At 37.1% G+C, this 117,709-nt stretch overlaps 6 protein-coding genes across 8 annotated transcripts; 4 read left to right on the top strand and 2 right to left on the bottom strand.

Moving 5' to 3' along the window:
* Window positions 1–3,515: 3,515 nt before the first annotated feature.
* LOC132129603 (insulin-like growth factor-binding protein 5) lies at window positions 3,516–5,980 on the bottom strand. Its single transcript, XM_059541240.1, has 4 exons — window positions 5,397–5,980; window positions 4,530–4,564; window positions 4,072–4,191; window positions 3,516–3,682 (listed from the first exon to the last, which is right to left on the bottom strand). The coding sequence occupies exons 1-4, from the start codon at window positions 5,764–5,766 to the stop codon at window positions 3,569–3,571; spliced, it is 639 nt and encodes a 212-aa protein (XP_059397223.1). The 5' UTR covers window positions 5,767–5,980; the 3' UTR covers window positions 3,516–3,568.
* A 3,460-nt stretch (window positions 5,981–9,440) lies between these two features.
* LOC132129223 (SPRY domain-containing protein 3-like) lies at window positions 9,441–57,006 on the top strand. Its single transcript, XM_059540736.1, has 11 exons — window positions 9,441–9,571; window positions 10,996–11,132; window positions 18,013–18,088; window positions 30,192–30,316; window positions 30,520–30,655; window positions 31,669–31,857; window positions 40,973–41,122; window positions 46,599–46,656; window positions 54,378–54,497; window positions 54,664–54,797; window positions 55,615–57,006. Exons 2-11 carry the CDS (start codon window positions 11,005–11,007, stop codon window positions 55,747–55,749), a joined length of 1,251 nt encoding a protein of 416 aa, XP_059396719.1. The 5' UTR covers window positions 9,441–9,571; window positions 10,996–11,004; the 3' UTR covers window positions 55,750–57,006.
* Window positions 57,007–58,774: 1,768 nt separating this feature from the next.
* Window positions 58,775–75,526, bottom strand: LOC132128868 (LIM domain and actin-binding protein 1-like). The gene is made up of 11 exons (XM_059540246.1): window positions 75,372–75,526; window positions 72,347–72,498; window positions 70,994–71,036; window positions 68,866–69,201; window positions 63,092–63,137; window positions 62,745–62,851; window positions 62,108–62,185; window positions 61,744–61,789; window positions 61,477–61,520; window positions 61,253–61,386; window positions 58,775–60,337 (listed from the first exon to the last, which is right to left on the bottom strand). The coding sequence occupies exons 2-11, from the start codon at window positions 72,466–72,468 to the stop codon at window positions 59,395–59,397; spliced, it is 1,899 nt and encodes a 632-aa protein (XP_059396229.1). The 5' UTR covers window positions 72,469–72,498; window positions 75,372–75,526; the 3' UTR covers window positions 58,775–59,394.
* Window positions 75,527–78,458: 2,932 nt separating this feature from the next.
* LOC132129208 (uncharacterized) lies at window positions 78,459–81,177 on the top strand. Its single transcript, XM_059540718.1, has 4 exons — window positions 78,459–78,556; window positions 78,898–79,291; window positions 80,629–80,697; window positions 80,773–81,177. The coding sequence occupies exons 2-4, from the start codon at window positions 78,922–78,924 to the stop codon at window positions 81,051–81,053; spliced, it is 720 nt and encodes a 239-aa protein (XP_059396701.1). The 5' UTR covers window positions 78,459–78,556; window positions 78,898–78,921; the 3' UTR covers window positions 81,054–81,177.
* Window positions 81,178–84,458: 3,281 nt separating this feature from the next.
* On the top strand, window positions 84,459–91,224 carry LOC132129710 (cysteine sulfinic acid decarboxylase-like). Its single transcript, XM_059541393.1, has 15 exons — window positions 84,459–84,687; window positions 84,878–85,041; window positions 85,998–86,128; window positions 86,227–86,353; window positions 86,513–86,603; window positions 87,924–88,146; window positions 88,253–88,332; window positions 88,416–88,470; window positions 89,149–89,265; window positions 89,407–89,471; window positions 89,575–89,656; window positions 89,814–90,013; window positions 90,158–90,209; window positions 90,311–90,400; window positions 90,494–91,224. The coding sequence occupies exons 2-15, from the start codon at window positions 85,026–85,028 to the stop codon at window positions 90,665–90,667; spliced, it is 1,503 nt and encodes a 500-aa protein (XP_059397376.1). The 5' UTR covers window positions 84,459–84,687; window positions 84,878–85,025; the 3' UTR covers window positions 90,668–91,224.
* A 437-nt stretch (window positions 91,225–91,661) lies between these two features.
* LOC132129709 (zinc finger protein 740-like) lies at window positions 91,662–97,822 on the top strand. 3 transcript variants are annotated; one of them, XM_059541390.1, is made up of 7 exons: window positions 91,662–91,811; window positions 93,471–93,643; window positions 94,378–94,575; window positions 95,379–95,513; window positions 95,625–95,754; window positions 95,862–95,980; window positions 97,298–97,822. In XM_059541390.1, the coding sequence occupies exons 2-7, from the start codon at window positions 93,599–93,601 to the stop codon at window positions 97,466–97,468; spliced, it is 798 nt and encodes a 265-aa protein (XP_059397373.1). In that variant the 5' UTR covers window positions 91,662–91,811; window positions 93,471–93,598; the 3' UTR covers window positions 97,469–97,822. The 3 variants fall into 3 exon arrangements, with proteins under 3 accessions (XP_059397373.1, XP_059397375.1, XP_059397374.1); XM_059541391.1 differs by having other exon boundaries at window positions 91,711–91,732; XM_059541392.1 differs by lacking the exon at window positions 93,471–93,643 and having other exon boundaries at window positions 91,692–91,811.
* Window positions 97,823–117,709: the final 19,887 nt, after the last annotated feature.

Below are 117,709 nucleotides of genomic sequence, written 5' to 3'. Positions count from 1 at the left end.
GAACAATATCAATACTAACCTAACTATTAAACTGATTCGTTCCAGTGGTTAACATGATTGACATGTCCGAACGAATCGTTGTTTTGTGGTGGATCTTTTCAATGATTCGGTTGAACCAGTAAAAAAAAAAAAAAAACTTAACGAATCGGATTGAATCGGTTTGAGCGGTTCTCGAATCAGTTTTTCGGACTGAAACATGCCCAATTTCGTAATGAGCAGAACCTATCGGTGAATTAAGAATTTGATGTAGTCAAACGACGCAGTTTTGTCAACATGAATACGAAACACGATGGATTTATCCTAACTAGACTAAATAAAATGTGCGAAAAATGTTCAGCCCGAAGAGAATTAGTATTATTTAATGTAAATTAGAATTATATTTATATTGTAATGGCTTGTTTGGAATGTTTAGGCTATTTGAGCCAAAACATGGCTGCAACAAACTGAGCTGGGATGCTATAATTACAATAAACAATACTAATTAATCTTAATCGAAAGGAAGAAAAAAAAACGCACAGTGCAAGTACGCGAAAGAATCATCTGGTTCTTTGAAAATTGTTTGAAAGAACCGATTCGCGAAATTGAGTCTCACTTCCCGCCACAAGAAGTACCTCAAATAGTGAGGTGTTTTACCTTAACTAGAGTTTACTTTAAAATAAAAACTTTTTCTTCTTTTCTTTCTTTTCTTTTTAATTACTGTGTATCAAATGTCAGCAAGGTATGTGGGTAAACATACTGCTTACATATATTTGGTCATATCTTTAAGGATTCTATATCTTTGCTTCCTTAGTTTTGGATAACCAGTGTCGACACAGCGAATAATGCATTCAGAAATGTTGCTTTCGTTACAGGGCGAATAAACTCTCCAAGTGACAGTGGTACAAAGTAGGGCATGATGTAAGCACAGACATATGCTATATTCAGCTATGTTGTTACCTTGGAAACAAGCATATGGATTGTTGTGTGAGTATATATGTGCATGGAACTGTCTTGGCACAAAAGCTCCAGCAATATTTAATCTTTCTTTATGTTGATGAAAACTGGACTCTATAAATAGCATTATATTGAACCGCTTGGCTCTATAACAAGATATTCTACCCTGATAAAGCATAAAGTTATTCTTAGTAAGCAAAATCTGTTCTGGGCTCGCAAAAATGCACAGTCATCATTCAGTGGGGAAAATATTTATTTGATCCCCTGCTGATTTTGTAAGTTCACCCACCTACAAAGAAATGAAGGGTCTGTAATTTATATGCCAGGTTTATTTTAACGGATAGAGAATACCAACCCAAAAAATCCAGGAAAAAAAACACATTATATAAAGTTTAGAAACTGATTTGCATTTCAGTGAGTGAAGTAAGTATTTGATCTCCTATCAGCCAGCATGAATTCTGGCTCCCACAGATGTTAGATGGTTATGTGCCCATGTGGAACACAGATTAGTCTTGTCACATTGAGGGGCAAATGGATTGGGCCATGTACTGTAAAATCTTGGATGAGAACTTCCTTCCCTGAGACAGAACACTGAATATGGGTCATGGATGGGTCTTCCAGCATGTCAATGACCCAAAACATACCACCAAGGCAACGAAGGAATAGCTCAAGAAGAAGCAAATTAAGGTCATGGAGTGACCTAGCCGGTCTCCAGACCTCAATCCTATAGAAAATCTGTGGAGGGAGCTGAAACTTCGAGTTGCCAAATGACAGCCAAGAAACCTTAAGAATTTAGAGAGGATCTGTAAAGAGGAGTGGATCAAAATCCCTCCTGAGATGTGTGCAAACCTGTTGACCAACTACAAGAAACGTCTTACCTCTGTGCTTGCCAACAAGGGTTTCTGCACCAAGTACTAAGTCATGTTTTGCTTGGGGATCAAATACTTATTTTACTCACTGAATGCAAATCAGTTTCTAATGTTTTATATAATATGTTTTATTCCTGGATTTGTTTGGGCTCTATATTATAAAATAAACATATCATAAAAATTACAGACCCTTCATTTCTTTGTAAGTGGGCAAACTTACAAATTAGCAGGTGATCAAATAAATATTTTCCCCACTGTAGCTCAGTATGCACAAGGCAATATTTGTATGTGACAGTTGTATGAGCATATGGCTGTATTCTTGCAGCCAACAGCAGCATCTGCTCTTTCTTGTTGCCTTTGCTAATTCATTGCCTCTGGGAATTTTTTTTTCCAGTTGTGCATGTTGAAAGTATTCATAATTTATCATATTCAATTTCATGCATGTGAGTTTCTAAATGAGATTCTGCAAAGAGTCAGTCTTTATATTAACATATGCATTTATTTTTCTCTGTATCTTTTTTTTTTTTTTTGTCTCATGGTTCTTGCACACATTATAGTTTTTGCATTGAGTCCATTTTCAAGGGCTCAGAACTACTGGCACATATATTGATACAACAAAATCAGTGTGAGGTACATTGATCAGACATTATTTTGTGCACTTTTTTCTCAATGCATTTTGGTAATGAGAAAACACAAGAGTTCTGAAAAAAATACCCAGAATTTTCCAATACTGAAGGATCAACATATCAGCATAAATAATGAAACAACTGTGACATAAAATAACAAATATTATATATATATATATAAAAAACATGTACAGCAGTAAAGGGTGTGTTTAAATTGTATTTTTTGTTTTTAATCCCTTTTTATGGTGACACCAACGCATGGCACTCACTCTCTTAGCAAATAAAATAAGCTCTGTTTTGACAATGAAAAACTGCTGACAATATAAAAATACATGGCATCGTAGTTCATTAAATAAATCAACAAATTATATGTGTTTATATATATATATATATATATATATATATATATATATATATATAAAATGTATAAAAATATGTCTAACAACTTCTCGAAAAGGGTAACAGCCATCAGCATTCAAGAATATTCCACCTCATGACACAACCAACCACGATAACCTCACTTATGTACAAATAATCCACGACGTGCATTTTCAGAGTGTCATATAGGCCTAAACGAGTACTTGCCAAATGTGCACATTATGATAGAGTTTAGATGTCGATTACATGACAATGTGTACAATTCAAAAGTACGCAAGTCTTTGAGGAGAAAATTCAAGGAAATTTAGTAACTCCAGAATAAATTAGACAAGAAGGTATATTCCATTTTCATAAGTATAGTTTAGTCAGTGTATCATTGGAGAAGGGGAGAGGGGACGGGTTCGAAAGCATCTGCTTAATAGTTAAACCGCCCATTGAAAAACAAACATAAGCATGGATAGAAGTTGTGGCCAGGAATTAAATATCTCTCTGTAACAGCTGATCTATCCCAGCTTAAGTTCATGTGGTGTAGTGGTCATTAGTGTTCTGATGCTGTTTATTCGAGTTTATGGCAGTGAATGTGGTTTGGACGTTCTAAGTGAGGGCCCATTCCCATGTCAAGTGGTTTATCCCTGGAGTGTTCTGGTCTGGCAGTGGCTTGCACCAAGTTGAAGTCATCCCCTCTCCCTGTACCCCTCCTCCTCCCCCTCCTCCTCCTCCTCCTCCTCCTCCAGGCTCAGAGCTGTGGGGCAGTCGCTCCCCTCACTCTCCATTACATGGTAAAATGCCATCCTCCCCGGCACGTGATGGCACTGTGTTGCCCATCTCGTCGACGCACCAGCAGTGGCCACGATGCATGCCCTTAGAGGACCGACACTACAAGACAACAGGAGATTGTTCTAGCTTTTTATACGTCATTCTACTATGCACACCAACATTCACAATATAAAATGGCTCATAGTGGTGACCTACAGATATCAAAACTTCCTCCTCAGTTCATTAATAGAAACTAAGCTGGAACCTCAGCTTATGAACCTCCGCAAGGAAGTATGATAGATACTGTTATTTAACAAAATACAGAAGACCTATCAATAAGAGTAAACAGTGATAAAATGATCCTTCTCATTATTCTAACTGTTTCTAAATGATAAAGTTACCAATCCTTTGGCAATGTAAAGCCTTTTTGACCATGCCAATAAAGACACTTTTCCTGTACTGTTTGAAATTTTCCTACAGTACATGATATAAAATTAGTCAACCAGTACCTGCTTTTTCCTGTAGAAACCACGAGTGTCACAGTTTGGGATGTAGATGTCCCGATCCGACTGGAAAATGGTGAGTTCGAGACCACGCAAGACAGAGTTGAGCAGCTTACGACATGGAGCCTGGTGAGCAAGTGTTGAAAACTAAATATTGGAATACCATACATAAGCAATTGTATTATGTATATTTCTAAAAGGCAACCATTCTGTTCTGAGACAGATTTTTTTTTTGTACATAGCACAACCTAGAGTTAAACAAATGAGTTTGGCGTAATAATATAAAAATAATGATTATATGAAATTCTTAAAACCAGAGTTCCACTTTAATTTAAGATCCAACAATTGATATAATTAATAATACAACATACTGTAAGTAACCCTTTTTCCAGTAGATTTTTTGTCTTTTTCATGCTCTGTTTTCATTGTGAACATAGAAAACAAAAAACAAAGAATAGACTCACCTTTTCTATTTCACCACTGTTTGAAGGATGTGGCCCTATGAAAAACATTAATATAATCATTAATACTAAATTATGACTCTGCATTTAAAAAAAGCCATTACAAACTGTGATTTGACTAAATATGTTTATCTGTGATTTAAGAGTATATGTTGTTTGATTTGGGTTACTTGGAAAAACAAACATTTTTAGGGATTACATTCCCATGAACTGACAATATATTATAGGCTCTCAGGTTGTAATGACCTAAAGTAAACAGTAGATGGAGACTGCATGACTGCATTTCACCTTCTACTTGAAATGAGACTGTAGGAATGTTGGTGACACTGACACACACACACACACACACACATTACTTTCGCTCTTTATCTCCTCTGTTGCTCCTCTTTATTCTGCTCTGAATAGTTCTGATGTCCATATGCATGGCACAATTCATATACTGTCACACAACTTCACACACACATCTGTACTCATATACAACTTTTGCACATTAATACAAATGTCCATCATTACAAGTGATGTTCATGCGTATTTACGATGTGTGAAAGCCTCAAACCACAGAAATGTTTTTACACCCAGAAAGAATTTACAGCCATCACATGCAAACCAGCAGCTATTCCCAGCACTTTATACACATGTCCTTGGTTCAGTTACAGCTTTGTCATTCTACTAAGCCTCTGATATGGCCACTGCAGCACAGCGGCTTGCCAGCACATCTGAACCTGAAATGCATCCTCAAGCTATTTCGCTGTGGTACTTAAACCAGATTGCCCATTGCATTTTCTCACCGCATGTGGCATGGTACAATGCTGGCGGAGCTACAAGACAGAGGAAGGGACCGCAAAAGCATCAGCTGGCTGAAGCTCTTACCTGTGGGGCGGGGCCTCTCGGTGGGACTCGTTTTGCTCTGTTTGGTGCAGGAGCCTCTGCCCTGCAGCAGAGCTTGAAGGGGGCTGTGTTCACGTGGAGGGGGTACACAGCGAAGCCCCTTGGCGCAGCTCAGGGTGTAAACCCCACAGGGCTCCCCCAATGCCAACCCATTTGTGCTGGGCACCCCAGCCGGGTCCCTGGAGGTCCGGCCCACAGACAAGGAGTGCCCATCTTTGCAGGTCTGACAGTTTTTGTTGGGGCCCAAGTGACCCGCCAAAGACCAGGATCCGCAGTGGACGATCAGCAACAGGACAACGGGGGTCAAGTTGGAAAGGAAGGACATCTTGCGTCCGGGTCTCAGGTTCTCCATGCTCAGTTGTGTCGTACGTGGCTGATGCTATTTCTGGAAGTCTATTTCTCTTTCCCCTCTCTGTTTCTTTGCTCGCTTTTCAGCTTAGTGAGGCTGAGAGCCGGGAGTCCCCTGCAGTGCCAGAGGATACAAACCGAGAACGAGTGAGGAACGGCAAGCAGCGGCTTTTAAAGATTTGAAAGGCGGTGATAGAGAGCAAAAGGGAGAGAGCACAGTTATGACACCTTCAGGGGCTGGGACTGAGAGACAGAGAGAGAGAGAGGGAGAGAATGTGTAAGGGGGGGGTGGAAAGAAAGAGAGAGAGATTATTTTTCCTTTTAGAAATCATCAAGCACTGCTCCAGCTTTCCCTCACCCATTATTGTATCTGGAAACATTCCTTTGCCCAGGATACTTACTCTGGCTATGATGGTTACTTTTTTTGCATCATCTGTGAAAATGTTCTAGTAATCTTTGCCATGATAACAATGAAGGTGAGGGATTCGATTTCTCTGCCGACTACGGTAATTTGCTTGTGGGAGAGTCGCACCATTAACCCTGTTGCTTCTAACAATGCTAAAAAGATTGGCCACTTGATAGAAATCAAGCTTTTTTATGTATCATAGTAGTATTAGTTACTTTTTAAACCTCTCCATGATCTTTCAGATGCAGAAAACTACTTGTGGAACTAGTGGTGAGGGTCTTTTCTTCCGTATTGTGGTATACTTCAGAACATAACAGATTATCGAAAAAGACCATATGTAGAGCACGGATTTGGCTGTTGATTGGATATTAACATGTTGGCATTGCACTCACAAAATGGATGCAGAAAAACTTGAGCATGGGGTTTAAGCACAAAAAATTATTGTACAAGTCTGGGATACGTCACGTCAGGTCCAGTAATGATATTTTGTTGCAAATTACAAAGCCAAAAAGTAACAAAAAAAAAAGAAGAAAGAAACTCATTTATGGACCAAGCATACACAAGAAGATCTACAACACGTTAAGTTGTGACATAAGAAATACAGTGTCTGAGTCCAAGCCTCTACTTGTTTCAATTGAAAGCACGCAATCTTAACAGCCATTTATTAAGCACTATTTATTCACACATTCAAACAAAGCTTTAAAAAAAACTAAAGGTATAAACAACAGTCAAGGTGCCCTGGACACCAATATTTTAACAGTTCATAAAAGATGAGTTGCTGTCTGGGCATCAGAGATTTACGTATGGTGATGAAGCTTAGGATCATAATTTTTTTCAGTAGTATTACAGCAATTTGTGAGGGTATATTAGCACCGTTTATTATTTGCTTTTGGGATTTGATAGAATGTTTGGACCAGGTGACATGTGACATCAGACTTAAAGGGTTAGTTCACCCAGATAGCAAAATTATGTAATTAATAACTTACCCTCATGTTGTTTCAAACCCGTAAGACCTCCGTTTATCTTTGGAACACAGTTTAAGATATTTTAGATTTAGTCCGAGAGCTCTCAGTCCCTCCATTGAAACTGTGTGTACGGTATACTGTCCATGTCCAGAAAGGTAAGAAAAACATCATCAAAGTAGTCCATGTGACATCAGAGGGTCAGTTAGAATATTTTGAAGCATCGAAAATACATTTTGGTCCAAAAATAGCAAACACGACGACTTTATTCAGCATTGTCTTCTCTTCCGTGTCTGTTGTGTGAGAGAGTTCAAAACAAAGCAGTCTGGATATCCGGTTCGCGAACGAATCATAAGTTATTAATTATATAATTTTGCTATCTGGGTGAACTAACCCTTTAACAAGCGTAGTGAATGACCACCTGCATGAGAACGTTGCTTTATAATGCAGTGATCATTCAGCCAAAGGAGATTCTGCCGCTTAATAGTTTATTTTGGAGAAGGGACCATGTGGATAATTGGGGCAGTGTTTTCACTGGAATGTACACAAGACGATATATGCCAGCAGCTAATAATGCAATCCATCAGCCTAGTCAACCAGATAAATCTGATCTCTTTGGAGGACTTCATAAAGTTCTAGTTGTCCTTTGGCCCAGATACTCAAGAGTTCATGAATCATCGTTCATCGTCTTTCAGTGCAGAGAAGTGTCAGAGTGCTTGTGTAGAAGACGATGAAAATTCCATACAGTGGCCAAGGGGTTTATGCCAAGATTTATACCAACAGGATGCACCAAGCAGATGTATTTGATGGGGTCTCTTACATGCAAAAGCCTGCTTTCTAGTCACACCCAGCTGAAAGGGTCCCATAAGGACAGAGTGGTGTTTTTTAAAGTTGTTATGAAGCGGGATGGAAGTTAAGATGTCAAAGATGGGCTGGTACGAGTGCAGAAGGCAAACAGGATTTAGATGATTATCTTACGATATTGACATGTGTGGTCATAGTTCTTTTTAACACAAACATGTTTGCCTTCTGAGTGTCTTTCTAGTTCTGTTTATCGGTAATGGATACCATTGAACTATCCCCATTTGATAGGTCTACTATAGTTATTTAACTTCTGGAAACCACAAAAGTTTGGAGCGTTACGGAGACGTCGGCTGGCTGATGTTCTCTTATTAGAGTTGATTAGTCTTGGCAAAGAATGCAGAAAATCACCTGCTGTCTGACATTCCCATCCGTGCCACAGCACGACCCCGTTCTCTGTTTCCACATGTCCTGGCTGGAGAATGTTCCAAGAAGTGTGCCAAACTGATGGGGTCTCTCTGCTTCCAGATTCACCAGATTACACGATTTTCCTCCTCATCTCTGTCTACAAGAGAGAGTTTGATGGTTCCAGCCCTTGTGTTTCTTTTGAAACCTTGCTGCTTCCATTTGTCAGCAGCTTCAGTGTAAATTATACCAAAATTAAGATGCATGCATCATCCTGTCTTTCAGATGTCACGCTCGCTTACAGTATATAGTAGGCTACATTTAACTCCTGCAGTTGTTACGAGTAACCATTATAAGGGGCTCTTAGATTGTGCCAAATGTTCTGTAAACCCACTTTTCAGTTGTGTGAGCCTGAGGTAATAAAATGCCAGAACGTTTTAATAGTCTGAAAATATATCCACACAGTGAATGAACAATGGAAGTAGTTGTGTCAACACTTGTGTTAATAATGTTATATTTGTGTCACGTCATGACATGACTTGATTCTTGGTATTTACTAGTCAGATGTTTCACAATAATAACCACTGGCCAGAGAAATTACGTGTAACTTTGGTTTTTACAAGTAAAATGATAAAATATTTTCAACTTAAATCAATGTTTCATGTCAATAATTAGCTGTGAGATAATGTACAGTGTTTTTAATTTATCAAATGTGACTGTGGCAATTCAAGCGATAATATTCAGTCAGCTGGTCATTATTGCAGAATAAACCCTGATTACCCTGTTAGGTTAATTTTTACGATACTGACTGAATATTGTCCCTTAAATATAGCCACAATCGTATTTTTTTATAATAATAATAATAAAAAAAAGATTCTATGATTGCGATTATAATAGATTTATTTATATATAAAATAGGATCCAACTATAGCCTATATTTAAAAAAATCTCAACATATTAATTTTCAAATTGATCAAAAGCTTATCTGTCCTGAGCAGTTCGTAAAATCCACTGCGACTCGCTGCGACGCTTCTCATTGGTCAATTACCTGTCAATCAACTCTGTGTCGACTTTCACTGGTGCGCTGCATTCATTTCTCCACTGACGCCACCCAGGAAGAACCGCCCTCACTTCTGCGAAGTTTGTCGGGTAGCTTAGCGAATGGAGTCGAGAGCTAGAAGTAAACACAAGTGGCCTTAGAATGTTTTAACGTTTTTCCCGCTGATGAACATAAGGTACGTACGTGACGACATGATATTTAGATACGTTACACTTTAATGACTTGTAGACATTTAGCGGTTCATTTCATTTCGAGTAACGTTAGGTCTCAAAGCTAATAATTTGTTAGCTATGTAAGGTGATTAGCAGTGATTGAAACTAACCTGCAAGTAAAAGCTATTGCTTCTATTACGTAATAACTATTTTGCTCATGTCTCAATATATGATACAGACTTTTCTTTAAACACACAAATAATATTTAAATAGTTCGCTGTTTTAACACAAGTTAAGTAAGAGTTTATTGTTGACACTATATATAGCATTGATGTAACGTTAACGTTACCCAGATGCTTTTGTCAATGAGAAACAAATAATATCTGTGTCTGTTGTTAAATGCTTTTTGACCATCTCGAATGATCCTCTGTCATATCCAGGATGTATGAATGACAGCTCACACGTTACATCTGTCGAGACCTTTTAGACTCCTAGATAACTCTTTATAGTAGTGTCATTTATTGCATGTGTGTATAGGCCAACTATGACAGTAAGGCCCTGTGATAAAATAAAATTTTTCGTGAACGACTGATATTGGGGAACTTTATACAGTTGACTCAAGGTTATTAAGTATTTAGTGCTGAGTGTTGTTCATCTTAGTTGTAGTTGGGGAGAAAAATATGTATCCCATTTCTAAATCATTGCACACTTCAGAGTAGGAGTTATCAATTTTATTTTTTAACCTTAGATGTTAAATATTTACTTTAAGCTATTTTTTTATATGATTATTTGTATATTGGGCTGCATGACTTGGTCAGAAATGACATACTTATTTTGTCATATTGTGATGATTTCAGTGATTAAATTCAGCAGAATATGCTGGACTTTAAATAGACTTCTTTTTTAGTTTATTACATTCACTCTGGTGTTTTAGGAACCTAATCAAACAGAATATAATAATGTTAAACTTGATATTATTAATCAATACTATTAATATTATTATTAGTTTTAACTCTAATTGTTACAAATAAAGACATAAATATATTGCAATTATACTGTAAAATAAAACTTGAGTTTACATTAATAATGTTATCCCATTTTACACTGAAAGTTATAATAGTAATATTTATGTTTTACATTCTTCACTTTAAAACATTCAAACCAGTAAGCTTTTAACATTTCAAATCCTCAAGCTTTTATTTCGGAGGAATACTGGTGAACTTTAGTTTTAAACTTAAACTGCAAGTTACACTAATATCTGAATAAAGTTAATCTAGCACACTTTGCGATTCAAAATGCATAAATGCAGCTCATTATGGCATTTTGTGAACAGCAAGTCCATCATTACTTCCACTTCTCATGTCTTGAATGAGTTGTGAATCCCAGATGATCAATCCAAAACTTTTAAAGCTTACAGCATCTGCTGTTACTGTTTTCCACTCCACAGATCTATGAGATGGATGATATCAATTTACACTACAGATTTATGAACTGGCGGCGCAGGATCAGAGAAATCAGGGAAGTCCGTGCTGTTCGTTATCAAGAGCGATACAAACGAATGTTGAAGAATGGAGACACGCTAAGGTAGGTTTGCCCATCGAGTGACCCTAGCTCTGTTCTTTTTCCACTGTGTTCAGTAATCAGTTCCTTGCCTGTGTTGACCCCCTAGTTTACATGGAAAAATTCTGCACTGCTTTTCATTTATCCTTATTTATTTGTATATTTTGAACTGCGCAACCATCCACCCCCATCAATTTCATTGAGCTGGCCTTGCGAGCGTAAAGAATTGTGAGTGCGTGTATTTGAGCCACTAAAGATGCAATCAGCCTTGACTCACTTGACCTCACTGATTGAAACAATTATAATTTCAGAGAAAAATTCTATTGTTTTTATTTGATCAAAATAGGGATGAAATTCAAATTCCATCCGTCGGAAAAATAAATAGGCCCACACATGTGATGATGTAATTCATCTTTTTTTGAATGCAAAGTCTCCAGCATATTTAGAATTAATTTATATCAGTTTGTTTGTCTAGTTTGAGAATTCAGAGAGTGTAAAAAATCTGTTCACTGACTTCAAAGTAATAGTAAAAATATTGTAAATATGTTTATGCTTTGGAAGATTCTTATGCTCAACAAGGCTGTTTTAATTTGATCACAATTTTATAAAACAACAATATTGTGAAATACTATTGCAATTTCAAAGAATAGTTTTTTTTGTTTTAATACATTTCAAAATGTAATTTATTCCAGTGATGGCAAAGCTAAATTATCAGCATCATTTAGTCTTCAGTCTTCAGTGTCACATGATCATTCAGGAATCATTTTAATATGCTGATTTGCTGCTCAAGAAACATTTCTTATTATCATCAATTACGGCTGGGCGATATATCCAATATTAGCGATAAATTTGCAATAATTTTGAGGACAATGTAAAATTTGAAAATATTGTGAACATCGAATATTTAAAAAATGTAAGCATACTTTCCCATAAAGAAAGTGCCGAACGTCCAAAAACGGAACATGTTACTGCGGACTGCTCTACACGACTTTACGATGTGGGCTTTTATGAGTGTGGTTGCCAGATATAAGAGTTTAAATCCCCGAATCAGAGATTTGTTGTTACATAGATACATTTTCTTCCTGGTGTTTTGCTTATTTTGAGCAATCTGGCAACCATGTGCATGCAAATGCTCGCTTCTCATTGCGGAAGCGCCGCCGCAGATGATCTGAAAAACAAACAAGCTGGAGTTTAGCGATCTAAATGAAAGCATCATTCAGCCAGTCTGTGTTCTGTCATGAGATCTAGACTGTATTGTTTGTGGTTTTGGTCGCTGTATAAATGCACTCAAAAAAAAACACAAAAAAAACAAGAAACATAGGCTATGGCAATGTGGAATTACTATTAGGAATTTCACTGTTATAATATTTTTCATTCGTTTTACAAGTTTTCATAATAGGACATAGGACAGAGAGAGTGTATAAGTCTTTGGTATTAAAATATATATATATATATATATATATATATATATATATATATATATATATATTAGGGCTGCTCCGATCACGATTGGCCGATCGTTATGCGCATCTCGTCGGTAAATTCCATCAGGTGCGTGATTTCACATAGAGCAGCTGTTACTACACAGAGCCGTTGTTAACTGAGAAGATGCGCAAATAAACGCTGAAAATGAAGTGGATTTGCGCATCTTCTCAGTTAACAATGGCTCCGTGTAGAAACAACTGCTCTATGTGAAATCACGCACCTGATGGAATTTACCGCTGATTAGAGAACCGGCTTTACTGACGAGATGCGCATTAACGATCGGCCGATATATATATATATATATATATATATATATATATATATATATATATATATATTAAAAATTAAATTAAATTCATGCATTTAGCTGACGCTTTTATCCAAAGCGACTTACAGTGAATTCAGGCTATCAATTTTTACCTATCATGTGTTCCCGAGGAATCGAACCCCCAACCTTGATATATATAATGCTCTCAACCATTTGAGCTACAGGAACACAATATATATATATATATATATATATATATATATATATATATATAAGAAATACCTATGTGCTTCAGCAAATAGCTCTCCATCTGAGAGGGATTTTAGTGCCAGTGGGAACATAATTTTATGCCACAGAGCTTCTTCTTAAACCAGAGACAGACTTGAGTTCATAGCTAAAAACTTAAAAAAAAATTACTTATCCCAGTTTAATCATTTCCCCCTGTTGCACAGTGTAAATTGTGAATTGCATGCTCTAAAAAAAGTTGACAGAATGCACTTTCTGTACTAGTTTTGCTCTACTTCAGTTACATATACATGTTCATTTAATAAAAAGCAGTAAGTGATCACTTGATCTAGAGTTTTTTATTATTTAAATGCAAATGCACATATCGAGATACATATTGGATATTGTAAAAAAGTTTTACAATATCGAGATATCTTTTTTTCTTTTCTTTTTTTTTCTTTTTTTCTCCATATATTGCCCAGCCCTATTATCAATGTTGAAAAATGTATAAACAATAGCCCCTTTCACAGAGTAGAAAAGTAGTAAATTAGCCGGAAGATTACTGGAACTACTTTACAGGTAAATACAGAAACGCGCTGTTCACACCAGCAATGACATTCCATCTTTTTACCGGTAAAACACCATTCACACATCAGTTTCAAAATACCGGTAAATTCTGTAACCTCGTTTGTAAACTGGTATACGCGGTCAGTGTTTTTGTTGATGTTTTAATACTTGTCAAACGTTCACATTCTGGCAGCTGCTTTTTTGGCCCAGAGACATCGTATTAGACGACTTCAAACCAAACTACACAAGTAAATGTCTCATCTGCGTCAGAATGTTACGATTAGCCTTGAGTAGACATTTCATGTCAGCACGTTCTGAGCTTGTACTTGCTTTTACCGGGAATCTCTGCGTTCACACAGAGCTTCATAATGGTAATTTACTGATAACTTTCCTTACTGGTAAATTGTCAAAATGAATTTACCAGTATTTTTTAAATATCCTGTTCACACATGATCTCTTAATGGTAATTTACTGTTAATTTAATAAAATAATCAAGCACATGCACACCATCCAAGGTGCATTTCAGAAGATACCAAATCTGTGTAGAGAGGATATATAACCACACACGCACTTACAAATAAACTGGTTTATTTCATTAACCTATGTTTTGTCAAAAAGCCCTTGTCAAGGTAATTTACCAGTAAAGACTTTGTGTGGAAGAGGCTGATAATATATCTTTCCCAGATGCTTTGATGGAAAAAAAAGATCAAAAGAACAGGAATTGAATCTCATCTGAAACTTTAAGTGTCTGTGCTGAAAAAAAAAAAACAACCCCAAATTTTTGTAAGATTGTGTGTGTAATTAAATAATGTGTGTAAAGTATGTATATATATATGCCTGTATGTATGTATCATGTATGTATGCATGCATGCTTAAACCTGAATACACACAGACACATGGGGACTCGTGTCATGGTGGGGACCTAAATTGAGGTCCCCACAGGTAAACAAGCTAAAAAATTACACCGAATGAAGTTTCTTGAAAATCTAAAAATGCACAAAGTTTCCTGTGAGGGTTAAGCCAGGCATACACTGTGCGATTTCGTCAAGGTACAAACTCACACTGTACGAGTAGATCGCATGCGATGTAAAGCCAAAGCTCACGATTTTTATGCACTCACTGTATGGTCCAATCGTCAAGTTGCGATTTGACTGCTCACACTATACGTGAGGAATCAACACGTAGGATCCCTCAGAACCCGGATAATTGTGGCATGTTTCAGAATAAACATGCTTTCCCGGGATAAACGCACTGCTTTGGTGATATGCGCAATTCTGTATGCTGAAATGTCCAAAAAAAAAAAAAAGCGTCAGCATATCTGACGCGCAGGTGGCTCGGAAGACGTGGCCAATATGGTTTGCAGGCGTTTTCTTCCCTCTTTTATTTTTATTTTTCTTTGCCATAACTTCACAAGTTGTCCCTCCATCACTTCAGTCCACGCTACACGCTGTGTCACCATGGTTTCGCGCATACGCAGTGAGGGAAACGCAGAAAATCAGTTCGTAGCCCTGCTTCAATAGTGCGATATCTCACGAGAGGCGACCAAAATTTCTGACATGTCAGAAATCCATCTGACCAACCGATTGCCGGTCGGGAGAGGTTAATGCATGACACTGCGTGACAAACGACGCACGAAAATGCTGAAAATCGGCTGACCCAAAAAAGGCCCCATTTTTCACTGCATGGTTCAAGTGACCCAAATCTGATTTTTTCCTCTCATGTGGCACAGATCGGATATGACCGGTGAACATGTAAGCAGGAAAAAAACCGATGTTCTCAGATCGGATTCAGGCCTCATTCATATGTGGTAATAAATCAGATATGAATCTGATACGTGCATTTGCATGTGCCATGTAAGCAGACAAATTGGATATTCCCCAGTAAATGCGAATCGTACGTGTAACGATATCAACCTTGATATTCATCCGGAAGAAGGAGGCGGGAACCGGCGGACAATCAAACAACATTTTAATAAAGGAAAATAAACCCAAAACAGCGCACCAGCCCCTCACGGACGACTGGTGCGCATAAAATAAAACCAAAACACAACTAAAAGCCCAGGCCTGGTCCTCTCTCGTCCTTCACTGTCGTCGCTCCAGTTTTATATCCTTCCATCTCCTCCATGGGCCTCGAGACCGGTGGGACGAACAGGTGTAGTTCATCTCCAATCACTCCCCCGGCCTCGCTCCCATGTCCCTCGGCCCCGCCCCACTCGTCACATACCCCCATCGCCCCTCGCAGGCCGGGGGGTACTCCCGAGACTGCGCTCTACTCCCCCCCCCCCCCCTCCCTCCGGGGGGGCCGCTCCCGGGGACCTGCGGGAACCTGGGGGTAGGACAGGCGAGGCGAGAGAAAAGGAGATGGAAGGAGGAGCGACAGAGACGAGAGAGGGGAGAGAGGAAAAAAAAAAAAAATTCCGGTTCCCAGACGCACTGCTGCTCGGCCCTCTACCGGCTGGGCGATCTCCTCCGCGGTGCCTGGCGGTGGCACTGGACGGCCCTCGGCGGACGGCACGACACCCCTCCGCCGCCCGGTGGACGGCGACGGCTCCTCCGGTTTTGGGCAGCCGGCAGGAGTCCCCCGTTCCCTGCTCCTCCGGATACCTTCACGGAGGCAGCAGGCTCCGGCCCCCTGGCGAACGGCGCCGACTCCTCCGCTCCCTCACGGACGGCAGCCGTCCCTCCCTATCGTGGGCGGTCGGCAGCGAGCTCGCCCGTCCCCGGCAACTCGCTCCAGTCCACCGCCTTGAGCGTCCATGGCGGCATCCTCCTCGCCAGCTCGATGGCACCGCGGATTCACCACAGCGGCGAGGGATCTTCAGCAGCGCGTCCCTCCTTCTCCCGGGTTTCGGCACCACTGTAACGATATCAACCTTGATATTCATCCGGAAGAAGGAGGCGGGAACCGGCGGACAATCAAACAACATTTTAATAAAGGAAAATAAACCCAAAACAGCGCACCAGCCCCTCACGGACGACTGGTGCGCATAAAATAAAACCAAAACACAACTAAAAGCCCAGGCCTGGTCCTCTCTCGTCCTTCACTGTCGTCGCTCCAGTTTTATATCCTTCCATCTCCTCCATGGGCCTCGAGACCGGTGGGACGAACAGGTGTAGTTCATCTCCAATCACTCCCCCGGCCTCGCTCCCATGTCCCTCGGCCCCGCCCCACTCGTCACAGTACGTCATTAAAAAAGTGACGTCAACTCAGGTGGACACCACCAACTGAGATTACATGACTTATTATATGCGTGAAATTCGCCCAGGCTGCAAAAAGGGCTCCTCTTTTTTTCTCCGCCGTATGAGACCAATGTTTTGCTGATTTTTTTGTTGACTTTTCAAAATATTGTGGAAAGCAAAACACTGTGTAATTTTATTTGCATCTGCATCCATTGAATTTCGTGCTGTTTTACTTCCTTTTCCGGGTCAGAATGTCTACGTTTGGTAGTTTCAGCAGTGTATAGTGTAAATGCAAACATCGGATACGGGACACTTTTAAAAGATGATGTAAGCAGGTCGTCAAAAAAATCGGATATAGTCAGAAAATCAGATTTGGGCATCAAGAGCTGCAGTGTAAATGCAGCCAAAGAGTTACACGAGTCAGAATTCGGCTCAGAATCGGATGAAAATCACACAGTGTATGCCCAGCCTTAGGGTTAGGTGTAGGGTTGGTGTAGGGTGATAGAAAATACGGTCTGTACAGTATAAAAACCATTACGCCTATGGAGAGTCCCCACAAGGATAGCTGACCAGACATATGTGTGTGTGTGTGTAATATCAATATTTTATTCATTTTGGAATGATATGTGTGGCTGAACTATTCCTTTACATAACATTTTGCTCTACATTTTATGATGCCTTTAGCGTCAAAAACATCAAAGTAGTATTGTTGAAGATCATTAGCATTGACAGCTCGGTGATAACTTGATCTTTCTGAGTTAATTCTGGCTTGAATTCTTGGAAAATTAACTGCTGTTTGGTCTTCAAACATAGGACTCCAAAAGTAGCTCTCAACCATATCAGTGTAAAACAGGGATCCTCAAATCTGGCCCATGAGATCCACTTTCCTGTAGACCTTAGCTGTAACCCTAATCAAACACATCTGAGTATGCTAATCAGTGTCTTCAGGATCATTAGAAAATCACAGGTAGGTGAGTTTGATCAGGGTTGGAGCTAAACTGTGCAGCGCATTGCCCCTCCAGGGCAAGATTTGAGGAACCCTGGTGTAAAACATGTAGAAACATAACTGAACCTGATTTCAACAACTAGTCCACACATCACTGGACATTTTAATAAAGTACCTAAAGCAACACTGCTCTGATTATTAGAGATTAAGCTTTTTATTGCTTCCCTTCTGTAGTTACCAAGGGAACTCTGATGAAGTTGGCTGTTATGTGGCTCCACGCCCCTTATCAAAGGGAAACTGTTACTTCGAGGTAAGCAGCACACATATTTTGTTTGCTAAAGGCTGCTAAAAACATTGGAATAATTTCAATACCCTTTCTGTTGCCTTTGTTAGGAAATCCATTCACCCAAGTACCAATAACTTTATGTAAGTGCTTAACTTGGTGTGATTTGGTAGATGTCCTATATTGTATGTCTCAGTCACACTATTTTTTGCTTTGTTTTTAGTTTTCCAAATGTTTGATTTATGTCTTGTCTTTGAGTATCATTCATTTCACAGCAGTTTGAGCTAATAAGTATGCCATGTCATTTTTTTGGAAACAAAATTAACTTTCAGAAGTGAATGCTGTTTGAAAATCGAAGTTTCACTCTCTCTCTAGGCATTTTGACTGCAGTGTGACGCTCCGTTCAATATTCCGCTCTATGAATGTGTGTTCCGTTGAGTTGCTCATGGTCCATGTGATCGCTTCACCGCTCATGCTCACTGGAAAAGCAAATAATGCACTGACTGACAGCCCAGGTTTCTTTGACAGTGGCCTTCAGCTCATCTGCATTGTTTGGTCTCTTGTTTCTCATGTTCCTTTTGACAACACCCCATAGATTCTCTATGGGGTTCAGGTCTGGTGAGTTTGCTGGCCAGTCAAGCACACCAACACCATGGTCATTTGACCAACTTTTGGTGCTTTTGGCAGTGTGGGCAGGTGCCAAATCCTGCTGGAAAATGAAATCAGCATCTTCAAAAAGCTGGTCAGCAGAAGGAAGCATGAAGTGCTCCAAAATTTCTTGGTAAACAGGTGCAGTGACTTTGGTTTTCAAAAAACACAATGGACCAACACCAACAGATGACATTGCACCCCAAGTCATCACAGACTGTGGAAACTAAACACTGGACTTCAAGCAACTTGGGCTATGAGCTTCTCCACCCTTCCCCCAGACTCTAGGACCTTGGTTTCCAAATGAAATACAAAACTTGCTCTCATCTGAAAAGAGGACTTTGGACCACTGGGCAACAGTCCAGTTCTTCTTCTTCTTAGCCCAGGTAAGATGCCTCTGACATTGTCTGTGGTTCAGGAGTGGCTTAACAAGATGAATACGACAACAGTAGCCAAATTCATTGACATGTCTGTATGCCTAGACCCCAGCCTCGGTTCACTCAAATTCTTGAATCGATTTTGCTTGACAATCCTCATAAGGCTGCGGTTCTCTCGATTGGTTGCATCTTTTTCTTCCACACGTTTTCCTTCCACTCAACTTTGTTAACATGCTTGGATACAGCACTCTGTGAACAGCCAGCTTCTTTTGTAATGAATGTTTGATGCTTACCCTCCTTGTGAAGGGTGTCAATGATTGTCTTCTGGACAACTGTCAGATCAGCAGTCTTCGCCATGATTGTGTAGCCTAGTGAACCAAACTGAGAGACCATTCTGAAGGCTCAGGAAACCTGTGCTGGTGTTTTGAGTTGATTAGCTGATTGGCATTTCACCATATTCTAATTTGTTAAGATTGTTCACATTGTTCACATTCACATTGTTTGTGAATTGGTGGGTTTTTGTTAAATGTGAGCCCAAATCATCACAATTAAAATAACCAAAGACTTAAACTACTTCAGTCTGTGTGCATTGAATTTATTTAATACACAAGTTTCAGAGTTTGAGTTGAATTACTGAAATAAATTAACTGATTTGATCTGTTTTTATTTATAGTTTATTATTTTTTTACCTTTTGTATGTCATCATTAATGTTAAATTCTTACATCAAATAAATAATAATAATATTACAATGGCTGTTACCAATTACATCAGTATTCAGTGACATAGAACCTGCGTCTGAAGATGCTTTTAGAAGCATTTACAATTTAATGCTTAGCAGACGTGCATTTACACAGCATTTACAAATGTATAATGAAATGAGATTGTTTAATACAACATTTTTAATACAGAAATATGAATAAAATGAAATGATACTTGAATTATGAAAGTAATATTGCCACTAGGTGGCCGTAAATCATTGTGTTAATAAAGGAGCCTTTTATTCAATCAGTTCATTCAAAATGCTTCATTCATTCATTTAGGAATAAAATCAAGTGGCTGTCTTTTAATAATTGGTAATTGCATTGTTGTCTATAATAATGGGTTTTACAAAGACTGATTAATTCAGGAATGATACACCATTCTATGCGCCTGCTGTGAGTCAGTCACACAACGGTTCTGTGACTTTAGTTTAGTTGGCAGAAAAAATTAAAGTTCTGTATGCCATCAGTTAGCTGGCCAATGCTGAATATAAAATAAATAAACGTACTTTATTGTCTAAAACTGGCTTTGTTCACATAAATTAAAGGGTTAGTTCTAATCTAAAATATCTTAAACTGTGTTCCAAAGATAAATGGAGGTCTTACTGGTTTGGAACGACATGAGGGTGAGTTATTAATGACATAATTTAGATTTTTGGGTGAACTATCCCTTTAATAGTGGTCTGCGCTTGTCTGCAATACATTGTTCTCATGCTGCAGTGCATCGCGCAGCTTTGCCACGCTGATTTTTATAGGTGGTTAGCTATAATAATTCAGGCGGTGTGCCAAAGATGTAGGTAGTTGTGAGTATAGGTGCAAAGTAGGTTGCAGAATTTATGCCTACCAAAAGAGAGCTCTGTCTAAGCTCTGCCTCTACAGTTTGTGTCAAGCCATTCTTTAATCTGGCTGTTTGATGAAGAGAAAGAGATCAAATTTAACATTAGTAGAAATAAATACGTTAAGAATCCATAGAAGCTGTGGACTCTTATTATGTTTTTTAAGGACTATTAAATGTTTGGTTGACCAGTCAGCGGAGAGGGGCGTTTCATTCCTGCCCACATGTAGAGATCAAATATTCAAGTTGCTTATTCATTTTCTATCCCTGAACATAAAATATTTGTTTGAACAAATGAAAAATGAAAAATATGCTGATTTTTATTTTTCAGATTTCAAGATAAAAAAAAGAAATCTGCTTTGTGTGCAGATGTAGGTTGTGATAATACATATACATGGATCTTTATTATTAATATTCTGTTATTCTTGTCAAATTTTCATAAACAGTACATACTGTTGACAATTTGGAGTTTGGAAAGAGTTTTTATGTTTTTGAAACAAGAAACAAGTTCCAATGTATTATTACATTTGGAAATAACTCTTTGGGAATATTTTAAAATGTAATTTATTCCTATGATGGCTAAGATAGATTTTCAGCATCATTACTCCAGTCTTCCCTGTCTGATTCTTCAGAAATCATTCTAATATACTGATTTGCTGCTCAAGAAACTTTTTTCTTTATTTATACTTTTTTATTGTTTATAAACCGCTTTCCTGCTTAACATTTTCTTTTTTCCTTTGAATGCAAAGTTCAAAACAACCGATTTAGTTTGCATGATAAGACTACGTGTTATGATCCCAATATTCAAAACCATTTAGCCACACCATAGAACATTTTCTCCTTTGTTGTGAGCAGAACACAGCGAGACGCAGCAATTGTTACGCTCTGATTTTGGTTCAGCAAGAATCCAGGATCAGGGTCTAATCCATTTCCATGGTTCTTGCCTCAGTAGCTAATCTTTTTTTAGTTTTTCACCTAATTTTAATTCTCATAGACAATCTAAAGATTAATTTCCGTCAGTAATTATAGGCAATCTAGTTGATTTTGAAAAACAAATATATATATATATATATATATATATATATATATATATATATATATATATATATATATATATATATATATATATATATATATATATAATAATAATAATAATAATAATAATAATAATAATAATAATAATAATAAATTATTATTATTATTTGTTTTTTTGCATACCAATCCTTGTTGTCTCTAAAATCGAGGGGTTTTCTGTAAAAATCTGAGTCAATGTTTTGGTACTGCCCATTTTTGAAGGAATTACTGAGATGTAACATTCTAATTTAAAAATCATCTGTGGCTTGTAAAAAATATTCTCAAAGCAGATGTCTCAGACCAGACTGTATCGCAATCTTATTGACCAACAACGTCACTCAGTACGTGATTATGCACCCTGGGAATATCTGCAGCATGTGGGAATGAATGTGACATCTTCATCAGTGAGCTATGAGTAATAAATGAAGAACTCGCTCTTGCTTTATATGCTCTACATCACCTGATTGTGACGCAGAATCCTTCAAATTGGTGAAGTCTGGGAACTTTTTTTCCCTCCTTTTCCATAAAGGTCATCTGCCAGTCGGGATATGCGTCAACATTGTCCTCATGTTTCCTCATTACATTTTCACAGGGGTTTAATTTCAGCCCCTGTGGGCAAGGAAGTCAACGCTTAATCAAGATTGGACCGTGTTGCTGCACCTTCACTGCCTGTTTCAACATTGAAGTGCCATACAGTGATTAACCTCTGCTCTGTTTTCTCAGGGTGCTCACGTGTGCATGTGCAAATCAATTTTGTCGATAGTCAAGTGGAAATATCTCTATTAGTGTAATTGATTATTTTCCCTGGAGCTCTGGCATGGAATTTTGTAGCCTCAAGGTTCATGGCATGGTTTTTTTGTCAAAGCTGTGGTAAATTAAATGAGAGCCTCTTAAATTAATCATAGTGCACTGATTTTGGAGCAGGAAAGCCTTTTAACCAGCAAGCAAGAGATTGTATGTAGGTTATCAGGATTTATAGTCGCTTCTCAAAGCTTGGAAAGCAAATCCTCGAAAGAGACAATTAGGAAGATGAGGAAACCTGGACTTAAACTTTTGGTAACCGGTGGGGTCCCTTTTTTACACCCATGTTTGGTTTTGGCTGAGGGCACAGGGTTAAGTTTAGTTTTGAAGCAATAACTGGGTAACTTTGTCTATGCTTGCCCTCTCCAACGGTACGGCTACAATTGTTGAGTCACATGCAGGAGGATTAATCCGTCTTTTTTGCAAGATAGTCCCTCAAGATTAACAAATGGTATTCCATGTTGAGTTTTCAATGAAACTAATCGCTCTGTCTGTCTGAGAATTTGATTTATGAGCATGAGAAAATTTAACAAATGAGCTTTGGCAGTCCTTTCCAAATTTCATAGCTGTATGTTGGAAATTTACTAGCTTCGAGGAGGTTGCCGTGGAGAGGGTGTGGAAGTTATTCCTGAAATGCTTTGCATACAAAGGGAGAGATAAGTAGTAGCCGAGACGTTAAAATTCTTAATAGCAGGTTACCTGACATTTCCATCCTGTGACTCAGCCAAATGGTTCTTGTTAACTGTTGATTCTTTAACCGTCTGTTATTTTGGAATCATTGCCGCTCATGACACACATTACCGGTGGCATTTGCATAGAAGTCCCTGAAAGATGTATTTTGCCCTTTAGTCATTTCAAAACAACCTGTCAAAAAAACAATTGCTTATAAAGTTTCTAAAGATGGCGGACAAGATGGCAGACTAGAACTTCAGCTCCTCTCCCTCCAAATTGTTTGATGCAAACTTGTTCACTGCCAGGCTTTTGAATTTCTTCCTAAACTTTCAACAATTGAAAAACTAAAACTTGTGCTTTATGCTATGTCGAGACAAGGTCGAAACAATAGCAAATCTAGAGATGCTTTAAAAAAAAACGGTGTATGAGGATGAAGAGGAGGAATCTGAAAGCCTCACAATGGCCTCTCTTGAAGCTGTTCTTATGAAACATTTCAATAAAGCTGAGAAGAATGCCAGCGAAAGATTTGATCGCATAGAGACTCAGCTTGATAATATGCAAGCGACTCTGAACAAACACACTGAGGAGATTGACAAACAACGCATCATCTCCGTTAAACTTCAGGAGCGCATAAAGAAAGCGGAGATTACAGCTTCAATACATGGCGATTCTCTGGACCAGATACAGTCCAAACTGGCAGATCTGGAGGACAGAAGCAGAAGGGACAACCTACGGCTGATGTTCTTAAAAGGAGCAGAAAAGGGTAATGCCTTGGCCTACCTGAGTGCTAACATCTCGAAATGGTTCCCGAGACTCGCCGCCAATCCTCCGGAGCTAATGCGGGCTCATCGCATGGGTCACCTGCGCCAATCCACTTCGGCTCCTAGAGTTTTGATCATGAAATTTCTCCGGTATATAGACAGAGATCGCATCCACAAAGAAGCCAGGGAAAATCCAATTGAAGTCGATGGGCACACCATTTGGTTCACAGCGGACTACAGTGACCACACATCGAAGCGGAGGCGCCCCTGTTTCCCTGTCATGCACCGGTCCCGACAGCAAGGATACCAGGCGTTCTTGCTCTACCCGGCTGTCATCAAACTTATCCGTGGATCAGAACAACATTTATTTCGTGATCCATCAGAGGCGGAGAAGTTTCTTTGTCCAGAGGAGGACAATCCCGCTAACTGACTGGGGTAGGGCTCATGTTTTGAGCGCTTATCTACTTTACTTTACCGTTCTGTTAAGTTCCTTATATGCTGGTTTGTTTACTTCCTGGATGACGCGTCAGAACTGATGGGTCGTCACTCTGGTCATTCTGACTTGTTTACAGTTGTTTGGTCGGCGGCTTTGGTTCGAGAAGCCTGGCAGTTTGTATATTTTCTGTGTTGTTATGCAGTTTGCACTCAGATGGAGTTTATCTTTTTTTTCTTTCATTTTTTTTTGGAGAGGAAGGGGCTATCTGACCATCCTTACTGTCACTTCAATTTTTTGGGGGGTGAGGGTGGGCTCTAGATGGACCTTTTTTCCATTTGTTTTTTCTTTTTCTTTTGGGGTTTCAGAAGGGAATGAGGGTAGGCTTGGTGGGTGGGTGGGAGGTTTTCGGAATGCAGGGATAATGGTTGGATGGGACAGGACCCAAAGGATAGAACTTTACACTTTTCATTTTGCATTCAAGGTGGTAGTTTATTGGTTCACTATTTTAATATTATTTTTCTACTCAGACACTTATGACTAGTGTCTCTTTTTTGTCGTGTAATGGCCGGGGTTTTAATATTCCTCATAAACGTACAAGCACTCTGGATTTTTTGCGGAGGATGAAAATAGATATAGCTCTTTTTCAGGAAACCCATCTTCTGGAAAGGGATGTTTCCAGATTTCATAATAAATTTTATCATGTCATTGCTTCTTCCTCAAATAAAAAAAAAACAGAGGAGTAGCAATTGTTGCTAAACGTAGTTTTCAGTTTACAATTTTAGACACCGGGAAAGATTCTGAGGGTAGAGTTGTCTTTATTAAAACTCTAATAAATGATAAAATTCCGTTTATGCCCCTAACGCTTTTGATAGGAGCTTTTTTGATTATCTGACTAAACTTATACTGGATTTATCTGATTTTGGTCTAATAATAGGAGGTGACTTCAATGCGGTTTGGTCACATTCATTAGATAGAACTGGTGTGGTGGAGGGGGCAAACCAACGTCTTTCTTCCACTGCATTAAGAAAATGGGCTTTAGACTGTGCCGTAATAGATGTTTGGTGGACTGCTAATCCCTCTCTAAAGGAGTTTTCTTGTTTTTCATCACGACATAGAACTTTTTCCCGTATAGATTACATTTTCATTTCTAAACATTTATTTGAAAAAGCCTCTGATTTCGCTCTTCTTCCTATGTCTCTTTCTGACTATAGGGCTGTATTTGGCAAACTGGCAATCTCTCCAGGCCCCAAACGAGCGGCCCATTGGCGGTTCAATTGTACTTTATTGCAGAATTAAACTTTTCTAAGGGAAATGAAAGAACAGCTGGACCCATTTTTAACGATAAATAGATCCTCTGTTGATGATCCCAGGGTACTCTTTTCAGCTGTAAAAGGGTTCATAAGGGACAAAACATTTGGGTTTGCCTCTAATCTAAACAAAACAAGATGGAAGCATATCGTAGATTTAGAAAATAGAATTTCAACTTTAGAGCGTTCTTCGTCTCTGAATGCTACCTCTGACCTTATTCTTGAGCGAGATTTGTAGATGAAAGACCTTAATCAACTACTTAGGAACAAATCTGACTTTTTCATTCATAGGACTAGGCAACTTAATTACTTGTACAGTGCTCAACCAAGTCATCTACTGGCTTTGAAACTTAAAACCAATGAACAATTGGCCAACATAACGTCTGTTAAATCTTCCACAGGTAAACTGTGTTCTGATCCAAATGAGGTTAATGATGTCTTCTGCTCATTTTATTCTAATTTATACTCCTCAGAGTTTATTTATAATGAGCAGGCATGCAAAAGCTTTCTGAACCCTCTTCAACTTCCAAAGCTTTCTTATGATTCTGTTCTTGAACTTGATGCTCCAATAACTCTGAGTGAGTTGTACAAAGCCTTATTGAGCATGAATAAGAGTAAATCTCCAGGGCTTGATGGTATACCCCCCGAGTTTTATCTGGCCTTTTGGCCCCAAATTGGTCCTCTTTTACTGGAGATGATTCATTCTACAATTACTAAGGGTTCTTTTTTTAACAATTCAAATATTGCTATTATTTCTTTACTTTTAAAAAAGGGTAAGGAACCTTCTGAGTGTTCGAGTTATCGTCCTATTTCTATTCTAAATGCTGATACTAAGTTGTTCGCCAAAGTCTTAGCTTCCCGATTGGAACCACATTTGTCTACTCTAATCCACGTGGATCAGACTGTTTTCATCAAGAATTGCCTTGCCTCAGATAATGTCCGTCGCCTTCTTCACATAATAGAAGCTTCCAAAACCGCAGATTTTTCAAATGGTATTTTGTCTCTTGATGCAGAGAAGGCGTTTGATCATCTTGAGTGGCATTTTCTGTGGCAGGTTTTGTATCATATGGGCTTTGGACAATTTTTTTTATCTATGATTCAAACTTTATATAATGATCCTACTGCAACGGTTTTGACAGGAATCACCTGTTCTAAGCAATTTCCCATATCTAGAGGATCTCGACAGGGTTGTCCTCTCTCACCTTTGTTGTTTGTCTTATTTCCATTGGCACCTCCCAAAGGTTATTGGAAAAAAATTAATTTACTACTTTCTAAATTTATTTGGGCGGATAAAAGACCCAGAATTAAAATCTCTGTCCTTCAAAGGCCAAAAAAGTCTGGGGATTTAGGACTCCCAATCTTCCAATTATACCATTGGGCCTTTGTGTTGTGCCCTCTTTCCACCTGGTTTGACACGGCATCTTGTGTATCTTGGCGTTCTATTGAGGAAAATATTGTAAAGCCCCACCGATTACAAGATCTTATTTACTCTAATATTTCTATTAAACAATATAGAATATTGTAAAATATCTCCAAATTGGTATTAGGGCTGCAACTAACGATTATTTTGATAATCGATTAATCTGTCGATTATTTTTACGATTAATCGGTTTATGTACTTATATTTTAGTTTTTTCCATTTTTCCCCCAAGTATATTATTAATAAATGGTCTTTATCATTCAGCATAGATTTAAGAGATTTTAACCATTTTGCACTGTCATATCCTCATCAAAAATATACCTGGAGTTGTTTTATTGTGTTAGTAATTCTTTTGTAGAACTCTTCTGCAATCAGAACACTGACCCATACTCTAGCAAATTTCACAAGGAGATTTCAAATAATGTTTTCACCATGGCAGTCCTTAGAGCTCCTAAAGTAGTTTAACATCCTGAACAAAGCTTAAGGAATCTTTCAGAACATATTTTCACGAAGAATAAGGATAAAACAGAATAAAATTGCAGTGCATTGTATTTTATTATTTACTGGGAAACAGCTTTATAGCTTTTGCTGTGAAATTGTAAACAATCCTTCAAAAAAAGTGCCAATGGCATGAAACCTGAATGGAACTCACAATTTAAAGTAAAATCCATCAGAAGGTTGTCCAGAAAAAAATAGGACACACACAAAAAACCTGCTGTGTGAAAAAGAGCAGTGAATACTTAGAAAAAAAAGTGCATTTCAAATATCTACATTTACCTCTCTCATTCAGTCATAATTAGGCTGCACGACTGAATTTTGAACTGGTAAACGACAAACTGATCACAGAACATGTTTGTAAAGCTTTAAATGTTAACTGTTAAAAAGCAATGTTATCAGCTTTTACGACTAAACATTTGCAAACAACATTGTACTGGAGAATCTGCACAAATGTAAGTCTTAGGGGCCGTTCACATATCGCGCCTAAAACGCGTGGAAAACGCTAGGCGCACCGCTTTCTCCTTCTTTCCAAAGCGCTCGCGCAGAAGCGCCCCTGAGGCGTCTGCCTTTGCTAAGCAACCTCCTTGCTCTCTCCTTGAAGACGCGGAAATTTCAGCAAAGGATAAATGGATTTGTAGCTCAAAAAAATCGCTTGCAGTAGCTCTGCTACTAAATTTATTTCAAAATGGAAATCCATATACAACTATGATCAGCTGTTCCTTTCATCTTGACTGAGCTTTTAACGTTGTTACGGGAAAGGATGAAGCTGATTGGTTAGTTCTTGTCACATGACCCGCGGTGCGGTTGCGGCATTCTGAAAAGTTTAAATGTTTTTAACTCGATGCGGTGCGGTGTTGGAAATAACGAACTTGAGCACGCAAAAGACGCGATATGTGAACGTCCCCTTAAACAGTGCAGTAGTGCAGAGTTTACAGGTTACTCTTCTTTTTTAAAGGCTCAATGTAAAGTACGCCCACATCACGCTGAATGCTGCAGACATAGACATCATATGATGTCATCATATGATATGATGGAAGCACGTGACATAAAACAAGGCCAGCTATTGGCTATTCGCTACTTCTCCTGTTGTACTGGCTGAGTAAAACCTCCGGTGGCTCATTACTGCCACACTTTGGTCACCGCAGATTTGAAATATGCACGAAATGAGCCGCTTACGGCAAATAAAAGTTATTTAGCAACGAATCGATGACTAAATTAGTTGACAACTATTTTAATAATCGATTTTAATCGATTAAATCGATTCGTTGTTTCAGCTCTAATTGGTATCTCCAGTCACCTATTTTCTTTAACTCTCGTCTACAGCTGGGAGGACGCCCTATATACTTTTCTAGTTGGGCAAATAATGGTGTATTTACACTATCTGACATTTTTGGGGCTGAAGGTCTCCGCTCATTCTTAGATGTTCAGAAAATCTTTAATTTACCCGGTTCCTCCTTTTTCTTTTATCTTCAGTTACGTACAGCAATGCGCACTTATGGGGTTCTTTGGAATGGCACACTAGGATTATATCCTTGTCATAAGGTTTTGACAGGGGGTAAGGGGTTGGTCTCTATTATTTATGCTGTCTTGTTTCAGGCATCGGACAAACCATTCTCTCTGGATAGAGTTTGGAAGCAGGATTTGCTATCTGATAATAATAATCTGGACTGGCACTTCAGTCTTTCTCTTCCAGAAACCCAAACCACCGAATGATTCATTACAACTTTATATACAGGTCATATTACACTCCCCGCAGTTTGTTCAGATTTAAAGCTTTGCCCTCTCCTAATTGTACTCTGTGCTTGCAAAAGAGTTTGGGCACTTTTTTTCATATGGTGTGGGAGTGCCCAGGTGTTGTGGCTTTCTGGAAAAATGTTTGTAGTGTATTGTCCACATTATTGTCTCAGGAGATTCCTTACTCGCCTACTCTCTTATTATTGAATGACTCTTCGGGTTTGAACCTACCTGCTAAATCCAAACGCCTTTTTTTTGGCTGGTCTTACTGCGGCTAAAAGGCTGATAGCAGGTAGATGGAAACCCCCTCATTTATTATCCTTAAACAAATGGCTGCTAGATTACATGGATATCGCCATTATGGAACGTTGGGCAGCAAACTTGCACTTGGCCAAACCTGAAAACATTTCATGTTGGGATGATACCATCTCTACACTAAAATCTTTATTGTAGTCATCTTTTTTTTCTCTCTTGGGGTCCTATTGGGTGGGGGGTTGGGGGGATGGGGGGATGGGTGGATATGTGGTATTCCCTGCATATACTCTGTCTATTTGATTTCATATGCTTGGTAGTTTTGCTATTGTTACGTATTTATTTATTTGTTATGCTACACTACCATGTCAATTTCTCTGTTAATCTTGCTATTTCTGTTAAATTGATACTAGCTACATCTGTTTGTTCATTTGCTTTGTTGTTGTTTGTTTTGTTTTTGTTTTCCTAAATGGAAAAACCAATAAAAAATTAAACACAAATATATGCACATATACTGGTGCCCATATGTTTTTAATGGTTTTTATGCTACTTCAAGGTGACCATTATGGATACTGGAGTTAGAGGGACCATTGCTGTTGGCCTGGTTCCCCAGTATTACAAACTTGACCAACAGCCTGGCTGGCTTCCACATTCAATAGCTTATCATGCTGATGATGGAAAGTAAGTTTTTTTGTTTTGTTTTGCTTTGCTTTTTACTTGTTTAAATATGTAAGGTATTTTAATACTTTAATCAATAAAATGTGTTTTTGTCAACTTTGCTTTGTTGGTTGCCTGGTGGAATTTTTTTAATTCAGGATCACTTCTTCTTTCCATGAACCTTTCCAGTTATAAGTCATTGATGTCTCTATCACTCCTCTTCACAGATTGTACAACGGCAACACTGTCGGTCAGCAGTTTGGTCCTAAATGTAACCGCGGTGACCGAATTGGTTGCGGTATCTATGCAGACACTTTCGATGCCGGACTCGTCACTGTGTTTTTCACAAAGAATGGAAAGGAGGTGAATCTCAGTGTGTACCAAAGAACTTGTGACCAATTCACGGAAATATTAACGCAATTCTTAGTGTATTGCGGATGAACACAGCTGTTGAAAGTATAGAGTCGGTAAGACTCTTATACTGACACAAAAATCTATGCTAATAAATGCAATTAATCAATCTTGAAAAAAGTATCGTAGTTCCCACAAATACAGTTAAGAAAGTACAATTGTTTTCAACATAATATTAAGAAAAAATGTTGCTTGAGCACCAAATAAACATATTAGAATGATTTCTGAAGGGTCATTTGACATTGAAGACCAGAGTAATGATGCTGAAAATTCAGCTTTGCATGACAGGAATTAACTACATTTTAAAATATATTCAACTGGAAAAGTTCGTTAAAATTATAATAATATTGCACAAAATTACAGTTTTTACTGCATTTTTGATAGAATAAATGCAGCCTTGGTGAAACTTCTTTTAAAAACATTAAATCTTACTGACCCCAAACTTTTGAATGGTAGTTATGGTGACTGTTTTAAATGTCAATGAAATGACATTTATAGATGATTTAGGTAAAATAAATTTAGGACTTATCTAAGTGTAAAGTGTCTAAATCCCTTTAATTCAATTTTTACATAAGGAAATTGCCATGTACCAAGTAAAACAGTGTTAAGCACATTTAATTAATTGCAAGTGTTAACTTGGACAGCCCTATGTAAAAATAATTAGACACTATAGATTTAAGCATTCTTTAGCTAATTACATAACACCTGCATCAAACTATGAGTTCTATAGTCCATTTTGTGTAACAGTTTTGTTTATTACTTCATTACACTTGTTAAAAGAATCTGTAGAGATAAAGTCTTTGAACACATAATAGTCTAGTCTTCAAATAAATTATAATATTATATTGTGCTGTAAAAAAATGTTTAACTTTATGGAATGCTTTAACAGAGCTCTCTCTCTCTCTCTCTCTGTGTGTGTGTGTGTGTGTTGTGTGTGTGTGTTTGTGTTTGTGTTTGAATGGAAGGTAGGGTCAGTGGTGGTGCCGGTGGTTCCAGATGGGCTTTTCCCTGCCATTGGCATGCACTCCCTTGGTGAAGAGGTACGGTTGGACCTGCAGGCAGAATGGGGTTCGGAGGAGGACGACAGCGTCATGATGGTGGACAGCCATGAGGATGAATGGGCACGCCTGTATGACGTCAGAGTAAGCGCCACGGTGAGTGAGGGATGGCCATCAAAAACCTGACCAAATGTGAAACCAATACGTTTCTTAATTTTTGCCTCCGCAGATCTATGGAAAATGATGATTTGAGTGTTGGCATGGTGAAAAACTGTAAAGTAAACCAAAATTTACACTAGGATAATTGGAAGTCATATATTGTTAGGAATTTGTGGTGCATGCTTATGCAAGAATCTATATTTCTGTTGCCATATTTAGGCTTAGGGATTCTAATGAACCCTGAACCTTGGCAGACACTAATGTTTTGTGGCTCATTTCAGAGCTGTTGAATGTACCATTTTTGCCTGGTGGATGATGAAACTGGCTCAGAGATTATCCCTAAAAGAGGAACAGGACTTTGATGTAATTCCCGCCTAAAATATTTTGAACCATCATATATCACATTACGACAGAAATGATACAAATACAAAAACCACACATCACTTTATATCCTGTCAGCCATTTACCAAGTTGAAATCATCTTCATTCCTGGAAAAAAAACAAAAACACCTGGAGGAACGCAGTGATAGAAGAGTCTGCCGAACCTTAATGCATGTGCAGTTGTGACTGAGTGGATGGAATTGCTCGCTAGAGGCAACGTTTTTTCACCCATAATTCCTCACAGTAGTGTTTAGATAAAGTTGAAAGGAACAAGCAGTCATGTGTTTGGATTGGTTGTGGTGCAGAGACCTCCCAATAGAGTGAGTCTCTGGTGCAATACATGCAGATGTTCTTTTGAGGAAAGAATGTGCGCCCATCGTGCGCACCTTCCTATCTGATGCCCTGGACTTTCGTCGGCCTATTAATGCTTCACTGTGGTCTTGAAAGCATTCAGCATAAAGTACCGCTCTGTTGTTATGCTTCACTGAGCTGATGGCATGAACGGGGCAGCGCAAGCCAGAACTGGCACTAGACCAGCTTGTAAAAACTCAATAAGAGGACTTACAGGGTGCCAAGGAATCTTTTTGCCTTTTCTAAAATGTGGTTTTCTCAGTTGTGTGCCTTCTCTGAGAGTCCCATTGGCATGGCGGGAGGGTGTCCCAAGACTTAAAGACTCTGCTGATAACTTCGTGTTTTGACAAGAACCTGAAAAGTTTGGTGTATGGAACCAAGTGTGAACGCCCCGTGGTTTAGTTTTCACTGAGTTAGTTTCTTTCAGAATGAGCAATCTTGCGACAAGATGGATTTTGTGTAAAGTACTCGCCATCAGTGGCATGCCAGTAATTAAATGATTCTTTAGTAGGTTTAATAGCTGTCGTTCGTCAGGCAACTTTTGAAGATACTTATCTCCTACTCTTCAGGCACGATCTAATGTAAACTAAGACTTAAGAGTTATTTTGCAGTCTGTCACAAGAGTTCATTGTGTGGCCTGTCTCCGACGGATCCAACTTACTGTCTGCGGCTTTAAGAATACCACCAGTCATTCCCTCCATTTATGGAGTAGCTCTCGTCTTTCAGCGAAAGTTGGTTGGGACACATTTCTATTCTGTGGTAAAAAAATTCTAAACATCTGTCTTTCAGTAAGACATTGGAAAAACAAGTTTATTACTGTATTAGTATAGATATCAACATCTAATCTTTTAATCTGTTAAGTAATCTTTGTTTATCAAACAGGGCCATTGGACTCTCAATGGATCCAAGTCAGGTGAAGGAATAATTCACCCAACAATTAAAGTTCTGTCATAATTGAATGTCTTTGGAATGCGAAAGGAAACATTAGCAGGTTTGCTTATTTATACTCTGTGTCATCGTTGGTGTGACGTCAGTGACACCAAACCCTATTGGTCCTCTAGCATCTTGTAATTAATTGTGACATGGAAAGCTTGAACATGCAAAACTGGAAATAAGCAGTATAAACATTTTTAAAACATCTCCTTTAGAAAAAGTTGTCATTACAGGTTTGGAATAACTCAAGGGTGAGTATGATAGAGTTTTCGTTTATAGGTGAAGCATCCCTTTAAGTGCTTTGCTCTTGAAGAGGTGCTGGCAGATCCAAAATACGATAGCACTAATTTGCCCTGTAAGGCGGTTTTTCTTCTGTTAAGGTTTACATTCTTTGTGATCAGAGAGCCACTCCTGTTTAGATAAGAAGGTATCACATTCTGGCATGCTGCTAACTGTCATCGTAGAAATCGCAAACACATCTTGGCTTTATTTCTTTTTTTATTGTCTACATGCTTTGTCATCCGTCTTCATGCATGCCATAACCAGGAAATATTTTGATGTGTCTAATAGTGCATTTCACTGTTTAATAGATAGCTTGAAATGGATGTTTTTTATGCAACACTTACAACAGCTCGTCATGGCCTTTCCTTGTCCATCATGTATTTTTGTATGTCGATGCTAAAGTGGTTTCGTGCATGCACTCACACTGACTCACACGCACACTTATGAGCTGGTTGGGAGTGATAACGTCTGAGAATGCTGGATTTATGGTCATAAACTCTTTGGCCTTTTGTCTATGAGAAACGTGGGTTATTTTACGCTTCAGCTCGGAGTGTTTGTGGTTTCGTGAAGCCTGGCAATGTTGCTGAGTGTCTGAAACTGACAGGGTGACTCAAATGGTTCCAACCCATTACTGTACATTCCCCTGTCCCAATTAGAGAAATTATTTAGTCTTAATGTTGTACACAAGAAAATGAAGGACAGTCCTCAAGTCTTCTGGCACTGTAGATGTGACTGTGGCCTGGTTAATTCTGGTTAGGCTTTTAGAGCCACACTTGTACAATTAAGCCTGGACCGGAATTCATTATTCATTATCATTATGGTCGGTTTACCACTAACCGCTGTCAGACCGTCTTCATAGTTTCATATTGAATAAGCTACCGGGGACATCTGTTCCTGCTCTTCTTTTCTTTTCTTTTCTTTTTTTTGTGTAACATCCTTACAGCACAGTTGGATAGTTTTCCCTACTTTCCATTTGGTTTGGAGCACTAGTTCATCTGATGAACCTTTAGCGTCCATATCAATGGTATTTTTGGTCAGCCTGAGTTCATCTGTTTCCCACAACAGAACAGTTTCATTTGAAACTCGGTGTGTGAGGGCATTGGAACATCGCTTCATCCATCAAAGGGAACTTGAGAGTGTGAGAAAAAGGAAATGATGACTTATCTGTGGGAGGGAGAGGCTGTTAACCTGCTTTAACTTGTAATTTCCATTGCGTTTGCATCCTTTTTGATAAAAATCAAGATATGGAAGTCAAATGACATGTAGGCCTGATGCTCAATACAGTATGTCATCAGAAGTTCAATTTTAGCATGTTTTGAGCTCAAGAAACACAATTTATTCTATCATTTGTTGTCACTTTATTGCTTACTTGATCTAATATTATTGAAGCATAAACATTTTGGAGATTTCAGAGAAAAGCTGTTTATGTATGTCTACATAGTAAAATGCTTGGTAATGCATATGTCACTTCTATGACCTCTTTAGGTTTAAGTTTAAACTAAGTCTCTACAGAGACCCTTGATTGATTTAGATCATTCCTGAAGTGTAGCTGGTGGATGTTAAGCTGTTAGCTTGTTGTTGTGGAAATTATGTTCATGTAACCAACTTCAGGAACGCTTAGCATTCAGGTCTAGTAACTGGAGGCCTGCTGGTGTGATACCCAAGAGATCCATTATCAATGTGTTTTTGATCAAGGCATTTAACCCCAGGTTAACCCAAGGTTCTCAGCTCCATTCTGTTGTGAAATCATGCAAAAGTTGCAAAAACAAATCCCGAGCCTGTCAGGAACAGGGTTGTTGGATTGTCATTGCAGCAAATGTTCAGGAAAGGAAGTATTTGTGATTGCAAATGTTCACATGTTTTTAAACTTAAGGTCCACTTCATTAATATATGTTAATGGGGGGGTATTAAGTTATGGGTGTGCCCAAAGCTTGAAACAAATAACGAGTTCTATGGAGCCACTTAAAGGTTAGCCGATTGCTAGCGGTAACCTGTTGTATTACAGTACATGAAAGTTCACTTACCACATACACAGAGTAAGGAGAAATGTCTGATAGGACCATGGCAAATGATTTGCAGGTCCTGATGTCAGCTTAACATCGTAATATCTGTCAGCCATCGGTGATGGACAATGACATTGTCTATCAGCCCAACCCTAGTTTGGAGTACTTTTTTATGATGGATTGATGCACTTTATTGGGCATCTAAATCTCGACCACCATTTACTGCCCTTATAAAGCTTGAAAGCAGCAGGACTATTTTTAATATAACTAAAGAATAAAGAATGTTGTCATATACACCTAGGCTTGAGGGTGTATAAAGCATGGGGTAATTTTCATTTTTGGGTGAACTATCCCTTTAAATAATAGAAAGTGTTACCAACTCAAATGTAAGAAATTATTTTTAATATCACCATTTCTGTATTTTATATATATTTTTTCATCAGAGAGCCATTGTTTTGGGGTGTTGACAGAAAGGTCAAGTATGTGGTGATTTATTTTTAACTCCTCGGCCATTTCATGATAAACTAATCAGAAGGAAACCAAAAAAATTTTGTGGTTGATATTCTTCAATGTGACAGCTGCTTTTTTGCAGCGCCATCTAAGTATGCAAATGTCTTTTATCACGCTATGTCCAGCAGCATCAGTTCCAGCAGTCCTTTGGTAGGAGTGAGTGATTATTATGGGGCAACATATCTTTCCTGCAGCAACAACTGGTAGTGATGGTTAGATCTATTAAAATGTGGTGAAAGACACCACAGACCAGGCCACCATTGAGATTTCTTTTTAGTATTCATAGTAATTATTAACTTTTTCACCCTGTCTCTATCTACATTGAATTAAACATGTGGCTTTAGTCCTAATTGGCTAATATCTTAAGAAATAAGTATGAACACTGACAATGAAGAAAATACTCCAGAATAACTTTGAAGGTTTTATAAATCTTAATTCAGTTGTTCAATCTAGCCCATGTAGTTTATGGCACACCCTAAGCCATAAATATTAAATAGCTATCATCAGATACTTTATTTATAGCTTGGCTGTGGGGTATAGTTATAGTTTTTAACTCCTCCCTCTTTGATTAACAGCTTCTTGGCAACTATTTAAACTGATTCACGAATAATCTAAGATGAAATGTCAAGCAAGTTTATAATCCCACATTGATGTGGACAGGCATTTTGTGAAATCTTAAATCTGATAATTTACCCAAATTATTTATAATTTATAATTATTTGTCATTATTTTCTCAACCTCATGCTGTTCCAAACCTGTATGATTAACTAATCATTTGTGGGCAGGGAAAAAAGATAATTTGAAGAATGTTGGTGTCTGAACATCATTGAATCCTATTTACTGTCCTTTTAGGGGCAAAAAATTACTGAGACATTTTTCAAAAACTATTTTCTTTTGTGTTCCATGGAAGAAAGTAAGTCACACAGGTCTGGAGGCCCTTCCACATGAGTAAACGATGACGAAATGTGCTCTTTCTGAAAGTCATGCTGGTTTCCACAGCCAGGAGCAGCACAATTATCTTAATCTTTTTAACTTGTCTCGGTGTCTTAAAAACGTGTTAGCCAGGCGCTCTGTAACAGTCAAAGACATCCATCAAGTGCGCATTTCGTAGAAAAACTATTTAAAACAGTGCAGACTGACATGTTTTTGCAGCTAGACACAGCAGCGTGGACGTGCCATGTTGAGTATCTTTTAAAATTAAAAACAAAGCACAGAGATGAATGAACATGTCTTGCATGAACGACCTGAAGTGGTACTTTTTTGTGCAGGAAAAGTCACTTTTCTGCACCCTCTTTATTACTTCTCTGACTGGGCAGCAGTAAGCAGGTCAAAGAAGATATCATCTAAACATAAGTAGTGTTTCTGTGGAGGCAATTATGTTCTGTTCAGTTCAGTGAAATGTCACAATGTTGCAGAAGAGCCATTTAATAGCAGTTTAATATCAAAATTTTGCATACATTGTAAATAGTATAGTATGAAACACATCTCACACAGAAGTCACTTTCAAACCAAGTGGCTTTCTGTTGGTTAGTGCCGCAAATTCTCATGAACAACTTGGTTGAAACTGGTGCAAAGTTTTAATGTGGAAATCTTTAAAGCTCTCAAGAAAGTTCTGATCGCATGTATTCCTGAAGTGACTGGATTTTGCCTGGTGAAATTTGCTGCACCATTACACAAGGTGTTATTATAGTACAATGAACTAGCAAATTCAAAAGGAAAATTTGATTATCTGATGACCCGTTACTTTTAAAAACAAATGATAGGATGGGGATATTCCTGCCACATCTTGTCTAAAATTATTTGGAAATTGTACAGGGATTGTACCATGATTCTGTCATTGATCATGTGAAATCAATTTGTTTTGCTTTTTTAAGACCGTCTTGATAGTGACAGGAATTCCCAGTGCTGCATGTTGAGGCTTTTAATCATTTGTTTTGTCAATTAAACAATCAGCTTAATGCCAAGTGCAACTTAACACTCTGAAGAACAAGGTGAATTAAGGATAAAAAGCATTTAGACAGACTCTGAGTAAACGCTAGCCGACAGACAACTAATAACATCATCTTCAGCGATTTCGTCTTCGGCTGTCAAAACATAGACCTTACTTTAAAGACTGAAGGCAAACATCTCAGAGGCTCCACTTGTGGTAAACTCCCACTTTGCGTCTTCAGCCTTTTTCACGTTCTCTGTACTGTGATAGGAGGTTGTGGGATTTGCTCGCAATGTTGCACCTGTTGCCGGGGCAGCAGGTCAACAAAACAAGCTGCCACCCCCACACAGGTCTGGGGATGGTGACGTTCGAGAGCATGTTGGATCTGTCAGCACTGTCATCCGAGCATGCTGGGAGCTGTTGAGAGCCGTTAAGAGTGGTATAAAGGTAGACAACCTCCCCATTACTAAGCATCAAGGAGGCAGAAAGGTGTGACTAGGTGCAATTTTGCCTCCATCCTCAATTGCGCAGGCAACTGTCCTGGCACGAAAACATTAAGAGATTTATGTTGAAAAGAAGTGTCCGGTGGAGGCAGAAAAATAACACTGTTTTGCATCTATAAAAAGCAACGTAAGATTAATACCACTAAATGGATATCAGTTCCTTGATGGGTGCATCCACCAGTGAGCCACAGGAGATGAGAAGTGAATGTCTTCTGTTTGAGAAACATGCATTCTTCCATATTGTACACCAGTCAGTTTAGTTGAATTTATCAAGTCGGCTTTGATCAAAGCAACGACTGATTGTTTTCAGGATTTTGCATCCTATTTTCTGCACTTTATCAGTGGTTTTGATGTCAGTGGGGGATATTTTTGGACAACTGACTGCAACCTGTTCATGTCGTTTAAAGGCTGCATTTTACTTTTGCACACACGTTTCCATGTTTTTCAAAATGTCCAGTTATTACCAGCATGTGGTTGTACGAGGCCCCCTGTCAGAGTCTCCGTCTGACCTGCAGTCGTCTACTGGCATAAACAAGGATACCAAAGGTTGTTGATGGCATTGGCAAAATCTTTCCACTGCCCCAATAAAGTGCAGATTCTGACGTTGCAAATGGAAATTTCTAAGTAATGACAACCGGTTGATATCTGAAAGTAATCATGATACTGTGTAGTGAGTTTAGAAGCTGTGCTCGCAGAGCTGTTGGGCCAGAAAAAGGCAGACCATAGCCTTTTTAGGCATCATAGGCATGTGATGCCCAAAACTGCTGTTGAGGTAGGTAGCTCACCGGGTTTTAACATTAAACATTCTTTTTTTGATTGTTCAAAAGTCATATGAACATTTTAAAAATGCATAGGATGTCCAAAAATGCTGTTAGGTTCTATACTAGGTTTTCAGTTGAAGTACAGCCAAAAAAATCCAGTCTAGGTTGGAATCTGAGGTCATAAAGTCTTAATTGAACACTTAAAAGTGCATATGATGGCCAAAAATGTCGTCTAGCTTTTAATCTGAAGTTTAATGATGTCTAGGTAGTACCGACTTCGGTACCAGTCGGTACTCAAATTTGGAAAATGTCCATTTTCCAAGAGCATTTTGAGCGCTGTTGAGCGGATTCTTAAACACTGCTGATTGGCCATTGTGCTCAACAGACATGTCTGTGATTGGCTGCAGGGATTGACATTTTTTACATTTCAGTACAGACTGGTACCGAAGTTGGTATATGATAACTAAAGATGCAATTTAGTTTTGGTCTTTAAATTGATTGTTTAGAAGTGTGTATGTCCAGAGATAAGACAGCAGTCCGTTAGGTACATTTTTTTAACTTTGATCACTTGAACAGACATATGATGGCTAAAAATGTAATTTATGCAGACCGATTTCAAGGTTTAACCTAAAGTGTTTGACTTTCAAGAGTTCATGGGAGATGGCTCACACTTGAATGAGTGACATTTTTTGCAACACTGTTGAATGAAACATTTGACCTAATGCCATGTCAACATTGTTCCATTGGTAAATTTTTCTTCTTATTTGTAAGGCTAGGTGGGGCTGTCGATACCACTCGCATGTCTGTAGTTGAAAGCCCATGCCCCACCCTCGCTATCCCATGAATTTATTGAAGACAGGTCAACCTTTTTTGTCTTCTCTATTAATCTTATTACATCTTTCTTTGCTAACACACCTGATGGAAAAAGCCAATCTGAAGATGTGTCATCACTGCTGTGTGCTTGGGTTTGCCCATACTTGATCTCATTTCTTGTAGATTATTCTTCTAAATATTCTTCTCTAAGTGCTTTGAGCTCATTTTTTTTTATATAAACACACTGCTATTCAAAAGTTAAGGGTCTATAAGATTTAAGATCACATAGGATTTTTATCTGATCAAAAAGAAAGAATATAACACTTGAAACCAGTTTCACAATGACTGGGCATAAATCAAGATCTTCCTTTCCTTGAAAGACTCAGGCTTATGTTTGCAGCACAACATATGCGATTTCCCAAACCTGCTCACAGCCAGGATGACTATTTTTTTATTGATACATCTGGTTTATGCCAAGTTAACCTTATACTGACCAGATAATCCACCTGACAAGATCCTGTTTACTTCTACATGAGCAATCACTTGAAAACATTATGAAAATATTAAAACTCTTATAATGATGTGTAATGCTCTGTAATGTATCTAAATTAACTTTCATTAAGTCTATGATGTTTTCTGCCTTAGCTTCTGGAATATGTTGGGAAAGGGAAGAGCATCATGGACGTGGGTCTGGCTCAGGCCCGGCAGCCCCTCACGACACGAAGTCACTACTTTGAAGTGGAAATTGTGGATCCCGGAGAGAAGTGCTACATCGCCCTGGGCCTGGCAAGAAGAGTAAGTCGTAAATTTCCAGTGTTTTTTTTTTTTTTTAATGGTCAAGGCCTGAAAAAGAAGGGATGTGTACAGTAAGCTCTGGATATACACCAAGATCGCAAATGCGGCTAAGAAAGTAAGTTTGACACTTAAAATGCCCTGAGGTGCAGAATGCAAATAGAACAGTGGTTTGAGAGTCACCTCAAACTAACAGTTCACTCATCTGTCATGATTGACAGCCCATTAATGCATCATAAAAGATTCATAAAGTAGTCCAAATGACTCGTGCAATATTACTAGTCTTTTATTAAACCTGACACAGTCATTGTACGAGTAACAGACCAATTATTTCCTTAAAAAACTCACCTTGGGCATATCATTCAACTCTCAATTTTCAAATCTATTTAGAATTATAATGTCCTTCAACTGATTTTTTTGTGTGTTTATGGTTGTTTTTGCCATTTTGTTTTGTTGTATGTAAAAGAGGAGTGTGAATTTGTTAGTTTAATATTATTTCATGCATTATATATATAAAATAAAAAAAATTCAGCTCTAGTTTTAGTGCAACATTTTAATTCTTTTTAGATTAAGTTTTTCTTCTAATATCTAGTTTATTTTAGCTTTATTTCAACTAGCAAAAAAGTTTTCAATGGTTTTAGTTGTAGTTCACAATAATAACCCTAATATACAAGGTTGAGTAAAAAATTTTTTTTTTTGAGTACTTTTAATCAGGAAAAGTTAAGGTGGGAACAGGAACGTGACCACTGTAGTGTTCTCTCTTCCTGACATGCTGTACAAGAACATGAGGAAAGTGTAATTAGTCTCAGGTTGGGAACTGCAGACAGTAAACAAGCCTGCCATGTTGAGTCGTGCGAGGCTGCTGGTTGCTCAGAGAAATGGAGAGCAATTTGTTGTTGTTTTTTCTAATTTTGACGTTTTCTGGAACTTTGCATCTGTGTTTCATTAAGTATCAAATATCAGTTAAAGCATAGCTGCCTAATTTCTGTTTACTCCCATTGGACATGTACCGTGTTCCCTGCATCCTGTGTCTGGAGAGACATTTACAAACAGAGTGGTTTTCAATTGTTACAGCATCATGGCTGCGTATCACCTCTGCATTTGAGAAGCAGCCATGGAATGGCAACCAGCCTAAAATAGTAACCATCAGATAGGCCAAATTATAAGATAGTTTACTCTCTGACAATCCCAGTTTTGGTCTGAGAATGTTGGCGGATGTGGGGAGGAAGAGCTGAGCTCTTATCTGCGATCAGTGAACCCTCACCCCCTGTGAACGGGGACATTAGCTGGCTGTATGAGCTCATAAGCATGCATCCGGAATATACACTGGGTTGCTAGGATGCAAGACAAAGATTTTCTGGGTTCTGACGAGGGGCGGCGGAGTGTACTGGAGCCTCAGCGGCCACGTCTGCGTGAATGGGTTCGACCCTTATTACCTCCTGACCTTCCCTTCTCACACCAACCCTTTCCTCTGCTCTCATCCGGCACCACTGTTTCAGCAAGCTCTCTAGCACTTCCCATGGAGCAATCGAGGGAGTGTGTGTTCCTGAAAACACTGGTGTCCTCATTTATTTTGGAAAAAAAATCACATTTCAGAGTGCAGATCAACTTTTGAAGTGTTTGGCAAGAAACACAATAGTCCATCTGTCACCAATCCATCTGACGACTTCTGGCGCTCCATTGTAATTTTTGGGTGATTCATCAGCTTTGACCACTTTTAAGATATTAACAACTGCCTTGGAAACATTTTGCTTTAAAAAATCTTTTTGCTGCTTTCCAAATGCCTTGTTTTGGTAGATTTTATTGTTTTAACCTTGAATTTATCTTTTAAAGGGATACTCCACCTCAAATCCTTCATAAAGTTACGGTTGAACACTGATGGCAAATGGACTATTCTGATGATGCTTTTCAAACCTTTTTGGACCTTGACAGTGTAACTTACTTGGCAGTCTATGAGACAGTCTCAGGCCTCCCGGTTTTTATCCAAAATATCTTAAATTGTGTTCTAAAGACGAACAAAGCTTTTACAGGTTTGGAAACAACTTGGTGGTAAGTGATTAATGACAAAATTTACATTTTGGGGTTGAGTATCCCTTTAACTATATAAAATCCATTATTTAAATGGGTAATCTGAAAGAAACAAACCATTTCATTATGTATTATGCATAAGTATTATGTATACACTACAGTTTTTATGTTTTTGAAGGTAGTCTCTTATTCTCACCAAGGCTTATTTTTTTAAATAAAATGGTAATATTATGAAGTAGTATTACAATTTAAAATAACTTTAATATTTGAATATATTTTAAAATGTAATTTATTATTGAGCAACAGATAGAATATTCCACTTATCTCTGGTTAGGCTTTACTTTTTCTCTTGACTTTTAAGAGTTCACTTTCATAGTTTATGGTTTCATGATGACAGGAGCTTGCACAAATGCCATGCCCAGGGCCCGTATTGTGGTGGTTGAGGGCAGGTACTCTCTTGGCCTAATCTGTGCACTATATGTCATGTAGAGATGTGCATCTGCCTCCACCGGCAGCCTCTCTGCTACTTGTTGTCTTTGCCATAGTGTGGAAATGCAGGCAGCTCGAGTATCGCACATAAAAGCCCCGGGTGGATCTGATAGCACTCTGCCGTGGACACATATGCTACTGTTTGTGTTTCTTGGAAGCTCGATGCTTCTCTCTAATGGCTTTTGCAGTGTCCTCAGGGGCCCAAAATGTTATATGCATGAACAGCTCCTCTTCTCAAACAGAACTATGTGGTATATAATTTTGAGTTTGACGAACTCAAAAAAAAACAACTGATATGTGGGTTTGCTGGGCCGAGTCGGGTGATTGATGGCTTGTGTGCTTTGCTAGGCATGCTGAAGTGTCTGTTTGCTTGTGTGTTTATACACTGTACATGATATGGAACACAAATGTAATGCACTATCATTTATCATGGTGTCAGGGTGCCGATGTAAACTCATTCGAAATTAAGTAATGTTTGCAAACAGTTTACTTTGTCATGTGTCATTCCAGAGAACGCCACTACATTGTCTCTACATGTTTAGAGCTGTTTGTCAGATTTGCCTAAGGTATCATCATCATCCCCGCACTTTCTGTTGCACAACTTCATTGTCTAGTCCCGACCCGAGTTAGTGCTTCACTACACCAGCGGACCGAGGGATGTTAAATGTGTCATCTTACTTTCTTAGAAAGGGATTTTTTTGCTCTCGTTTAAATCATCTGTCAGTTTTAGGACAGGGGTTTTTGGTCCTCTGGTTTGTTTTCTCCTCTTCCTTATTAGATAAACAGATTTAAAGATCTCTGCTTCTCGACTTGAACCATAACTCAAGCCTCTATTAGCCTTAAAGTATTATATTAATACCGGTACTTTCAATATTAAAACTATGTCATTAATGACTCACCCTCATGTCGTTCCAAACCCGTAAGACCTCCGTTCATCTTCGGAACACAAGTTTAAGATATTTTAGATTTAGTCCGAGAGCTCTCAGTCTCTCCATTGAAGCTGTGTGTACGGTATACTGTCCGTATCCATAAAGGTAATAAAAACATCATCAAAGTAGTCCATGTGACATCAGAGGGTCAGTTAGAATTTGTTGAAGCATCGAAAATACATTTTGGTCCAAAAATAACAAAAATGACGACTTTATTCAGCATTGTCTTCTCTTCAGGATAAAAGATAAGAGCAGGGTTTTTTATTTTATTTTTTTTAATTATTATTAATATTATTTTTTTTACCCCAACAATATACTATAGGCCTACTACTTACAGAACTCTTTTTTTTTTAACTCGATGTGCACTTGTGGTAGCCCAGTTTCAAATCGCATTTTTGGCACACTGCCTTTCTTGTCCTCACTCAATTTAAAGTGATCCCACACAGCTGAGATCACTTTCGGCATGTTTGTCTTCTCTTCCAGATCAAATTAATCATGACGTTCACTCAAGGGCGATACATATTGAAGCGAATGAGAACCGTTTCGCGGAGGTTGCCAGGGGTAAAAAAAAAAAAAAAAAAAAAAGGAATATTTGAATCTCAAAATTGAAAATCAAATGCCAACCCACTGAACGAATATTCGAATAATCAGATATTCTGGTCCAGACCTAGTAAGAAGTCAACATTCTTTTGTTTCAGAGCTCAAAACTTCCTTGTTTGTCCAAAAACAGCTTTTATTGAAACCAAAATCAGTAAACTACTTTCAGATTTTGTTCCATTATGATGTAATAGTGTGACAAAAGACCGCCTCTGCAGAATCAGATCAACACCTATATCTACATAATCGCGTCTTTGGCCCCGTCCACTGAGGAGAAGAAAAGAGCAAAACAGGATCACTGGACTAAATATAACTATCTTCCAAAGGATCCTTATCCTATGAAAGTGGCTATTTATTTTCAATGATGTGAATGTCTCAGAAGATCATGATTTGTTTGCTCATTACATTTAATTATTTGGATACTTTGGTTAATCAGTCACAGTTTTCAGCGCAGGCTTTGTAAACATACTTTTAATATAAGATATGGACCTGACAGTAATGCCACAACATGTAAGGCCACGTACCAACCAAAGCTCTTTTTCCTGAAGCTAGTGTCTTTTTTCAGTTGTTTTCAACGGTAGTGCCACATTTTTTAAAACGGCAGAAGATGATTAATGATGTTAAAAAATTAACACATTATATTATAGAAACATAATATTGGTTCAAAATTCTGAATTTAAGACAGAAAATGTTTTTAACACTTTACAATAAGATTCAATTTACTAAAATTACTTAATGCATTAGCTATGAACTAGAAATTAAAAATGCTGTTACAAAATATTAATCCTGATTCATGTTTTTTTCCACATACATTTTAAGCTGTGTAAATTAACACTAATGTATTATTAGCAAACAAGCATGAACATAAATGACATGTTACAGCATTTATTCATGTGAGTCTGGTAACAGAATTATTTTTTTTTTTTTGAAGATTGTAAGGTGCATGACGAATGCATTAAGAATGTTTTATAGTACTTTACATATACAAGATTCAAGCGATTTGTTGCTAAAAATTTTGTGTAAAACGCTTTAAAGTTTTAAAGTCTCTTCAAATGGCAACAGAGAAATACAAAAATATCTTTCCATGTTGATTAACTCTGAGCCATCCTTAGATCTTATCAAAATATTGGCCGCTCCTCATGTTTCTGCTGGCATGGTGTATCTGTATATGAATAAACATAACCTTTAAAGCTATGTAACAGCAACACTTAAACCTAAAACGAGCTATGATGCTGTAATTGTTTTGTGGCTATAGAACTCAACCATCTCTCCACCACATTAATTTAAAAGTGTTGAGTGAGATTGTTAAAAGTAAAACTCTGGCAAGTTCATCTTTACAGTAAATCCATCACTTCCATTGGTATCTGTAAAATCTGACTGTTTTACTTGTCAGAATTGTTTGAATACCTTTAGTTATTCTTCCTCTCTTTTTTCAGGATTACCCAAAGAACAGGCATCCGGGATGGAGTCGAGGTTCTGTTGCATATCACGCAGGTGAGTAGTTATACGTTTTTAAAATTCAATCTTTTGTAATTCTAACAGTCTGTATGTTAACATGCAAAGTAATTTTCGTGCTGCAGCAGGCTTTTGCATAGTCGGCAGCTGTGGTTGCCAGAATTTTAACCACCATAAAAACCACCGGTAAAATAAACACTAAGATATAGAAGATGCACAGTGTCATTCACACAAATACTAAACATGATCACAGTAACTCACGACACTAAAATAGTACAATAAACATTAATTTAGCAACATTGGTTGTAACCTAAAACTCTAATATACATAACTGATAATAAAAGTGTCTCACAGTGATTTCTGTGAATGTTTTATGCCTTTTCACTCTATTACAGGATGAACTGTTCTTTTTCACTTCCCAAAACTGTCAATTGAAGTGTTTTACTGTGAAATTACATTAGTCATCATCTCCTTAACAGGTTTATTACAGTTATTACGTTCAGGCCAGTTGTACGGTTGTGACGGTGAGGAACTTTTTTTGAATTAGTGGCAGTTTGGCGTCAATTGCTTGAATGCAACAACAAAATACAATGTCAAACTCACTTTTAGCCTATATATGTAAAACATAGAGCTTTTATTAACAAAACAAATAAAAATGCACCATGCTATAGGGCAGGCTATGCCTAATATAAAATAACAAACAACTTTCATAAAGTTCAAATAGGTATACAAGTCTGGAAATAGGCAAGTAAGCATTTATAATATATAACCAAATAAATAAGAAACGTAGAACATTTATTAGCAAACAAGTAAGAAATCTTGGAGGCATGGCATAGACCTTGATGTCAAATAAAATAAATGACAAATTTGAAAGGGGTCATATGATGCGATTTCAAGTTTCTCTTTGGAGTGTTATAAGCTCTTGGTGCATAAAGAAGATCTGTAAAGTTGCAAAGACTAAAGTCTCAGTTCCAAAGAGATATTCTTTATAAAAGTTAAGACTCGTCCATGCCCCCCTAAAACGGCTTGTTCTAACATGCCCCCACATGTCTACGTCACGATGTGGGAAAATTTGCATAACGCCGCCCAAATGTTAAGGTGTAACTTGTATTCTCACTGTTGTCGCCACCGCCATGCCCTGGAGAAGCTGTGTCGTTGTGAAAGCAAAACTACTTTGTTTGGCCTTCCAAAAGAGGACACAACTAGAAATCAGTGGATAAGTTGTATTTACAACCCCGTTCCGGAACAGTTCAACCCAAATATGTGTGCAATATATGCTATGGAGGATGAAGACTGTTTCATGTAAGAGTAGCCTACAGTGTGATGTTTTATTAATTAATTTTTCGGCAATGGCAAGTCAACAGGCTTTCCAAAATCCAAAATATTGCCAAACAGGCGCTTTTGTTTTTCGTTTTGAAACTAAATCATCCGCCATTGTCTTGTCTGTCTCACCCCACTCTTCTTGTCAGTCAGCTCGACTCACTCTCCTCACTGGATAAATTAAAACTGATCTGTGATGCGACTGTCATTTGGCATGCTACATTGAGCAGCCACGTTCAGTTTTTAATTGTAGTGTTCTTTTACTGAACTAAAGGATTTTTATTACTATAAAAAAAATCTAAATGACGGTGGGTGTCGGTGAGAGGGCAAGTGACGTAAACAGTGTTGCAGCTTAACACCCATATCACAGTCAGCACCATCTATTGTGGCAAACCTAGCCAGTTGTAGTTTGGTTAACATATGCATGCGGGACAAAGCCAAGCTACAACGGCATACATGGTAAATCTGTTACCTAACATGATTTCATTCTGACTTAGTACATTTAAAATCTGAAATGAAACATTGAAAATCAATGTAAAACTAGTTCCTCTTTTCCAGCATACAGTTCTATTTGTATACACACCAGTCCACACATCCAGATCCTGTTTACATAAAGTTTGTTTTGTTTTCTCCGTTTTGTCATCTCTCGTTGTATTCCTATCACAGTTCATGCGTAGATTACCCAGAATTCCTGCAGGTGGTGATATTTTTTTGAAGCTTTTTTATTTGGCTCCTCATCTTTTTTCAAGCCTGCACATCTATGGGCACCATCTCTTCAGTGTGTGGAGGTCCTGGGTGCTGATAAGAGTATTGTCGAGATGAGATGAGCGTGTCGATTAGAAGCAAATCCTCTTGAAAATGGCAGAAGGATAAATAGCCATATCTCACTCCACTGTTCCCATCTTTCAAAGCAGCTCAAAGGAAGTTGATATCGGATAAGATTGCTCCTCAGTGTAAAGATGGCAATCTTTATACTCAACCCTGTCATGCCATCATGCCACTCCACATAACAGATAAGTCACTGAGTATCATGCGAATGAAACAATGTGCTGCATTGGTGACTCTAAGCCTATTGTTTAAGGGTGAGGAATTTTCCCCGCAAGCCAGATAAACAGTGACGGTTCAGATTTTTTTTGTATATACATATCTGTTAATACTTTTAGTGGTTTATTTTGGTTCTTGGATTTTAGCTGCAAAAATGGAGATGCTATAAACATGCACTCTCATTAATCTTGTTTGATAGCCCAGACATTGATGGATTTGTGTTTTCCATGAGATTTCTGATGCACCTGCTGGCCTGAGTGTCCAGACTTTAAGCACTTCACTATTCAAAGTAGGCAGGAGTATGACGATTAGGTGATTAAGGATGCATGATACACATATGTACCATATTAGTTATTTATATCAACCGAAATTCTATATTTAATTGTGTTAAAAAATTATTTTAACATTTAGATTACATTTGTTGTCATTTAACACTCACTTAATTGGTGGTCAACCAATATATCACAAAGGCCGATATATATCAGCTGATATTTGGCATTTTTAAAGTATCTGCATCGGCCGCTAAGAACAGCAACGCCTGTACACACACAGCACTCACATTTTCTCTCTTCATTGTTTGCTGTCACCATTTAACAGTTCTGTCTAATGCAGAAGTCTTTCTAGTAATCACATAGAACTGTTAAACAAAGGAATTAAAAGGTATACAAAAAAATTATAACGATTGCTATTATATGATTAGTAATAGAAAGAAAACATTTATAATGATTTCTCTTTTACCTTTAGCATTCAGAAAATATGCATTTACATAATTTAAACAAATCTTTGAATGTCTAATAAACAATTTCACAAACCTTGCAGACTTCATCGAATCCAGCCATAAGATCTTGTGAAGTGTGCATTTTTATCATGCATGATTGCGTGTATTCTGTGTGATGGTTAGTCCGTGCAAATTTAATGCAGACAGAAAGAGAGTTTTTATATGTAGATGGATAGATATGTAGACATCTAAAAAATACATAAAACTATATTAATTACATTTCTTTGTAAATTTATTTTAAAATAGTTGTATTTGATGTTTTAAAATCTATAAATAAAAAAGCAGTACATATACATGTAAATGTATGTTTTTTTGGGGGAGTGGGTGAACAATAAAATTTACCATTTAAAGGTTGTTGGCCATAATATGACAATAATTATTGTATCGAACCAAATTTTCATACCAGTGCATCTCAAGAAGTAATGGAAGTTTGTTTATTTGCTAGTCAATTCACCCAGGCCATGTGTTCTTCTCAAGTGTGAAAAATACCATCATTTCATCACTTTCATCAGGGCGATGTAGTTTGTCTTTGGCACCTTCAGTAGTGTCAGGCTGTCTTGTCAGCTTTTGCGGAGCTGCATTTATGGGGCATGTCTTTTCTGCGCCTCATTGCGGCACCCGCTGATGAAGGTCTGGCATTACCATAGAAGTGGGTCAGATTGGGGGGGGGGGGGGGCATGGCTCATTGTCCCGCCCTGATCTATAAGAGGCCCACATCTATGATTCATAATCCTGTTAGTCATCATGTAGAGTAGTGTTGGGTACCAAAACCTGGTACCAATATGGCACCGGTACGTATGTTACCGGTATGTACTTGAACCAAATCAGAATGCAGAATTCGGTGCCTCATTTCGGTGCAATCCAACAAATATTTGTAGTAACGTGAGTGTCTGTTGTTTTCACATTCTTACTTAAAAGCAAAACTTGGGAAATGGGCATCTGAGGAGCGCGTGAATGCAGCAATTACACTTGCTCTGACTACAGCAGGTAGCCTTCTGTTAACTAAGCTAAACATGCTTAAATTAAAATGCCTGAAGCTAAATATCCCTTGTATTCACATTTCTAAACCTGTTGTCCAGCAAAAGAGAACATCATAACCTTTATACTCCACCAGTCAACTTTATACATCACCAGCTTTCTTTTGTGATCTGATGTGGCTTCTTGTCACAGAATGAGGCAGAAAGTATGTTTCATAGACTACTTTTAAAAGAATACATCGATTAGCAATGGATTATTAATATCCTTAATTATTATAAAATACAGCAATGGCTTGAATAACAGATAAACTATATTGTCGCAGTTGAGTGTTTATAGTCATTGTTTTATCATTCAAAATAGTGGTTGATTGATATATCGACATGGTGGATATATCGGCCGATATTTGGCATTTTTCAAATATCGGCCGATAAGTTTTTCTGCTTGGCCGATGTGTTCGAGGTGGGACTTTTATTTAGAGCAGCGGCACCTGAGCGCACACAATCCTCACACTCTCTCTGGTTTACTGTCGTTGTTAACAGTATCTGTCTAATACGGATAGAAATCTGTCTAATATCCAGACAGGGTGGTTAAACAAATGAATTAATGTATACAAAAAATATTGCTTCTATATTATTAGTAATAGAAAGGCAAACATTATAATACTTTCTTGTTTGCCATCAGCATTAAGCAAATACGCAATTATTTCATTTAAACAAATCTTTGAATGACTAATAAATATTTAATTTCACGAACCTTACAAACTTTTGAGTCGAATCCAGCTGTGAGATCTTGTGAAGTGTGCATTTTTGTCCAGCATGATTGCGTGTTCTCTGTGTGACGGTCGGCCCATGTTAATTGAATGCTTTAAACTTTAAACGTGATTTCAAATTATGTATTTGCCCACTGTCATATTTATGTCATTTCCACTGTGTGCTGTATGTAAAATGAGTGTTATCTTGGCTTTATTTGAAAAATATGATTCCCAATGCACACAAACTTAACTTAAACTTAAACTTAATTAACCAGAATACCGAGTGCCCTGTTGGTTACAGTGGTTACATGCTTTTTCATTATATTTTTATTAAATATTTATTTATTTGTGAAAAATACTTAAAGTATGTTTATTTTACACATTTATTTTTTTAATCCATTGTCAAATGATTTCAAACTTCTTAAATATGAATAAAAGAATTAGAATAAAAGATTATATATATATATATCTTTATATCGGTTATCAGCCCCCCTGCTTTCCAAGATATCGGCATCGGCTGTCAAAAAAACCAATATCGGTGGACCAATGCTTTTATCCATATAAGGGATTTCCTGGAGGGTAATGAGTTCCACTACTTCTGTGACTGGATATGTGGATGTTCTGTGTGAGGGCGCCCTCTGGTGTCCAGTATGAATGAAACCGACATGTGTTTATAGTGCTTATGGCCAGTCTATAATTTTGGGGGACATTTTTTAGGGGTGCACGATATATATCGGTGGATGATTAATGTGCATCTAGTCAGTAAAGCCAGTATATATATATCTTGCTCCCCTAAAATTTTTATTTATTTATCTTTTAATAAGTATACATTCAGGCACCGGAATGGTTTTAAAAGTATCGGTTTGGCACCGGTATCGACAAAAATAGAGACACATTATGACCACTGATATGTCACTCTGGGGCTCGGCATCCTCACATTCGTCATAGCCAAGGACAACAGAGCTATTTGTGTCTCATTTTATTGGAGAAATAAGTTTGTAAGTAGGGGTGATGAATTTATTTGGCGTTTGGAATACGTATACAATATCCAAATTACTATTTTCACTCTTGTTCTTTTACTTTTAGTGGGGTACGTGACCCTTCCCGTTTAGTTTACTTAAAAATGTTGACATGAATATTGTAAATAGGCAATATAAGAAAATAGTTTTTCCGTTCTTAATCAGCAGGCTCATAAAGTGGCCTCCTTGTTTGCGGAAGCGAGTCTACTGTACGTTCCCGGTCTTATCCAGAGAACAGCTCTGATATTCGAGGAAAGCCCTCCTGCACTCCGGTGTACCGTTTCCTGTCGGCTCAGGTGCCAGAGTGCCAGAAAACTCCTCAGCAGGCTCAGTTAGAGCGTGCAGCCGAACCCCCTATGTCTATTTTTAGTTGCCTTCCTCTTCGACAGCGGCCGTGGTGTTTGCTGTGTGTGGTGTTGGGACAGAGGCCCACATGGGAATCATAATGATACAGTGTCTTCATCTCCCTCCGCATGTTCAGATAGGGATTGTTTAAACAGTATCCTGAGCTGGGAACGGGTCCCATGACAACTCCACAAATATTTACCAGCCACACACTCCAAGAGGGCTTTTTGTCTGCAGGCTACCTTTGCGTGTTTTTCTTTCACCTGCTCTTGATTGTTGTTGTCTCTTTGTTTTGTTATCTTATTATATAAGGAGAACTTCAGGTTAGGAGAAAGAAACGTACAGAGGCATGTAAGCACATCTCCTTTCATCCTGTCAGTTTCTGGATGAAGAGTATAAGACTTCTCTGGATCATTAAGAGCAAATGTGTGAGGAATGCACCTTTAGTGCTTAGGTTCACGTTAGGTCTTGACAGCACTCTGATGCAAAGCACTAACTTTAGGATTTCTGCTTTATGTCCTAAAATTCATTCAGATGATGAGTTTTTACCTCCGTCATTGACTATAAATGGGTCAGCTTCAAGGGAGGCTTTAAAAAAGATAATCAAATGAGATGCGGAAACAAATATTACAAAATATGAAATCGAACACTGTAAATCACAAATTTTTCCTAAAGTAATATTGTCCCACATCAACACCAGTAGATGACATTTCAGGTGGAGGTATCACTTAAATTAACAGGACATACTGTACGAGTGACCATAATGATACCAGTGTATCAAGGATTTGCTGTTTTAATGGTGCAAAAAGTTGAATACTATATAAAAGCTAACACAATATTCGATTTTTTTTTTTTGTACTTTAGTAATTTTATGTGTATTTAAAGCAATGTAAAAAGGTATCAGCCTGTGACTTGTGGTATGTGGTAACACTGGTATTTTGGTGATTTTGTTGGAGCCATGTCTTTTGTTTCATTAATTTGTATTTCACTTACAACAAAAACCGTATCAATTGTGAAAGTATAATTTAAATATATTAGTTTTCTATTTATTCCTTTGTTGCACAGCTGTATTTCCAGCAACATTACTCCAGTCTTCAGTGTCACATGATCCTTCAGAAATCACTCTAATATGCCAATTTGCTGCTCAAGAAACATTTCTTACTAATGTTTAAAAGAATTGTGCTCCTTCATATTTGTTTAGGAACCATGATACATTTTTCTCGATCAAAAGAGCAGCATTAATTTGAAATAGAAATTTTACATTTTACGTTTTACATTTTACGTTTTTTCTTTTGATCAATTTAATGCATCCTTGCTGAATACAAGTATTTATTTCTTTTAAAAAATGCCTTCAAACTCTTGGAACTGTAGTGTTAATATACAAACTATAATATAAATATATTGTCCAGTTTAGAGTTGTTCTTCAATTCTTCAGAGTATTAATGGCCAGGATATGCAGAGTTCATCATTGCATATACATTGTGATGTATATACAACTTTTGAAATATGTCTTCTCTGCTTATAGACGATGGGAAGATCTTCCATGGAAGTGGAGTAGGAGACCAGTTTGGCCCTCGCTGTTTTGAAGGGGACATCATGGGATGTGGAATTATGTTTCCTCGGGACTATGTGCTGGACTATGAAGGTAAGAACACGTGTGTGTGGTGCTCATTTAAGGAGATGAGAAGTTGTTTTCCATTTTGCTCTTATTACTGCCAATACATACTTGAAAATGCATACTTTGATCAATTTGGCATGCTGTAGTACAAGTTTTTTAGATGTGCACCCAGCTCAATTGGTTTCTCTGTCAGATGAAATGGACGACTGGGATGCTGCTGATGTACGACCAAAGCAGGGGCATGTTGAAAACATGCTGTATTTGAATGATGAGGATGAGGAAGAGGGAGATGATCCGGAACAAGAACATGAGGGCCTAAAGGTCATGGTGAGTATTTTTGTTAATTAATTTGATTTGTGCAGGTATTAAAAAGTCTACAAAGTATTCAATTTGAGTTTCAAAATACTGCAGAAACCCTGAAATAGAAACCGTTATTTTAAAATGTAATAATGTCTCTTGCTTTTCTTGTCTCTTAACTTTAAGCCACAAAACAAATTGTTACTTATTACTGAAGAGCTCAAAGCCTCAGTTTTGACAGCTAAGCAAATGAATCATCAATGTTTGTTTTTAAAGCCGGTTGGAGTTGTTCTAACACTCATTCATCAAGTCAAATGTTTTAATCTTGCAGAAGATTAATGCATTAAGGTCTCCCATCAGGACATTATACTATCAAGAGCACTCCATGCCAGATTTGCACTGCGCGACTCTGTAATCAGTGAGTTTCTGAGTTGCCTTGACACGATGGCTTAACCACAGTGCTGTTACATATGCATTACTGGGCTAGAGTTAAGATGATCGCTTCCACACTTGTGCAACAATATGAGGGTATGTCTTTTGAGGGTACAGGATATCCCGGATGCAGTTGAGATGAATATGCTTACAAATATTCCAGTCAGTCGCCTGGAAAGGCTTATTAGATATAAATATATATAGATATAAAAGATCACAGAATACCCTCTGTGCTTAAAAAAACTGATGTTTGATAAGTGTTTTCTTGTCTTTATCATGTGTCCCGGAGTATCAAGAGTTTTAGGACCATCAGACACCCTGTCTCAGCCCTGTAGCAATGGAAATGCTGACTCACTCTCTTCCCAATCCAGCTTTGGAAATGCTGACTCACTGTCGCCCCTCTGTGCTCATCTAGGTGTTCTTCACCCGGAACGGCAAGATTATCGGCAGGAGGGAAGTAGTTGTCCCGGCAGGAGGTTTTTACCCCACTATCGGGATGCTCAGCAGCGGAGAAAAGGTGAAGGTGGACCTCCATCCTCTCAGCGGATAATAAACCAGGAACTGCACATCTCCAATCCCGCCGTCAGCCACAAACAAGATAGAAAAGACCCAAAAAATTATGCTGAGATTTCTGTTCTCTTTCTTTTGTTTCAAGGCACTTCAAAATGCAAGTTTAACACGTCTAAAACACGTTCACTCCAATGCATGTTTCGTCTAAAGCATTCGCCTCCGCTTAAAACGGTTTACTGTGAAACCACATAGAGGGCTTTGTGGCATGAAATGGTTAATATTAGGCCTCAGAAGAACCGTTTAACTGGTGACCGAAATAATATTGATACATTTGATTACAAATGAGTAGAAAATATTAAATTATATATTTTTAATGTACATGTACATATGTAAATTTACGTATAGGCTGCTATACAAACATTTATTTAGCTAAATCAATCATGAATATTAATAAACAGCTGGACATCCTAAAGAAAGTTAAAGATAAGGGTGTTGATTATTAATCAAATTATACATATATATAAAAGGTGTAATAATGTTAAAAACAACTTCACAGTTTTCCACAAGCACTCCCTGTCACAAAGGACTTGTGTTGGTGATGAAAGCATATTATGGTTATTTTTCTTATTGTGATTCATTTTGAATCATCATAATAGTTGTCCGAAAATGAATTGGGAGGAAGGTGTTTTGCCAGTAAATAACATGAAGTAATTGCTAATTGTGACATCAGCGGAAGCGAGTTGTATTGTCTCCTGTTGTGTATCATACACTCTCATCCGTCATCAGGAAACATGATTCAGTATCTCCAGACCTGAGAGAGCAAGACCGGAAGAGAACACACTCAATCGGCTACTTCATGTTTATTTGTCAGTGAATGCATCTGAAACCATATATGTTATTTAGTTCAGGCTTTTCTGTAAATGTAGATTTTTGTGAATGTAGAGTTTGTGGATGTTTTCAGGATATTTCAGGGCAGACGGCACATTGGGAGTCGAGTCAGAAAACATGGAGCTTTTTATTCAGGTATTGTCCACTGTAATGTGAACTAGTCTGGTTCACAAATGCCACAAGCACTTTAGAGACGCCTCAACTTAAGCTGATAGTCCGATGGGCGAGCGGCTGTAATGCTACGCTCTAGACTTCTCAACAGATGCCACTTTGCACACCTCGATGTTGCAATAATGCCCTTCCTCTTCTGTCCTGTTGCATATCACATATGGAACAAAATGGTTTCATATTACATACATTGCCAAATTTATTGTATGATTGATCCCTTTCAATATAGTTTCTCCTTCATGTCTTAAATAAATATAGTGTATAGATATAATAATATAGTGTTTGATATAAAATGTTACTCTATATTGCCCTCGTTTAGGTCCCTCAGTTTCTGAAGTTCCATTCTACAGTTGAATGTCAGGACATTTGGTTCTGTTCGGAATATGATGCTTGCATACTGCACAGTGTATACTGTATGGCTACAAAAGTCAATTACAATGACTTTTTATCTAAGAATGGTCATATTAAAAAGTAGCAATTACCTTATTTATTTTTTAAATTCCATGTCAGAAGCAAAATAAATTGTGAAAAAGTCAAAATTATGAGGAAAAATGTTAAATGTAAAATTGGAATTGAGAAAAAAAGTCAGTGTTCTGAAATTATATTCACCTTTTATTTGAATAGAACTACAAGAACTAGAACTACAAGAAAATAGTTTCTATTACATTTTTTGTCTTTTTTTTTCTCAGAAGAATGAGCTTCAATACAAAATTGACAAAAATATCCTACATTGTTGTCACATGACAGTGCCACATCAATTTTTTTTAATGCAGTGAGTGGAATTCAGTTGTTGTATGCACTGTTCTTGCACAAAATTTAATTAGAATGTAAACTTGTTTTAAAATAGCAGTGCGATCATATAACGTGAGTTAGTGTTCATTGGAAATATTATTCTGTGCATAAATGTTAACTCTATGCACAGTCTACAATATACTGCAGTGATCGTAAGAAAAGTATGCTATTGTGAATATAGCCATATAGTAATACTTGACAGGACGCATTAGGTTTCAAAACATCTGCATCGATTAATGAGCTTTGATTTTATTTGAAAGTGATTTATAACACCCTGCATGTTTATAATTTTCTACTTTTTTTATTTTATATATATATATATATATATATATATAAAAAATCCGGTGTCATCCTCTTCTAAAGCCTTTCCATTTAGTGGTGAAATGAATATTCCAGATCATTTAACATAAAGACTTGCTCGTGTTCCAGACATAAATTTACAGCACAGGGAAGCCAAAACCAAATACCTCTATCAGTTAAGCCTATGCAAAAAGCCAAGCGGTCGTCCTCTCCAAGATCATCTGAATTCCTCCAAAGGAATGTGGTTGCTTGGCGCATAAATGGGTGATGGTCGTTTTGCTTTCACACAGTTTTACTAAATGGGGACTCGCGTGGAGGATGGGGTGTTGCTCTAATTGTAGCATGCACTCTTTTGCTAATGTGTACATAATAAAGAAACGTTATTTCCACATAAACTGTGTTTGGGGTTGCAGTGAAATTACTTTTCATAAATTTTACACCTCCAGGGATTTTATTTTTCATTAACATTGACCCGATCCCATCTGTTACACGAGTGACTAAAATTAGGCTTGTAAAAAGAAAAAAACGTTTTTTTTTTTATTTTTTATTCAAAATTGGTGTTGAGTTACGGGACCAGAGCAATTTATTTTCCGTTTTCCTCGCTGATATTGTCGTTTTCAAAGTTCAAAATAGATACGGCTATCATATTTCATGAAGATAATGTTTAAACTGTCTATTATAATGTTCAAGTGAGATTGCTCTGGCTTATAACATTACAGAAAATGTATATTAATATTTTACAGTCTCATTATAAAACTGCATATTTAAAAATGTTGCCTTAAACCAAATGACCAATTATGCATTTATACTTATATCACAATTGCACGATAATGATTGTTGTATATATCTCAGACAGTAATTAAATTTATACCTTTGTTCCTGCTCATTTAGCTGGGTTAAAAAAAAAAAAGTATCTCTGGATTTTGTAGCAGTACATTTATTTGAAACGAAAGTATTCCAAGATATTTGGTCCCATGATAAAATAAGTGACATTTAAAAGTTAAATAAAATGTAGCAATAAAATAAAACATTCAAAGTTTGCCAATTACATCATGTGGTACAGCCAGGGGTGTTTAACATTTAAAGTACATCCGAGTGCATTACAGTAGTGAGAGTTACTTGTGTGAAATAAAAAACAAAAGACGGGTGCTTGAAATGAACATGCCAAGATTGAATTCAATTTTTTTAAAGCAATAGCAACCTTTTTTTCTCTCTTTTTAATCATATTCCGCAGTTGAATAAAATATTCCAGCCTATTGGTATATTTAAAAAAAAAAAAAACTAGAAAAAGTACCGAATTAATTTAATGAAACTAGGCTTGAAGAGACGGTAGGAGCTCTAGAGTATAGACTAGACAAACCTTCTGGATACCCTGATAACTACTTGGTTTTTAGTTCATTTGCATTTTATATGCACATGTAAAAGCTGAAAACATGAAAAATTGCACAAAAGACAGAGAGAAACCCATGCACTAAAAAAAAAAATACGCTGTTGCTTCCGGACCGGGAAACAAAAGTCCATCTTATCTATCAATCACTCAGACCACGTCTTCCTCATCCTCATCATCATAATAATGACGGTTCCTCTTAATGAGGTCCTCCACGGTGACATCAGCTCTCTCTTCCTCAGCTTCTTCTCCATCCCAAAAGCCCACCTCTTGTGAGGCCCGGTTCTCCTCGGGATCCAGCCCAGACTCGCTCTCGGGCGACGGTGAAGGACTGTTGTCTGGCGAGCTGCACTGCAGAGAAGAAAGTTCCTCTTCTTGCGCTTCCACTTTTTCCTCTTGTTCCATCTTTTCCTCGTCGTCTTCCTCCTTGGTTTCCGTTTCACCCCGTTCCTCCTCTTCTGATTGGTTGTGTTCGGTCATGTCCTCTGAAGAGATCACCGGGTCAGTGGTGGAAGAAACGGGTGACATTTCCTCCTCCGAGCTTGGCTTCTCAGTTGAAGGAGATCTTTGGCATCTCTTGCTGGGTGGAGTGACGGGCGCGGAGCTGAAGATAGAGAAGGGCTTGCTTCTCTCCTTGAGTGAGACGCTCCTGCGAATCTTTGGGAGTTCAGATTGGTCGGAGTTTCTTGATGCCCTGTCGCCCTCTGGAGGCCATCTCGGGCGGATGGGTTTGATGCCACTGCCGTCGGTAGATCCACACTCGTGCCCTTCAGACCGCGGTGGCCAGGAGATCTTGAGTCGTCCCGTCTCCAGTAGCTTCTCCCCCCTCTGAGAGGTGGCTTGGGTTCGGGTCTCTAAAGTGGTCGCAAGCAGATTGACTTTTACCAGTGGAGACTCCTCTACGGTTGGGCTGGAGGTGGTTTCTTGAGGTGACAGCTTCACTTGCTCCTCTGCTCCTTCTCCTCGCACATCCCAAAGCTCTTTGTGGGGTCGGTGGCCGAAACCCTCATCATAGTTGCCCTTGGCTTTAAACAGCTGGCAGAAGTGCGGCTTGCAGTAGACGTTGTTGTGCAAGGAGGCGTAGTTCACCAGACTGACCAAAAGAGGGAGGAAAAGCATAGCGAGAGATTAGAAACAGCTTAAATTAAACATCATTAAATACTTACAGTACACAAGTACTGTCCTAAATGGCACCCACTAGACATTATTACTGACCAAAATGTATTTTTATTTTGTCTAGAATAACGCAGACATGACGAAAAATGGTTCATCACGACGATTAATTAAATTAGTTTAATTAAAGAAAAGTTGAAGGTATGAAAATATGACAGGAAAAATACAATCCCTGCTGAAGAAATAAAATAAAATCCATTTTAACCTGCCTAACATGGTTGGCTGGTTTTTGGTCATCTGTCTGGTCATAGCTGGTCAGCAGGCTGGTTTTAGAGGGCTGGGAGACCAGCTGGAAAACCAGCTAAAACCCGCTTGACCAGCCTAGCTAGACCGGGGAGACCAGCTAAATCCAGTCCTGAAAATGTACTAGGATATGAGTTCAGGAATACTTTTGTAAATAACTGAACTGTGTGTAAACATATTAAACTCAAATACAGAAATGACAACAGTATGACGTGGCCAATATGACGGTTTCAAATCATTTAGAAGTTAAATTTATTTAAATGGTGTACTACTCATTATAATGTTATTTCAGAAGATGGTGTTTTTAAAGTGTTTTTTACACGTGTAATATATAAAATGTTTACAGTAAATATTAATTAGATACCATTAAAAGGGTAAAAAATATGACTAAAATTAACATGACAAAATATTGACTAAAACCTATTATTGTCAGTGGACAAATTACACTGGCTATGGAGTAAGCAAACTTATGATCACCCCTCTGCGTCATAAATTGTCAAATGGGACACCCTACAGTGTTCTGTACTTCTGCAAGTCCATGTCAAGGGTTTGAATATAGGATCAGGGCCATGGTGGGGTCTCTTGTCCTCACCTGAGTTTGGTGTTGCAGTAGGCACAGCGGAAGCAGGTGTTGTGGTAAATCTGCTGGTTTGCTACAAGTTTCTCTAGCGGGTACACGGTCTTAAGGCACGTCACGCAGGTTTCAAGGACAGGCAAACGGAACTTCTACCAAGTGCACAAAACACATACATATGTTTTAGCCAAAGTGAAAAAAGACAGAAAAAAAAAAAGTCTATATATTGAGTGAATATTCACCCTAACAGCTTTAGGCTGGTTTTGATCAGGACTTGTAACAGCGCCTGTAAATAGAGAGAACAGTGCTGTCAACCTCTAGAGGGCGCTGGCTTCCGAGTGATTGACAGTGCATGCTAAACACTGAGTTTAGTCAAAAAATAAAAGCATGATCAGTTCTCACTGTGTGTCAAAATTACAGTTTAATACAAGATTACAAAATACAGATTAATAACAAGTACAAAATTATTACTCATGATTTGTATGTTATTATGGTTCCAAGAGACTCACCATTACTGTCTGAATTGGGACTTTTCATACTGTTGGATTCAGAGCCCTGCAGATACGAAGAGAACCAAGTGCCAGAAACATTTACTACTAAACTTAACTTTTTAATAATCTGTCATGTTAAAATGAAACTGAAGCTGCAATACTTCTTGCTTTCTTGTACGTTTTATGTGTCACACTATGAATAATGAAAAATGAGTCAGGCTAAAAAAAATACAGGATTCCATTAGCTGGAAAAGAAAGTCAGATGTGAGGCAAGTTGTTCGATAGATGATTAAGAAGACAAAAAAAAGGGGACACACGTCCAGGATGAACATAAGCAAATAGGGTGAGTTCAGTCACAGGATTTCATGTTGTCAGTTCTCACCACATCAGCGGACACTGGCGGCACATTTTCCTTCTGCTTCCCACTGTGACTGCGGACTTCATTGTCCACTGGTTCGCTCTACCAGAACCAGGAACACAAAAAGAGGAAAGGTTATCAGTGAGCATGTGCTCCCTTAAAGGAACAGTTCACCAAAAAAAAAGAGAACTTTGTCATATTTACTCATTCTGAATGCATTGCAATCAAAAGCTTAAGGACTTTTTACCCATGCAAAAAAAAAAAAAGAACAAACACTTCTAAAACTGATTGCTTGTTGCCATTTTCCTATGCAAATAGAATGAATGGGTACTAAAGGCTTAAAACTTCAGAAAAAGGATGCAAAAGTTATCAAAATATTCTAAAAGTAGTCCATTTGAATTGCGTGAAAAGTTTCAGTCTCCGTTCCTTTTTAATCAGAAAAGGCATGGAAATGGCCTCCTTTTTGTGTTTCACTGAAAAAAGTCAGTCAACATGAGGGTGAGTAAATGACGACACATAACATTTTGGGGTGAACTATCCCTTCAAACCAGATGCAAATAGTGTCATGTCAGCAGAAAGAATGAACATATTGCATGTGGTGAAGTCATAAGGAGTGATAGTAACTGAGGGAGTGTTTATGGTGAAGGGGGGTGTCACTCACAATGGGGGAGGAAGGGGAATCTTGCTTAGTCACAGCTGCCTTGTACATGGCCATTCGGTCCCTGAGAGGGGTGGACTCCACCATTTTGACTACAGAGTCGAGACTTTCTGTGAAGAAAGGAAGAAAAAAGATTTAGATGAGTCAGTGGGACCTCTAATAACTCCATGAAATACAAAGAAAAAGCATATGTGCCAATAGGAATTTCCACAGAACTGCCATCAGCGCTTTCTAGATTCTTACAGTGTTGCAAAAAGGAAGCAGGAAGTTCAAGATGTGAGATCATGTAACTGAAAACACACTGAACAAGACTGGTGTGTTTGTGTTTAGTGTTGCATTTGATTCTGTACCTTTATTTCCTGGTTCCATATTCTCGGATCCACTGTCTCTAGAGACCTAGACAGATAAAAACATGTGCTAATGAAGTATGCTAAACACAGAACAAAGACAGCATTATTACGTCCTTAAAGTAAATGTGAACAGCCATTTGACACCCATTTTACTACTTGAATGCAAAGTATTTCAAAATGAAACAGGATATTCAATGAGAAACATAAAAACTGTCATTTCAAAAATCGTGTTCCAGGAGGTCAAAATCGGTCAAAAATTGTGTTCCGAGTAAGGATTTCACTTTAACTCACTGAAGACAAAAAAAAACCTGAAGCAACAGTATACAAGTAAGCCAATTCAGTGAAAAAAAAGGTGGACTTGGCAACACGGAGTTATTCCTTCAATTTTTGTTTGTTATTTGCCGGCATGCAAAAAAAATAAAATAAATAAAATAACACAAATATCTCCATAACATGCCTTATTCGGTGCAGGCGAGTTACATCCCAAAGTTGAACAATCTGGGTAAGGGGTTTGTTTAAATCCTCTAACCCCAAGTGATTATGATAACAATGCTTACTTTAGCAAACAGCACTAATTAGAAAGGTGACAAGAGACATTTAAAGCCATGACAGCAGTATTTAAACATGTCTTGTTGTCTGACCGGCCAGCTTCTCCACTGGCATCAGTAATCCTCTAATGAGCTCTGAGAGAGCTGTGCACAGACACCAGCGTCTGGCTTTACTGCTACAACACTCCAGCACATACAGCACAAATCACTCATGCAGTTCTACTGTACACCTGCTGGACTGAGACGAGGAGACCAGAATAACCACGCTTACTGAAGCTACAACATTAACCCAACAGTTTGAGAGCATGTTGATGTGGCAGAATTGTATTACCTATAATTTGACATGAAAAAATTAGATACAATTAGCTGCTTTTGTCACAATTTTACTTTTCTGTAAATTATTCAATGAAACCACAGGCAACATTTTGGCCATTTATAAAGTCTGACATCTGTTATAGTTTGCACCATTACAATAATTTAATTGAACAATTATCAATTAAATGGGAGGATTATTATCTTCTTTGCTTTGGTTTCATAAAATGACACTTAAACAAAAACATTTACTTTTCAAGTGCCTAGCAAATACGGTTTTACAACAGTGTAATCAATCCAAGACACACCTCCTCCAAAATCTGCTGGATCCACTGTCATTGTTCTCAGGAAAGAAGCATGACAGGAACTAAAACTGACATCATGCCACCCAAAAGAGAGTTTCCACATGTAACAATAACAGTATCGAGCTGAAAGCCACATGTCTTACCTATTTAAGATCAGACAGACAACAACGGATGGTCTGCTGTGACTCCTAGAGATTTACAGAGCAGAGTGTCTGCCTAAAGCCCGGCAGTGCTCTGAGAGCAGATTAGAGACGGTGAGCATGCCAGTGTTGTGCTGGCAGCAGCGGGAGAGATGGAGAGGGGGAGGGCTGAGAGGGTGGGGTAGGGTAGGCAGCTGGTTGAACCTCTAAATCCAACAAGGGGGCTGAAACCAGCCCACCCCCCAATCATGGATTAGCCATCAGCATGGCTGTGGGGCAACCAGCCGGCCAGGCATCAGTGCAGCATCTCCAGGCTGGTGTGCCGACACCAGGGGAGCAGGAAATAAACAGTACAAAAGGCCAAGGCAGTGCAGCCATAGTGGGCATCAGCCCAGACAAAAGACCCTCTATTAATCCAAACCACACAAAAGATAGGAACATCTGAGCCACGGCCTGCCAGAAATGAGGAGTGTCCTTATGTTATCAGAGGATCAAATCTGTGTCAAAAGATCAAATATATAAAAGCACACATACATGAAGTCTTCTAAATGTAATTCCAGTGCTCTTTTATTTTATTTAATCATTGAAATAAAGTTGCAAAAGACATTATGAAAAAAAAAGAAGATTATGCAATATTGAAACTATTAATCCATACATTTACACACTTGTTACTTTAGCATCAAGATACCATTATAATTTATATTAATATTTTGGATAAGTTTATATTTTTAAAAGTTTTAGTAATTGTGGTTTGTTTTTGTCTCTTTTGTTCACATACATCTATAGTTTTTATTAATTTATTTATTAATTTTTCAGTTTTAGTTTATTTAGTACATCAAGTATAGTAAACATAGGTTAATTTAAACCTCATCATCATCATCTTCAAATAAAATTTCTAAATTAAATATAAACTGAAAATATTAAAATCAATTATATAATTATTCCTCCACTTCTTTCTACAACTATTGACACACACTGGATGGCAAAACCTCTAAAGTGAAAAAAAGAGAACTAAAGTCAAGTTTCTCATGAAATATGTCTTACAGACTACGCACTTCAATAAATCTAGTCATAGCTGGAACTCTCTTTATTAACTGCTTTTGCCAGCAGTTCATTACTCCTTTCAGCTGTCAAAGTAGGCCAAATTCAATATCCAGTGACATTCATAAAGAACATTTCTGCAGCAGATTTAAAAATAAATAAAACCGCTGAAGGAGTTGGACAATGAATTCAAATGATTTCAGTCTCTCTCTCTCTGTCTCTCCCCTCGTGACCATCCCTCAGGTTAAAGGAGAGAAGTTTGGCTTTGATGGGAGCAGAAAGCTCGAACCCTGCAGTGATCATGTGGACGTTTATCTAATGACATCAGCCCCCCGGTGAGAACAGCAAAGACTTTAAATGAGAGCAACCTCTGTTTAATGATGGAAATGTCTTTTGAGAGGATGAGTTTGAGATTAGCACAAAAAATGAAAATTCATTATTCAGTGTCATTAGTTATAATCTGAGACATTGCGTGAGGAAAAAACACAAAAACAACAAATTACTAATTTGAGGCCGGCTGCAATTAGGTCAAGTTCTGAGTTGAACTCAAGAACTGAATCAGTGACCAGTATTGTTTTGAGTCATTTCATGGAAACTAAATGTCTGGTTGGACTAAACCGTTCACAATTTTAAGTCACTTATTCAGTAATTCAATAGCAGCAGCTGAAAGTTTAAATTAGATATGGGAAAAAGTCCCTAGCCTCAATAAGGATCAGTGATGTTTGTCATTGCAAGAACCACTAACGATGGTGCGTATCGAAGTTCACTGCATGCTGGGACGTTTGGAACCACTGGTAATGCGGTGGTGACGATACAATGGGAAAAATGCATTCAGTTTCAGTCCTTCCCTCTCCTCCACCCACGCTACTTCAAAACAGCTCTCTCTTTTGCAGATAAAATGTTGGGCACGATTCCCTTTGCAGTCCATGGAACAAACAAAAGACACTATTGTGTCCAGTGAAATCCAAGTACATTTTGAACACGTAACCCTTGAGAAAAAAATTTTGATTAAGAATAATTAAATATTAAAGAATAAAGCTAAATGTCAGATAAAGACGAGGTTTGACTAAGACACCACAAGAATGTTCTTGTCATCTTCAGCCACACAGACTAGCAGAGAACAATAGTTCAGAAATTCAAATCAGCGGATCTCGTTTCAAAAGAAGCTTAACTAAATCTTCTGACAGAAATGTGATGCTTTCTCCTGTTAAAATCAATACAATAATGCTAGGGTGTTGCTGTTTCTTCTAACCCTAAGTATGAGCAATAGTAAAAGAGATACTAGGATTAAAAAGCAACACTAACATTTAATGCAAAGTTACAGAACACAGATCAACAATAGTTCTCCTGCAGGCTGCTTAGCAGAGCAGTGACTCTATAGAAACAACTTTCTGAGAGGGAGACAGGAGGAGCACACTGGTGCCTTCATGATCACAGACCATGTGACTCACAGCATGACCAGTCTCTCCAATGTTTTGAATACAAGCAGATACAAGTGGTCTTGATCAAAGCAATTCATCCAATTCTAATATTCTTTAACGCTTATGCGGCCTTTGGTCATTTCTGACAGGAGAATTTTACATTTCGAATTTTTTTAAAAATCGTAGCTTCACCAGAATGGCACGAAACTTGGCAATTGGTAGGTGAACACACAAAAAAAAAAAAAAAAAAATTGAGGGCATTATTTGAAAAATCTAACTGGTCATAAAAAAATAAACAGTAACACTCATGGTCTTTGATCAAAAATGACCGACCATAGGAAATGAATGGGAAATAAAAATAAAAAAATAAAATAAAATAAAATAAAAATAAAAATAAAAAAAAATCACAGAAATTTGCACAGCAATGAAGGGATGAAACTCTAAAACATCTAGTGTAAAATCAACACTCCATCTCACATGCACAGACACACTCTTGTACACACACACACACACACACACACACACACACACCTATAAACTGGTGTGACTGTAACAATGCAACCATGTAAAATAAAATCAATAAGTCGACTACAATGCAGTGAAAAAGTGGACAGCAAGGAAGGGGTTACACCCTAAAACATCAAGAGTGTAAAACTGATACATTCACTCACACACACACACACACACACACTCCCAGACACACACATACAGAATTATGCATTCTCAAATGAATTGGTGTGGCTGTAACCTTATAGCCATAATGAGTCAGAAAACTGAAATAAGAAGTGAAAATAAGCTCAGACCCAGAAGATTTAAGCTCTGATAAAGCATTCCTGTTCATTTTGGTTACATCTTTATAGAATTGTAATGTTTTGTGTAACAAAGTGCTTTCTTTTTTCAGGTTTGAGTGTAGTAACAATAATGCAAAAAAAAAAAACTACATTTCAAATCAAGATTTAAAACAACAAAAAATATAAACCTTGACAAAAAGTAGTCTTTGAGAGTGCCTTAATACAAATTTAAATCCACAACCTAATTAAAGTAAACAATTATGTATAAAAACAGCTAGGGAATTCACAAGCCTCTCATAGAGTCCTATATAGGAATCTAGTGGTTACACCATGAAATTACAGGTTTTTATTTTTCTTGCTCAAATCAAAAGGTGATATTCTGCCTTCAAAAACTGGATTTTAAAGGCCTAGTCTCTATTTTAATCTGAAATACTGCATTAATTGAAAAATAATTGTAGATTTTTTTTTTTTTTGCTATTTTCAATGGGAAAATAATAATTATTGATAATTATTGCATAAATATTAATTAGAACCATGAAATTATCTCAAAATACAAAAGAAAAAAAATATTATTTAACAAAAATATTGATTGATTTTACTGGAGAAAAAAACATTTTTTAGGCGTCCGGTCACTTTTGACCACGAAGACCATGAGTGTGACTCTCAAATGAGGAACACACAAAGGTTAAGGGGACCACTCCAACCAAAACATTTATGAAAATCAAAACGCTCATTCGGAAATTACTACCACCAATAAAAAGTTTGGAGTTGGTAGTATTTTTTTTTTTACCTTTGTCTCTTATGCTCACCAGGGCTGCTATTATTTAATCAAAAACAATAATTTTGTGAAATAGTATTACAATTTAAAATAGCTGTTTTCTATTTTAATACATTTAAAAATGTAATCTATTCCTGTGATGCAAAGCTGAATTTTCAGCAGCCAGTTTTCAGTGTCAGATGATACTTCAAAAATCATTCTAATATGCTAAATAATTTGACTGTTTTGGTCCAAGAAGTCTCAATCAACATTTCGAAGAAGGAAAAAATATTATAATTTAAAAAGTTTGGGGTTGGGCTTTTAATTGCAGAAACCCTTTTAAACTGCACACACAAACATTCTATTCATTCATAAATACCCAAGTGATGTTATCTACTAAACTGACAAGATACCAAATTCAGATAATACATACCAATTTAGACAATTAGCTGTACTTACATTGTTGTGAAGGGTCTCTCCTTTCTCAAACATCTTCTTTAGGCTGTCGAGAGGCACTGTGGGCTTTTCGATGGGCACATCTCTTTGCTTCCACTTCTCCATCGGCTGGTCACTGTCGCTCAACAACTGGCTATCTGTGCTCTCAACAAGCTGGATGTCTATGGACTCCACTGGGGTGTTAACACTAGGATCTAAAGGCTTTCGCTGATGGTTCTCCTGCTGTCTGGAGTGTGTTTTGGCTTCAGGAGATGAAGGCGTTTCGGCTGGTTGTTCCCAGAGCTGCTTTAGGACACTCAGATTGCCATTGCGAAGTGAAGCAGTCGAGTTCTCTGGAGACTGTAAAGAAAAAAAGAGACTCTCAATAGAGCATTCACTCCTGGTCTTTCTCAACTTTTAAACTCTAATCTTGACAGAAGACAATTCAGATAATGGACTCTGTATTTATCCATTGCAATCTAAATTGAAGTTCAAACATTAAAACAACAATGAAATATACAGATTTAGTTATTTCAATCCTAAGTTTTGAATAGGGCAGCTTAAAAATACATTATTGATTGAAAGTCTCTGGGGGTTTTATGACAATTTTGTCACAGAAAACCAACAGAGAATAACAAATGAAAAGTAGTAATGCTTGAGAGTATCTGGTCAATATTTGGATTAGTAGCGATTGGCTAAACTAAATCATTGTTAGTCCGTTAGGAAAAGGTTAACTAAAAAGCTTGCAAATGGAAGGAGTGGCTCCCTCAGACTGTGCTGGAGGAAATGAGGGGAAAAAAATGCAACACCAGATGCTAGTCTTTAGAAACTATCTGCATAAGGGAGCTAGACCAACCCCCTTACAACAGGACAGACGAACCAGGAGGAGCATAAAAAAAGGGGAAGTAGTGACAGGAAACAGGGAAAAAAAAAGTTTTTGAAAGATATTACATGCACGTCATGTTATATTCAATACATAGATTTAGCCTATGTCAGCTGTCATTGAATCTTCTTTGTGGATATGCATTTTATTCTTTGAGCATATTTTATTGTATTCATTTTATACTTTTCATGCAACTACTCAAAATACAAAGTTTCAGGAAAAAGAAAAAAAACAATCAGCTAGGAGTTTGAACACATTTTACCTTTAGCTTCAAAAGTATAAAATATTTTTGGTGGTGTGCTTACATAAAAGCAACTACGAATTTTTCGGACTATAAGTCGCACCAGTCCAAAAATACGTCATGACGAGGAAAAAAAACATATATAAGTCGCACCGGACTATAAGTCACATTCATTTAGAACCAAGAACCAAGAGAAAACAGTACCGTCTACAGCCGCGAGAGGGCACTCTATGCTGCTCAGTGTATGCTACAGGAGCACAGAGCAGTAAAGAGCGCCCTATCGCGGCTGGAGACGGTAATGTTTTCTCTTGGTTCATTTCTCTTGGTTCATGTCAAATTAATTTTGATAAATAAGTCGCACCTGACTATAAGTCGCAGGACCAGCCAAACTACGAAAAAAAGTGCTACTTATAGTCCGGAAAATACGGTAAATCATGCCAATTTGACTCTAGTTTCTTCAAAATAAATGCATGCTACAACATCTCACATACTTCTGGCTGATGTTAAGACATCTTCTGGAGTCAACTATTAAAATTCCAGACAATTATGAGGCCTGACACAAACACACTGAACCAACTGCCAAAACCATGCAAGGCATGCTCACAATGGGACAGAAAGCAAAACCTTTGATTTAAGAAGTTTAACAAAACTTCAATGCAAAACCTAGGCCTACATAACATGAAGCAGCTGCATTCTCTTTCAAGTACACTAGTCCATACCTACATCCACAAGAGTATCATCCAGCACATCCTCATTTCTGCAGCCCCTGACAAACTTTTACACACTATTTACTGTAACTTCTGTTTTATTTTATTCATGAGCAAACACAACCATTCAGAAGACACAGGCTGACTGGACCAGTTGTGTAAAGTGCAAGGGAATTACCTGCAGATAAAGACATCTAAATAGGGATTGAGATGACCGGACACTGAATGCATGTAGGACTAAACAGCAGCAGCAGTAGTATAGTAGTGCAGTTTTTTTAGATAGATTGCTAGATAATAAATAGCAAGATGGTGAGAACTTACTTTTTTCTTGTCTGAACTTGTTTCTTCTGCAGCCTTCTGGTACCTGAGAAGAAAAAATGAAGCAGAAGAGTTGCTCACTCAACTTAAACTCATGAAGAGTAGCTAGTTTCTATGAATTTTAAAAACCAATTATCAGAAGGTGTTTGTTATTGCTTGAGTTCTCTGTTCTGGGATGTTTTTGACTATCTCTTTATGTCTGTCTAAGAACTAAAAGATCACTTTTGATCATTGGTGGTCCCTAGTGGAACTGGATGAACTGGACTTTCTTGATCTTGCTTCCAGTTTTAATTTTATGGCATTTTAAAAACAAAACTTGAAGGGTAGCCTAAAGGGGTTTCAGTTTCACTAACCATCTATTGGAGAGACTTAAAAAAATTCCCAACCACTGAAAGAAGGAAGTTCTGTCTGATTTTCAAAGGAAGTCCACTGCATACCGATTCAAACTAACCTAACTGGCTCTAAGTCCAGGTTGGTTGGAAAGAAAAACAGTGATAAAGAAAAAAAAAAAAAGAAGATTATTATCATTGTCCTGCAGGTCTGAACAAATGCAGCAGTTTAAAAGAGCCAAATACCAAACACATGATTTATATTTGCCCACACCTATCAGAGGTCAGCAATCAGATCCTAAACCATTTCATCCTTCACTTTGAATTCTTTAATGCTCACTAATCCAGCAGGTAAATCTACAATACTTGGGATGGTGAAGTCATTGATGTAGTGAAAGGAAACCAAAAGCACACTGCTGGAAAATACATTAGAAAATCTGACAGATGATGCACTGGAAAAATTCCTCCACACAGGAAATACACTGACCGAGATCCAACACAGATGCTTCTAATGAGTCGGGCAGCATATATTCAGCTGTAAATCAAACATCACCAGACTGAAAATGAGGAATTCTGAAATGTTTTAGGATTCTGAGAATTTTAAAACAAGACATGATTATTTCACATTCTTAAGATTAGTAATTAAATGCAAGTAAATTTGTCATTTATGAAAAATAGTATAATTTGTAATTAAATTAAATGGTATTAAATTGCACTAAAATGAACATTTTACGTTTTATTTGTGGTGTCACAGTTTTGAACCTATGTGAACTATGTGTCTGGGTGTTGACAGCATCATTACATGATCTGACACCGTGTTCTGCTGGTGAACCTCCTAATAATGTTGGAGCAGAGGTCTGAACGTCATAATAAAACCACTTTAGAACCAAACAGCAGATTTTAAAACAGTGGTGCCTGGTCTAAAGTTCTAAAGAGCACTAAAAGAGTGCTAAAGTCAAAGCAAATAGGAGAGGTTAAATGACAAGTGAGATCGGTTTTAAATATGCAAATCCTGAAATTTGCTTACTTGGAGAATCGCTCAGCAATGGCCGTGTTTTTGCCTCGCACACCAATAATGGAGAGCTCCTTTGCTGTAACTCGCAAGGACTGTGAGGCCCATTGCCCACGATTAAATGAACTGACAGCCATCTTGGTTCCCTGATGCCTTCAGTAGGATTTCTGTAAGGACAGAGGCATTTAAAATATTAAATTGAAGACAAAATTACTTGCTCCTTGATTATAAAACCAGAACAGGGCAGGGGTTTGCAACCGAGACTCTCACCCAGAAACACCCATTATAAGGAAAAGATTCATTTTTTTCAGTACCACTTATTTAACAAAATCCATTACAAAGTCAGATCATAACTGAATGATTATTCCAATACACGCTTAAAAATAAAAGCTTTAATATTGGCATTGATGTCCCAAGAAGAACCTTTAACATCCATGAACCTTTTTATTCCACAAAAGGTTATTTTTTTGTGGAATTTTTTCTTAACTCTTAAAAATAAAGGTTCTAAAAGGCAGTGAAGCCATAGAAGAACCATTTTGGTTCCCCAAAGAACCCTTCAGTGATCAGTTCTAAAAAGAACAATTTTTATTACCATTAAGAACATTTTAAAAATCTTAAGTACTGTTTTCCACTATAAAGAACCTTTTGGGCATTGAAAAGTTTCCATGAATGTTAAGTTCTTCATGGAATAACAGATGTCAATAAAGAATGTTTATTTTTAAGAGTATATAGACCATATATCATGTCATACTTCGATATAGAACATGCCGTTTATGTTTTTTGTTTTTCTTTTTATAATACACCATACTTTCACCCAAACTGAAAAATTCAAAACAAGTTACATTTTTTAACATAATCTAGTTCTTGCTAAAACACACTAGACATGCTTATTCTGTGCATTTTTTGCACTTTATGTTTGAAATCATATTTATGTGAATGCACTCATTTGTTAAAATGCACACCGAACAAAATACGCGCTGCTCACGCTTGTGGTGTTAAACTGGCCTAAGAGTTAGAAAACTACAGGCAGGTGAGTTTTTGTCAGGAGGAACCAAAAATTATTACTCTATGGCTTTGTTTTTCAGAATGAACATAGATGTGGTTAATTGAATTTTATTAGAAACCTTTAAACCCTGCAGTCAGACTAAAAAAAAAAAGCTGGCCATATACAATGCATTGCACACACAAAAAAAACAAAAACATCCAATTATGCTCAAGGCACCCATGTGATTGCACAAATCAAATGCATCACAAAATCCCCAAAACAACATCCAAAAGCGTGAGAATGGTTGTTTCCCCATATCTCTCTTGAAATGAGTCATCAGTCGGCGTCAGCACACAACACCCGTAGCCGCTCACCTGATCATTCTGAGATGTTGTGACTTACACCTGATATGAGCAGAGCAGTGCTCTTATCTCACATGATAAGGTACTGACAAAATTCACAGGAAACCGATCATCAGTGGGCAGGTGCAAACCTCTCCTTACCCATGAATTCATCACATACACACATGTGAGAGTCTTATGGAAATAAAGAGAAACAAAATTACTGCTGGAAAGGATCAATGTGAAGATTAGGATCAGAAAGGAATTTTCCTGGTTTCAGTGATTTTCTCTGTAAATAACTATATTTAAGTTCTAATAATACTAATAAAATGTCTTCAAATTAGCCAGCATTTTAATGATTAGCTTTAGAAATATATCAATTCAAACATGTTCTCCCACCATGTACAGTTGAGCAAAGGGCTTTGTTTTGGTTAATCCAAAGAAGCAGCAGATTCACAGCTGAAACATCACTGAAACTGCTGATCCAGCAACTGAGTCATCATTACCTCAAATTACTCATGCATCATGCTTTACACTTCCATAACACCATAAACAGACTTTTAATCTGCTATAGGTGGCTGTTGCCTGAGAAAGAATCATATCAAAGGATCCCAACAATGAGCTTTATTAAGTTTTAAAACTTTAAGAAATCCAAGTTTTCTCAGTGATCTCTGGTATTGAGAGATTTGGATTTGACTCAGCAGATGAGACACTCTCTCTCATTCAGAGACATAAATCAGGACATCCTAAAAGTTAACAAAATACAGTCAAGAGCTTTCCGAAATGACTGATTTGCTTCAAGGAGACACTCCTCTATTCGGCATATTCTATGTGCTTCTGCTTAAATGACATGAGAACATTCAGATGAATCCAATGAGGCAGAAACATTACACTCGGGTCACATCAGCCCTTCAGCAGGTTTAGACAAGCTTATCCATGCACTCTGCTTTTAGTCATATCTTCAGAAGGGTTCCCACATCTTTTGACCAACAAATTTGTTTTTAATACTTCAACCAGTCAGCAGTGTAGTAGGTCTTTTATAATCACAAAAGCAACTTATAACTAGCTTTTCAGTATGAAAAGAATTTAACAACTTTCCCAGACCTAGAAATCACAATTTAAAAAAATAAAAATGAGTGATAAAAATATGTCTAAAGTTATCTTTAAGTAAACTTAATGTTTCAAATTAATGTACATTTCCATCTAGCTTGCTAAGCTTCTTACAAATAAATAAATACATTTAATAATCAATTCTAAATAAAAAATAATCTGAAATGTTGTTGTTTAGTTATTTTTTTATTCTCGCTACAAATTTTCTGTGACAATGGAAGCAATTCACAAGTAATGCTGAAATGTATGTGCTCATATAACATAATAAATTAACATATTTAGCATTAAACTACATATTACAGCTCTTAACCTTTGTTTTGCACAAAAAATGACCTTCTAAAATCAATGTAGGCAGTATCTTCATGCAATACCGTTTTATTCCCATAACATTGTACTGAAAAGAAAACTCTCCATTTTAGCTGCACTTAGCATGTTAGAAAAATCAACTACAGAGACTCATGGCTGGTGAGAGCATTAAAAGTAGAGTGAAGAGTGAGAAACCATAAAGCATGCATTTAAAATGCCAAATGTGACAAGCTTGTGTTCCATCTGAACACATCAATACAAACAAAAGCCCATGAACCACAAATCAAAACATACATACAGTGTATCAAGCCTCCTCTTGCAGTCTTTCAGTGGATGTGCTGAAGAGTTTTCTTGTTGAGCTCTCGGTCTGTCCTCTCAATGCTCTGAACACTCTGCTCACTTCCACATAGTTTGTGAGGAAATATACTGACTCTGCTCAGCCAATGGGAAGAGAGCTGCTTTGCACCTAGCAGGTAAAGCTCCTCCCACTGCTTGTCTCAGAAGTTTATCATCAGACTCTCAGCAGAACAGACAAAGTGAGTCAACAATGCCTCTTCACAAACTGGGAATCCCACAGGGTTCCTGGAAGTGAGCAGAAGTCCCCGCCTCCATGTCCTGCATCCTCCTCATATTTCACCCCACAATCAAAAGAGAAAAATCCTTAGGACGATAAAGATTGTAAATTGTGTGCAACATTTTTTTTTCTTTTCCACTTTTTTTTTAGATTCTTATCTAATATAAAATACAGCTGTGGGAACACTAAGCAGCGATGTCTCACAGAAGAGCGTCTCCAGGAGTCAGGAGGCACTGGATCAGTTTCATTAATCCCAGTCACATGGAAGTCTTGCTTGAGAATGGCACAGTATTCCGCAGTGTTGGATTTGGCCTTTCAGCACATATACAGATAGATAAATAGACAGATCGATATATACACACATACATCTAATATATATTTAATATTAAAAATGTAAGCACATTTACTTCCTAACTTGCTAAGCTTATTTAAAATAAATAAATAGATGTAATAATTCTAAATAAAACTAATAATCTGAAATATTTTTATTACACTATATGCCATATTTTATATCTAAATTATTGTATTTTTGGTTTGCAAATGTTACATTTGTCTACGGTAATGCTTTATTATATTGATCACAGGGGACCAATAAAATACTGTAAAATATTCTCCTATCTAAATTAGACAAGCACTTTAGTTCAGAAATGTTTGGTGTTTCATGTACTGGAAAGTGGGGATGGTCCACTTTTTACGCAATTGTGTCATATTGAGAACCAATAAGGAATAAATGAATGATTTTTTTTTTTTTTTTATAAATTTGAGAATGGCCATTTATGAACAAATATTATAAGTTGTTTACAGATAATATTTAATGCATTTTTCCTAATTGCCATTTACTTATTCTGCTGAGCATATTTATTTACATTTCTCATAGATACAGATAAACTAGAAATACATGAAAAAGTAATTAAATAGTAATGTCGAAAGTGGACATGAACAAAATGAGACAGAGATGTCAGCAATGCAGAGCAAATTTCATCATAGTTTGTCGCTTTATTACTTCTGTCTCAGCAGTTCGTCACTTCCCTTAGGCTAGATTCACTGAAAGTGCAGAATGGTAGTGATTTCATCATCACACTCCCATTTATGATTCATTTTAGAGTAACTGATGAATCACAAATAAGGGTTCAGTTTTAAGGTCAGCATGTCAATTCTCTAGGATATAATAGAATTCATTAGTATATAAAGAAGTCACGGGCATTTGGAAATGAGTTGTTGACTAACATTTTATATGAAAAAAAAAAATAGCATTAGTTGGGCACATTAATAACACTCCCTGTCCAGAAGAGGGCGGCTGCAGTAGTTGTTTTTATATGAATATCACATTACATGCGGATGAATCATAGACAGTAAAAGAATGAGCCATCAAACGTTCCAGCTAAAGGTAAGCAAAACATTTTGTAGCGTTTAATGAAACGTGATTTCATTCGTGTGTGTATGGTACTTCCCTTTGGTTCTTTCTATATCTCTGTGCAGGTGAAAAGTGCTGAATTTTACACTTTCAGTTTCTACGCTACAATAATAATAATACTGAAAACGTGGGGCGCGCACAAATTTGTAACTGTAACAGTAGTATGGCGTTATTTTTCTGACAAATTAATGTGCTTTCGCGCTACAATAATGCGCTCTCGACATTTGTCAGTAAAACAACGCCATATAACAGTGACTGTTTTATTTGAAAACTGAAGTGGATCGGAACTGAACGCGTTGCATTTTGGCACGTCCTGATTTTGCTGAGTTAGATGTGTTCCTAGGTCAACATATTTTGTTGACCCTGGAACAACATTTTACTCCAAAAATATATTTTTGACCATATCCCTACACCTAACCTTAACCATGAGTGATCCCTAAAATCAGAGGAAATGATAGATGAATGACACTGATGTACAAGCACCAAACAGTGATTTTAAGCGTAAACTTCACAAAATCTATAAACTGGTTTTTCAAATCTGATTGGTTAATCACAATGTTGTTCCAGGGACAACAAAGATGTTGTCCCAGGAACATGTCTCACTTGGTTAAATCAGGTTCTGCTTGCATGTTGCACATCAGTTGATGAAATGTCTCATTGTTCTCTTCAGTTTCGCGCGCCTTCTCGCTTTTCTAACGATGAGAGTGTTTGCAAGGTGTATATAATCGATATGTATTAATAAATGAGGCAGACTGTTTTATTATGCACGAACAAATAATACCTCTCAACAGATGTAAAAAATGTGCTCCATAGCCGCTTGTTGAAAGTAATAAACAAGATGACGCATCTAGTAGCGGGCCACTAAACTGGAAAGTCCCTTGCAGATAATGCAAAGAAAGATTTATAAACAATTATACAGCACTACTACAATAAACTACAATAAACACCGCAGTGTTATCTGTGTAGGATCAGTACTTGCATTATTAAGGCTTAAAATCTATACGCTATGTATTTCAAAATTTGAAAGTGATAACTAAGAGTATTTTCACTTGTCAGTGGGAGGAATCATATGAAGACACTCTTCCTTCAACTTAGCTGCACCCATGATGCTTCAGCTGCAGTCTCATCTGTTGATCTGTTATATATATATTGCTAATTCTCACCCAAATACCAAGTATTTTATCACACATTATACTATTTTATTTGTTTTATGTCACCTTTATTTCAGTATTTGAAATATTCCCTCGTGCTATCTAGATCAGTGGTTCCAACCATGTTCCTGGAGGCCCCCCAAAAATGCAGGTTTTCCTCGTCTCCTCAATCAAACACACCTGATTCAGATCATCAGCTCATTAGAAGAGACTCCAAGACAGGGGTGTCAAACTCAGTTCCTGGAGGGCCACAGCCCTGCAGTGTTTAGTTCCAACCCTGATCCAACAACACACATACCATTTAGCTTTCAAATAAGCCTGAATGACTTGATTAGCTGGATCAGGTGTGTTTATTTGCATCTAAACGCTGCTGGGATCCGGCCCTCCAGGAACTGAGTTCAACACCCCTGCTCCAAGACCTGAAATGGGCGTGTCAGACAAAGGAGAGATGCAAAATGAGGAATGAAGTACTGAACCACTTTTTATATAATTTGCTGTAGAGGAAGTGTTGTGCTTATTCATTTTTTGACAATAACGTAAAAAAGTAAAATTCTTAAATTAATACCCCCCCCCCCCTTTGCAGATTCCCCAACTATGTGTGACTGAAGCATCTTCATTTATTTATTTTTTTAGGTTGTAAATATTTTTTGTTTAAAATAATTTAATTTAACTGATTTTGTTACAGCCTTGATGTTCGGTTGCAAAGCCTATGTCAAATCTAGGTTTTCACATCACTGACCAAGCACAAGAGGTGATGGATGGGCCAGTAGATGGCACCAAGCTCATTCTGAGACTCAAGCCAGATCTCCTGGAAGCTCTTACGGGAGATCCAGACTTTCTGCTTCAGCATTGCCATGCCAGTGACATACTGTCCAACAATGAGTACAACAACATCAAAGACATGAACATGCGTTCAAGGCAGGTACGGGACATCTTGGATTATGTTATTCACAAAGACAACAAGCATGCTCTGAAATTCCTGAAGTTGCTGAAAACACAAGACATGCAAGAGACATTTCCTAAACTACAGTTCCTTCAAAAGCTGCAAATCAACAAACGCAAGACACCAAAAAACACAGGTATTATCTTACACTCCACCTTTGTAAACCATCCATTATCAACTGTGAACACCTCTAGAATTTTGGCATTATGACTTTTATGCATGTAATTCGCATTATTGCAACTTTCAATTTTTTTATGTTGATTCTCATTACTGTAATAGTCATTTTTACTGTCTTACAGTTAAAAATAGTTTTTAAATATATTTTGAAAAGTACAATTGTGAAACTTATTGCAGTTAATGCAACCATAATGTATAAATACTGTACTTGAAGAGAAAGATAACTTAATTATATTAAGAACTGCTTTAAGTTCAATTTAAATTCAATTTCATAATTGATTAATTTTGACAACATCAACACTGTTATTTTGCTGTTTTATTATTGTGAAGTTTCTTTGACACTTTCTGGATTGTAAAAAACACTGTATAAAAAATTGGGTTACTGCTGATCTTAAAAAGTCTGAAATGCCCTTCCACTAATTAGGGCCTAAAGAGCTTAAATTGGAGCAGAAAGTCTTAAAATCATAAAGGTTAAATTCATAAAGTCATGGCATTAAATGTTGCATGCAAAAAGTGAATGTCTTTCTAAGTATTTTGTCTTGTTTTCCAGTAGCAATATCTAAACATCAAATAAAGCTACATTTATTTAAGATGCGAATTAAACATGTAAAGTCTTGATTTCTGAGAAATTGAACAAAATTAAGCGATCTTATGTTTAAAACAAGGACAAATATCTCTCAATAGGGGAATGAGGAAATTGTTGTCCCAATTGAATTAAGTAGATTTTTCCACTTATATTTTAAAATTATGTAATGCCAATTATATTTGTTCTTGTTTTAAACATAAACTCACTTCATTTTGATCTGTTTCTCATAAAATAAGACATTTTGCTCCAAGAGTAAATTTCTCTTGATTTAAGAATCTTTAGACTTTTGCACTGGGAAGTGACAAAAATACAGATTAACTTTTTTTCTTTCTTCCTCCGTGTGATCAGAAGGTACAGTAAAAGTTTTTTCCATATTCTAGTGTATGTTTTTTCTAGTGTAATTTTTTTGTAAAAAGACTAAATTCAGATCTGTTGGAAGTTGTACTTTCAAACTTTGAAGCATTGCTAATTAAGGACATATTGACATATTTTGTTACTTTCAGTTTATTCCTAACTTGATCATAAAAAGGTCTTGAAAGTCTTGCCTTCCTAAAACCTACAGAAACCCTAAAATAAAGGTGACTTAAAAAAAGATCCTAATAGTACACTTTTTTTAATATATGTATAGATAATTTATTTCACTCCATTGCCATCAAACGTTGTAGTACATGCAGTAATCTATTTGTAATTTAAAAATGTTGGTTTATCAGAGGCGACAGCAAAAAGACGGCAGGAGATGTTGGAGAACAATGTATGGCAGGAGCAGCAGCATATCATCAGTGAGTCACAAACACACCTCTGCTATTTGCATCTTCTGTAGCAGCTTCATGACCGCATTGACCACTTTTTCTCAGGCACTAGGATGGTGAGCGAGAGGGAGATGATGATGGTGGCCGGCTGCATTGGGAACAGCTGGAGGGAGGTGGGCATTCTGGCACTGGATATGAACACCACCACTCTTCAGCAGATAGAGGAGGACAACAGCCAACACAAGATGCGGGTTTTCACCATGCTGCGAAAATGGAGCATATGTGAGAGGGAACAAGCCACGGCAGCTCGTCTCCATTCCCTACTAACCCAAGAGGAGAGCGGCATAGACACTCTGAAAATCAACTTCCTGTTGGACAACAACTGAGGCTGCTAGGAGGACTTAAGAGTGATGTAGGCATGATGTCAAAACCTTCTCTACCGGGTTTTATCTAGGGGTTTTTACATTTGTAAAACAAGTTCTGTGGTAAACATAAATTGCCAATACTTGACACTTAAGCAGTTATAAAAAAATATTTTAAATGTATGTTCCACTTGTTCCAAACCTGTATGACTTTCTTTTGCTGAACACAAAAAAGGTATTTTGAAGAAAGTTGGTAACAAAATAGTTGATGGTAGCAAATTGAAACCCAAAGTGTTTTATTTTCTTTCTATACTATGGAAGTCAATGGCTACCGTCAACTGCTTGGTTACCAACATACTTCAAAATATCTTCTTTTGTGTCCTACATTTGAAATAAATTCATATAGCAAAGGTTTGGAACAGCTTGTGGGTGAGTAAATGATGACAGAATTTTCATTTTTGGTTGATCTGTCCCTTTAAAAACCCCATTATAATAACGCATATGAAAATCTCAAGGGAACACATGGTGAATTCATCTTTTGGATTTTGAAGTTACAGCTGTAGCACTTTGTTTATAAGTAGCACTTTGCATTCACAGACATGCAAACATACCACTATAGTAAGCTATAACTGCTAATCAGTTATTAAAAATGTGTACTGTTTGTCTTTTTTTCTGTTTACTAAAGGCTATGTATAAAGTCAGCTACAAGCTTAAATAATAGGGAAACTTAATGCAACCAGCTATAATGTGTGTATTTCAAAAATTTACTTAAACCTGATTTGTAAAAACTTTTTTTTTTTTTTAGAAAATATTTTTACATAGTGTAGTGCATTTCTTTTTCTGAATAAACTATTAGACTGTTTTATTGCAATGTTTTATTTTTTTAATGGCATTATTACTTAATAAAGCTGCAGTCCGTAAGTTTTGCCTCTTTTTCACCATCTCTGTTTGAAAACCTGCAATTGCAGCTGTTTGTGGAGTTATCTTCCTTGCGTGGCTCCAGTGCGTATGAATCTAATGTTTTGAGGAGTATGTGTGGCAGTCAGTCACTGCACTGGTGTGGATCTTTACTGTACTTCGCAATCACAGACTCTATCCTACATCTTGGAATATATGACCCAAATAAGAATTTTCAATGGTTATTGTCATCTGAACAAGTAACAAGTCTGCTAAGTTTGTTCTGACCACCTGAGGGAAAAAAAGCATAAAAATAAATCAAGCTACCAATGGTAATTAAATCTAAAGATCAGTTAGCTCATATCACATCAAACCCTGCAAATTATTATTACTCTTAACAAGTAATTTTGCGTGACTGTGTATTAGCCTGTATATTTAAATTTCTGTACAGTCTAATCTCTAATTGTTACATTATTTGAATTTCGTATTAAGAAATTATTTTAACCCAAAAAGCAAATGATGCTTGCTTTGAACTTGTTGTCTTTAAAATCTTGTGTAAACCCAGGCTATCTGTAATCAGAAGCACATTTAAAACTGGAATTTAATTTAATTTCATTCACATTTGTTTCATAAACACACAATCCTTTCTGGGTTACAATCCGCCATCAAAATTATAAATGTAATTATTCTGCCTGCTGTGAGAAAGGGCTAGAAACGATCCGCCATCTGCAGGATCCTCACTTGTGATGGCCTAGCCAGGACAACTTTTTTATAAGTTTACAGACGTGACGTAATGACGCGGTAGCATGTTCGAATTTCCCGCGAAAACCTACCGGAGCCACTCAAATGAGAAAACATTATTGTAAGCTAATCGTTGTGAATCAGACTAAAGTAGGCCGATAGTTTTAAACACTGGCTAGTTATACTTGCTCAAATATTGACTTAAAAAACTTACGGACTGCAGCTTAAATTTTTTTTCTCTTAAGCTGATTTTCATGTAAGATCAAGTTCCATTCCTACTTTTTAGATTGCATTTCAGTTTGTGTTTGCTTTCTGAAATATAAGTTTGAGGTGAGCCTGAACGGTACCATTCCTGTAGAATGGAATGGTAGCATTCCATTCTACAGAATTATACTTTTCCTCTTTTAAAGTAAATGAATGTGAAAGCTTTTATCAAAGTCTTAAAACTTTAACCGATTCCATGAACGGATAAGGAATAGTCATGTTTATGACGTAAGTTTAAAAAGTTGTATGTGATAATAGAGACCGCTATGTGGCAACATAACGGCAAACTTCGCTCTCTCTCTGCAAGTATCACGTTGTTTCACCCTGATGCATTTTCACCCTGGTGTTTCACCCTTGTTTTGCATGCCAAGCAGGTGATAGGATTGGAGGCGGAGCTTTGTACAATTCCATTGCACAGGCCTGTGTCTAGTCGGTGTCTAGGGTCTAGTCTTGCCAGATATCATGGAATCTTTTGCTTTGGGATTATTGCAACCTGACGTGTTCCCACGCTTAACATTAAATGATGTTTTTTAACAAAGTTTGGGAGGAGCAGTCCCAGTTCATTAACCTGATTAACACAAGTGGAGATCAATCAGTAATCAACTCCTGACAAGGTATAAATAACAGCAGAACCTACCTCTGTTCATTGACAGTTTTCAGCATCTCTCCTCCACCCCATTTCTCCTCACTTATAGATCCATCTACTTTTACCACAACCGGGGGGAGTACTCTGGGTTCGGGCCACATCCCGAGCTCGGAGCCCTCCACCCGGACAGCACGCCAAATATGCATAACCTTACTGTATTAAATAGATGTGAATTCGTGAATTGGACTATTTCATGTTACTCTGCTTTTGTACTTTTTTGTAACTTTTCTATATTTTTTTATTATTCCTGTTTTGTAAAAAAAAATTATCATGCTTCTGTGATGGGTTATTTTTAAAAACAAAAAAATCTATATAAATAAAGAAATTAATCACTATACTGTCATTTTGATTTTAATGAAATTGTATTGCTTTATAACTTGTTTTATTGTAGGATTTAGATACTTGTCAGATATGCTGTATCATGTGTATTGATTTATAGGCTAAAGAAATAAAAATCTGGCTCCTGGAGAGCATAGTTTTTTTGATGCTGAATCTCTTCATCAGAATCTCTGTGACATAAGGGTGAATTTATTTTGTTCATACCAAACATTTGGAAACCAGATGAAATTGTGAAATACAAGATTACATTATCATGAGACTGCTAAATAATTTTAAAATGTAATTTCCAATACCTTTTTTCCATGTGACTCTTTCATTGTTTCCAGCAAAATGCCTTAAAATAAAATTTACATGCAAATATTCACAAGTCACCTTTTTTCCCATAGGAAAGTTTCTATAAGATAACAGATCCACATTGGTCCAGACTCTTATATTTTTTATCCCTGTGACATTCCATTCCTCTTGTGAGTGAGTGTGTGTGGGATCATTGAGCAACCTGGAAACGTGGAAGGATATGTGTTTCTTTCATCAGCAAACTCTAAAAGTCTAATGTGAACTTAGAACTCTGCAGAGTCTGGAAGATGTTGAATGTTGTACCCCTGTTTTGCAGCCTTCATTGCCTAAATGAACATGTGTGTGTCATTGTATAACATGTAAGTTGTTGCATTGATTATTCTTATTAGTTGGTTGTGTGTGAGTCACAGTTTTAGCACACTTATCAACTAAGATGCAGGACCCTGCAAATAAAACCATCCAATGGTTTTGCAGAAGGTAAGAAACCTGGAGATATTCTCAACATTTTTAAGAAATTAAAATGCTGGAATTATGTTAATCAGATATGTACTTGATAGTTGCATGCATCTGATAGCCCCATATCACCTGGGTCTTCAGAAAGCTTTTTTTTTTAAGTTAAAGATAGATTTTTCGTTGGCACACCCATATAACTCTAATCCAATTATAGGATGTCACTTGAATGACGATTCGGGCGTGTGCTTCCACGTATACGAAGGCTGGATCTTGCAATGAACCACTGACGGTCTCGAGGCATCTTTAACACATCAGAAACAGTAGAGTCTTAGTGCTGATCAGAAAGGATATTAAACAGCACGATGAGTTCATCTGAAGGTGAGAGGTTTGATTGTTTTGGATGCACGCATGAAGTTTCTCTTAAAATGCACTGATTTAATAGTTTTGCTAAATCGCGAATTTCTGTCTGATGATGTAATATCCTACTAACGGTACGAGACCTGTGCGCGTGCAAACGTTTCACCATATTTAAAACCGGGCATAAATTGCAGCTTTGGATTGCATTTTTCGAGTGGTCTGTGAAAGATACATTGTATAAAAACTATTGCATAGGTTGCAGGAATTGAAAAGTGACGCATCTCCGCTCTTTCATCGACCACAGTTTGATAGCTACTAAATAAAGAACTTAAACAGAAAAAGATATATATAGCTTGTTCTAAACAAAAGCCAAAAGTTGCACATTTCAGCTAAATTTTCCAGATTTTCTGACAGCCATTTTGCTCTTTGGGATCATATTTCCAGAGCCTTGAGAAAAAAAGTAATGGGGCGTTGATGACGTTTTCTTTATAAAGTATCTTGATAGTTGCCATGGAATTTATAACGCTTATTATAAAATCGTATCTTGAGTTCTGATTGGTTGTGAATTCTGTAGTATGCGCTGTGTTGCGGCGCGCCAGTTAGAGTTCATCAAAAGTGCGACGGATGCGTTTTTATGGTCTATTGATTTGTAAATGTAAAAGCATATCAATTATATAGCTATATTATAATGCAATGTAGCTACAATACAAGGAAATTTATATAAATCATCCACGTCTTTTAGATTAAATGGAAATTTGAATGTAATTTAATTAATCATGTGTGCTATCTTTGTTTTACTGTTAACCAGTGTTGTAATCAGTAGGCTGGTCTAATCTGGTCTACATGAACCAGCTGCAATGTTTCATAAACCACATAAAGGGGAAAATGACATTGCTATTATGATATGACTTTGATATATATTTATATATTGCTTTTGCTTATTTAGTAATAGATGTTCTTTTATATGTATTTCACAGAATATATTAATGGGCACGTCCACCTGGAAGAACCAGACATGTACGAGTCAGATGGCAAGCTGTTCCTCACGGAGGCTTTTAATGTGATTATGGAGGAGATACTTCACAAAGGAACTGACTTGAAGGAGAAGGTCAAGTCTTTTAAGAACTGATCATCTCATTTAACAGCTGCGTCTTTTGATCTTATCATGTATCTTATGAGATCAGCTGCATGTCTTTGCAATCACAGGTGTGTGAGTGGAAAGATCCAGATCAGCTGAGAGCCCTTCTGGACCTCGATCTCAGAGAACATGGAGAATCTAACGAGCAGTTACTGCAGAGGGTCCAAGATGTGGCAAGATACAGCGTTAAAACCTGTATGTTGCATGTGTTGGGATCGCATCCAACTAATTATTCATATTGGTGGTTGACCTGTATGGGTTTTTCAGTGTTTTATTCTGAAATGATTAAATTTGTTCCTCTTAAATCTTGAATATGTGGTTACATCCTGGTCCAGAGCCTTCTCTCATTCACAGGTCATCCTCGGTTCTTCAATCAATTGTTTGCCGGCGTGGACTACCATGCATTGACAGGACGGCTACTCACCGAAACCCTCAACACCAGCCAGTACGTGTGGATCCACTATTATGTATACATTTTCAGGTGTTCATGTCAATGTGTTTTCAGTGGATGTGCCATCCTACATCCTCAGATGAGGGTTGTAAAATGGTCTGTATGGCATTTTGTTAACTGAAGGATTCATAAGTGTTACATTTGGAGTAAACTGTTACACTGTTTCTGAAGTGCCCCATTAAACCCTGTTGTCATAGTAATAAGTAACTTATAAGAGCACTTGAAGTTATCAGATGACTCTGTTTGATAACAGCATGGAGACGCACTGTTTTCATCTAAAAACTGTTTTGATTAGAGATTGATTAAATTAGGATCTGAAGTTTTTTAGATAATGCAAACCGTATTGTTATTATTAACTAAAACAGAGATTGTTCTTTAATATTATTTGAAAAATGACATGCGCTATATTAATTTGAAATTAATAAAATGTATAAAACAACCAAAACACACAACAAAATTGTTAAAGCAGAAAATATAAAGATAAAAACTCATTCAAAATCTCAGAGGAATAGTTCACACACAAAAAAATGAAATTTTTAAGTAAAAGAATTTACTCACCCTTAGGCCATCCAAGATGTAGATGAATTTGTTTCTTCGTGGGAAAATATTTGAAGAAATTTAGCATTTAGCATTACATTACTTACTCACGAATGGATCATCTGCAGTGAATGGGTGCCATCAGAATGAGAGTCCAAACAGCTCATAAAAACATCACAAGTAATCCACACTACTTCAGTCCATCAGTTAACATCTCGTGAAGTGAAAAGTTGCGCGTTTTTAAGAAACAAATCCATCAAGATATTTTAACTTCAACCCATCGCTTCTGACCAAAATAGAGGCCATAACTCCTCTTCCAGTGAAAAAGTAAATCTCCTGTTGACCTCTCACATCAAAATCCACCAACATATGTCAGTTTTAGACACATGTGACCTGTGCTTGATCTGTGCAGAGACAACTCTTTCATTGGAGAAAGCAATATTATGGATAGACTGTTTTTGTCAGAAGCAGCTAAAAATGTCATTACGATGGATTGTTTTCTTACAAACAAGCAGTTTTTCACTTTGCGGTATGTTAATTGATGCACTGGAGTTGTGTAGATTACTTGTGGATTATTGTGATGTTTTTATCAGCTGTTTGCATTCTGACGGCAACCATTCACTGCAGATGATCCCATTGGTGAACAAGAGATGAAATGCATGTGATGTGATTTAAATTTTTCCTAACTATTATAATAGTATATTGATAATACTAAAATAACACTAATGCAAATACATGCATGTCATGCTCAAAATACTCAGTGTGAAGTTGTTACAGATACACCTATGAAGTGGCTCCGGTGTTTGTCCTGATGGAGGAGGAAGTGCTCCGTAAGCTTCGCTCTCTGGTTGGCTGGTCAGAAGGAGATGGGATATTTTGTCCTGGGGGTTCAGTGTCCAACATGTACGCCATGAACATCGCACGGTACTGGGCCTTCCCTCAAGTGAAGACACAAGGCTTGTGGGCCACACCACGCATGGCTATATTTACATCACAACAGGTAAAAAGTCAGAAGTTACTTTTTCTAATCTTAGATTTAAAAAGGGTATATAATGCAGTATCATCGAAATTGTACCATCAAATTGTATGTCTTTTTTTTCTTTTAGAGTCATTACTCCATGAAAAAAGCTGCTGCTTTTCTTGGTATTGGAACAGATAATGTTTTTATTGTACAAGTGGATGAGAGGTACCTTATCTCTAACACATTTTGGAAAACAATATACAGGTTCACTTTAAATTTGTTTCAAATGTTTCTTTGTTCCTCTACAGTGGCAGCATGATACCAGAGGACCTGGAGGCAAAAATAGTGCAAGCAAAATCAAAAGTAAATATTTAAATTATCACTAAGGTGATTTAAAAAAAAAAACAATAATATTATGAAATGATATTATAATTTAAAAGAACCGTTTTCTATTTTAATATATTATAAAATGTAATTTATTAATGTAAAGCAAATCTGAATTTTCAGCATCATTACTCCAATCTTCAGTGTCACATGATCCTTCAGAAATCAAACAGCTGTGCTGCTTAATATTTTTGTGGAAACTATTTTGTCTATTTTCACTTAAGATCAAGGCATCTTTCCTGAACTCCCAAATTTTTGAATGTTATTTTTATAATGAACTAATATGGTAAATTTAAAGTGGTTTGTGTAAGTGAGAATATCAATTAAAATTCTGTTAAGATTTATCTAATTGCAAATCCATTTTAATTTTTTTCTTCCATGGAACACAAAAAGAAGTCTTTTGTAGAATGCAGACAATGACCACAAAGTGTTCTAAAGACAAAGGATTGCTTTTTTTTTTTGGTAGAACCCAATATGTATATCTGCTTTCATGTATGGAAAAGAGCAGCGTGAAAATTATGCAACACTTCTTTTGTGTTATATGGAAATAAAAGGTCATAGAGGTTTGAAAAGACATTAGGGTGATAAAGCAATTTTTTTTCCTTTTTTTTTTTTTTTTCAAAAGTTAATGGTGTTTGACTAATGTTTCTCCTTCAGGATGCTGTGCCATTTTTCGTTAATGCTACAGCGGGTACCACAGTGCAGGGCGCCTTTGATCCTCTGAACCACATAGCTGACATAAGTGAAAGAAACGGCATGTGGATGCACATTGACGTAAGTGCGGCATGTTTACCTCATGTAACCTCATTGTGCAACATGTCTATATGCATGTGGCTCCCACTTTCAGTGTATCCAGTTGTTTGCAGAATTTCGCTTGTTCCTAATTGTTACAATCTGGATCTCTCTCCTTTACAGGCCGCTTGGGGAGGAAGCGTGCTGTTTTCCAAAAATCACAAACATCTGCTTGCAGGAATAGAAAGGTTTGAACTCTGTGTACTGTGGGCTAGAATGAGCCCTGAATTGAATGTGCTTTGTGTAGAGAAGTAGCCCACCTTTGACTATGTTTCTTTTTTTAACACTCAGAGCAAACTCTGTGACCTGGAACCCTCACAAAATGCTTCTAGCAGGATTGCAGTGCTCTGTGATTTTGTTAAGAGACACCACGGTATGAATGCTTATGGAATGTAGCAATCCATCTGTCTTTTCTTCTACCTCTAACCCCTGCAGTGTTTTGCTCATTAGTCAAATGAACGACTTGCGTTGACTTGTCCACAAGTGCACTTGACTGTTCTTAATTTGATTTTCCTCATCTCAATCTGTAGAATCTGCTAATGCACTGTCACAGTGCTAACGCAACCTACTTATTCCAGCAAGACAAGTTCTACGATACAAGTCTGGACACGGGAGACAAATCCATCCAGTGTGGCCGCAAGGTGGATTGTTTGAAGCTCTGGTTAATGTGGAAAGCAATTGGAACACATGGGCTTTCAGAGCGAGTGGATAAGGCCTTTGCCCTCGCAAGGTATTTATTTTTGTGACAATAAAATATTTTTTTAAGACTCGCTGATCCCAAACTTTTGAATGTTACTGTATGTGTGTATATATATGTATATATGTGTGTGTGTGTTTGTGTATTTTAATAATCTATTATTTATGTTTGCACCAGGTATTTAGTTGAAGAAATGGAGAAAAGGAAGAATTTCAAGTTGGTCTGTAAGGTACAGTGTTGCACTGTATACAAACCTGAAGTAGTGTACTTATGTTTACGTAAATATAATGCATGTTTATATATTTATATATGGTTTGTGCTTTCTAATAGGGGCATTTTGTGAACGTTTGCTTCTGGTTCATTCCACCCAGTCTGAAAGGGAAGGAGAACAGTCCGGATTACCAGGAAAGGTTATCAAAGGTCAGCATTATTTAATGTAGAAGGACAAATAAAATGGCAGAGAATTTAATTATCGAGCACTGAATTATTGTCCTGCTCAATATGTGCCATCAGGTGGCGCCAGTCATCAAAGAGAGAATGATAAAGCGTGGAACAATGATGGTGGGATACCAGCCCATGGATGGACATGTCAACTTCTTCCGTATGGTTGTTGTTTCTCCTCAGCTGACCACCAAGGACATGGATTTCTTCCTTGATGAGATAGAAGAACTAGGGAAGGACCTGTAGTTAGATTAATATCAGTGGTTTATTAATAGACAATGTCAAATTAACCCCTCTCATCTTGATATTTTTAATTTGTGATTTGCTAAAGGTTACTAAAATGCTGACTTGGCTGACTAAGCCAGCAAAAACTGTGCATCTACAGAGGACAGAGGTCATAAAGTGAATGAATCTCATAGATTCTGGCCCACGTGGGTATTGAATTCATTTGGGAAAACCATTTTAGATCTTAGGGCTTTTACTAATTTACTAATCATCTGTATTAAATAAGGGGCGACATCCAAAATGTGTACTGCTGGGACCTCCAGGACCAGGATTGAGAAGCACTGTGAAATTGTATCAGCACAGTCAGCAAAACTGAATGTGCAAAATGATTCACAGGCAGAAAGCGTTTCTGATTGGCTAAAGTGTGGCTGTTCCTTTCTCTCTCTCTCTCTCTCACTCCTTTTCTTTCTTTTCTTTTTAGAGCCTAGGGCTGCAACAGAAACAAGTATGATTTTTATGACACTTCTTTCAGTGATATCTGAATTAATGTGTGAAAAAAAGGTTTCCTTTAAACATGCAAAAGATTTTTATTTTAGTAAATTACTTTTTTTTTTTTTTTTTGGGTGTCCATAATTTAATAAGGATAGCTATTTAATAAATTAGTTGATGATGATAATGACTTGATTGTGACCTTTTGTTCACCATGTTGTCTTTACAATGTTATTTTTCTTACCAAAAATATAGGTCAATATGTGATAGGCTGAACGTTTCTGAAAAGCTGAATGCTTGATTTTTTTTTTTTTTTTGTCATTGTGTTTTACTTTGTGTTTTGAAATGTGTAAATGAAAACGTCCATATTTGTCACAAAAACCGTTATGTATTAAAGGATATAAAGTATATTTTCTCGTTTCCAAATATATATATATATATATTATAATTCGCAAGCATCTCATCATTTTACATATTAATTAAAAAAAATCACTCATAAAACTCGTGGACTGTATTTACACCGGAAGCTGCCTGTAATTTGTTGCCAGTGCGGTGATCACGTGACATTCTATGCGCTCTCCCCTGAGAGCACTTCCGGTAACGTTTCCTGTGTTTGTAAACTGTAAAAATTGTCCGACAAGAAAACACTGGTCTACTGTAAACCGAGAAGAGTAAGGTAAAACAAATCCGCACCGCCTGAATGTATTTAAAAATGCTTGAATGTATCAAAAGGATTTAAATGTGAAGTTAAACAGACCGTGAACTCACGCCCTGTTGTGCTGCAGGATGAATGAGGAGTTTACTTCAGTAATGTGTTTACACTTCAGACTGAACACAAATCAATTCGACTCCGATACTGACATTACAAATATCTGAATTCGTGCACTTTGTTACTTTCAACCCGTTCAGACCTGAATTCTGTTCCAGACACAAATAATACGACTATAGGCTATATTGATTTTATTTTATATATTATATCTTCATATATGTTTTAGCCATATATTATTATATATCATAGCATATTATTCGGACATATATATATAGTTAAGTTATTTCATTGCAACGGACATTGGTTGTGAACAATTTATAAAATGTATTTTAATAATGCTAATGTTACATTATTGTACTTTCAAGTTGTTTTTAAATCACGTGTTTTTTTGTGAAATGTATGCGTATTAAATTTTAATAGTAGTTACATTTAAATTAATGTTTATTATGAATTTAACTCTTGGGAGCAAGTAAAGCTAAACATGTATGTTTGTAAACACATTGAAGATTATTAAAAGCTCTTTGTGGTTCAGACCTGCAACCTTTCGATTCATGTTGCATATAATATTGACTGTTATATGAATCTGTGTAATTATGTCATATTTTGTGCCGTAAAAAACAACAACATACAAGTGATGTCCAATGTAACAGTCAGTTGGTCTGAGCGGGTTAATACTTTCTTTAATTGGCATACATATATCATAGTTTCTAATAAGCACATATTGCCTAAAATGACAGGCTAAATTGGATATAAACGAGTGTATTACATGCAATAGAGTTTTTCTTGTGAAGTTTGTTTTCTTTGGCTTGGTTTGCTTCAGACTGCTATCTGTTTGCCATGTGATAAGAATGATGTGATTTAATTTTTTATCCCCTGGAATTAATTTAACCTTCAGGACCCTGTCGGTTGCCAAATCCCCTCACTTGCCAAAAAAATGGAAAACTCAACATGCATTATTCACCAACTCACCTGGATCTAAATGTCATTGCAAGCATGCTATGTTCATTTTGTAGCAGTGCAATTGCTTTCATTGTCCAGTGGCTTCCGTGCCCTTATTTTATTCATTCATGATTTATAGTTGTGTTTATCTGGATCTTTGATGGTGAGTTAGTCGGACTTATGCACAGGAATAAGTGATGGAAGGTAAGAGGGTGGTTGAAATAAATCTGTTTTTATTGCAGTGAGTCCCAGAATCTGACCGACCAAATCCAAAATCAACAGGGCATAAATGCTTGGATGTATTCCTACCATTTCAGTTTGACAGAACCAATGATAATCCACTCCACTCAGTTTCAGTTTTGACCTGGTTTGTTTCCAGATATCATTTAGGGACTCTTGACACCAGTCTGAAGCCAAATTCTTATGGCTTAAAAACACAGCCCCATAAGCCTACATAAACAAAGGCTTGGCAATGCAGACATGGAAAATGTCTGATTCAAGCAAATAAAAGCTGGGATTTGTCCATGGTTGACAGCTTCTGTTAGTGGTGGGGTAGATGTGTGGCAACATCATAGACAGAGATGGATATTACCCTGGCTTTATACCCCCACTCCCTTCTGTTTCCAGGCTTGGGCCCCTGATGGTTGGGGCTTGTGTGGTCTCTAAACACTCTCCCTGCCCCAAGCGAAGCCCTCTGTACCCCAACACACACACATACATACACTCTCACACACACATACACTCTCACCACTGCGATGTCACACGTTTCCAACAGCTCAGTGAGAGATCACATGAAATGGGTCAGTGTGTTTTTTTTTCTCTTCTTCATTTGCATTTTCTGAATTTGTCCACATTTGTTTGAAAAAGAATGCCTTCATTTTTTTGTTTTGCTTCCCGTTTTTGTGTATTAAACTCTTTGTAATTTACTTCCACAGCATGACTTGACACAAAATGTAGAGATTGTTTACAAGTAATGAGCTGGATCTTACAAAAGCTGTCAAGAATGTGTCTGGATTATATTTATACTCCAAACTATATTTTGCGTGATTAAAAATGCCTAATGCCTAAATGGCCCTAAAAAATTTTTCATGACATTTAAGCACGTTTCACATAGTTGTAGTATTAAAAATATATATCCTTATATGATAATTTTACTGCAGTACATTGACAATAGACTATTTTGCAGTAATGAGAACGACCTTTGTGAATAATACGGTACTGTGAATTGTGGGGAAAATGTGCATAATTGTTATAAAAATATCATAATGCAATAATCTTAATGTTAAAAAGAGATTTTATTTTTGCATAAATTATGTATTTTTAGGATCATTAAGGTGACATTATTATTATTGTAAAATGACCTGAGCATGCTCTTGACATATTTGCATAAGTTTGGTCTCTGAATTAATCTGACACATCGTGACTGTGAAGAGTTAACTGGGTCACATTTGTCAAATTTCAAGATAAATTTCCAACTCATTAGATGAGTGCCTTTTTGAACAGATGTGTATGCTTGTGGTTGTATTTCTCACAGGCTGGGTTGCTTGGCTGTGAAGCAGTGCTGTCCAGCATGGCACTTATGCAGGCCAGCTCCATGCCCAGCCATAAGAAGATGGGCTCTCATCTGGGCCAGGGACAGAGAGAAAACAATCACAGCCACAGCCACAACCAGAACACACACAGCCAACACGGCCTCATGGTGCTTCCCTCAGGAGTCAGCTGCCCACCATTGGTAAGAGACAAAGACATGATTTGTGTTGGGAAAGAAAGACATATTGGTTTGGAATGAATATTTGGGGTGAACTATTCATTTAAATTTTGAAAGTCTTCCATAGAGTCCTGTAGCCAATGCTAAGGTCATGGGTTCAATTCCCAGGGAAAGCATGAAATGATAAAATATGTGACTTGAATGCAATGTGAATTGCTTTATTTGGATAAAAACTACCAAGTGCACAAATGTATTGAACTACTGTTCAAAAGGTTGGGATCAGTAAGAATTTTTGACAGAAAGAATACTACTTAATACTTCTATTCATCAAGGATTCATTAAATATATCAGTTGACAATAAAGACATTTATAAGGTTACAAAAGATTTCTTTATTCTTTTATTAGAACTTTCAATTCATCAAAGAATCCTAAAAAAAAATAAACACTGTTTCCACAAATATATTAAGCAATATTTCCAACACTGGTATTAATAAGAAGTGTTTAAAATAAATTTTATTTTAAAATAAATTAAAATAGAAAACGGTTATTTTACATCATAATAATATTTCACAATATTATAGTTTGACTGTATTTTTGATCAAATGAATTCAACCTTGGAATACATAAAAGACTATCAATAAACATTTTTTTTTATCTTTCCGATTCCAAACTTTTGAAAAGTAGTGTATGTTTAATTCTACAGGCTTGATATATATTTTTATATATAACTCTGCACAGATTTAAATCAAACATTTACATTTGTTAACTTCATATATTACGAAATAATTTGCTTTCAAACCGTTGACTTATATACTGTTTTTGAACAGCTCATCCGCAAGGATGGAGAGTTTCACTCATCCAGGCTCTTGGATGAAAAAGACATTCAAGTCAGCCAGAACGTGCAGCCAAAGAAGAAGAACAGGAAGTCTGGACTTCCCACCAAAATGAGAGAAAAACCCCAGGCATGTGTTCAGTCTGTATGCAGTATCTGCAGAGTCTGCCTGTTTATCACATTTACACACTTCAGCTCGTATTCTGACCCAATCCTCTTTTCTTCTGTTTGTGATGTGAAGGTGGAGATTCCTGATGTTAATGACGATAACTCACTCAGCTCTCAAGTGCAGAAGAACTTCATATGTGAACACTGCTACAGTGCTTTCCGCAGTAGCTACCACCTCAAACGGCACATTCTCACCCATACGGGTGCGCCATGAGTCTTTCTGCTCTCACACCATCTTACGTTTCATACAAAGAGATGCATGAAGTAATTGTGTGTACATCTGTGTGTGTGTGTGTGTGTGTTGATTTAGGGGAAAAGCCATTCGGGTGTGATATGTGTGACATGAGGTTTATTCAACGCTACCACCTGGACAGACATAAGCGTGTTCACAGCGGTGAGAAGCCTTATCAGTGTGACCGCTGCCAACAGGTGAGACATAACAAACACAGGCTTTTGTATTCACAGGGAGCTTGCTGTTTGCCTATTACGTGCATAAATGTATGTCTTTAAGATAGTAGAACTGCAATTTATAGTGTCTGGCAACAAATGGGGGCTTTTTATGGTCAGATTTATGACATATTTTGAAGTGAAACAGGATATTTAAGGAGCAAAAGCTTGATTGTGTATAAATTTGATCATTAAAATGGTCATTTTGCAAGAATTGCAAGAAGCAGTTAAAGCAGTTTTGATAAAAAAAAAGATAGCTAGCTAAACAAAAAAGAGTTAAAGCACGATATTACATTTAGACAGTTTTTTATTTTAAATGATTAATAAACACTGATAACTAATCAATAGTGCTCAATAATTCAGTTCAGTTCATTGAAAGCAATTCACACATTCATTCATTCAATAAGACTAGAAATGTGTATTAAGAAAGAAAATACAGTGAGTTTTGCATTCATGTTGATTTTGCCTTTTATCTTATGACTGCTTTTATTGTGACCGCTGATTTTTAACAAAATCTTAATGCATATGCCTTCATTATGTAATAAACTTGACACAATGTTGATTTCAAGCTAGTAGGACATTTCAGCTTGCAAAAATCATGATCTGAGTCTGTTATGGTCTGCAAACTGGATGTTTATGCTACCATTTAAAAGTTTGAGGTCAATAATATATATATTTTCTTTTTTTAACAAATTTAATACTTTTATTCAACCAGGATGCATTGATTTGATCAAAACTGACAATAACATTATGGAAAAAAATCTGTTTCAAATAAATGTTCTAATTTCTATTCATATAAGAGTCCTGAGAAAAAGGCTGTTTTTTTAAACATTGATAATTATAAGATGTTTCTTGAGTGCCAAAACTGCATATCAAAATAATTTCTGAAGGACCATGTGACTCTGAACACTGGAGTAATGTTGCTGAAAATACAGCTTTGTATCACAGGAATAAATTACATAGTAATATTTCACAGTAATACTGTTTTACTTTATTTCTGATCAAATATTTGCTACCTTGAACATCACCATAAACAAATATTACTTTTGTAACTTTTGAACTGTGGTGTATTTTTATACATACATACACAATGTAATGTATATACTTGAAAACAGTGATTACAGAAGTATAATGATAAAACATTAGTCACAAGAAAAGAACACTTTCAGTGGCATGCTGGTGCTTTTGGGAAACTCTTTAGAGACTGAGAATCAGTCAATCAGTTCATTAAAAGCATGTCCAAAAGAACAATTTCATGTAAAAAAAAGAGGCTAACTCTGAACCACTTCCATCACACAGAACTTTTCCAGAACCGACCGGTTACTACGGCATCGACGTTTGTGTGCCGTGGGCATCCCTAAAGAGGAGAACCAGCCGTGCTGTGAGGGACGGTCATATTCTCAGGAACCCTCTCAGCACTCGGCGTCCTGGAGCCCACTGCAGACAAACAACAGCAGGCTGGCGGCGTGACAGCCTTCCGATCGCGTACAAACCACTTCCCAGGAAACGCCAACATGACCTAACCTGGGATCTGAGCCTGTAAACTGTTTAAAGACTCCAACGTGTCCAGCTCTGATCCATCCAGCTCAACCCCAGTGGACTCTTTTATATTGCTTAGACTCTGGGAAATAGCATATTTTGTATTTTAGATGGTACTGTGATCAGCAGGCTGGTTAGTTGTGCATTCAATACAGGCAATAATGATTTCTGGTAGTTTAGAAATGCTTCCTTTTGTAGATCCCATGCAGGACTGTAGATTGTTGAGATTCTCAGTGTTACGTTGCGCTCACATTTAATTTTGCAAGTAAAATCCAGTCATTTCAATAGGAATCTGCACAAGCCCATGCAGATTTAGCTTCTTTTTAAGTTGGTCACACAAATTCGCTGCATAAGCCAACAACATTTCACTGAATTTACGGAGAGGTCAGCTATAGTGACAACAGACACATTCTGATAGTATACATTTTTTCACTGTGCACATTAATAAATCATTTCCTGTTCTGTTTCCAGATTTGAGGAAATGTAGCATTCCATCTCTTGCTCACCAATGGATCCGTCAGAATGAGTGTCCAAACAGCTGATACAAACATTACAATAATCCTCACCACTCTAGTCCATCATCTTTAGTCCAGTCCATTTTTAAGACTCTTTGGCCCCCAAACCATTGCCTCCGGCTAAAATACTAATTTATCTGTTTTATTGCTTTCTCAAGTCAAAAAGTTGTCTCATCTGAATCAGGAAAGAAATATGCACAGATCACCATGTATAAGTTGAAAACAGTCCAAAACAGTTTTAAACAAATATGTTGGTGGTGTTTGATGTGAGAGGACAACAGGAAATATATATATTTTTTTTTTGGCTGGAGGAAGCGATGTTATGGATTATGAGCTATTTTGGTTAAAAGCGACATCTTAAAGTTAAAAATGCCTTCATTCATTTGTTTCTTACAAACACACAGCTTTTCAGTTCACAAGACATTAATTGGTGAACTGGAGTGGTATGCATTGCTTGTGGATTATTGTGATGTTTTTTTATCAGCTGTTTGGACTCGGAGTCTGACGGCACCCATTCACTGCAATGGATCCATTGATGAGTAAGTGATGTAATGAATTTCTCCAAAGAGAAATTGTTCTCTGATGAAGAAACAAACACATCTCTGTCTTGGATGTCTTGAAGATGTATACATTTTCAGCAGATTTCCATTTTGGGGTCAACTATTCTTTTTAATACGGTGATAACAGCTCATGGCCATTGACAGTTTTACATAGGCTTTTATGGTTTTAGCAGAAACATCTGGAACATCATCCATCCTATACCCACAGGAGAGCTCGTTTCTTGGTGCGCTACATTATGGTGTCAAGCTTTTGAAGTTGGCCTTTCGGTCAACATGAACACTGACTTTTCGTCGAGTATTTGAGTATGACAAATTTCATCGCAGTATGATGTGATTCATGCAGTAAGTCTGCTAGCATTTCACTTCCTCTTCTGAAGTCACTGAATTGACAAAACCAAGCCAAGAATAACAAAGAAAACCTTTTAACAGGTTGTACAGTTAATAGAAAGACAGATGTTATATAAAACCACCCGTTTTTTCGCGGAGGTCTTATGTATCTTATCGCGTAGACCTCAGGTGGCCCTTGAACACGGAGTTCTGCCGCACTCAAGCTTGAGTTAATATATTTCTTCAGCATTTTAAATAATTTAAAAAGAAACCGTAGTAGGATTAAACTGCTGCCACTGTCAGACGTAGCAGATTCACTGTATTTTTTACGTGTAAATTTGCATGTTCTTTCTGTTATGCATATACAGTAAAAGGACTTGTGTTGTGATTGTTTAAAACATTAAAACTTTTTTTTTTTATCGTTCTCAAACATGAACTACAGGTCAACTTTATTCTGTCCTGTTAGACACTGTTTAGTGAGTCCTAGGACCTCGAGCTGACAATAAATTTTCTTTTCTAAAAAAAACGTGGCTTCTTTTTTTTTTACTGTACTCTTACAAGCTTATTTCTATTTATTTGCTGTGTTATTTTTTTATGAACTGGCATAGCATCTCTTCATCAGCAAAAAGAGAGTCAATATGACTGCTGGCTGTCTTTGAATTTAGATTTTTTTTAAAGTTAGAAGTTTGATTCCCAGAGAGTAAACTGATAAAATGTATACATTGAATGCACTGCAAGTCGCTTTGGATAAAAGCTTTTTCCAGATGCATTATATATAAACTGTTCTTTGTAAGAAATACACTGACTACAGTTTAAATGTATGGGTTCGGTAAGATTTGTTTGATAAAAAAATAAAAACGATAAATGTTGTTACTATAATTTGAAATCCAATCTTGAAATAATGTATAAAAAAATTCTATTTAAATATATATTATAAAATTCTATTTATTCTTTAACAAAAATAAATAAATTGGCCTTTTGACAAAATTTTGAACGTTTAGTGTACATTCTTACCAGCAGGAGGCGTAATCCACCAACTTTCAACAGGTGTGCTGAAGCATTTAAAACAGATTTTGCCTTTAAAAGCCCTTGAAAATTATTTAGCAAAGTTGTTTGGGGGTTTTACTTTAGCTGTCATCATTTACTACTTACATTACTAGCATATATGTGCTTACATGTACATACAGTACATGCTCTACATGCTGTATAAACTACACAGTTGTTTCCATATGATCCAGTAGAGGGCGCTGTGTTCTTTGACATGTAAATATATATTTTTTCACGATTTAGTGAAGTTATATTTATTTTTTAGCTCTACTTTGACTTCAGACACTTAATAACTCTATAAAATATGTCTATAATGTACTTAAGTTCAGCTTAATTTTAACCCGCAATAGAAGCAACTTCACTGCAATGTGAAAATATTAAGAATAATGGTTATGCCTTGTATGTATTGGGGAAAAAAAGTGTTGAACGAACTGATATTTCCAGCTGAAATGTAATGGAAATGAAAGTGAAATGTTCAAGGCAGCTCAAACCGCATTGCCAGCAAGGGAGACAGAGTTAGACAAAGAGTCTGGTTTTGTGTTGCTTCAGAGAGGCCACAGCCCTCCTCTCTCTGTCCTGACTGCTGATCCTGATTTATAACGCCCGTGGGCTGAGAGCACTTAAAACACTCGCTCTTAAAGCCAAGGCGGACGAGAAGAGATTCTTAGACATGGCTGTACTACGTTCTTACAATTGGAGACCCTTAAAATGTTGTTGAAGGTCCTAAAATGGCTTCTTAGCAAACAAATGTTGCACATGCACACATTTGTATACTAGTATGGTGATACAGCATTACTTAAGTCTGAATGGCCTTATTTCACATGCAACACTTCCCAAAACCTGTTTCGATTCAAGATGAATGGCATGCTCAATTCCTTTTAGGTTTGATTTGGGTGCTCTTCGGTCTTCCCAAAACCTTTAATGTAGGGGTTAATTCACGTCAAATTGCCTGTACAGCAGTATTTGATGTTTAATTCATAGATAAATCAGCCTTCTCTTATACGCTGCTGCAGCCATCTGTCATTCTGCCTGATAGCGTACCTTTATGTGTTAATTAATGAGGATATTTAACCAAGCAGAGGTGTGCACTGTGCAGTGCCCGTCAGCCAGGCAGCCGTCTTCATTAAATTTCAGTCTTCTCTGATACAGCTGCATACATGGGCTACAAATTAATATACAGTTGCCCCAAAATGATGGAATTGTTAAATTAAAGTCTTGGGACTTGTTTCAGTGCCGTGTGCTGGTTAGACATATGGGCTGTAGGTTTACACTGTATTAAAGTGATCTTAAAGTGTTATGATTGAGATGGTTGAGGATTTGAGGCTGTGATAAGTGCATGGCCGTATATGCGATTGACATTTAGAGGCTTTTCTGATACTAGATTAGTGGAGGATCAATGTGGGTTTTTCAGTGAACCATAATTAATTTTTGTTTCCCTCCAGTCTTGAATATTTGGTTTAAATTGGTTATAGTCTATATTTATTTAATCATGTTCAACACTCACAATCATGGTTCTTATAAAGATTTTTAAAGGCCCCGTTCTTCATGATCCCTTGTTTTAAACTTTAGTTAGTGTGTAATGTTGTTGTTAGAGTATAAATAATATCTGTAAAATTCTAAAGCTCAAAGTTCAATGCCAAGCGAGATATTTAATTTAACAGAATTCGCCTACAAAAAGCGACCAGTTTGGACTACATCCCTCTAGTTCCTGCAGTAATGAAGCTTTGTTAACTAGATGTTAGGGCTGTGCAAAAAAAATCGAATGCGATTTTCATGCGCATCTCGTTCTTTTACTGTCTATGGTTCAGGTCAGGATTGGCAGGTTTTCAAAACAAATCCTGCCCACTTGCTTCTCAAAACTAGCCCAATCTTGTTTCCAGGAGGGCCACCTGCGCTCAGCTGCTGTCGAATCACAACACAGGAACCGCTGGCACAATCAGAACTCGTTACGTATTTCTGAAGGAGGGACTTCATAGAACAAGGAAGTCATCAGCCCGTTTTTATGACAGTGAAAACAGCGATATACAGATAGGTGAATTGTGTGAAAAATACTGTGTTTTTTTTTACACGCGAAACATGAACACATGTTATATTGCACACTGTAAACACAATCAAAGCTTCGAAAAACAATAAAAACACGGAAAATGGGACCTTTAATGTTTTTAAAAGAAGCCTCACCAAGACTGCAGTTATTTGATCAGAAATACACTAAAATCCGTAATATTGTGAAATATTATTACAATTTAAAATATATGTTTCCTATTTTAATATATTTAAAAATTTATTTATTATTTATTAGCTGAATTTTCAGCTTAATTTCTCCAGTCTTCAGTGTCAAATGATCCTTCAGAAATCATACTAGGCTGATTTGCAGCTTAAGAAATATTTCTTTTTCAATGTTGAAAACAGTTGTGCTGCTTTGCTTAATATTTCTGTTGAAATGGTGATACTTGTTTCAGGATTCTTTGATGAATTGATAGTTTAAGGAAACAGCATTTGTGTGAAATAGAAATCTTTTGTGATATTTTAATGCCACTTTGAATCAATATAATGCTTTAATTATTAAAAGTATTATTTATTTACAAGTCAAATAATTTTTGACTCACAATCATGGCCCTCATGGCAAAGGAAATGGGACAAATAAATGTGTCAAATAATTACTACAAAGTGCTACATATGTCACAGAAATTACAGCTTTTATACATTTTGCTGACTTTTAGTATTTTTTTTTACATTTTGTTTATGGAAGATAACAAGCAAGTAAGAACCAAACACAGCCTTCCTAGGAGCTGATGAAGATTAATTAACTTATTTTTATTTATTTTATTTTATTTTTTTGGCCATGTGTTCTCAAAGAGAATGACTGTCTCCAACTGCTGATGGCAGACCGGGGAATTCGCAACATGTCCTTTGACCTACTTTTCTGTCCAAATAGTTGTGAATGCACATTTATGTGAAAATGTCCCTTTTATGTGTAACAGCACAATTAGTATGCTTTCAGCACTTTTTCAGCCCTCACACAGAGAACACAGGAAGTTGAGAAATGATAAATGACACCCTTGTGGTATTATCTGACTGCTGTTGGGTTTAATGAAGAGAAAGGAATCACAGATACAGCATCTCCTGTGTTTTCTGCTGTATCAACATCAGGATGTCATCAAAAGCTACCATGAGGGGCGACATTTAGCACTAGATAGGATATAGCCAGTTTACACCACAGTTTGCTATTTTATATATAAAAAAAATATGTTTACAGTCTGGCTGTGTGTGTGTGTGTGTGTGTGTGTGCACTTGGATGGGTTAAATGCAGAGCACAAATTTGAGGTCTGTTATCTGTGTACACGTCCATTCAAATGTTTGTGGTCAGTGTGATTTATGTATACAAGGACATTTATAATGTAACAAAATATTTAGATTTTTTTTTAAATGTATTTTAATATTTAATTATTTTAAATGTAAATAAGTGCTGTTCTTTTAAACATTCTATTAATCAAAGATTAACTGTATCCACAAATTTCATTTCCACAAAAATATTAGCTGTTTTCAACAGAGATGATAATAAGAAATGTTTCTTGAGCAGAAAATCAGCATATTAGAATGATTTCTGAAGGATCATGTGAAGAACTGAATAGTGACGATGCTTTGCATCAAAGAAATATAAATTACATTTTAAAATATATGAAATAAAAAATGGTTCGTTTAACTTGTAATGATATTTCTTTTTACTGTAATAATATTTTAGATATTAGAGATTTGTATTGTAATATAATAATTGTATTTTGTTTTTGATCAAATAAATGCAAAATTATTTGCAAAAATATAACAAATTATAACTGTCTACAAACTTTTGAACAGTAGTCTGTGTGTATTTCATGATACACATGATTGTTACTAATTAAATTAGTCATTGATTGTGAAAATAAATGCAAGACTTATTTTGAAAAAGGCTTAATCATCATATGTTTTTAAAACAACAGCAAAAAAGCAGTTGCAAAGCGGCATATTTATTTCCTCTTGCCATTGCTCTGTCTGAAGATTTCTTTGTCAAACCCTTAAACTCTGTTTTATGAGGGAAACCCAAAGTGCCGGGACTGGCTCAGTTGACCAGCTCCTCATTGTCAAGATTTATCTGACTCGAGAGTCATCCACATTCCTGATGACAGGACGAATGCCTCGGCATCCTGCCGAGAGCATTAAAATCACTCTAACGCTAAAGCACATTTCGCCTCGACAGATACATTAACATACACTGGCCCCGCGCTACCCCATCAATCTGCACTTGTTGGGACCCACAATCCCTGCTTCTGGCCGCCCTGTAGAAGCACACAAGTCCGACTCACACAGTGCTGGCTCTTTTTTGAGTCAAGAGTCTGTAGAGGATATAGTTTAGGCCACAGGAAACTTCCCCGGGCCTCAATACATGCTATGTGAGAACTTAACTTCAACTACAGTGCCTATGCTGATTTGGTGTAAAAACTCAGAAATTGCTAGTAAATTTCACAAATAATTAGAAAGTTCAAGTAACATTGAACTAAACATGAAATGTTGTACTTTCTAGCAAAACATACACCAATAATCTGTTTTATTTAAAAAACAATTTTTTTACATAATTTATATCACCATTCAAAATCCTTAACCACAAGACTACAGCTAATAGTGCTATATACAGTGTATATATATATATATATATATATATATATATATATATATATATATATATATAAATTTTGGGGGGGGGGGATACCATATTAATATGTAACTGACCTTTCTAAACATGATATATCTTTGATGGCTGTTTTTGTTGTACTTAGTGGGAATTCTTTATTTTATCGTCATTTTCTTTTGCAGTAGATCAAGTGTCTTAAGGAACCTGCTTTGATATTGAATAAATAAAATTTGCAGAAAAGTCTGAAAAAGTTATATTTTCATGGGTATTAAATGAAATTAAACATTATCCCTATTGACATTCTCATGTTTGCACATGGTGTGATTTCTGCTTTTAGTAGCGGGCGAATGGCTGCTGAAATGCAGCTTTGCCATGATTTTTTTTTTATATATCTCAACAGAAATCGGTTATTTTAAATTGTAATAGATTTTTAACAATATCACTATTTTTACTGTATTTCAAATAAATGCAGCCTTGGCAAGCATCTGAGATTTTCAGAAATATTTAAAAATATCACTAGCCAAGAGTCTAAAGCACAAGCCTACTGCTAAAACGTAAAAGCGTAACCATGCAGCCCCACCGTAAACATGATATTTCTATGACTGCTACCTTTTCCCTGCGTGAAGTTATGCTTAATGGGAAATCTCTAACTTATCACCAGTATAAGTGTCTTTATGAGCGTTAACAGTTTTGCTTTGATACTGAATAAGACAAGACTGCACCTTTGCCATTTTCATTTGGATTAAGTCATATTAAACTTTTTCCCTTTTCACTGCTTATTCACTTTTTATTTTGTTGCAGAGGCGTGTTTTCTGCTCCAAGTTGTGATTTGTTTATGAACTCTATGGAGAAATTGATTAAACTAATAAAGATATGAACATTCACACCTCCCTGACCTTCCATAAACAGCTTGTGTCATTGTTTCCGCCACTGAGATGTTTATGAGTACTGTTTGTTCAGAGAGAAGCATAACACATAGTGCGCAGGTATGCAATATGCCTCCAGCAGAGTTCACACTGTGACTGGCATGCTGGCATGCACGTTAAAAAGCCCTAATGCGTCTCTTTAGATGTTATGCAATTACACGCGAGCATGGGAAGGCCTCTGTGCACCTTCATTTCATCCCAATGCAATTTTCCACCTGAACAGACAAGGTGAGGCAAGAGGTGAGGTGGAGGTGCACGTCTTATGAATCCTTGAGCTTTTGAAAGACGGCACCGGCCTTGTTATTTACCCTTAGAGATTTTCACGGGTCACAGCTGTTACAGGGGGTTCACGCACACTGCTGCTGATCTCCTCAGCATTAGCCGCTCGACTGATGCACAGATAAAGGGGATAGATGGTCAAGGGGAAGCGTTTAGGGAGATGAGAGTACAGACAGACAGTAGGCCAAAGTGACTTTGGCAGTACGCTGCTATTGATCAGCTTTATGATACATTGATTTATACCAGACAGTTTCAAGTGCTTTGAAGAGATATGAGTCATATACATCCTCACTAATCTCAGGGGCAGCAGGAGGGGAATATGGTTAAAAACCATTTCTAATATGAGCAGACATCCTTATGATCTCTTAAGACTAAAGCCGCATGGTTATGCGACTTGAATATCTGAGAGGAATAATGGTGTATGGGGAAATAAATGGCTGGAAAGCTGCTTTAGATAATTTCAAGGAAATTTTAAGGCATAGCACAATGCATTCTCATCTTTCAAAGGAGTAAGAGTTCGCGGGCAAGACACACCCTCGCACAAATACACACATAGATTAGACACGCACGCAGATAAAGGGATCGAGTGAAGATTTATGTGACAGTGAACTAATTGCATGCTGCCATTTGTCTTTAGGAAACTGACACCCGATCCTTTCTCATGGTTTTTAACAATTATATCAGAAGAAATATACTTACTGCGTACCATTATATAGAATTATAACTAAGTTATAGCTTTAGTACAAAAAAGGCTGGATTTCCTATAGAATGTAAATGGAAAGTATGTTGCATGAGGTTAATAACGGCAATAAAACTAATTTAAAGGACATCTTACACATCTTATTACATCTTGAGTGTTAGATGAGAAAGAAATGGCATTTTAAAGGGATAAAATATTCTGAAGAACACTGGGTCCAAACAAAATTGGAACTGTTGACCCTTCCAATCGAGAAAAAAAATATTTTCCAAAACACACACACACATATATATATATGTATATATGTATATGTATATATATATATGTATATATGTATATATGTATATATATATATATAGTGCTTCACAGAAGAAAGTCGTCCTTAAAGGTTTGGAACAACATGAGAGTGAATGTTCATTTTTGGGTGAACTATCCCTTTAAGCTGTCAAACCACTCATGTTCACGTTTTACGGTGTACTTGAGTGAATTGTCTGGAGTTTAATGGGAATCACTGTGAATGTTGTTTCAGAAGAGGTAAAGGAAGTTGAAACATGTCGAGAGGTCATTTATTGCCAGTGCTCTGGAATCTTTCCTCCTGGAAACAATATGTTGCAGTGCATAAGCCAATTTAAACACACAAGCTGTGTTTACTGCTTCTTCAGCAGTATTGTTTCAGTACAGTATAGCAAAACACTAAATAATAAATGCGTTAGATATGTCTGCCAAAACAAGCAACACTATTGCATATTGTACTTCACTGTGCAAATTGTGTAGCATTTACATTTTTGAATTTTGCATGTGGTTTATCCAAAGCAAACTATGCTGCATTCGAGCTATACATTTTTCAATACATGCATTCCCTAGCAATGGAACTTCGGTGTTGCAAATGGCATGTTCTAATGTTTGAGCAATAGGAAGGCATTACCTCAAATCACGTGGCATGTTGAGGAGAGGTGTCATTTTATGTTTTCAATGGCCCAGACCATTTCTGCCTGGTGAAAGATAAACAGTTGAAAAATCATCTATAACTATACCTAAAACAACCTATCACCTGTTAAGAAATTATTGAAGTGATTCAAATTTACTCACAAATTATTAGTCTTTCATCACTGACTCACCTGTCTGACTTTCTTTATTCTGTGGAACACTTAAGAAACAATTTGGAATAATGTTTCAACTGTTTCTGTCCAAACAATGAAAGTCAGTGGGGTCCAAAAACATTGGTCCTCATTGACTTTCATTAGACATTTTTGAAAAAATATAATTTTGTGTTCCACAAAATAAAGACAGTAATGACATTCATAGTACATAGCAACACCCTGGCAACCACCCTATAGCATCATATAGGTTAGATCTTAAAAGTACAGTATAAATCAGGTTGCACTATACTGTCATAGTTAAATGATGCAAAAAAGGTGAAAACTAAGAATGCGACTCTAAGTGCATAATTTGTTAAAAAAGTCACATTGTGAGGATTTAACCATGTGAATTATTGCATACATGTGGTTATCATTGGCAATCCACAAATTTATCGTAACCAAACATCAACCCAACAGTAATGGGATATGGCGATGGCAGTCTTGATTATATTTCTGATGTGTGTTGATTGAGATGTATGGAAGTAAAATAATGACTTATGTCTTTGAAACAAAAAAGCATGCTGAATAGCACTAACTGAAAAATAATGCATTGCATTAACAGTACTTGCATTTTAATGCCTTGAATTTCCAGGGCTTGCATTGTTAGGTCCTGAAATTTAATATAGTTGTTCATTTAAGCTGTGAATATTTCAATTCAAAATATTTCACACACATTTTCTTAATTAAAAAAATCAATAATTCATATTCACGTTCCAGAATTCACTTCCAACATATTAAATCGGTTTAAAAATACGATGTATAATATTCGACAGGCAAATTTCGGTCCATTTTATTTCACTTTCCAAATTCGCTTCCACAAATTAAGTGAAATAAAATGGACCGAAATTTGCCTGTTGAATATTATACATCGTATTTTTAAACCGATTTTATATTTTGGAAGTGAATTCTGGAACGTGAATATGAATTATTGATTTTTTTATTTTGAAAAGGTGTGTGAAATATTTTGAATTGAATTATTCACAGCTTAAACGAACAGCTATATTAAATTTCAGGACCTAAAGATGCAAGCCCTGCAATACATGGTATTAAAATGCAAGTACTGTTAATGCAATGCATTATTTTTTCAGATTTTGCCATTCAGCATGCTTTTTTGTTTCAAAGACATATGTCATTATTTTACTTCCATAGAGATGAATCGGCTTCTCAGATCGTCCGCATTTTTGACTCTCACATGAGATGTTTTTTTGAATGTCGGGTGTCGAAACAGGATATTATTTTGGAGTTGGAGAGTTGGATGTGAACACATTCCACAAAGAAACTGCAGCAGGCCTGTGTGAGGGAAAATGACCGCAGCTACAAATTACTCTCTCTCTCTCTCTGTCTCTCCTCCTCCTCCTCTTATTCTCATGACGTCAGGAATGTCGAGCACTCCCTGCTCCTTCCCTTGGGGAGAGGGTTTTACGATTGAAACCTGACACCGTTTCTGTGTCCCATAAGCAACAGAGCGGTAACTCACATCAAAGACAGCCAGCGTCGAATCACAGCACGGCCATAAATTTGCCTGTCGCTCACGGACCAATCAGAAGCGAGCATTAAATCAGCTCTGTCACACTGGCAGCCAATGGTGGGACAGCAACGGTAAATCTGTCAAGCGAGCGTCTGTTAACGGGCGCTGTGGTGCAGATGGGGAATCCACTAGGGTGAAGGGAAAAAGAAAGTATATAAATGAGAGAAAGAGAGAGAGAGATGGAAGGAGGGAGGAGGAAAGCTGAGCACTTAGAGCTAAAGCGTGCAAAAATCTTGCTTTGGTTACCCAAAGATTCATTTCTGAAACCCATAATGGCCAAAAATCGAATTGTTTTGTAAGCAGTAAGCCGTGAAAACTCGAGTGGAACAAGACCAAACACGACCACAAGAGAAAGAAAAACTTCATAAAGCTTAATTGCTACCACTGCTGTGTGACATTGAGTGTCTGCAACAAAAGTGAAATACGGCCGCGACTCACTCTCCAATTACATCACTATCTTAATCACCGACTCTATTATTTCAGTTCATGACACTCATTATACACATTCGGTTCATTTTAAATAGCTTGTCAGATGCAAACCTTAAACACTTCTTTATACGATATGACATAAAGATGAGAACGAAACATGTCGGGAGTGTGTGAAACTATGACCCATGGGCTTTTTCAGGTTGCTGCAAGAGTGCAGACTAGATGTTCTCACACGCACGGACGCGCGCGGCTAAAAGAGCCCGTTTGTGTGCGAACGCATGTGCGTAACGCAGCAGAACGGACTCTACAGGGACTTGAGTCTTGTTCTAAATCAAGGGGAAGGGAAAGAATGGCCTCGATCCTCTTAAAATGTCAACAGGCTGCAGCTTGTGCTCCGTAAACATCTCCGGCTCAGATCGACGGCACCCGTTTTCAATGGCGGAGCACGGCCAAATTCAGTGACTAATGGCACAGGCGAATCGAAAATAGAAATGTCTAAGCGGGCTTGTGGACATATCCAACTGCCTGGCTGATAAATGTAGCATGCCTTCACTTAAATTTATGTGTTTTTAAACTCTCCGTCATGTGATATGAAAATAGGGTGTATAGGCTACTCTCACCCGCCAATCCAGCCAGAGGAATAACATCTTAGACTTTACGAATGGCACGTTTGAAATGCTTAATGTGCTCTTGAATAAATATTGTGCAATTATGGATTTTAAATTTAATGATATGGGATACCAGATTTATCTCAAGGATTTTTCATGTAGCTATCTGCAAAATTGACAGCTTCTGATGATTTCAAGAGACCAATAACTGAAGTAAAATACTACAAAGAAGATGTTACACCAGATAGAATAACTTATTGAAATACTACTGAATCAGCAAATGCTGTGGCATTGCTGTTGATTTTGGTCACCTTTGCATCCAAGGTGAAATGATTTTCTATTAGATATTAGATTTTCTTTTTGCCACTGTTGAGAGACTGACAAACCCCCCAAGTCAGATTCCCAGTGAAATGCTCTCAGACAGCAAATGCAATGAGTTTGCATCCCTCTTTTCTGAGAAGATCATCAATATCAGGAAGGCGATTGGCACATCCTCAAGAAATGCAGAGGTCAGACAGATTAGGCCACAATATCAAAAAGATACTATGTCTATTTTTGAAGCAATTGATAAAAAAATTCTGGAAGACGTAGTGCAGCACCTAAAATCGTCAACCTGCTATCTTGACACACTTCCCACATCTTTTTTCAAAAGTGTGCTTAACTGCTTGGAAGCAGATCTTTTAGAAGTGGTGAACGCCTCACTTCTTTCTGGGACATTTCCAAACTCCTTAAAAACTACAGTTGTTAAGCCCCTCCTGAAAAAGAGCAATCTTGATAACACCATTTTGAGCAATTTTAGACCAATATCTAATCTTCCTTTTATAGGCAAAATTATAGAAAAGGTAGTTTTGAATCAGCTGAACAAATACTTAAACTCAAATGGATACCTGGACAATTTTCAATCTGGTTTTCGACCTCATCACAGCACAGAGACAGCACTCATTAAGATAATGAATGATATTTGCTTAAATTGTGACTCTGGCAAAATATCAGTGCTGGTATTGCTAGATCTCAGTGCTACGTTTGACACTGTCGATCATAACATACTACTAGAGAGACTGGAAAACTGGGTCGGGCTTTCTGGGATGCTACTCAAATGGTTCAGGTCATACTTAGAAGGAAGAGGCTATTATGTGAGTATAGGAGAGCAAAAGTCTAAGTGGACGTCCATGACATGCGGAGTCCCACAAGGGTCAATTCTTGCACCGCTCTTGTTTAGCCTGTATATGCTCCCACTGAGTCAAATAATGAGAAAGAACCAAATTGCCTATCACAGCTATGCTGATGATACCCAGATTTACCTAGCCTTATCTCCAAATGACTACAGCCCCATTGACTCCCTCTGCCAATGCATTGATGAAATTAATAGTTGGATGTGCCAGAACTTTCTTCAGTTAAACAAGGAAAAAACTGAAGTCATTGCATTTGGAAACAAAGATGAAGTGTTCAAGGTGAATGCATACCTTGACTCTAGGGGTCAAAAAACTAAAAATCAAGTCAGGAATCTTGGTGTGATTCTGGAGACAGACCTTAGTTTCAGTAGTCATGTCAAAGCAGTAACTAAATCAGCATACTATCATTTAAAAAACATTGCAAGAATTAGATGTTTTGTTTCCAGTCAAGACTTGGAGAAACTTGTTCATGCCTTCATCACCAGCAGGGTGGACTATTGTATTGGGCTCCTCACCGGCCTTCCCAAAAAGACCATTAGACAGCTGCAGCTCATCCAGAACACTGCTGCCAGGATTCTGACTAGAACCAGAAAATCTGAGCATATCACACCAGTCCTCAGGTCCTTACACTGGCTTCCAGTTACATTTAAGATTGATTTTAAAGTACTTTTACTCGTATATATGTCACTAAATGACCTGGACCGAAATATATTTCAGATATGCTCACTGAATATAAACCTAACAGATTAGAAATACCAAGGGTTCACACAAAACCAGGGGAGTCCGCCTTTAGTTACTATGCCGCCCGCAGTTGGAATCAGCTTCCAGAAGAGATCAGATGTGCTAAAACACTGGTCACATTTAAATCTAGACTTAAAACTCATCTGTTTAGCTGTGCATTTATTGAATGAGCACTGTGCAATGTCCGAACTGATTGCACTATATTTTCACTGTTTTATTTATTTTATTTTATGTAAAATCATTTTGTAACTGTTTTAAATTCATTTTAAATAAGTAATTTTTTTTATTAATTTTAAAAGTTTTAAAATTGCTTGTTTTATTCTTGTTATTATTTTTCTTTATTATTATTTTACTTTCTTTTATGTAAAGCACTTTGAATTACCATTGTGTATGAAATGTGCTATATAAATAAACTTGCCTTGCCTTGCCTTGCCTTGCCTTGCCTAGATGGCAATCCACAGGCCCTGTGAGGGCGAGAGGCACATAAAACACATCAGGCCATATTGAGGTGTTTCTGTGTTTCTGTGGCAGTGGCGAGCAGCGCTCTTATCCTGGCCTTGTTGTGTCCGAATCCGTTGCATTACCATTGCATTACGTGCATTACCCGTCCTCTATTCCAAGTCCTTTTCTATGGTCTTTTGATGAATTTGGCTGCCTGTGCTGAGAGCACGCCGTAATTTACCTACATTTATCCCAGGGCGAGCTGTTTGCTCAGCTTGGGCCCTGAGCTGCATGCACGATTAATACGAAACATTGACGCTTTTGTGTCGCCCTCCCCTTCACCTAGAAAATGACTCTGATTGCAATAAGCGTGCAGATTTTCCTGAAAAAGTCTGGAATACTCATTCGGTGACATACAGAAAAGCTTGCAGATGATGATAATTTATTGACTGCTGCATCCGTTCACCACCACACACCCACACAAACAGCATCTATCAATTACAGGCCTCTAGTCCAAACGCCTCTGACAATTTTACTGCGTGTTTTGTACAACATGTCAAGCCGCGCTGTTTCAGTCTATTATGCTCATTCCTTTATAATTAATATAAAATACCTTTTTGCAGTTTTACAGCCTTGCCACTGTAATTAGTCGATGAAAGGCATTCATCGGTTGCCTGTAGGTGCTGCTGGAATATCCAGATGAAAGCCGCATGAGTGTCAGGCATGTTAGTGGGGCATAGACAAAAAATGGGAGTCAAATTGTAACAAATTTCTGCCTTGCTGGGGTCATACAGAAGTCTTATCTCAACACCTGCCCTTTTGCTATTTATACAGATACATCTGGCATCCTCCATAACCGTGACATATTCCATAAAGGGTTATGAACATGGTATTCAAATCAGCTGCATCAATATAGTGATTGCTTCGGGTCATAAACAGGACCATCCGAGGGAACATATGAAGAGTTCAGATGCAAAAGCCTCTAAGTGCCATCTAAAATATTTAATCTAAAATTAGGATTTTTATTAAGCTCCTATGCATAGGTTGAGTCATTTTACTTTAATGGCAATGTGCAGGTCCTTTTCCAGGCTATTAAAGTGAAATAACTGAACATACATACAGAAACCTGATAAAAATCCTAATTTTAGATGAAGATTTCAGATGGCACTTAGAGGCTTTTGCATCTGAACTCTTCATATTGTTCCTGAGGGCAATGCACTTTTCAGGTGTGTTAGCATATTGTCAAGGAACGTGTAATTGCTGCACTAAAATTAATCACTTTTTCCAAGAGGTCTCTCATCAGCCAGATAATCAAACACTGGCCTCCATAAAGTATTTAGAGTCTTTTGAAACTTCAAAAAGGAAATAATAAAAATGAAAATTACACGTGGCAGCTGTAAACTAATGTAAAGTAATCCAGGTCGTGTATTTTAGTGGTTGTATGAAGGTTCAAACAGGTATTATAAAATAAAATGCAAAGACATCAGTGTATTTAAAAGTGTGGCTTGGGTGGGCCAAATCATTTCTGAGGTGTGTATAATACCACCCCAATTAGGTGAACTGATTTCCTGCAGTTTGGGATGATTTCGGTTGGTTGGCTTGACTAATAGATGCAGTGTAAATAAACATCATGCTTCTGAACTGAAATGTATGTTTTATTCTGACTGTGGTTTTTGTTTGTTTTTGTTTTTGCAAATAACATAAAAAATGATGTTTAGTTCTGTCAGTGTTTCTCGTGCATTAATTTTTCTGCAGATACAGACAAAATAAAGTACAAAAACCCTGACAGAGGTTAATTTAAAAATGTTACTGAATACAGCACAAAACCCACCGTGACCAGTGTAGTCTGATTTCCATATGTGAATGAATGACTTACATCTCAGCTCATTATTTGTGAATCAAAAACATTTAGCGTGAAAAGTGTAGCCCGACACTAAAATAATAACTCTAATGAGCGGGATCTTTTAGTGAATCAAAAAAATTCTGTGAAACCAGTGTTGTGCAGCTCTATACGTATGACTTATATGTGCCTGTTCTTTTTAGTGAATCAAAAACAGAGCATGACCAGCGTTGTCCAATTCCTAATCAGTTGACTCTTTTGAACTGATTCTTTTAATTAATCAAAAACATACAGCACAGTCACTGTAGTCTGATTCCCAAGTCATTGAATCTTATGATCTGGTTCTTTTGGTGAATCAAAAACATACAGCACAACCACTGTAGTCAAATTCCAGAACAAAGTACTCTTATGAACTTTGTATTTTTAGTGAATCAAACACATGCAGCTACTTAAATCAGTATACTAACTAGTTTTTTATTTGATGTATAGTTAAAGATGTGTAAATTATGACTTTTGTCAGTAGGCCTAGAATGAAAAGTGACCACATTGTTTGTCATTTATGTAATCGCAAAAAAATTCAGTGTAAGCACATTTGCAAAAAAAATGGAAGTGCAGTTGCTGTTGAAATGGAGAATGCAGAAGGGATAGCTTTCTCCAGGTATTTCAGACCTCCTCAGCAGCTTAAACAAACAAAGCAATGTTTTTATAGCACCACAGAGTTACAGGCTTTGCACTTTTAGGGAAATTCAGCTCACCACTGTCTTACTTATAGTTCTGTCTGCATATTTACCTCAAAAACGTACTTTCCCCCTAAAGTTAGTATATTATTAACACAAAGAACCTTGCTCATGTCCTCTCAGGCCTGGCCCACCGATGACCTTGATTACACTTTGCTCTTTTTCTTTTATTGCAGTTAATAATATCTTAAAACCTTATTCTACTATCCCACAGCATTTTGCTTTACTCAATGGGAGCATGTTGTACACTTCATAACACACATGAGCCATACATTGTGGTTTTATCTGTGACTCTTACCCATCCGCTAATGAATCATAATGAATGACCTCATAATGAAAGAGCTACTTAACTCAATTGGTCAAATAAATTTTGAGCTGAAGGCTTTCATGCTTTGGAGATAAGCGCCAGCGTCCACAAGCCTCTCGGAGACGGGGTTAGGGAGGGTGGAGCGCTCAGGGGCCAACGTCATGTTTCATAACTCAAAAAAGCATGCTTACATCAGCCGAGACAATGAACCAACTTTCCCAGCTACTTTCATATGGATGCCAAAGCATTATTAAAGAGGAAGACAGAGAGGAATAGAAGGTTGAGGAGGTGTGCTGAACCAGTGCCAAGAAAGTTCTCCATCTGCAGCTAGAACCAGACTGGCCTAAACAAGTCCTGTCCTAAACCTGTCTCTCATTACAACTGAATATCCCACATGGTGGTGAACTTTTGTAACCTTCAGTCAAAGCTGCTGAAGATCAGTTTCCATTCCAGCTTCTGCAGTCGTACACAAATCAGGAGAACGGGTCTTAATCAGGATAGATTGTGAATGCAAACAAGGCTGTGAGGGTTAGACATAAAACCATTCAAATGTGACTTTTCAAAAAAAAATTCTGGATTAAAAAAAGTATTAATTATTTTTTTACATTTAGAATCTTAAGACTTCTTAAAACCTTAAAAGATGACTTTTGACATAGTGCTTGAAAGTTAATTTATTCGCTCATTCATAGATTTTAAACATCCATTTTTTTTGCTTTTCTGCCAGAATTTGATTCAATTTCTGACACAAAATATTAGTAAAGTATTTATTTGATAATTTCTTAACCTCATTTGAATTTCTTCATTAAACTTAATTTCTTCATCGTGTGTGTTATTGTTTGCTGGAAAAAATAGAATTGGTGTCTAATGGAGCAGTTTAAAGCAATATTATTATTATCGTTAACCAAAAACCATATCTAAACCATATTAAACCATAGAAAACCTAAAATAAAATAAATACCGCCTGAAATAAAATAAAATGTAAAAAATAATACAATTAAACAACGAATTATTTGTAGCTAGTTGCCAACACAACATTTCTCATTGTTGTTTAGTTGAAGTAAAATAACTAAAACTCTGAAACTAAAAGCTAAAACCTAATAAAAACTATATATGCCATGCCTATATATATATATATATATATATATATATATATATATATATATATATATATATATATATATATATATGCCAAAAACACATAACCAAATAACAAAAATTTAAATGAAAACAGAAAATATAAATATAAAATCTAATTCAAAGAACTATAATAGTATATTAGTAATACTAAAATATTACAGTTTTGAAGAAGTAAACACACTTATTATGAGTGTCATTTTTTCCACTTATGATTCCATTTCTACAGAGAAACAAGCATCGAAATTATTAAATATTTACCTGGCAATAATAAATTTGCTCTAGATGATTTGGTGGTTGGTGTATAGAATAAAAATGGCGCCTGATGGAACAGAAAGAAAGTCATTCATTCCAAATACCTGTATTTGCTTTATGTCTGGTTATGTTTAAAGCTCTCTTTAATTTGCTGTAGATCATTAGACGAGCCATTATGGTGCCGTATACGGTGACTGGTAGAAAATACAAATATGCTTTCTACGTCATCGACTGAGTGGGCAGCTGCTTCAGTTTCAGACAGCCATAGCATCGGCTCTTTGCATTTAGCCTGATAAAATCTCAGTGAACTCGTTCAAAGCATTGGCCTCGGTGACCCCTGAGACTGCACATGTCTCGTTTCCGCCCCCAGTGCCATAACTGTGCCCTAGGTATGATTCTGAGACATGTGTGTGATATACTACTATTTTTACAACCATTTCTCCAGGGGGAACCTTTCATTTGCATTAAGATGAGAGACAGGGGAGGAATCCACCAGAGAAAGAGCAGGCATGCGAAGCTGCCAAACCTTCTTACAGCATTATATCTCTCTCTCACACACAGACACACACACACACACACACACACACACACACACACAATCGTTAAATGTGGGTATTTACCAACAACCAATTTTTATTCCAGAATATTTCGTGAAATATAACGCTTTCCTCATGCAGAGTAAAACGGCTTGCGGACAAAACAGTTATTCTGGTTTTTAAATAACAGTCTGTTTTAGGACCTCTTAAAATTGTATCATATGCTGCATGTTATTTATAACCAAATCAAAATTGACAATTAGAGGAAAAAATACTAATTATCCTCAC

Source organism: Carassius carassius, chromosome 46 (assembly GCF_963082965.1).
Source record: "Carassius carassius chromosome 46, fCarCar2.1, whole genome shotgun sequence".
In the NCBI taxonomy this organism is placed as follows: Eukaryota; Metazoa; Chordata; class Actinopteri; order Cypriniformes; family Cyprinidae; genus Carassius; species Carassius carassius.
The sequence above is the reverse complement of the archived record's forward strand: the minus strand, read 5'-3'. Positions and strand labels throughout refer to the sequence as shown.

What these genes read in the sequence shown, in the direction of transcription:
- LOC132129223 (XM_059540736.1), top strand. Translation starts at nt 11,005, where the DNA reads ATGGATGATATCAATTTACACTACAGATTTATGAACTGGCGGCGCAGG. An exon ending in CTATGTGCTGGACTATGAAG is followed by an intron (nt 54,498 to 54,663) that starts GTAAGAACACGT and finishes TTTCTCTGTCAG; the next exon opens with ATGAAATGGACGACTGGGAT. An exon ending in ATGAGGGCCTAAAGGTCATG is followed by an intron (nt 54,798 to 55,614) that starts GTGAGTATTTTT and finishes GTGCTCATCTAG; the next exon opens with GTGTTCTTCACCCGGAACGG.
- LOC132128868 (XM_059540246.1), bottom strand. Translation starts at nt 72,468, where the DNA reads ATGGCTGTCAGTTCATTTAATCGTGGGCAATGGGCCTCACAGTCCTTG. An exon ending in TATGGAACCAGGAAATAAAG is followed by an intron (nt 62,852 to 63,091) that starts GTACAGAATCAA and finishes CTTTCTTCACAG; the next exon opens with AAAGTCTCGACTCTGTAGTC. An exon ending in ACCAGCCTAAAGCTGTTAGG is followed by an intron (nt 61,387 to 61,476) that starts GTGAATATTCAC and finishes TGCACTTGGTAG; the next exon opens with AAGTTCCGTTTGCCTGTCCT.
- LOC132129603 (XM_059541240.1), bottom strand. Translation starts at nt 5,766, where the DNA reads ATGGAGAACCTGAGACCCGGACGCAAGATGTCCTTCCTTTCCAACTTG. An exon ending in ACAGTGGTGAAATAGAAAAG is followed by an intron (nt 4,192 to 4,529) that starts GTGAGTCTATTC and finishes CTTGCTCACCAG; the next exon opens with GCTCCATGTCGTAAGCTGCT. An exon ending in GTTTCTACAGGAAAAAGCAG is followed by an intron (nt 3,683 to 4,071) that starts GTACTGGTTGAC and finishes GTTGTCTTGTAG; the next exon opens with TGTCGGTCCTCTAAGGGCAT.
- LOC132129208 (XM_059540718.1), top strand. Translation starts at nt 78,922, where the DNA reads ATGTCAAATCTAGGTTTTCACATCACTGACCAAGCACAAGAGGTGATG. An exon ending in CAAGACACCAAAAAACACAG is followed by an intron (nt 79,292 to 80,628) that starts GTATTATCTTAC and finishes TTGGTTTATCAG; the next exon opens with AGGCGACAGCAAAAAGACGG. An exon ending in GGAGCAGCAGCATATCATCA is followed by an intron (nt 80,698 to 80,772) that starts GTGAGTCACAAA and finishes ACTTTTTCTCAG; the next exon opens with GCACTAGGATGGTGAGCGAG.
- LOC132129709 (XM_059541390.1), top strand. Translation starts at nt 93,599, where the DNA reads ATGTCACACGTTTCCAACAGCTCAGTGAGAGATCACATGAAATGG. An exon ending in TGAGAGATCACATGAAATGG is followed by an intron (nt 93,644 to 94,377) that starts GTCAGTGTGTTT and finishes TATTTCTCACAG; the next exon opens with GCTGGGTTGCTTGGCTGTGA. An exon ending in AGTGTGACCGCTGCCAACAG is followed by an intron (nt 95,981 to 97,297) that starts GTGAGACATAAC and finishes TCCATCACACAG; the next exon opens with AACTTTTCCAGAACCGACCG.
- LOC132129710 (XM_059541393.1), top strand. An exon ending in GAACTGACTTGAAGGAGAAG is followed by an intron (nt 86,129 to 86,226) that starts GTCAAGTCTTTT and finishes TTGCAATCACAG; the next exon opens with GTGTGTGAGTGGAAAGATCC. An exon ending in AAGATACAGCGTTAAAACCT is followed by an intron (nt 86,354 to 86,512) that starts GTATGTTGCATG and finishes TCTCATTCACAG; the next exon opens with GTCATCCTCGGTTCTTCAAT.